This window comes from Lathamus discolor, chromosome 6 (genome assembly GCF_037157495.1).
Source record: "Lathamus discolor isolate bLatDis1 chromosome 6, bLatDis1.hap1, whole genome shotgun sequence".
Taxonomy (NCBI): domain Eukaryota; kingdom Metazoa; phylum Chordata; class Aves; order Psittaciformes; family Psittacidae; genus Lathamus; species Lathamus discolor.
This window is the reverse complement of record NC_088889.1, coordinates 87,479,402-87,620,857: the sequence shown is the minus strand read 5'-3', so window position 1 is coordinate 87,620,857 and position 141,456 is coordinate 87,479,402. Positions and strand designations below refer to the sequence as shown.

General features: G+C 44.5%; 4 protein-coding genes across 13 annotated transcripts in view; 2 read left to right on the top strand and 2 right to left on the bottom strand.

The window, feature by feature from the left end:
- Positions 1-9,976, bottom strand: part of AMZ1 (archaelysin family metallopeptidase 1) — a 15,673-nt gene extending 5,697 nt beyond the window's left edge. The window contains exons 1-5 of the mRNA XM_065686536.1: positions 9,971-9,976; positions 2,573-2,890; positions 1,829-1,996; positions 848-976; positions 381-544 (exon numbers count right to left, since the gene is read on the bottom strand). Of these exons, the coding sequence (XP_065542608.1) occupies positions 381-544; positions 848-976; positions 1,829-1,996; positions 2,573-2,876 (765 nt within the window). The 5' untranslated portion in view covers positions 2,877-2,890; positions 9,971-9,976. The remainder of the gene's footprint in view (positions 1-380; positions 545-847; positions 977-1,828; positions 1,997-2,572; positions 2,891-9,970) is intronic.
- Positions 9,977-25,062: 15,086 nt separating this feature from the next.
- BRAT1 (BRCA1 associated ATM activator 1) lies at positions 25,063-34,464 on the bottom strand. The gene is made up of 13 exons (XM_065684539.1): positions 33,907-34,464; positions 33,505-33,659; positions 32,612-32,759; positions 31,351-31,723; positions 31,146-31,262; positions 29,997-30,088; positions 29,645-29,763; positions 29,067-29,253; positions 28,462-28,535; positions 27,785-27,887; positions 27,407-27,505; positions 26,204-26,382; positions 25,063-26,020 (listed from the first exon to the last, which is right to left on the bottom strand). The coding sequence occupies exons 1-13, from the start codon at positions 34,067-34,069 to the stop codon at positions 25,289-25,291; spliced, it is 2,541 nt and encodes an 846-aa protein (XP_065540611.1). The 5' UTR covers positions 34,070-34,464; the 3' UTR covers positions 25,063-25,288.
- On the top strand, positions 34,207-54,254 carry IQCE (IQ motif containing E). 5 transcript variants are annotated; one of them, XM_065684543.1, is made up of 22 exons: positions 34,637-34,703; positions 34,977-35,080; positions 35,219-35,316; positions 35,882-35,929; positions 36,526-36,571; positions 37,882-38,007; positions 38,301-38,429; positions 39,359-39,429; positions 40,112-40,225; positions 40,866-40,916; positions 41,453-41,523; positions 41,745-41,817; positions 42,209-42,258; positions 44,870-45,027; positions 45,526-45,581; positions 45,896-46,104; positions 47,857-47,959; positions 50,238-50,321; positions 51,028-51,051; positions 51,983-52,078; positions 53,133-53,263; positions 53,968-54,254. In XM_065684543.1, exons 3-22 carry the CDS (start codon positions 35,263-35,265, stop codon positions 54,071-54,073), a joined length of 1,800 nt encoding a protein of 599 aa, XP_065540615.1. In that variant the 5' UTR covers positions 34,637-34,703; positions 34,977-35,080; positions 35,219-35,262; the 3' UTR covers positions 54,074-54,254. The 5 variants fall into 5 exon arrangements, with proteins under 5 accessions (XP_065540616.1, XP_065540612.1, XP_065540613.1 ...); XM_065684544.1 differs by lacking the exons at positions 34,637-34,703; positions 34,977-35,080 and adding an exon at positions 34,207-34,624; XM_065684540.1 differs by lacking the exons at positions 34,637-34,703; positions 34,977-35,080; positions 53,968-54,254 and adding exons at positions 34,423-34,624; positions 53,746-53,934.
- Positions 54,255-56,487: 2,233 nt separating this feature from the next.
- TTYH3 (tweety family member 3) lies at positions 56,488-137,810 on the top strand. Of its 6 annotated transcripts, none has more exons than XM_065684533.1 (15): positions 56,488-56,768; positions 95,984-96,153; positions 103,501-103,612; positions 104,262-104,482; positions 105,269-105,364; positions 107,863-107,935; positions 108,284-108,359; positions 116,407-116,462; positions 117,702-117,794; positions 117,915-118,007; positions 118,769-118,905; positions 120,918-121,094; positions 122,019-122,094; positions 124,189-124,290; positions 129,664-129,760. In XM_065684533.1, exons 1-14 carry the CDS (start codon positions 56,646-56,648, stop codon positions 124,267-124,269), a joined length of 1,584 nt encoding a protein of 527 aa, XP_065540605.1. In that variant the 5' UTR covers positions 56,488-56,645; the 3' UTR covers positions 124,270-124,290; positions 129,664-129,760. The 6 variants fall into 6 exon arrangements, with proteins under 6 accessions (XP_065540605.1, XP_065540606.1, XP_065540608.1 ...); XM_065684534.1 differs by lacking the exon at positions 129,664-129,760 and adding an exon at positions 124,472-124,724; XM_065684537.1 differs by lacking the exon at positions 56,488-56,768 and adding an exon at positions 73,253-73,435.
- The last annotated feature ends 3,646 nt before the right edge of the window (positions 137,811-141,456 follow it).

Below are 141,456 nucleotides of genomic sequence, written 5' to 3'. Positions count from 1 at the left end.
CGCACAGCTCCACTAGATGATGCTCTGATTAACCTCCATGTACTGTGTCTGCAGCTACCATCCTTCTGCGTATGCATCATCTGACAACAAAATATGTGAGATTACGCCCTGAGCTGGGCAGGGATTTTGCCTCACTGTTGCTCTGTGACATAAGGTAAGTCCTATAGCCTCACCATCCAGCTGGTACTACGGTTTGCTCCAAGGGGAGTAAGAGTTATCTGTACAGTGCACGTGTGTGAAGTGTGTGGACTTGGCTGTGATTGCCAGTGTGTTCTAGGAGCAGTCTCACGCCTGCTTCACTGGTCTGAGACATGGATTTTGCCCTGAGTATTTAACCCTACACAGCAAGAGACACAGGGTGCAGAGGCTGCAGACCCTACCTTACAGCACTGGACCATCTCCTGGGCGCTGAGCGGCAGTGTCCGCTCTCTGCTTTCCTTGCTGACCTGGCACGGCTGCTCCTTCTGTGTGAGTGGGTTCCAGCTGCTGCAGCCAGCCTGGGAGAAATCCCCAGAGAACCTGGCAAAGCTGCAGACTCCCACCTCTGTGAAGAGAGATAAAGTTGGGCATCAGCTCCCCTATCTCTCCTTAGGCGTCATGGAAAGGTAGAACAGTCTGGTTGAGCACATATGGTGTGGTAAGACGGTTCCCAAGAGGTCTGTAACACCTCAGTTACTTTGACTGGATCAGGAGCCCTGACTCTCCCACTTTTGAATCAGGAAAACCTAGTTCATTTTATCAGGAAGTGGATAAAGTGTTGAAGCTTGGCTATTGTAGGGAAGGCTTTTTGGTACACTGCTGCCTTCTCTGCCTGCTGTCCTAGGATATCATGGGACATCAAACCCACCTTGTCCTGGCAGGAATTTGCTGAATGTGAAGCTCCAGGTCTCACATGGGTAAAGGTCCAGCAGAGTGAGTCCAAGGACACACAGGGCATCCATAGGCTTGTTGTTCTTCAGGAAATTCAGGATCCCATCTGGACAAATACAAAAGAGACGTTTGTTAAAATGAAGCATCCCTCTAAAGCACGCTAGAGCCAAAGTTCCTGCTGTTCATGGGAAGGAGGATGTAATCCAAGCCACAAATAGGTAGAGCTGCTGGATTCTGCACCCTGGATCAAGAACTATGGCTGTGTAGATCCCTCCCCTCAAACTGGAGTGTGAGCAGACCTGACTTGGAAAGTGGTGCTGAGCACAGAGCTAAGGCAAAGCCACAGGTGAATTCAGTACTAACCCATGGAAATAAGCACCTGGAAGTAGAGGAATTTCACTGCAGGGATTTCAGACCTGAGCTGGCGCAGCCGCGCCGGTGCAGAGCTGGGTTTGTGCTGCCCATGCTACCTGCAACCAGCTGGTTCCAGATAGATGGTTGTGCAGCAGGAGTTTGGCAGCTCACAACCCCCTGTCCCTGGGGAGCTGTGTGATGCTTGAACCCACAGCTCCTATCACGAAAGGCCAGTGAGTTCCCCCCCTGCACCACCCAGGCCTCTAATTTGCTTTGGCTCTGGACAAGGGATGGGAGAACTCGGAATACACCAAATCAACAGTGTCTTTCCATGGAGCTGATGTGATCACTTTGTAGAGCATAATAGCACTGAAAATACAAAGAGCAGAGGAAAATATGATGGAGGTCAATTTGGGTTTCGTTCCTGTTTCCAGCCTCAAAGTTCTGGGTTTTCCATGGGAACAGGATTCCGCCCTTTTCACTCCCTTCCTCATCCCCTCCCTGCTCAGGCAATTAAAGGCTATTTCAGGCATTTCCTAGGGGAAGGTTCATGCTCCTGTGCCAATCTGACATCTCTATGGGCTCCCTGTCCCCAGGTCCTTACCTGCATGAAGCTGCACTCTGTCTGAGTCCCGGCTGTGGCGGTAGCAGCAGTGAATGGAAGAGATGGGGATGGAGGGAAGGCACTTCACACGGAGACCCAGGAAGAAAGACTCAACGCAGCTCTGAAGGGAATCCAGCAACGAGAGCCCGGCAGGCCCTTCAATTAAGTCTAAGAGAAGAGAAACTCTATCAGTTCCTTAAAGCCAGGGTGAGCCATAGGGTTTGAAGGGGTTTTGGGGGGCTGGCTGCAGCAATGGAGGAAGAGGAAAACTGCTTCATTCTCAAGTTAACTGTCTACTCTGGGATGTGACGGGTGTCTCTAGATGGTTATACAGACATGGAGGAGAAGAGGGAGCATTTTCTGAGAGGTGGCTTGAGGCATTAGTTCACTCTCTCATGAGGAAGGTTGTCTCCTGTTTAAGTTGTGCAGAAAGATTCATGTGGGAACAGGTGGATTTTTAATGGACCATCAAGGATGGAGCTCCAGAAATGCTGTTTTAACCAGCCTTGTTTTACATATAGATACATATGGATAGGAAATGTCACCCAGGAGCACACGTACCACTTACAGGGTAGGTCTGTCCTCATGGTTTGTGACTCTGGACTGGGGACATGTCACAGCCTTTGGTATTACGCTTATCCTTGCTATGGCAATTGCATTTTGCATCCTTTGAAGAGGATGTCAGTAACATTCAGCATCACCCTCCTCCCTCCTGTGTTTTCTCAGTGAAGATGCCCACCTTACCTATAGGTTGCAGGTAAATGTGCTTCCGATAGAAGTTCTGCTTCCTCCTCAGCATGGCATGATAGAACGTCTCAAAGTCCTCAGGTGCATCGGGGTGGCTGAGGAGCCAGTCGAAAGCCGTCCGGATGAGCAGCGTGCAGAAGAGTGTCCTCTGCGGGTTGTAGGCTTCAGAGAGAAACAGCTTCTCCGCCCTGGAGAAAGCCTTGGCGTAGAGCTCCTGCAGGGCTGGGTTGGTGGAGATCAGCGCATCCTTCAGAGCCCGGGGCCCGAAGCTGAACTCCTGAGCGTGTTTGCACTGCAGCATTGCGGAGGGACCCACTGCCTGCAGGAGGGGATGCATCAGCACATGGCTGGGACCTGGAAACCTTTTCACCCTTTGCTCTGCAAGCAGTTTGCCCCAAGATCCCTGCTGTAAGGATTGATTAGGAGCTTAGAAATGCTATACACAGAGCTGGCCTGGAGCTCTATGCTCTTACCTGAGTAGCTGCTGCAGGGTGCTCTCCATCTGTGTGTATGTCACTGGTTTGCGGACAATGTACCAGTAGATGGTGCTCGCGAATGCGTAGCCCCAGTATTGCTACCAGATGTATGCACTAAAGCAGTTTGATGTGTATTTTTTTTTTTCCTGGTGCTTTATCCTGAAGTCCCAATAACAGGGAAAATACCTCTCTCTGTGTGCAACTGTCTGCACTGGCCTTCGTATGATAGCAAAAGGTGGTGCTCCTTTTTTCTTGGGCTAAACGACACTCTTTGGGGCTCTCAAAGGTGTAAATCCATGGCAGGAATGAAGTAGATCTTGGTCTTCTATCTATCTATCTATCTATCTATCTATCTATCTATCTATCTATCTATCTATCTATCTATCTAACTATCAGAAGACTAAACAACACCAGTGAAGGCAGTTGTTCTCTGTTGACAATTTCCTTTAACAGCTTTTAATCCCCGATCTCAGGTATTGACCAGGATATCTGCCCGCTCGCTGTGCTCCTGTCAGGCTGCAGGATGTAAGAAGCTTTGCTCATCCTGATCCATAGGTGGGATGCGGTGTGAGACAAGTGTTTGCTGGTGTTGCCTCTCTAGCAAGATATGTACGGGCCCATTGCCATCACATTGCCTCATGAAAACTTCATGTCCCACTGTGTTAGCATCAAGGATGCTGGTGATGACGTGAAGGGGTAAATAAAGAGCAAACAAGAGCCTGCAGCAGGAAGAAATTAATTCAGAGCATCCCAGCGATATCCTCCCCAGCATCCTTTCTAGGGCCAGCATTTTCCAAAGCTGCTGAAGCCAAGCACTTATTTCCCATTGCAGCTTATGCACATAAGGAGATGTCTTTGGGAAAGGGAAGAAAAAGAGGGACCAAAGCCCCTATGGCTGGAATTTTCTAAAGACAGTCGTTTTTTGTAAGGAGATCTAAGTAGAACTAGTGTATTCTGGAGCAGTACTTCGAGCAAAGCTGCCTACCACAGATAGGTGCTCCAGCTGTATACAGCAGAATGAAAAGTACATGGGTATTTTATATATATACACAAAAGTGCAGGCTTTCTAGGAGTGTTTTCTTCTGTTAGGCAAGTTAATACTAAAAGAAACCAGACAAGCTTTCTGTGTGAGTAAGTAAATGTATCAGCTGCTGACCATCCCCATTATAACAGCATCGTTCAAGCACAGAAAAGAGGTGGAATGCTTTTAGGAGGAACTGGTTAAGGCTATAATTTAGGTATGCCTGCAGCCTGGTTCTGTCACGTAAGTGACATTCAGTGGTCCCCACGGACAGCAATATAACAGGTAAATTCAATGCTTAAAACGTAGTACCGACATGAGCCGAAGCCTTTCCTCAGTTACACAGAGAAGGCTCTGGTGGTTGGCACTGTAACAGAAAGGTGGCAGCCCATTAAAATTAACACTGAATCTCTTTACATCTAACCCTTGGGAAGATATGTGTATGTATAAGCAGTCCTTAAGAAAAGACTCGCTTTGTATGATCTTTTTTGGCACTAAGGGTATACAGCCTGGGAGAGGGATAAGTAAGCAGTTTATTTGTGCAAGCCTTGTATTGTGCTAGTGTTAAAGGCTGACAGCAGACACATGGTGGGATCTGAACTGGGACAAGGGCCCTAAACTGGTGAATGCTTAGAACTAAAATGTGATGCTTTCTCAGCCACCTCTTCTTATTGCTCCAAAAATGCCCAGGTTGGTTCTTACGGGTAGCAACAAGAGTTTGTGTGAGGTTGTTCTGGGCTTTGTCACCTAAATCTCTGCACTTCTGACTTGTTCCCAGGTTTGTGAGGATGAAGCGAGAGTCTGACCCCACCAGGTCGTCAGAAGCTTTGCCTTGGGTTAGGGCGAAGAGTTGTGTTTTCCTATGGTCCAGATTTCACTTGTTCTGCACAATCTTTAAATACAAGCATCATTTTTCTGCTCATGTGCAGCGCTTTCACTGGGACACTCTTAGTGATGCTAAAACCGCTGAGGAATTGATCCAGCGAGCTCCTGAGTGCCTGTTGCTCCCAGGGAAACCAAGGAGAGACTTTGCACTTGGCCGAGGTTGAGAGTGATCTTGTCAAAGAAGGTTTCTGAGAAGCACGAGCCGCTTTCATTAGCGCTTCCTGGCAATAAATGGAGTGTGGGTCTGCGGGAGGAGGAGCTGGGTACAAAATGAATGGATTTTTCTCTTTTAAATGAGGAGCAGCGAAGAGTGGATGTATGCAACAGGAAATACAATGAGCACACAGTCTCTTAGCGAGCGTTCCCCCAGGCTCTCGTGGGGTATAGCGCGAACCCAAAGCTATGGGATAGACATTGTTTCCCAAGGCTTCCTAAAAGGCGACATTCACCCAGCTCCAGACATTCCCAGCTAGGACCAAGGGTGTTTTGTGATGTTCATCATCATGCCTGTGATTTGTGTGGTTTGAAAGATCAAACACAGGAATTCGCTTGCAATGCGTGGTCTGCAGTGACGCGTACCCCCTTCTCCTGGAGAGCCTGGGTTTGCTTCCCACAGGATAGCAGCATCCCAATACCCTCTCCAAATGCAACACAATTACTTCTCCTTGACAAGCCTTTCTGAAATACTGCACTGGGGAAAAGTGAATGCTTTAGGAAACTTTCATGGACAACGTTAGCAGTTTAAAAGAAGCTGTTTTACAACACTATCTCTAGTAGATATTTTGTGTGCTTGATCTGTGAATACAGTGATTCATTAACTGAAGTAGTGCAAAAAGGCTTTGCATTTTTAGCTCTTGTGTCGAGGGTGCCCTGTATAATTCCCTGATGCTTCAGGAGGCAGTGGCACTTCAGCTTAGATGTTGTTTTATCACTCAGTTTAAGATGTCACCGTGGTGACAAAGAAGTGGAAGCACTGATGCATCCTGCTCCCCTTCAGGTATGTGGGAAGGAGATATCATGTCTGTGTGGTATGAAACATGAACTTGTGCCTTCCTGGCATCGTCCTGGTCTTTACCAGGGTAGGGAAGGAGCCAGCCTAGATCAGACCTCCCTCTCTTTTCTGTTATTCGTATCTCTCGTATCATTCATCATCACATCCATGCAGTGCAGTGGAGACACACATAACCCCCAGGTTTTGGCGCTCTGCTCCTTGTCTGCTCTCAGGAACAGCGTTTTCCAGTGATCATGTTTTATTGCGGCCTTTCTGCTTGTGGCGCATGACATGAGGCAGGAGCTCTGAGGACAACAGGGACCGTATATCCGGCTTTTGGTCGCATACCAAGGCTTCAGATCAGGTTGGGTGTATTACGCAAACCTTTTTACTACGGAATTTGATGCGTTTGTTTCATGGTGGCTGTTTTCACAAGAAGTGCCCCCAAAATGCAGCCTCAACACACGACAGCAGAGCAGCAGCATGCTCCCTTTCTCACAGTAACCTGTAAATGTGCTTTACATGCAATTCAGGTTACTCATAAATTATTCTCTTTGCAAATCAGGCACCTATAAATTATTCTCTGTAATTGAAAATTACCTATGAATTATTCTTTTTGTAATTCACAGGTATGTCATTTACTCTCTGTTCTATTACACTGCATAGGTCTGCCTGGGGCTGACACTAACAGTGTAATTCTCAAAAGCCAAGGCAGTATCGTGGAGTGCAAGGATATTCTGACAAGATAGAAATGGGTTTGTGTGAGAAATCCAGGTCCAGAGAAGGGCACTCCATATATAATGGATTTATTTGGTGCTGTCTGGAATTGGGCTCTAACACTGTGCAGATTATGTGTGTATAGGTATATGTATATTAAGCTGGTCATTCTCAAGTTATTCTGTATAAGTCAAATTGAATTGTAAGTCTTTTCTAACTCTTATAAGTCAAATAGAAGACTTATTCTTTACAAGTCGAATTGTAAGTCATTTCTAACACTGTCTCATATAAACTGCCGGCTGCAGATGTGCAGAAGGAGACTCATTCCCTTTCCCTTGCAGCTCCTGAGGACTATTTAGAGACAGACTCACTTAATTGGGCTCTTTGGATGTCAGAGGGACATGAGCAGAGCCTCTTAAAACTGACGAATTGCCCATGTTAGGTGCTGTGCTGTAAACAAGCAGTGATAGTGCAGAGCATTCACAGCCAGGCAACAGAAATGAAAAGCCCAGAGCAAACGTAACAAGGGTTAAGTAATTATCAGCACGCATCCTAGTTGCCTAATAGCTCTTTTCCTGGGCTTTGCAGCTGGTGGCTGCCGCTGCTGCTCTAGGACCAGTCTCCATTCCAGCATAGACTCATAGAATAGTTAGGGTTGGGAAGGACCTCAAGATCATCCAGTTCCAACCCCCCTGCCATGGGCAGGGACACCTCACACTAAACCATTGCACCCAAGGCTTCGTCCAACCTGGCCTTGAACACCGCCAGGGATGGAGCACTCACAACCTCCCTGGCCAACCCATTCCAGTGCCTCAGCACCCTAACAGGAAAGAATTTCCTCCTTATATCCAATCTAAACTTCCCCTGTTTAAGTTTTAACCCATTACCCCTTGTCCTGTCACTACAGTCCCTGACGAAGAGTCCCTCCCCAGCATCCCTACAGGCCCCCTTCAGATACTGGAAGGCTGCTCTGAGGTCCCCACGCAGCCTTCTCTTCTCCAGGCTGAACAGCCCCAACTTCCTCAGCCTGTCTTCATATGGGAGGTGCTCCAGTCCCTGATCATCCTTGACAGCATGAAAGCAATTTCCTCCAATTTATTGGCATGTATAGAATGTATAGAATAGGATTTGGGTGACATGGTCTAGTGGGAGGTGTCCCTGCCCGTCGCAGGGGGTTGGAACTGGATGATTTGAAGGTCTTTTCCAACCCAAACCATTCCATGATTCTATGATAGAGATTTTTTCTTGACTGAGAAGCTGAGCTCTCAATGGGTAAACGAGACCAGTGGGATGGGATGAAGAGAGGACCCTACGATGTGAGAGCGTTTAACTCTGCTCTGATCATCCCTGTACCTGTACCCACAAGAAACTGCTGCATCTTCCATTCACTTCACATCCAATGGCCACAAAACACTGAGTCAGATCTGTATGTGTTCCAGACCAGAAGGTTAGATAAAACCTGGAGTCATGCATCACCAGATCTCAATGATATTTGTGTGTAATGTCTCTAGAACATGTTTGTGACTCAGGAAAAGATGCTTTGTGAGGTCTGTCTCAAAAAGTATCATTCCTGGTGCTGTGGAAACCCTCAGTGATTCTCATATGCATTTACTGGGAGGAGAATATACCTGTCCCACTGGAACCATGACTGGTATGTTACTGCTGCAAGGCTCAGCCCTGGAAGGTTGCCCTCACATGGATCTTCCTCCTTAATTTACTTGGGCTGTTGGACAAGTCAGATGGATAACTCCTATACAGGAGGGTTTGCAGGATTGTAAAGGTCATTAAACACCTAAGGTGGAGACAGATGCTTCCATCTGTCCTTATTTATGAGCACCGACCCATCCGCTTTCCCCTTGATATTGTTTTACGTTCAAGCCTGCCCGCTTCCATACACTTCATTTGAATATGTATTAAGGACATGCATTATCCCGAGTTTCAGTCTTCTGCTCTAAGGGGTTTTATGTATTCTGTGCTCATACATAATGCTACCTGGGTTTTTTCATGCCTTCTATCTGAGGCTCTCTAAGTGTCACACAAACATTCATTAACTTCTCTGTGCTACCCTCCAGAAAGTAAGCTGCCAGCATATGCCTTTCCCCCTCCTCCCCCTCATCACCCATTATTCATCATTTTCAGTGCCTTCTCTGTTTATCTTAGTCTGTTTAAACTCTTGTGATGCTTCTCCCATGCACATGTGTGATGAAGGGCTGCCTGCTTTCTTCTTCCCTTGCTCTTGCATGAAACAAACCTTTACAACCTGCTGCCTGGTTGCTGTGCATTTGCTAACTGAAGACCCAAAAGCACAGAGCATCACCGCTCAGAGCTGTACAACCACCCCAGCGCTGCAGAGATCCCCGAGCTCTGCTCACCCACAGCTCCAGGCACTTTGCTCTTCATCATACTTGTCTAGACAGACTAAATGCTTTCTGTGAGACAACCCCACTGCTAGCCAGGAAAGGGGCTGCATTTTCCATACAGATGAATGCTGGAGCAGGTATGGCTCTGGTTAGATGCTCCCTTGAGCACAGGCATTATAAAAGTGGTTCATCATGCAGCATAAATGCACCGTAATGCTGTGCCCCTTCCCAGGAAATCAATGGTGCTGCCAGGTTAGGAGATGGTTATGGGCATCTTACAGCCAAGGCGAGATAACGGGGTTCCAAGGCTGTGCTGCAGCTGAGGAGCCACAGAACTGTGGGGCAATGACAGACCCCAAACCGTGGCTCTCTCCGTGGCCGGCTGTGCCCAAAGCACCCGGCAGTGCTGCTTGGCCAAGGGTGATGGGACACGGTACGAGAAACGCTCCTGGGACCCCTGAGCCGCCCCGGCCCCGCTGATATGGAAAAGGGGCCAGTGCCGATGGTGATCCCCGGGGCGGGACTGCTGCGGGAGGGTGTGCAGGGGTGGACCACATCCCCTCAGCAGCGCGGGGCAGGACCCCCCGAGCTCAGCCCGCGGAGGGCTCACCCGGGACAGCCCCGGCTCCGAGGGCAGGATCCGGCGAGGGGTGGAGGATGCCCCGAGCGCTGCCCCCCGCACCCCGGCGGAAGGGGATGCCCTAAGCGTGACCCGCTGTCACCGCGGGAGCTGCCCCGGCCACGGCCGCCAGCACCGGGGGAGATGCCCCGAGCCCGCTCCCCCCGGCCGGGGCTGCTCCCGCCGCATCCCGGGGTTGCCCGGACCCCGCATCCCGCCGCGCCGGGTTGTGCCCCGCGTTTTACACCACCCCCCACCCCCAATAAGGGCGACCCCGTTCCCCCCCCCCCCCCTTTCCCGAGCCGCCCGGGGCCGGCAGGACTCACCGCCCGCCGGGCCGGGGCTGCGGAGGCCGGGGAGGAGCGGCAGCGCCGGGGCAGCGGGCGCGGGGCTGGCGAGAGAAGCGGAGCCCGGCGGCGGCAGCGTCAGGAGGAGCGGCAGCGGCGGCAGCAAGGGGAGGAGGAGGAGGAGGAGGAGGAGGAGGAGGAAGAAGCAGGGGGAGCAAAGGGGGGCTCGGGCCCGGGCCCCGCGGGATTCGCCGAGCGGCTGCCGAGAGCCGCCTCCCGCGGGGCGCGGGGCAACCGCTGGGGGCGCCCTCGGGGCGGGGCCGCCCGGGAGGCGGGGCCGGGTTTGCAGGGAGCGCCCCCCCCCCGCCCCGGGAGGGGCTTCTCGCAGGCAGGGGCCGTGGGTGCTGGGGTTGGGGGTGCTGGGGTATGGGGGTACTGGGCTGCTGGGGTTAGAGGTGCCTGGTACTGGAGTTGGAGGTACTGGTGTTGAGGGGTACTGGGATGCTGGGGTTAGAGGTGCCTGGGTACTGGAGTTGGAGGTACTGGTGTTGAGGGGTACTGGGCTGCTGGGGTTAGAGGTGCCTGGGTACTGGAGTTGGAGGTACTGGTGCTGAGGGATACTGGGCTGCTGGGGTTAGAGGTGATGGGGTACTGGACTTGGAGGTACAGGTGTTGAGGGATACTGGGATGCTGGGGTTGGGGGCATTGGGGTGCTGTAAAGCTGGGACACTGGGGTTGGGCATGCTGGTGTACTGGGGTTGGGGGTACTGGGGTTGGGGTATACTGGGATGTTGTGGTTGGGGGTGCTGAGGTACGGGGGTGGTAGAGTATGGGGTTGCTGGGGTTGGGGGTATTGGAGTGATGGTGTTGGGGGATACTGGGACCCTGGGTTTGGGTGTGCTGATGTATGGGTATACTGGGGTTGGGGGATACTGGGATGCTGCACACTGGAGTACTGGGTTTGGGAGTGCTGTCATCCTGGGGTACTGGGGTTGGGAGTGCTGGAGTATTGGGGTCTGGGTACTGGGGTGTTGGGATACTGGGCTGTTGGGGTCCTTGGCAGGTCTCCCAGGCTCCAGCCTGGGAGAGAGGAGCAAGAGGGAACCAAACCTCATCTGAGGAAGCGTGCTCCCAAACGAGGCTGGGGCTGGGTGACAGCACTGCAGGGGCTGAGCACCCTTTAATCTCTGCTCTCAGTAAGAGACGAATGACGGAGCGAGCGGTGTCTGGAGATGATGCTTCACTCAGTACGTCTCTCCCACATGACCGGGGTGCATTTCTGCATCTCACCATGTCCTTTAATTTGAGACTATTATCTCTTGGAAAGGTTAATTACGTTAGAGGAGTGGATCTCCATTCCCATGTCTTCATGGCTTTATTTATTCCGGCTTTCATGTTTTGATCCTTTCAGTGCTTTGATCCCTCATTCCTGCCAGCCGGAGACGGGAGGAAAAGGGAATAACCAGGCTGGGACCCAAGTGTGTCCCTGAGTGACATAAACTGAAACTAGGGAGCCTCCGGATCTGTAGTGGTCCTGGCTCCCCAGCACAACCCAGCCTTGCAAGGGCAGAAATGTCCTACCAGGACCGTTGCGGCCATAGAAGTGGACAGTGACCGTGTGCTGTGCTGCAGGGTTAGCAGGCACCGGATCAGACCGTGGCTGCGTGCTGCAGGCTGCCATCCCTGGGACCTGCATTGCTTTTAAGGCACCGACCGCGGCTCCAGTGCGAAATTGCCCTAATTTGCTGCTATCATAATGAGGCCAAGAGGAGAAGCAGCAGCTCCTCGTTGCAGTGCCTGCTCACAAAGCCGCTCCGTGGGAAACCTGCCTGAGATTTAGCATGTGGGGCGGGCGGCAGGGAGTCCTAAGGCCTTGCAATAGCATCGTCTTCCACACCGGCTGCTACCCCAAGCACAGGAGTTGCCCTCTGCGCTCGTTTAATTAGTTGCTGCTTGTAATTAGAGTTTATTTGTATTAATTAGCTTAAATTATCTATTTGTGAGCTGCTCGCAGTGCACTGTCAACATGTTCAGAGGCATACACGCCTCAAAGAGTCAGCTCCTGCCCTGAGGAAGCCCGGAGCTAAAACAGGACAACCTGTCCCAATACAACGTGCTCCAAAAGTGCTTTTTTATCCCCTAAGAAACCTGTTGCATTTAAACTTGATAAATACTTGGCTTTGCTGCCCCACCACTGACGGGCAAGTAAACAGGTAAAAAATAACCCTATTTAGTGACAGGGTGTTGTTATTAAATAATAATGATGATGCATTTATCCTGGGCAGAAGCAGGAGGTGGGTACCGCTTGCATAGGAGAGCTTGCAGTGGGGGAGATGGAGAGCAGGGACAGAGCAAGAGGCGAGGGAACAGCCACACAGTCCTTTAGGAAACAAGTGGCTTTGTTAAGAGATTGGTACAACAGGGAGGGGAAAAGGGAGGAGGAGATGGCCCAAATGAGAAGAGGAGAAGCTAGAGAGGGCAGACGTGCGGTGCGTCGGAGGGAGCGTGGTTTAAGGCCGCGTTCAGCATTAGCTCAGCTGTGATTAAAGCTGGTTGCAGCAGAGACGTGATGCTCACCACAAGTGGCCTTTATCTGCAGCAAGCAGCAGCAATCATTATTCTGCCTCCAAACTCCACCGGTTCTGCCAAGTTGTGTTTCCCAAGGAGGCCACGATCTGGTGCTCTGCGTAGAGGGATGTAAAACACAGAGGCACTTGCCTCGAGTAGGTGAGTGCAGGGATCTTCATGGAGCAGAATGTCCTCAGGGAGCGTGACCAAGCAGGTGGAAGGAGGTGATCCTGCCCCTCTGCTCTTGTGAGACCTCACCTGGAGCATTGTGTGCAGTTCTGGTGTCCTCAACATAAAAAGGACATGGAACTGCTGGAACAAGTCCAGAGGAGGCCACGAGGATGATCAGGGACTGGAGCACCTCCCGTATGAAGACAGGCTGAGGAAGTTGGGGCTGTTTAGCCTGGAGAAGAGAAGGCTGCGTGGAGACCTCATAGCAGCCTTCCAGTACCTGAAGGGGGCCTATAGGGATGCTGGGGAGGGACTCTTCATCAGGGACTGTAGTGATAGGACAAGGGGTAACGGGTTAAAACTGAAACAGGGGAAGTTTAGATTGGACATAAGGAGGAAGTTCTTTACTGTAAGGGTGCTGAGGCACTGGAATGGGTTGCCCATGGAGGTTGTGAGTGCTCCATCCCTGGTGGTGTTCAAGGCCAGGTTGGACAGAGCCTTGGGTGGGATGGTTTAGTGTGAGGTGTCCCTGCCCATGGCAGGGGGGCTGGAACTGGATGATCTTAAGGTCCTTTCCAACCCTAACTATTCTATGATTCTATAATGGAAAAATCCCCAAACTCCTGCCTAAGACTGGAACTGAAGCGACTGTAGTTGTTTGCAGAGACTCATAAATAGCCTCACAAAGAGAAAAGGCAGGTATCCAAGAGCTGTTTAAGCCAGAGAGATGTGGCTCAAACCCACAGCTGCAGGCTGAAGCCAGACCAATTGAGATGAGAAAATAGGCGTTAATTTTGTCAGAATGCAGTTGATTAGCTGCTTTAACAAATGACTGGAGAAAGGGAAACTCTTTCCATATGGTAGTGCTTACTAATCAAGATAAGATGCCCTTGTATAAGATGGGCTTCAGCCAAGCACCAGTTCCTGGGTTCAATGAGTAGGGATGGTGTGAAATGGTAGTGGCTCCAAGAAGATAAAGAAGTGACTGTGGTTCCACCTGGCCCTTGGGTAATGAACTGAAGACTGTGCTCTTAGTGTGTATTTCTAAGTCACTCCTGAATAGCCGTGATGGTGCTCATGGAGTTGTCCCCTTCTAAATAGCAGCTGGGGAAGGATGGCCAGAGGATTGGCCAGACCCAGCCTATCTGGTTGGTTTTCTGCCCTGTCCTTCCAGCCCCAGTGGGGTATTGGGGTGTGTGGGACCCGTGGTGGAGACCTGGGTTGGGTCTCTCTGTGTTTGTCACTCTTGGTTGACATGAGGATGCTGGAAGTAGGTGATCCCCAGCCAGCATCAGTTATCCCAGGCTGACAAAGAGCGGGTGCTGAGATGGTGGTTGGGGCCTTTTTGGTGTGACTGGGGCAAACCATTTCCCTTCTGACTTACAGTGTCTTCCCCAACCTTGCTTGCCCTTTTGGTTTGACCCAGGGTTTCTGCAGGGGCTCTCTCCCACTGGGATTACACTTGGAATGTTTGTGCAGTGACTTTTCAGGAAGCAAATTGCTCGCTGAAGGTGTGAAATGTTCCCCTGTCGTTGTGACTGTTCCAAAGTCGGAGTGGCATTTCTACATCCTGGTCATCTTGAGGCTGTTTTGAAGGGGCCAGGGTGCCTCTTAATTTCAGTTGATGCTGCTGTCACAAAGTGTAAATGCACATGAGCCGACTTTCCTGAAGTCTGGATGTTAGTGGCAGTCTAGGGAAAGCAATGTGGGTTCAGCTCTTCCTCTCTGTCTGCTGGTCAGCCACAAAGCACTGACATACATTTGGTCAGCACTGTAGGACTGCTGGCAGCTATTTGGTCCTAATGCAATTGCAGCAAGGAGCTGTCTCACCTTTGGACTGTGCTGTGCGCAAGGAGGAGAATTAGGGAATGCACAAAGAATCCAGTCTCATGTGGCCTCTTCAATGAAAATGAGGCGGCTGCAAAACTTGCTGGGAGGAACAGGCACAAAAGCCAAAGGGTGAGATGTTAATGGTGATGGAAAGGAAGAGGAGAAACAGGACTGACTGGTTTGCAGTGATTGAGAGTTACCACCCTAGGAGTTACCGGGAGGCTGTAGCGAGGACCTGTCTCACTCCCTTTGCAAGCTGAAGAGCTGGTGGTGCGTTTCTCTTGAGCAAGGGATCTAAAGCAGGAGATGAGGGATTATTAAAGCAGGATTTCACCATGAACAGGAGAGTCTGAGGGACTGTGTCCAGCAAGGCTACAGGAGCTTTGTGCTTCCTCATCAAAATCAGTTGGTTTGGCTCCTCTGTGCATCAGAGAGTGCGAAAAGGAAATGAAATGTTCCTTGTCTCTTCCATTCGATACACCAAAAATGCAGTGTATTGTGCCGGTGCTGTGGAAAGGCCCCTCCTGTTCCCAGCTGCTGCCCTGGGCACTACCCAAGCCATCTCTGTCTGTATGCCAGGACGTGCCCTGGGATGCTGCCTTGCACCCTATCCATCGCCCCTCCATATGGATAAGCCTCGTGAAGGCATGGGTGAATAGAAATGTGTGTGTGGTGTTCCAGTTTTCCTGTGAATCCCTTGGTAAATCCAAGTGGTGCAGCTCAGATGGGCAGCAGTGAAGGGCAGAGTCCTTCCCTCAGTGGAAGGTGGTAGAAGAGAGCAGCAGGCACCTTCTGGTAGGTAATGGAGTGGGGGCATTAGTGTCCCTAAGGCAATGCTCATGCTCCGTCTGGAAATGAGCTGGACCGGCCAAATTGTCCCTCTCTGCTGTGTCCTGGCATGGTCCAGGCTCTATTGGCAGGCTTGGGGAGAAACATTAATGAAAACAAGTGTTTGGCTGGAGTTCCTGTAGTGCCACAGACGTGGAGAAACAAGGGAAAAGAGGCCAGCCCTTCTTTGATTAGTGCGAGCAATCTGGTGCTGCAAGCTGATGCTGGAGGAAAAGGTAAGAGGGAAGAAAAAGAGAACAGCAGTGGAAAGGAGATGAAAACCCTGGGCAGAAGATCTGCAGCAGAATGAAATGAAACGAAAGGGAGCCATTTATTTGCAGATAAGATGCTAGATTGTGCTTTCATGTGCAGCCTGGACAGCTTCTGATGCCATGGGTTTATACAGAGTTAAGGCTTCACTGGAGTGACTTTTGAGAAGAGGTTGTCAACCCATAGTTGGCAGGCAGTACCTGGTCCAAATCTGTCCTGTGCCAATCTAAAGAAGACTTATTCCATCCCAAGTTGTACCTAAATGGAGGGTCTTCTTCCCTCTTCACCATTGATTTCATGTTTAAAATCTCTCTGTAGGAAGTCGGTGTGGATGCTCCATGATTCATTCCCATGAGGAATGAATTCCAGGTCCCCGTATGGTCACAGGGGCAGAAGAGGGAGCAGATATATATATATTTTTTACAGCAAGGAGAATGAAATTTGGCCTGGCATTTGGGGAATTTTGTTGTCACAATCGCTTCCTCTTGGCTTCTGATTCAGCCTTAGGAACAACAAGGAAGGAGGCTGCTGCTGAGCAATCCATCCCAGGATTTAAACCCAGCCTACTGTGTGGTCTCTGTGTTCCCTGGGATTCAGCAGAGTCCACTTACTGAGGCCAACAGAAATAGCATCTCGCTTCCTGGTTTCAGAGGAGGTGCTAAGTAGGACATAGTTAAATTTGGGATTATTAGGAAGGGAAAAAGGGTAACTGTTTCTTTTGAAGTGCTTTGGCTGGATAATAGATCTTTGGGCAGAGAACTGCAAAGAGCTGCCCTTTGTAGAGAGCTGGAGGACGAGATGTTTGCAGTAAGGGAACTGTCTCTGATGCAATGAATTATTGGGCAGAAGTGGGTATTTGGGAGCATTTCAAGCTTCTATCCATGCAGCTCCGGCTGGCACCCAGCCCTGCAGTGTTTCAGCCCAAGGGGCACCTTGCTGAAATACTGCAGGGCTGTTCAGCAACCAGCAAAGGGCTGGGTTATGTCCTGCAGGGACATCCTGGTGTGCAGGGTTTGAGGGTCACTGTGTGGCAGTGCAGGTGGAGGGGTTCTTCCTGGCGGCATCCCTGGTTTAAGGATTATCCATAGACAAATGTACTCCATATAGAAGAACGGAAGTCTGAATGAGAGGCAAAGCCCCACAAAGAGCTGTCTGTAATTAAAAAGCTGCAGTGAGATGAAATAGGAGATGAAGAAGAGAGATAGTTGGAAGTGCTGAGGAACAGAAACGCTTTCAAGCGTGTTACTGCAGGGATAGCTGGAGATTTCACCAGTGGCCTGATGCTCTCCTTGTGCTGTCCTTTGCCAGGTGACACACGCTGTGCAGCCTGGTGGACACCATCGCTGACCCCAAAACCTCCAAATGCTGACAGAGGTGTGAGCACCAAACTCAGTTTAGCCATAAGGGCTTTAAGTCAGAGCTAATATCCATGTCTTGGCCTGATGCATGCTGTGATCTTTGTTTATTGTTGCCTGTGGGTAGACTACAGCCGACTTTGCTCTGGGGTAGGTGATGAGCCACTTGTGCCCAGTGATGCTATGAAGGTGGCGAAGGGCCAAGTGCTGTCATTGGAAACCAGCTGTGAATTCATACACGGTGTGTGATTTATGTGCTTTTTAAATGCATTCATGTCCTGTCGCACTGGCTGCGGCTCTTGTCACATTTGGTGTTCTCAGAACACTTATTAGCCTTACAGATCCCTTGATTATTGCTTTCTCTTTTATAATTAAGCCATGAAACTCAGCATGGTGCAGCTTATGTGGTATTAATTCACGGCTGGCATATTCTGCCTGTGCCCTAGGATGAGGCTAAGTGCTGGCAGCTGGATTGCTCTCTGCACAGTTGCCATTCTGAAATGTTTTAATGTGATTATAACAATCACATCCTGTGTGCATATGGGCAACTCGGGGCCACAGGCAGTAGTGAGATGTGGTCTGATGTCCCTAGGAGCAGGATATGCCCCTGGCAGTGCTGTGAGATGGGGCTTCCTCCTGCCCCAGGCGCTGGGTGATGCTCTCCAGGTCAGTGCTATTAACTCTGCTTTGGTGCTAATGCAGCCCTGCATGCCCTCCATTCCCTGCTCATCCTTCTTGGGATATGCCTGTGAAGATGTGAGCCTTGTGAGTGCTGTTTCATTCCTTTTTGCTCTGGCTTTTCTTCATATGAGGTTTAAGCTGAACCCAGCATTTCATGTGAGGCTGCAGCTCTATGTCCACTTTCTGTCCACAGCAGCAGACATGGCTGTTTGGATAGTGAAAACAACCTCCCAGCTGGTTGCTCATGCCCCCACTTTAACAGCGTGTGTGGCCATGTGGGGAGCTGAACAGGGAACAAAAATACCAGAAACCACGTCTGTTCTACTTAGTTTTCTGTTTTCTCTCTCCTGGGAATTAGCAGTAGGAGTGACTGTGCTGAAGGAACTGGAGCTCAGTGCTACTGGGAAGGAAGTCACTGGAGTGACATAACGGCAGTGCCCCAGCCAGTGCTGATCCAGAGGTATCAGTGTGAATGCAGTCTCCATCAAGTCTCTGCTGGGTTGGGTGTTGGACCAGATCTTGCTGACTGAGTCCAAGCAGCTCCACAGCTCTGAGGCTTGAGGCAGAGCAGGCAGTAATGGGCTCCAGCAGCTCTGTCCTCATGGCTCCGGTCTCTACATGTGCTGAAAGTCCTACCAGACTTCAGATGTGGGGACAAAGTGCTGTGGTGACAGCTACTGAAGAGCACACGTATCAGTGTTCTTCATCTGCTCCGGATCATGCCCTCATCTACACATTCTTGGGTGCCATGGTTTAGCGTGAGGTGTCCCTGCCCATGGCAGGGGGGTTGGAACTGGATGATCTTAAGGTCCTTTCCAACCCTGACTATTCTACGATACACAGGATGTGGAGGAAGTGGGATATCTCCATGTACAGCTGAATGGCTGTGATCTTCACGGACCACAGATACCATACTGCAATGGCAGTTCTGCTCTGGGGAGTGCATGTTAGTTATACACACATGCGTGCTGCTCCGGTTATTGATTAATACTAATCAAACCATTTCTATAGAGACCTGAATGCCTCTGTTTCAACACACAGTGCCAAAACCTATGTGCACGATGTAAAGCTGTAGTGCAGAAACTCTTTGAGCTCAGATGTTTCCATGGAGATAGGTCTTTGATCTCGGTGTAATAAATAAAGGGCGGAGAAGATGCTCCCAAACTGGAGAGGCAGGCAAGGCTGATCCCTATGGGGCAGAAGTTCTCAACAGGAATTAGGGTGACAGGAGGTGTCTCTTTTCCCCCTTCATGATGCTATGTCTGTAGTAGCAGTGAGGTTGAGCTGTCTGCCCGCCAGCACTGCAGCGTATGCAGAGGATGTGCCTTTCATCCTGCCAGCCAGACAGCACGCTACACCTTTGAGCTGGCTAATTTAGCGCTGCTGAAAAATCAGACCTTTGTCTGCACAGCAGTATTCACCCTGTGCTGCAGGGCTTAGAGAGCAGCAACACAGGGGTTTAATAGCAGTACGAGACACACTCGTTTTATTGACTGTGGTGAAGCAATGTGAGGAGTAAGAACAGCAAGGAAAAGTGCTGTATTTGTGGATAAAATATAAGGGGGGAGGGGGAAAATAACATTTTGCTTTGGCACAATGTGCAAAATAGAAGTGTTTAATATGCTGATGTGGAGATAGTGACCAAAGGCAACAGTCAAGTTGGTTTTATGCACATGGATGAGCTTTAACTGCATTGGTGGTGTTAGGGCTGTCAGCAGGATCAGGGCTGTTACTCCTGGCACTGGAAACTGAGGCTTCAGTGGTTGGGGCCGAAAGAGAATTCATTAGGAAAGAGCGTAATTGGCTTCAGTAGGCGCTGGGACTTGCTGCTTGGGGTAAGTGTGGTCACACACACTGTGGTAGGATGTTTCACACTGCGGTAGGATGTTTTATGCCGTGATGCGCTGCGTCGGCAGCTGAAGATGATCCCTTGTGCTCGAGTGCCTGGGTTCACCCTCAGAGCTCTTGCTGTGGCACACTGGCTGGTGTGTGCACTGCCGAGCTGTATGTGCATTTGTGGCTCCATCGGGCAGCCGGGTGGTGGCTTTTCCTGGTCACTTCTGATCTGTTCACAGGATGTTGACAGATCCATCCCTTTGTTTCCGCTACCAGCATGGCCTCAAACAGGTTTTTCTGCGAGTATGCGAGGTGAGCGAGTTACTGTGTACAGCCTGTTGCAATACTTTCTCTTTCCTTACATTAAATTTTCTTACTCAGATGCGTTGTGCTCTGGGTCTCAGGGTCTCTCTGCTTTAGGGGTTTACAATACTCCACCTGGCAAAATGGTGCTTAAGTACCTATTACGGCTTCCTTGCACCCAGTCCCACCACTGCTTTCCCTGAAGCAAGTTGACCGCCCAGTGTCCTGCTGGATCTCATCTTAACCATCACTTTATGTCATTTTAAAGGTCTGATTTAAATACTCTGTTTATAAGGATATATGTTGTTTGCAGCTCTGAAAATGTCACCATCTTTCCCAAACATTGCAGAAACCTTCAGTGTTGAACACAGCCCACGGGTTCACTTCAGAAGCTGGAGGGGGGTGTTGCTGGTTTTGTTGCTGTTTCAACTGACCCTCACTGGAAATACTGTCATGTAGCTCCCTGTTTTTAAGAAAAGGACTATTTAGCTGAGAAAATCATGTTGTTGTCTTATGCATTAGTTCACTGGGAAGAAATCCAGTTGCAAGAGCATGCAGTGTTAAAGGTACGTTGAACCAAACTCATTTCCAGTGGTTTCAGAGCCTTGTTTTCACATGGCTGTTTGTCAGAACCTAAAGCATAAAATACACTGACAGGTCACAGCTGATGTTACTAGATGGCAATGAAAACGGCATTTTTAACCTCTATTACAGAGACAAGGCGGGACTGCTGTGGAGTCGCAGCCGTTTGTCTCGCGGCTGCGACAAGCCTGCATGGATGCTGTCACTTAGCAACCACTGCCATTTGTGTTCCAACTGCAGCTTTTCTGTTGTTGGCATGCAATGAGTTGTAATCACAAGATCAGTCCCACCAGGGGTGTTTGTCCTGGAGAGCAATGTGCTCCAGGGCTCACCTGTGCTCCTGCTCAGCCTGCATAAGGGCTAAATCAGGATTTCATGAGTGATGGCTAATGCAGCTCAATAAGGGTTTGTTTTGGAGCTGGCTTGGCTGGGCCAAGTCATGTTCCAAGCCTGGATTCACCACCTGCCAGACCTGGCTCTGCAGCTCCTTCATGCTGGTCACAGCCCAGCCCAGAAGCTGCTTTGAGGCCAAAGCTCTAAGTGTGGTGGTGGTGATGAACCAGCCAAGGCAAGTGTCAATGTCCATGTGCACAGGGGGTCAGTGGAAACTGGAAATACGAGGACCAAGAAATAATGAAGTGGGAGAACTGAAAGTGTTGTCTCTCCTTTAAGGGTAATTCTCACCTGTATTGCACTGAAGAGGAGTCCTGCCACAGTTCAAGCCCTGATGCTCTGCAGGAGCTGTTTAAGGTCATGGTTTTATTTTACTTTTGATCTGCTGTAATCAGGCAACGTCCCTCAAAGGAGTGGGTGCAGTCTGTCCCAGACAGCACGTTCCTGCCCTTGCACAGAGTTTAACAACGAGGCAACTGCAGAATGAGCTGGGGAGTAATTTGGTGTGGATGGGTTTGTTTTGGAGGCAGCCATGTGAAAGACATCTTCACAGCTCTGTTATATGTTTATGGTAAATAAACACAATTAAGCTTCTGTGCTCTAAGCAGAGACTTGGTATTGACACTACAGATGGAAATACTGTTTTCTTCGGTTTCATTTTGCTGTAACTGAAACAGTTGTGTAATTGCAGGGGCTCTTGATGCAGACTGCTCATTCGCCCTTCCATCTGGGGATGAGTTCTAAGTGTACCCATGATGTGCATTTGCAGAGCCCTGGATGCTTTCATCAAAGCTGGTGTCGTATAGCTGTATTCCACCTTGTCCAGACAGAGACACAGCGGCTTCTCTGAATGAAAGCTCTTCCTTTTCTCTGTGTCCTGGCTTGCAAGGTTACAGACAAGATGTGTCCTGCCTGTGGAGGAAAGCGTCTGACGCAGGCTGAGGTCTGGCAGTGTTCAAGTGGTGCTTTATTTCTCAGCAGTGGACAAAAACCACTGCCCAGGAGGGAAATGACACAGAGCACACAGGTGCTGCTACTGATAAACTTTTTCCATGGTGAATTGTTGATAACTTCTGCAGTGAAGCTGGTTGATGAGTTTCCTGTTTAACACACGGTGGGTTTTAGAAGCCTTGATGAATATGTATTGAAAGGGAGAGCAAATTTTGTTAGAGGCAGACAAAAGAAATGGCAAAGATGTGCATGAGTTCATCACAGATCACATATATCGAAGCTAAAGCAACAGCCCGAGACACTTATGGCCCATTTTTGACTGAGTTGTGCAATTAGTATAATTAGGCAAAGAGCATTCTTTGGGTTTTAAATGTCCAGTGTATTAAAACAGAAAATCAACAACAGTTGTTTTGGCAGCTTATATAAAGCTGTTGCTATTGTAGGGCTGAGCCAAAGATGTTTTATTTCTCCTGGGTCTGTTTAAGTCTGAGCTCAATCCTTTCTTCAGAGCTTTGTTGAAATGTGTTGAAAGCAACTCTAGAATTTCATACCTGTGTATAGATCAGACAACAGAACTTGCATTGCCCTTGTGCAGATAAAACAGCTGAAATGAGCTTTCTAATTTTCTCTCACAGAACCAGCCATTGGAGACATCAGTTCTTCTAATCTGTGATGTTCTGCATTGATACCACTTGTACTGCTGCTGCCTGCTAACCACAGCCCACATTAAAGCAAATGACAGTCCTGCACCTTGGTGCCTCTTGCATTAAATAAGGCCCATGTCTGGCCATACTCTTTGCTGAAATCAGGTGGTGGGTGTGCTGAGAAGTCTCTCTTGGTGGTGCCTGCCTCCTGCAGGAGCTGTGCACAGCTACACAGTTGATGGTGTGCCATCCATCCCAAAAAGGCAGCTTTGAGCTTTCTCCTGTGTCCAGAACAGCAGGCCAGGTACCTCCTCCTTCATGTCACTGGAGTCCTCAGTGTGTGACAGAAGCAAGCTGGATGTAGAGAGTTTGTGGAAGGACTGCTATCATCACGTTGTGAAGTGGTAAGTAGCAATAGCACTTGTTGAAGTGAACGCTCAGTCTGCGACTGAGAGTAACAAGGCCGTTTCTCTGGACTGTCTCCTTGAGAATTAAAGCTGCCCCCTTAGGTGCACCAGATAACCACAGCTCCTTGGCAAGACATAACACATGGTGTAAGTTCTTAACCCAACAGAAAGCTGCATGGCTGGGATAAAGATCCTGTGGAGGTGCAAAAAAAGCTTTGGTAGGTAAGAAGCAGGTTGAAAATGAGTTAGCAGTGTAAATGGGGAAGGGCTCGAATGAGTTCTTAAGTGTGGAAAGATGAGCATGCTAGAGCATTCCAGCATGATGGATGATTCACATTAGTAGCTGTTGGTGTGAGTTTACAAATTTGATGGCCAATTTTCCAGGTCAAATCCCACTGCCTTTGTCCTCTGTAGAAAGAATTGTGGGGTTTTTAGTTTGGTTTCATCTCCCTGAACTCCTCCAGTCCCTGGCATTTGTTCCTCACACTGCTTGGATGTTCATGACCTTTCATGTTTCTCCCAGTTATCAAATGTAGGATGTCAGTACAAGCATCTCAGTGTTCATAAGACACCGCTGTAACTAGAGCACCAGAGAAAACAATGTAAGGCAATGTAGTGAGCTCAGAAGAGAGGTAACTACAGAATCAGCACTGAGTTACCTAATTGCTCGAGGTGGAGACGGGTTTTCAATGAAAGATGCAATGAGTCCCTAATTCCCCTTCTACAGATAAGGAGCCCCCCCAGTTCATTGTACATCTGATTTTTAGTGTACAAGCATCCTGTGTATAAGCAAGACTTTGGACTGCAATTGGGCAAAAGGTATAAACTTAACAATGTCATCATCACCCCAGCTAATTAAAGAGTTCTATTAAGAATTAATATTAACTATTATTAAGAATATTAATATAATGATAATTATTAAGAACTATTAAGAATAAGAGTTCTATTAAGAATTAATAGGTCTGGGAGTCAAGAGACCCTGGTAAGAAGCAAGTCAGTGTAGCAAGTCACTTTTTCAATTTGCTATTTAAATAATTCCTTGGAGTCTCCTAAACTACACAACCCCAAAATCACAAGAATTCCAGTGCTGAACAGGAAGAAGACATTTACCTGGCAACCTGCTGTCTCCTTTCTGCTGGTCTGACCTACTGCTAGCACATAAAGCTAGTTTTGGAACTATAATCCCTTCACCAGACAGGAGTGCTAGCACTCCACAAACAGTCCATGCTTATTAGGAGCAAATAATTTCTCTCTCGCTAACCCTTCAATTTCTGAGAACAATGCAGAGGCAGGAAAAGGCCTGATTCTTAATATCTTCTGTCTTTTGCCAAGTGTTGACCCTGCTCAGGCAACAGAAGCAGAGCTACTTTCTCCTAATAACAGCTGCTGGTACAACACCTAGGGGCTCTGACACACACAAAGCTGTGCATAGCGTGCTAGGTAAGTGTGCTGACTTCATTAAAAGGCACAGAGTAAACCTTCAACCTCAGCAGCAAGAAATTCAAAGTACATCTCATCCTATTGTACTGCTGCAGGATAGGATGCAGGATAAAGGATGCTTAGTAACAGTACTGGAAAGGAATACAACATGACTTGACCTACTGGTAAAGGTACTCCTTTTGTACTCCTCTTTTTTAACTCGTATGTTTCAGGAAGCTTCTTAGCATGTGGCAAGACATTGGAGTAAGTTACAAACTACGGCATTCCCTTAGTTTTTAAACAAATTGGCGATTTTTTTTACTTAGAAAACAGCAGCTATAGCGTGAATTCCAACACTGCTTTCTGACTGGTTACCAAATCTAGGCAAAGATCTATTTCATCATGAAAATGCTGCTGATGACAACTTCTCTTAGTAGTTAGAAGCTATTCTAGTTCTTTAGGAATAGAGAAATAGGACCACCTGAAAAATTCAGCAAAATGAATTTGTTTCTGGCTTTCATTAAGTGCAAAGTCAGCTTTTTAGTATCACTGCTGAGATCAAACAACTATGTTATCTATGGAAGAAAGCCTGTAATATTAAGGATAATCAGCTTTTGACTCCTTAACTACCACCTTCTGCTCTAGACCTCAAAATGCAGCAGGGAACCAGAGAACTCTGCTTTTTCAATGGAGATACAGACATGGTCAAAACATCCATCTCTTAAACCCAAGTCTTCATCAGTTTTAGCTACTCTGGCTCTAAAAGGAGCATGCAACAACTTGTTTTCAGTTACTGTTTTGTTTTCTAAATGTTTCCTTATGTAGGCATAGCCTGGTGCTTTCTTAGAAGAGGCAGTACTTAAAGAAAGAAGAAAAGAGCATTTCTTCATGTGTTTACTTGAAAAACAAATCACAGTTTATTGGAAACTACACTTTAACAACAGTATTAAAACAAGGATTTTCTAGCCCCTTTAAAAGCTAACAAAACAATCTTTTTCTCTATTCAGTGTAACGCTTCTTTCCATCCTCTCCGAAGAAAGACTTCATAGTAGCAAAAAGTTCTCCCCCAGAAGAAAACTGCTTAAAAACTGCTCCCTCAAAGCAAAAGGTATCTTATCTTCAGTAACAGTCAGCTTCATTTTCCTCTATGGTCCCCACAGTAGCAAGAATGTCCTGTAAGAGAGACTGAGGGCTTTTCTCTATGTGGTCACTACTTTTATTTAGCTCATCACGTAGCTCTTCTAAGTCTATTGTACCCAAAGCTATCATCATGCTCTCTGGATCTTGGAAATCCACTCCATTACCACCATCCGTGGGGAAGTTTTTGGCCAGAGAACCCTGCCTTAGTGTCCTTTGTAACCAGGCAATGCTATGTCCTACAGGTGAATCTTCAGTCTCTCGTGAATCCCTTGGGGTAAAAGTTGGATAGAAATTAATCCTTAGGTTAAGCAGTAAATCACAGGCTCTCTGACCTACTGGCTGGTCACAGTCACACAAAGACCGAAACAAAAAGCTAAACAGGTTTGCTCGGCAAAGTATCTGCAGCACCTCATTCTGATGAATGGAACTCGTGACTGCAGATGAGACAGGAGCATATGGGCATTTAGGAAGGCCAAAATGGCAAAATGCATGATGACAGAAAATGTCAACCAGTTCCAAACCACCAAGTCTGACTTCCCAGTCTAAGTCATGCTCCACTGTTTGGATCACTCTAGAGACAAACTGCTCTGTATCTTCCAGCTGACCTGTGCAGCCTTGTCTCACCCACTCGATGAAGATGCTGATGACAGCCCTCCTAGGAAAGCCCTCTGGGTCTGTTGACAGGATTTCTTGAAGCTTTCCTATGGTGTTCTAAATGTAGAAAGACAAAGAGAAAGCACAATGAAGAGAGGAACATGCAAAGAAACAAGTCTTTTCATTACTGTGAGGTCTTCCTGCATGAGACAAGATTACTGCTGTACTTGTTTCTCTTCACAGGTTAACCGATGTGTAGCTCTACTCAATTCTGCAGTGGGCTACACAAATTCATCATACCTCTTTATTACACTGATTCTCTACAACAGGTGACTCTGGAGCAAAGTAAGTAATGAAGGCCAAGTGTCCCACAGCGGTCACAGCACTTGCTCGCACATAGCTTTCTGGATCCTCCAGAAGATTTTCTGTAAGCCTTGGCACCTCTGAAGACAGGAGAGACTGTCTGAACTCATCCTGGTCTGTAAACAAGACAGCAATCCAAAGAAGCAAGGCTTTATTCTCTCAGAGCATGTAACTGTTTCCAATGCAAACAGTTCTTTGCGTCATACAAGGATGCCCACTGACTGCAGGGACAGCTGCCAGTGAGCTGAGCCACTGCAGAGACCAGGCAGCTGCTCACAAGAGCACAGATGCTCTGTGTCAGGCTCCCTATTTTCCAGCAGCTTGGTGACTTTGAGTCAAGCCCTGCTAGACACTGAAGCTTGGAAAAATCAATTTACAGTTGTTCTACTGGCAAGGAAAACCTTTCTCCATGCAAGTGGGGACATGGTTTCAGCCTCATCAAACATGTGCCTTTCCTTAAAGGTGGAAAAAATAGTCTTCTTTTCTTGTTCTCAAGGCATATGGCAAAGAAAAATAATGTAACTGCAGCACTGAAAGTGGCTGCAGGGTGAACTGCTAAAGCAGCTGAGTGTGCTGGATATTTCCTTTGTGCCCTAGGGACAACAGTAGTTGACAACATCCCTCTTTCCCAACGTCACAGAGCTACTGTAAGAGAATGAGCATTGCCTTAGTGCTACCTGCTGCGAAGCCTGAGCTACCAGTGAAGTGGAAACATAATTAACCTAAAGCACGCAAAGCAGATCGAGGCCTTTAGCCTCCTAAAGTCCAGACCCCAGCCTGCTGAGTGAAACTGAGCAGACTCCACTGCAGAGCAAACAGGAAAAATGGGAAAGTTTTATCAGCCATTAAGGATCATTGCCTGCCTTGACAGACACATCTGTACACACATGACTGTCTTAACATCCCTCAGTTTAACTGACCAAAAGAAGGGCACAGCAATTTGAATGCAACAGAACAGCAGGATGAAGTTATTAATCTTTTTGTCAGATATTGATCATGATCAAAGAGTAAAACTCTTGACACTTTTTTTTTTCTTAGTCCTCTAGATACATGTCAGAGGATGCTTCATCAGACTGGCTGACTTTCATAACATTAAAATAAACACTCCTCCAATCTGAAGCATTAAATCTCTACACCTACCTGTCAAGCATTTAATCAGGACAGTGAGGAACTCCAGAGAAGAATCTCTTACTTCCCAGCAAGGACTGCACAAACGCTTCTGCAGCACCAGAAACACATCTGTAAAAGCCAAGTGACAAGCTTGAATGCACATGAAAGACAAGCTTTACTGAAGCAGTTGCTGTACAACCTCTCTACTATTTAATCTTATGCAATCCCTTTTGTTGCTGCTGTATGCTTCTCCCAGAGCTCTTCAAAGCACTACTTGGGCAGCTAAACCTAAAACCAGCATAATTGCAAACAAATGAATCTTAGTGCTTTAGGCAGGAAAGGTAAGAAAGAGCAGATTTCACATATGCCACTACCTGCTGTTTATCCCAACTTGAATAGCTTTCTCACCTTCCAAAATCTTCTCAGCTTGTTGCCACTGACTGTTAGAGCAGGACACTTCCTGCAAGCGCACCAACCACTTGGATGTGGCTTGAAATGTTGTCTTTAGAACCTGATGCAATATAAAGCAGATTTACTTCATTATGGGAGGCATTGTTGTCTTTTTGCAAGATAAAATCTGGTTTAGCCTCAATCTTAAAGTGAAATTCTTGGCATAAACAAGTACATACACTTCTTTATTAAGAAGCCACAAATAAATGGTGCTTCTATAACATTTCTAACAAACTCCTAGAAAGTGAATGTTCTCAGCTTAATGTTCTGAAGTTTTAGCACCTCCACTGTTTGATCTGCAGTTGTCATCACTCCTTTGAACAAAACAAAGCAAGAAAGCAAAACTCCTTAATGCAAAGAATTCAATACTTCAGGAACATGTCAAGTTGAGTATGTTGGCACTACTTTCAGACGTGATGGCTTCCATCTGTTCAAGAACACTCAATATATTGGTCAGTTACTTGCTCATTAGAATTTTAGCTATTTCCTGCAAGCCATGAAGAACCAAAACAAGTCTCCTACTTATTCTAATACAAACTGTGCTAAGAAACAACTACTGTCAGACAGCTTCTCAGAACTACATCCCACTGGGGCAAGCTAATAAGACTTGGATCATTCCATAGTTCTATACTCACAGTAGGGCTGGTGTTTGGACTCTCCAGGTATGCCAGAAGGACATCAAATACACTTCCTATGAGTGTGTCACAGCCTGAAACATACACAACAAAACTAAAGGACCAAAACCAAGAGAAGGAGCAGCTGAATTGCAATCCAGCTGCTGAAATACAGAAAGACACAGGATTATAAAACTATTTTGGAGAAGAAAGCAAGTACAGTTCTCAGAGAAGAGGAGAAACATCCAATTTTTCACAAGCACTAAAACCTTCTTAATGACAGCACTACCTGCCCTAGCTCATGAACAAAAAAGTTCATCCAAGACAGTAGGAAGAAGTGGAAACAGAGGTGGAAGCGGTCATTCCTGTCAGCATTCAAGGCCAGGTTAGATGGAGTCTTGGGTGATATGGCTTAGTGTGTGGTGACCCTGCCCATAGCAGGGGGATTGGAACTAGATGACCTTCAGGTCCTTTCCAACGCTTACTATTCTATGATTGTATGATCTTTATTCAGAAAGATCAGTGAAAGGGAACGAAAAATTCTGCAACTACAGAACAGTTATTTATTTCCCAAATTTTTCTGCAAAAATACATAAAATACATTTAAAATGCAAACATCAACTCACCTTTCTGCTCTGAGAGTGCTGCTAGGACATCAAGAGCTGACCTCTGCACTCTGAAGCTATTGATCAAGATTCGGCTTACTGTGCTTCCCAGAGTAGATGCTGGACTCAGGAAGCCATTACAGAATTGTAGTATCGTCATGAGAGAGCGTAGTAAAGGTGTAGAGGGTAAATCCATGGGCAAATCAACCTAATAGGATGGGAGAAAGGAAAAGAAGTTTCCAGCAAAAGTCTCAGGTATGCATACAGAGCAGAAGTTTTTCTTCAGGAGGCAGCAAAAATTGCTATTTTTAGTATGTTCTTAAGGTACCACAATGCTAATAACTCAAATTATCTTGCTCTCTCCCAGGGGCTATGGCACAGATGGAAAAAGATTCTTTTCACTGCTTGGGAAAGCAGTTCAATTTATGTTTTTTTCCACTGGATCAATAATTGCAGTGAAGTATGGTAAAGCTTGTGAAGATGGATTTTAAACTAAGTGCAGTCCCTCTACTGGAAAACTCTGCAACCAATATTAACACTGTTTTTCAAGGACCAATTTGATACCAAAACAAGGCTTTTTTAGTTTCTCTGAATGTTACCAGAGACAGCAGCTCCTTCAGATGAGCGAGGGTCTGACACAGGAGACTAGCACAAGACGACTTGGAGGACAGAAGACTTTCAATAGTGATGGGATCACTAACAGACTCATCCAACAAACCTAGAGGATGAAAGAAAGGAAGAGCTTGGGTTATAAGTGAATACAAAGGACTGTGACTTTTAAAGTTAACCAAGATGCTCATACGATGTAGTACGAACACCCTTTCAAATGCAAGTGTCAGTAGGATGCTGCACTTTACTACAAACACTGCTGTTCTTCCTCCTCCAGTTTTGTCTGCACTGCAGTTTAAGTTAGAGGCTAGTGTGCTTGCCACTATTTTATCACAACTGTACCTGCGTATTCCAGAGGCTGGGAGGCTGCTCTCAAAATACAGTCCATTGGCTGAAGTAGAACAGTCAGTGCCTGAATCCTCACATCTTGAGGGCTTGAAGGAGGAAACAGCAGTTACCAAAACAGGAACACTTCAATTCTTTCCCAAAATCTGTCCCCAAATGCTGAGCAAGATGTTGGGGTTTTTTCCACACAGGCTTTTAAACAAGCCAGCAATGACAAAGCAAGTACAGTATTATTGCAGTTCAAGCCTTCTTTCAAGATTCCCTGCCTAACCAAAAGCAGAAGAGAAATGGCTCTGGAATTCGGAAACAGCCTTATCAAGCTATGCAAACAGAGTGGGATTTTGTGCAAGATGGGGATTTAGAAAGAAGCATTTTTTGTCAACAAAGTGAAGTCCTTATATCTTAAATCAGGTGTTACTTAGCCTGTAAATCAGTATCCATATGTGCTGTATTCATCTGATGATTACTTGATGCTTTTTTACACCCTAAAGGGGGATTACAGTGAAAATAGAGGCAGGCTTCTCGGGGCATATGAGACATGAATCTTCAATTGCAAGATGGCAGATTTCAACTGGATATATAGAAAATACTTTTCATAGTGAAATGAAAGTGGTTAAGACTGGGAAAGGTTGCCCAGAGATGCTGTGGAACCCTCAGCCTCAAGGATATTTGAAATTTGAATGGTGAAGGCCCTGAGCAATCTGATCTGTCTTGGAAGTTTGTCCTACACTGAGCAAGAGGCTGAATAACTTAGATTAGAAAGAACCTGTAGAAGTTATTCTGCAACTGTCAACAGTCTCCAGATGTACACTTCTGCTGGACAGCAGTGGAAGCTCTTACATCAGTCATTGTTTTTGTGAAAGAGAAAATGGAACAGAGACTACTGGATTTGACAGGCAGTCAAATTGTGTCCCTCTTGGTCAACCTTGGCACTATGAAGTTAAAGAATTTTCCTATTTCAGGAAGAAACTGGCTGGCTGTAGGTAAGATGCTAGCTACTAGCACGGTTCTTGCCAACCACTTTTACATATTAAGGAATGTAGTGGAAAATGCAGTGAGGAAAAATACTGCTCTTGGAAAACCACCAAAGATATTAGTACAGAAACATTTTCCAGAGTCCAAAAATTTCATTGCAGGTAGTCCTACCATTTGTAGAGCCTCAGAATTCTCACTGCCAAAGGACCTGCTTGTACTGGGGTTAAGTGTTCTAAAGCAGAAGTCACCAATGCCCAAAAACTGCCTTCAGTGTCAAACACAGGGGACCTGAGAAGAAAGAAGTGTAAGTAATATCCTATTAGATGGTGGAAAACAGATATGTCTCATCACCGGATCCAAGCTCCCAGATCTTTACCTTGACATTTTAAGCAAAAGATTTGCCAGCATATGTTGTACTTGAAGAGTCTCTTCCATCAGGAAGGATTCTATCTGCTTTGCTATCCTTAACCAAAGTACTTCAGTCCACAGAGCATGACAGCTGCCAAACAAACTAGTTAACAGTTTTAATGACTGCTCGATGTGAGAGGCAGAGCTGGACTGAAGGGAATCTTCTATGTGCTTTATAATCATTTGGGCACATGCTGGCCAGTCGCAGTCCTTTGTAGTGAGAGGTTTAGTTGTTTCAGACTCTGCAGAGAGGGTGAGCACGTGCACCAGAAGCTGACTGGCAGCTGAAGCCACAAACAGGCTGGGATCCCCTTGCAGAGTGAAGATCACATCTATGCCTCCTGTGTGAAAACAAAACAAGTCACTGGAGGAAAAAAACAACAGCCTTCCTATTGTGAGGTGGAGCATTGTTGCACTCCAGCTATATACTGCTCTAATTCAAGTACCACACAGCTTTCAATAGTGTTGGTGGGGGATTTTATACTATATTTTGTAGTCTCTATGGCATTTCAAAGTCAGCCAGTCCTTACTGACAAACAAAAAAGAAGGTAAAACTGTTTTAATATTCTCTGGTGTTTTAATAACTCAGGAACAGAATACAGCTTTGATATAACATTAGTAATATTAGGAGAGTTAACAGCCTGCTCAATTCTGTATTTATGGAATGAGCCTGTACCATCTCTGGGCACAACCAGCAGGAAAAACATCAATGCACTACTTTTCCACCACATGGGCAAATTGCATGCTGCATGTTAATACCAATCCAGTCTTTTAGGCCACTCTGTACATGGGTTCTAAAGTTAACAGCAGAATTTACCTGCATAACAGCAATGGGAATATGAATGTGTGCAAGCATTAGGAGATAAATGAGCCCCTGGTTAGTTTTTCTGCACTAAAACCATATTGAAACGAACCTTTCAATAAGAGTTACAAATAAGAATACAGAGGGCTTTTAATAAGCTATTTTTATCATGTGTTTCATAAGGTTTGCCTCTTTCATATCTAAAAAGGACACCATCCTCAGCATTTTGGAGAAAAAATAATAAAAAAATTAAGTGCATAACTAATTTAACAAAACCCCCACCATCTTTTAGTGACTTACGTGTTACAAATGGCCTATTTTTATCTTCAGTAAATGAAAACTCCTTTCTTATTTGACACCTGAGCAACAGACTGGAATGGAAGCAACACAGAGGCTCTAGGGAGTTACCAGTCCTAGAAGTACTCACCACCTTCGCAGAGGAAGCGGAGGGCAGGCTGGTGCTGCATCATGCTGTGCACACCATTCACCCAGCCACTTCGCACGGAGGCATCTTCCCACACAGCGCTGCTCAGGGGCCCATCCGTGCCGAAGAGCCTGACCAACAGCTTCGCCTGCTGAGGAGGCCAGAGGAGAACACAGAGCAAACGGTAAGCAAAAGGATTCGAGGGGAGTGGGCAGGCTGCTCTGTCATCCAAGGCAAGAGTATCAATACTTAAGTGAAACCTTTCCTTGCTTCAGAAGCCCATGTTTAAACTCAACATGTATCTCTTTCACAGACTAAGCAACAGAGGTGTTCAAAACAAAAATCACTTGTTTTTAAGGTGCAAGTGACAACTTACATGTATATCACTTCCATTAGACTGCTTTATGCAATTGTATGCATCTCTTCCCTGAACAAAGCCTTTTAGGTTTTGTACTATAAATGTATACTATTGTAGAAAGCAGGGCCTTAAATAACTCCTTCATTTTTGCAGGGAATCAGAGGTTTCCTGTCAACCGAGGAAAGCTGGAGGGAAAGCTACGTCTGTTAGTGCAGTTAATATGTACAGAATCCATCCAGGGATACATCTTGCAATGACTGCTTTGAGATTGTGTTATCCCATATCCTGTGTTGAAGTGAAAATGAGAAGCACTACCTCTTAACATTCATAGTATTACTGGGGCAAGACAGAAGTAAGAAGCCAGCAACTTTACATGAGAACTGAGAAGGAACAGTACAATGGTGAGTCTTCATTATCATATCACTGTTTGCTGAGTTGTTTGATGCACGCCATAAGCTATATAAGCAGACTATGTACATTTTCCTCCACAGAGGAGGAAAGAGACACATGGCAGCAGGTACCTGTGTAGCCAACTCACCTGCAAGTGTTGGAAGCGGCTTTCGGAAGCAGCAAGTATCCCAGCTAACCGCAGGGTGAAGGAGAGGATGCTCGGACTGGGCTTTGGCAGTGCCAGCACGGAGGCAATGAACTCCATCAGACAGGGGTTGTCCTGCACCAGCTCCACGCTAGGATCTAGCGACCGGGCATTGCCCAAAGAGAGGCGAGAAGATGGAGGGTCACTACCAGGACTTCTCCCTCATAACTCCGAGGTGCCTGTAACCCCCCACAACAGTTAAGAGACGACTGTGGGCTCACCCAGGTATCAAACAGCGCTTTCCGGTGTCACCAAGGGAACAGGACCTCTGAGAGGGGCTTGCCCCAGGGTCCCGGCCTGCATGCCTCCCTCCCGCTCCGACCAGTGCAAGCGGCGGGCACTCACCGAGCGCCGTCAGGCTCCGGAACCAGTCGAGCAGCTTCTCCAGGCAGGTGTCATCGTAGCGGGGCTGTCGCGGGTGGGTCAGGGCAGCGCAGACTCGCGGCAGCAGCACTGAGCACTCGCGGGTCATGGCCGGGAGAAGGGACCGGGGCTCCGGGGAGAACATAGTCACCCCGATACCGTGAGGGACCGGCCGCAAAGCGAGTGTCGCAAAGGGCGGGGGGCGTGGCCAAGGGGGCGTTGCCAAGGAGACCGTTGCCAAGGAGACCGTTACCGAGCGGGTGCTGACCGCGCTCCGAGCGTCCCACGCGTGGTCCTCGGCCGTGTCGGCCTCCGTGGGACAACGGAGAGGGTCAGGAGGAGGCCCCGTGGCTGCTCCAGAGGCAGTGCCCGCACGGCGCTGCTCTCGGGGCCGTGTCCCTACGCTCGATTCCTGCGCTCCTGTCTCTACACCCTGCCGGGGTTCCTGCCGCTCGGGGCCGCTTGGTGGCACTCGCAGCCCGCAGCCGGACCGAGGCCCGCCCGCGTGCCTGCATGTGCTCGGAGCCGGTGGAGCCTCCGCAGGCGCCGGTCCCTCCCTCCCGGGTCCCTCTGCGCAGGCGCCCTTGTCTCCCGCTCCGCCGTCTCGCGGCTGGTTGCCATGGTTTCAGCAACCCGGAAGCTCTGGCGGTGGGAGCCCGGCTTGCCCTCAGGCCGCCAAGGCCGCCGTGGGGAGGAGCTGGTAAGGAGCGGGGGTGAGGAGGAGGAGGAGGCCTCAGCCCCAAGGCAAAGCCTGGAGCCCCCTCAAGCTGGACGGGCTGGTGAGGCGGTGACTAGGAGGATGGCGCGGGGGGTGGTTAGGGTTTGATTCCAGGGGGAGGATCTGAGGCCCTTTAATGGGAGCCACCATGTGCTCTTATCTGTCGTAGGTGGCTGTAGTTGGGCCTGCTTTCCAAAAGCAAAAGGAGTGTGAGGGTTTCCAAGGACTGGTGGTTTTTGTTATTGCACGTTAATATCCTGGTGAATGTGCTGTTGTTTGCCATCTCGTATCAAGGCTGAGTGCCTTCTGTATTCTCTGATTCCTAATGTGATAGCTGCAGTTGGGTAGAGAGATCTCCCACAGTGAGAGCCCCTAAAATAACAGCAAATAATCAGTGTGCTGCAAGGAACATTGCCTCAGGAAATTAAAAACTATGTGGCATGTGCGAGATGTGTACTTGCTTGCTCTCAGCCAGCACAAAAAGCTGGTTTACTTGCTCTGCTGTTGTCAATCCCAGCCCCTGTTGTGTCAGCCAGGGTGCTCAAAAAGTACTTCACCTGGCCCTGCTTCTTACAGACATCGGCATCTGTCCAAAGACTCGTGCTGCAGCTCTGAGCCCGATGGAGACAGCGCCAAGTGAAGATGTTCTTTTTGTGAAGGCAGCGTACACTCAGGTAACTTGAAAGCAAAGCAGAATTTTCCTTCGACAGTGGAAATGTCTGTATTTGAGAAGCAGAGAAACTTGTTAGCTCAAGCCAAGGAAAAGTTAACCACTTCTTTGATTCCTTGGTTTGGGGCTTTTTATCCTCAGCCTGATCACTTTTCCAGTTGAGTTTACTGAGTGTTCCCATGGCATAGCATAGGAACAAGTCAGTGAGGAAGAGGACAGATGGATGAGTTGCTGCTTAACTCTTACCAGTGGACTGATGGTGGGAATTTGTGTAAATCCAGCACCATGGAAGATGAGGCACCAGGAGGTTCAGCTGTTGTAATGCTCTGCGCTGAAGTGCGTTAAGTCTCTGTGGCTTGAGGCTGAAGTGACTTGCACTGTGTCACACAGAATGTTTGTGTTGGGAGCAAATGATGCTGGGGTTTGCAACAGTGGTGACACATTAACCATTTTAATTTATTGCACTCTTAACTTTGTTGTGATAGTAAAAGGATACAAAGTTTTCCGGGTGTGTATTATAACCAATTGTTTAGTAGCACGTGTCACAGTTAATGTCTCTTATTTCCCAGGGTGATGATGGCCCATCTGCGATAACCTGTGAATCAGATCCAGAATTGGTGAGTTTTATTAATGGAGTGCTGTGAATGAATGTTTTAAAAGGCCTCTTGGCATGTTCTTGCACACTTTACATCAGTGCGATGTCTCCTGATTGGTAAGATACCCTTCAGAGGAATAGCTAACAACATTATTGCAATGTAGTCCATTCAAAAAACTCTAATTCTAGATGTAATTCAGCTTCTGAATTCTCAGCACTGGGGGCTGCAAGTGATGTTTGGTTTCATCAAGTTATGGGCCTATGTAATCGTTTTATAGAGTTTTAATAGAATTGAGTAAGGCTTTCCTTTAGCTAAATGCTTCTATGGATTAGCCTCTACTCTGTGATCATCTTGAATCTGCTGCTGCTCTTATTTAATACCAATGGGGAAGGTGTTAGTGTTCTGAGCATGAACAGACTACTTATCTGTAGTGTAAAACCTCAGTAGGCACCACCTTAATTCTGGTGACTGTTGCCAAATCTGCATATACTTACTGTGTTTTTAAAACAAATTATCTTCATACAAAATGGAGCTTGAAGCCAATTTTGAGATTATACACAGAAATCTTTGAGGAGTGGAATATTTTAAATACATAAAAAATTCTTTCTCTCTTCCAGAAGTTAAAGAAGAAACTTTTTACCAAGCCTCCAAAGTTACCAAGTAGTAAGTAGCAGAATTGTTTCGTCTGCTTCTGTTACTGCAGAACAAGAGATGTATGGGACACAGGAACTGGAAGATTCACTTGAAACAACATCTTATTAGTTTCCTTAGAATTATTTACTGGTGTGTGCAGAGCGCACCTATCTGAGATTTGTTCTATAACCTGTGAAGTTAGACTTTTAGAGGCTAAATACTGATGTTAATAGGTTAGTTGCAATTCTTGCTTCTTCAATATAAACTACTTCCTTCTTATGTTATCACTTCTAATGGCAAGCGTTCTGGATTTCTTTTTCTTTTCGGAGAAATGTTGATACTTGCTGTACAGAAAGAATCTAGAATTCCTGCACCTATATACCATCCAGTATACCTGTGTTTGCAGAGTAAGCAGTTCTCTTACTTGTTGGTTGGTTTTGTTCATGTTGTTCTGTTCGGGGTTTTTTCATGTGACCTTAGAAATGCAATGTTATTATTAGATCTGCAGTTTTAATGTGGGGTTTTGTCTTTTTTGGGAGGGGTTTATGTTTCTTACTTTTCCATTTACTTTCCTTTGTATAGGTCCAGTGAAGGTTTCAAAGACTTTACCTCAAAGTGCTGCTGATTGTTTTGTTTCTAATAAGTTAAATAATGTTGTACTTTGAAATTTGGCTTTAGGTTGAGGAAGAGGCATGCTGTACATCTATCTTAATGCTTTTCCTGAAATCCCTTTGCTTGCCTAAAGGATGGAATTTAAAATAGCTGTTTCATTTCCAGTATGATGTTGGTGACATTGTTTCATAATGTATGTACTTCTCTTGCTTAAAGAGTAACTAGTTAGTACATTTGGCGCACATCTGTACTAATAATCTAAAGTGGAATTACTGTCAGTATTTGAACCTGACTGCCATACCTGAGTCAGTAATGTGAGAGGTTCCCCAGAAGTTGCATCAGACTGATTCTGTTCTTCAATTACTGCAAGAAAATATACATTAATTAAAAGGTTAATTTAATAAATGAATTTAGACATGCAGGTATTGTACAGTTTGGATAGGCATTCTTACACGTAACTATTTCTTCATGTGTTAAGCCATATTACTGTCATTGTGCCTCTTTCTAAGCATCTTTATTTCTTTGGGATTTTGATTTTTCTTTATGATAATTTTTTCCCTGTAGTTTAATGTCCCATTGCTCCTTATAAACCAATATGTAATATGCTGTTATTTCCTATTTTTATAAGTAATAGAATTGTGTATGTGAGCCTTGAAGTACGAGACAAAGAGAATTTTTGTGACCTTGAGCTTTTTAAGGCAATGCTGACATATTTCCTTTTGTTATAGGATCTCCATACAGCACACAACTGTATTCCAGAAAAGCTGCAGTTTGGCCTTCTCTTCAGGGAACAGGCAGTGAATATCTTGAGAGTGCAGCTGTAAAAAACCGGAGGCTAAGATCACTGAAACAAGGTATTGGTATAGAAAATTTATCTGCATATATGGATAAAAATCAATGTTGTGGAGAGCTTAATGTATAAACTCTTAAAAAATAGATTTTTGTTTCATTATGGGCTACATACAAAGTCATTTCATTATTATTTGTTTGGGTGGTTGGAATTATCTAATTTGAAGCACTGGCATTCGTAGACGGAATAATTAAAACATCTGTAGCTTTCTATGTTGCATTTGCTCGAAATAAATCCACAACGTTAATTCAGAGTTATCCCTGGTTTTTGCATTTTTTGTTCCATTTTTATTGGCAGGAATGAGCTATCCTCTGAAGTCAGATGTTGACATGGGGCATGTGCAAGCTGGTTTTAGTAGCACTCCGGAATATTTCAAGGAAGTTCTAGGAACAAAGAACCCGAAACATTCTCGTTCTTCTAGCAATGGTAAGCTATGTAACGGTGCGGTAGATGAAAGTTAATGAACTTTGTTCTCTGTGTAAAAGCACACACTCCCTAAGATCTTAGCTTTAGTAAAGCAAAAGCCCTTTCGGTTTAGCCTGTATTAAAATATGTGTCGAAATATGATCCATGAGATAAGTTTTGAGATTTCTAAATTGGATAAGATAGGGGGTTCCAAATTTTTGGGGGCAGTGAATCACTATTAGCTTTCAGAACTTTCTGCAAATTGCCCTGCATTTGCAGCTGAAAACGTTGCAAATATAATATGGTTCAATGGGCCAGCTGTAGACAATTTATTGTGACTTTGTAAAACATAGTTTAGGAACCATTGATAGAAACCATCTGCTTGCCTCAAATTCTATGTAATTGACTCCTTTTACTTCTTCTCTTGTTTTATTATGTGGTTGTGATACTAAATTAATTGAGTTTTATGAGAAGAGCAAAATGTAAAACTTTTATCCTGCTTTTCTTAAAGGAGAACTGTAAGCTTAAAAAATCCCACTTCCTTTTGAAACAATACCTTGCTGGCAGTACACAGCTTCTGGCAACTTTAAAAGGTGGTGAACATTTACATGTCAGGCAGAAATAGATAAATAGATTATGGCCATCTTTTAGAAGTCTTTTGTAAATAATTTTTTTGGGATGAGAAGACTGCAGTCTTCTATGAAGTGTACATCTTTCTTGAGATGGATATTTCAATATAGCACCATAGAGAAGAAGTCAGGAAAAATTGGCTGTAAAATCTGGCAGAAGTTTTATACAGTAACATTTGCATTTCACCTCCATTTCTAAAGTCAATTTTCATGCTGGAAGCCTAGCTTCCAGTTTAGTGCTGTTCTAGATATTTTTCTCTAAGGTGTTTGATTAAAAATACTTCTTTTGGATCTGCTTATTTTACATACCTTTTTCTGTAGGCTACATTCCTGGAAATCCTAACTACAAAGAAAAAGAAGATATGTATGATGAAATTATAGAACTGAAAAAGGTACAGTCTCTCTGATACTTACATAGAAAGCCACAGCGTTGCTCCATCTAGACCTTATTGATTCAGATTACTTTGTTTTCTACCGGGACACCCACCAAATTATTTTTGCATTTGTAATGTAAGGCTAAACTAAACTTGTGTCTGTTTAAGGCAATTTCACTGTTCTTATGGTGTGATAGATGCTTCTGAGTACTGGATGTGGAAGCCTTGAGGTATATCCAATGCTGAACTTCAGCCATGGCCCTAGCTGGATGCTGAAAAGGTTCATTGCATTTGGTTTCTTTGTCTCCACCTCCTTTTTTTTTTAATCTTCCTCCTTCCTGATTGTGACCCATCACATTTTAATACATTTTCAGTTTAGTGCAGTGAAACATGAAACGTGAAGCATGAGGACTTGGCATGTTGAACACTAGGGTTACCTATAGGCAAATGTCTTGGCTGTTGTAGATCATTTGTGTAAGGTTGTCTTTCTGTTAAACCTTTTCTTCTTATCTTTGCCCTGTCACCTCCCTTATTTGTCAGCTCTGCTCCAGTGTGATGGTGTCTTTTTTTAGTTCTTTTTTTCCCTCTTCATCCTCACCATCATAATTGGATTGTTTTGACATCAAAATGTGTTTCCATATGAAAACTCCATGCATTTCTATTTCTGAAATATGCTTATGATTTTTACCCCCTCTTTCAGACAATACAAGCTCAGAAAATTGAGAGACATCAAATGAAAACTAAGCTTCGTCGACTAGAAGAAATGATCAATAGAAAGGATAAACAGATTGAAAAACTGTTGGATACTTTCAAGGTGACTATTTCTTGGGGGGATAAAAGTTGGGCAAGCGTGCTGAGCAGTGTGATCCTCTTCTTGTCTCTCAGGTTTCGAAAGTCGGTAGTGTGTTTGTTTCTAGGAATGATGAGCTCGAATACGAGAGGTGGTTGGTTGGTGTGAAAGGATTTCTGTTTTGTGTATCTCGGCTTGCCAGCTCAGTTCCAAGGAAGATCATGCCATAATGTGCAAATAAATTTACTAAGCAAAGATACTTACCGAAGGAAAAAATGAGATGCTGTCTCTGTACAGGCCTGCTTTCTGCATATTTTTCCTGAGAGTAAAAGGGATTTAACCTCTTGTGTGGTGACTGATGCAGGCAGTCCTGAGACCTGAGTGAGGAAGTAAAATGTAAGCTTTATTGTCAGGCCCAAAAGGCTGAGAAGCATTTAGGATCATGTTCAAAAGACGAAATCCTTGTGGCTCTCACTTTCTGTGAGTTCTACATCTTGGGAGAAGCATGCTAATATAAAACAATGAGCACAGGGGCCTCAGAACTTAAGCTGTGGGACTGTTAAATGACTGTGGAGAGGAGTAAGATAGAAAATTCTGTGGAAAGAGCCAGCAATACAGTAAAGTAGCAGTGTTGGTCATTTGCTTTATCTGTCTTACCTTACAGGGCTCTGAGATGGCACAAGCTTTGTCAGAAAAGATGAATAGTAATGGATGGGTAATAGTTTCTTCATTACCTTTTGCTTTCCTTTTTCCCTTTTTCCTCTTGCCAAGCTGAAACACTACTGATTTAAATAAATAATGGAGTAAAGTAAGAAAGAATAAGCAATTAGGGAATCATGTTACCATCATTTCTATAGTCAGATAAGAAACCAGTAACAAAGATCTGGAATTAACAGTACTTTAGGGAGCTTTCTTTGTCATTGTCTTGAATGTGTTTAGGGAGCATTCTCCCTGTTACTGGCTACTTTGAATTTAGCAGGGTGATGGGCAAAATGTTTTTTATTTAATGATTGTGTGTAAATGTTATACCTGTGGTAACATAGCCAGCTTAAATTAGGTATCTGAATTCATCAGTGTTGCCTTTCACAGAGGGTAGCAGACATGCATATGATTTACTAAGTACTGAAGTATATAGGGATAAGTGTATCTAGTTAGGTACAATTTATAAAGACAGAGGAAGATTATGGAGAAATAGAACTTCAGTGAAGAGATGGGTTATTGTAGTACTCATGAGCTTTGTTCTTTCTGTAGGTGGCTAATGGATTGAAGCAGAAGATTCTCAAGCTAGAACAATTGTGCAAGGAGAGAGACAAGACTATTAAGTATGACTTTTTTGGCTAGGGGATAGAATAGAGGCTTGTATTGAATAGATGATAAAGGCAGTTTGAAGTCCATGTTATTTTTAATCTGTATTCTTCTGTCCCTTAAGATGTTTTAATGAACTCTGAGAACATATTAGTAAATATAAACAGCCCAGCCAGAAATTGTAAGCCAAAAAGCACTGCAGCATCTTTGCTGGTCTGACTGGATTATTCTATTTTAGCAAATTCCAGGCAGACATAAAGTCCACTAATTTGGAAGAAATGAAGATAGCTATGGAAACCTGCTCTGAAGAGGTATGTCTGAAACATCTTTCCATGTGCGTAAGGAGAGGAAGTTTTCAGTGGTTGAGTCAAAGTGTAAATGGACTGGTTTAGATAAGAGTCCTTGCAGCTTAGCTGCACCTGTAAGTGGAATCAGATTTTCTTAGATACTCTCATAGCTCCAATTATTTTTCCTCAAGAAGCTGCGTGTGTTAACAAAAAAGGGGAAATAAAGAAACGAATGTATATCCCGTAAGTGTAGTATCTAAATGAAAGCCAATATAACAGTAGCCTGGCATCATTGCCTCTATTGCTGCCCAAAGAATCTTGTTCTGATTTTCACCTAATGGACAAATGTGTGGCATTAGCTATGTCAGCTTCCACAGCTAGCTTCTTAATGGAATCTGTATTTCATATTTCACAGGTTCATCGTCTCCAACAGCTCCTGGAGAAATCTGAGGCTATGAGGAAAAAGTACGTTAAATTCTTTTGAGGAAAATGTTTACATATATGTGTTTGATATATCATGTATTATTTTATGGTGGAAAACAGCTACATGGGAACAGCTTATTTTGTCATTTAGATTGCTGGATTTGCTTTTTGGTACTGCTTTGGTTGGCTTCACAGCCTTGGCATATGTCTTAGTCACATCTTTTTCTTCTAGATAATTTTGTGGATGTGGGGAAAAAAGAGCTATTTGAGAAGTACATGAAAGCTTTGAAAATTTATCTGTTAAATAAAACCCATCTTCCCCCATAATCACATGTATTCTGATATCACTGGTGATTGCAACAAACTCACTAGATGTTTAGCATTTTATTCTTGAGTCAGATCTGCATCTTGCTTTAAGGTATATGCTGCAAAGAAGATATTTTGGAGTAAACATTTTCCTGTGGTACAGAGACACATCTAGAGGTTAGGGTAGCTCTTATGAGTTTTCCATGAGCAGCACTAGTAGGAAACTGTCAAGCATGTGCTAGTGCTTGTCACTACTATGTGGGTTTATACATGGTGATGGGAATAAATAGTCTACAGAGGAAATAAAAATCAAAAGCACAACAGCAAAAGACAAAGCTCCACTAAGACAGAAAATTAAAAGCATCTATGCAAGGGAGTGTTATTCTTGCTGAGAAGAGGGTAATAGTCTTGTAGGATTGGAGAACTTGTTACCACACCACTTCAAAATGTGCTTGTCCTCCTGGTGTTACGTACAGACAACTGTCTTAATTTGGGGTGTAATTATTTAGACTGATAGAAACACATGAGAACTCTTTATGGACCATGATGTATAACTACTTGTGTTTCCCTAATTCACTGTGTCTTGTGGATTGGAAAGTGCAATTTGTTTTGTCACTGTTTTTAAAAAGGTAAGATGTCTTTTGGCTCAGGCATGCAGTGACTGGCCTCTGGAGGCTGTAAGCCATCACACCTCATTTATTTACAGGTGGAAATGAGTCATCAGGTCTCTTCCTTGTCCTTAATTTATTCATAGCTTCAAAAAGCAGTGGTCAGGGCAGTCTCTCTCCATTATGTGACTGTCAGTCTCTACTTGAGAGGCTGAAAGCTGAAATAATAAATGATGTTGAAGTTCAGGACTCTGGCACATACAGTTGTAGGAGAGTTGTTTCTTTCGCTATGCTTGTCTACATTATTTCTGGCTGAAGTAAATCACATTTAGCTTTTCTTTTTTCAGTGTTAATGCTGAAATATGATTACTTATATATGAAGCTGTAGTATCCAATTGTAGCTAAAAACCAGGTGACCTTTCCAGTCCTCAAAATGGTCTGCAATTCTTTCATTAAAGTTTTGGTGAGCATCAAATAATGTCACTCAGTGATACAGTGATGATTCCTGTAATTTCTGTCACTTCCAATTTTTGGTTGTGTTGTGTTTTGGGCTTTAGCTTTGGGGGGTTTTTTACCTTCTGCCTGGGACAGCTCATGAATAGTCACCCATGACATGTGGACAGCCTTATTGTTTGTGTATATGGCTTAATTTCATTTTCATATCCAAAAGGAAGATTAGATTCAGCTTTTCAACCTGATATGCTAACTGTAAACTTGTTTCTCCCTTTACCTTGTAATTATTCCAGTGGATATGATGTGAGATTTCTTTGCACGCTATTCTGTCATTGTCATTTGTCCAAAAGTAGGTCCATCAGTTACTTCAAACCTTTGTTTCCATAAGTAAATTTTTAAGAACTTTCTCATAACAATGAAAGTATTTCTTCTCACTAGAAATCTAGTTTGTGAACAAACTTTACAAGTTTTTTCATGTCTAGAAACTGAGATTTCTTCCCCATTTATTAGAAAAATGAAAAAGGCAAAACCACTCTAATATGTTTAAAACAGTTTTAACACATAACAGGTTTTCCCTTTTCTGATGCCTTTTACTCCCATCACGTTGATGATAGCTGTATTCTTCAAATCTGTTTCAAATCTCACATTGATTGAAATGTATTTTAAATGAAGAAAGAGATCTCTCTGGGGTTTACTTTCACAGGAATAGTCTCTTTTACCCTAGAGCAGCATTCACATCTGAAAATACACTTGTGTTCGATTTGAGAGTTATTCCATCTATAGCCCTCTCTCTCTCCCAATACAAATCTGTTAAGTGAAAGAAAGCAATTCAGAGCACGCAGGTTAGCTTTCCATGCTGAACACTTGTTTGGAGGAGTCTCCCGGTTGGCTGAATGTAAATGATTTTAAATCAGTTGTCCGTAGAACGCCAGTAAAGCATTATAAGGTTGGTTAACAAAACAAATAGAAACCCAAATAAGTAAAACCCATACAAGCACCCTTGATTATGTGTTAATGAAACAGATGGGGGAAGGAAGTAAAAGTAATGAACTTTCTAAGTATCTTTTTTTCTTTGACACAAATTAAAACAGTTGTGGAAGTGTTGAGCAAGATGGTCTTTGAATGTTTTTTCCTAACAGAATAGGTAACTCGAGTAAAAAATGTTGAGAAATGCTGTTGGAGGGGAGCTGAGGCAGTAACATAGTGAGGCTGTTTCACCATTTTTAATGCTGCTGCTTTGTTCTCTGCTTTTAAATTAACTTTCTGGTTTTGATTCCATTTCAAAGTACAGAGAGCAGAGAGACCCAAAAACACCTAAAGGCACTGAATGCTGCTGTCCTGAGATTATCCAGGACCATCAAAAATTTGCAGGCTGAGAATCGGAGGCTGAAAGAAGACTTAGATCATGTACTCTGCAGTTCTTCACCTTCCAATGAAACAGAAAGTACGTGCTGAAAAGTTGGTGAACATGGGGCAAGGGATTTAGGTACATTTGAAAGATGTGTTTGAGAGCAGGACACTACAGTGGTACAAATAAGGGAGTTATTACAAGGAGAGGATTCAGGAGGGGCAAAGGCTGGAATAAGAAGTTTCTTACAGGAGTCCGTCTGTGACTTCTGGATGTGCTGGCCCAGTCAGATCTGGGTTTCCTTTATTGTTATCCCTGAGAATTCTGGACTGGAATCACTTGAAAATATAAGTTTCACTGGAAACTTCTTCAGTTGTTGAAAACTGCTGAATCTGAATGGTTTATATTGATAACTACTTGGTGTAGAAGTCACATATTTTAAGACCATTCTCATTTTTTCATTGGTGCCCATTTGCAGTTGGGGTTCAGAGGTGTTTAGATGGTCTTTCTATATGGACACAAGTTTCATAAAAGCAAGAACAATGTTGACTCACTGATACAGTTTCATGTTTAAACCTTTGTTATTGTATTTAGATTACAGTGAGTGGAGCAAACCCAGGCTGCTGAGGCGGATTTCAGAACTTGAAAATGTAAGTGATCATAATCATAATCTTATCTGTCTTTGAGCAGAAGATGGGGAACCACTGGCTTGTGCTCATGCATGTAGTCCTTCAGACTATCAGCCTTGTGTGTTCTGCCTCATACATGTAAACTGATGTCTTTATCATGTGCCCCTTCTCCTTTTTTACTTTTCTCATACTTGCTACATGTAGATGCACATTTCAGAATTAACTTCCACTTGATCTTTTATCATGGCCTAAATAAATAATTTTATGTTAAATTTAATTTTCTCTCTTTTTTTTCCCCTTTTTATTTTTCTTCATGTAAATTTTATCCTGTTTAGAAAATAAGTGCCATGGAGAACGCCAGGGTGCCATCAGCAGATACCTATGAGTCAGAGGTATTTGCTCCACCATGTTCAACTTCCGAAGACGTGGATCATCCAGTCTCTCAACAGGTAGACTATGTTGAGGAATGCCATCGCCTCCAAGGGCTAGTGAAGAAACTCCAAAGAGATAAGAGGGCACTTCGAAGTTTCTTACTCAGTAAAGAGTAAGTGTGACTTTTGTCTAAGATATTGCTCTTTAATATGTATGAATTAGTATTTCCTATCACGTTGTGAAATGATGTAACAAGTTCTTCACATTTTCAGTAAGAAAATTTATTTAGAGGGTCCCTTCAGCTTTTATTTCAAAAACTACTTCTAGTCCTACTAGCCCTGTAAAATTACATTTGCAGGAAAAAGAGGCTGGAAAATGAGAATTTCTGCTTGTTTCTAACACATTTTTTCAGGCATATTTTTTGCCAGCCATGCTGAAAAGCCTTTTAAGGTTTATATGTCACCTTACACAGCAAGAATTTTGCTGTAAAAACTTTGTCTTATTTTTCAACATTTTGTCCTGATCTACCACCTTCTCCCTTTAAGCCTGCCTTCTGCCATGTGATGCAGTGCGACTTCTTTTCTCCCCAGTAAGCAATCGATTTGCAATTTGTATTGCTTGGACTCATTTGATGTGTCAGTGCATAAGGGCAGGCAGGTTAATCTCTCACGTGAGCAGAAATGTTCACACAACTATGTGTTGCTGATAAGATGCTGCCTCCTGTGTAACTTGCCTCTGATCAAAAATGAATGTGTGGAGAGGCCTTCTGCTTCTGAACAATGTATGCTTGCATTTTGTTTTGTTTAAAAGGGGGAAATTAAACAGTTACTTTACAAATTGAGAAAACCTATTTTATGTGGGAGCTTAATCAAACAATAACTTTGTTGAAGCATGGATGTCCTAAGTATTGCTTAGGTCTCCTTAATACCTTTGTAGATTAGATATCAAACAGTTACTGGAGGCTAAGGTTGAAGTGGAGCTGGAGAAGTGTCAGAATAAGATATACAGGAGAAGTGTCAGAAAAGAGTGCAGGACAGCAGACTGTAAGGAATCACATTTTGTATTGGTAGATCCTTTCAGAACCACAAAAAATATCTGTCAAAAGTAAAATTCTCATTTGAAGTGGCTAAAAACCCATATGGGTTTATCTGAACTGCAGGAAGCTGGGAATTCATTTAAACAGAACTGGTTTGGAGGGATGGAGTAAGTTACTAGGGGAAGAATTCTACAGTGTTTTTAAGGGAATTGGAAGACCAAGTATTATAGGAAAAATAATTATTGAATTATAATAAAACTTAAGAAGATAAATGGAAAAAGAGAGCTGCCATGTTGGCCTCAGAGACATTTTTTCTTTCTAAGGAAGAACTGTAGCATCTTCACCTTATCTGAGCCTATTCTAGACCATTGCAATATGTCATTCCATTTACTTCATGTAATTTGTAACGAAGAATGTAATACTTCATGTATTTTGTAGAACTTGATAATATTCCTGTGCAAGAGTGGCTAAAAGAAGTGATTTCATTATTGCCTTGCAGGAAAGGTCTGTGACAAATATGAAACTTTAGCAGATCTCGATGCATTATTAAAAGTATCAAGGGTACCATTGTAACATTGGGACTTTCTGATGCTAGTGTACGGCTGTGCTATCACAACTTGAGAACTGATGTCACATAGTGTGAGGTGTCCCTGCCCATGGCAGGGGGGTTGGAACTAGATGATCTTAAGGTCCTTTCCAATCCTAACTATTCTATGATTCTGTTACTATGAGAAGATGTATCATGTTATTCTGAGCAGTTTTGCACTTTGGCCTTAAAAACCCCAAACAAACAAACAAAGAAGACAGCCAAATCTTGTGAATTAGGCTGAATATTTTCAAACAGCAGATAATTTATACCTATAAATATTTTTGCTTTTCCAACCTTAGAGTGGAAATCCAGAACCTGACGCAGAAATTAGGGAAACTGGAGCCAAAAGAAGAGGAAGAGAAGAGTCAAATGGCAGAAGATAAAGTGGAAAAGGGTCTTAAGGTATAGACATATGTTTTGGTTTGGGTGGTGATGGTGGTGTGTTGTTTTTTCCCTTTGCATCCAAGCAATAGATTGCAAACTGAGCTGATAGTCTAAATAGCTTCTAGCTGTGTTTTTTCAGAGAGGCATTAAATCTTGTCATAGAGATTTGAAATGATGATTAATTCCCAGCATTTGTTGATAAGTTGTTTCAATAATTGCCACTGCAATTTCTTTTTTTCTGGAGCTGTTCTCTTGGTGAGTGTCTGCCTTTGCTTTTTCCTTATTCAGTGGAATGTTGCAAAAAGCTTCTGCTTTTAAGTGTTTGGGGGTTTTGACTTACTTAAAAAGAAAGACATTTGTGGTTTTCCTTATAGCTTCTTATAACATCTGAACTCATTAGCTAATTTCAGTCAAATTTTGGAGAGGGAGGGAGGTCTTGTAGGAGTTGATAGGTAAAGGATAGAGGCACAGGTAAGTGTGATAAGTCACTGGCAGACTGGCAAAACACAGAAGACCCTTTTCAATTATTTTTATGCTGGTCAAGTGCTCAATTAGGGCAATTCAGAAAATATTCATTAGCTTTTCTCTTTGGATGGAATCAGGGTACTTTTCCATGGGAAGGGTTACAGGATGTAGAGCACTAATCATAAAAATAGAGGTTTTCTCCATTCCACTGATGATGGGATGCCATATTTGAGTAAGAATTAGGAAGGATGGATATCAAGAAATAAAATAAACCCTTATCCCCCTTGGAAATGAAGTTTTTCTGGAGATGAGTTATTCATAACCTCTTCTGTCTAGATTTTCCAGTATCTAATATATTTGTGTACCTGTTATTCCTAAACAGTCTGAAATGGAGTTCTCATCCCTTGGGGTTTTGTTGGTGCAATATGATTTCACTTGGTGTATTTGCAGTCTTCTGTCCCTCTAACAAATGTTGTTGTCACTGGCCAGTAGGGATGAGTGGCCACTGTCAGACATAGTTTTTTCACATGCAGTATGGTCATATTAATTTATTTCCACTAAAAACCGAAAATTGAAAATTATTACTGGGGATTTTGATGACTTGTACTTAAAAATAAATAGACCCTGAAATACGGGTAGTAAAAAATATGAATAAAAATGTCCACTAGCTTAAGAGGATGCTGTTTTTTTATATACTGTGCAACTCCTTAGATTCTTTTTTGTGAGTTATAGGCTGATGGATGCTAGATGATGTTTTGAATACCAAATAACTTGGGCCTTTAAAAACAGCCAACAAACAGCTCCTTTTTTCTCTCTGCAGACTATATATATTCTTGGCCAGTAACCATCCTTTTATTGAAATGTTCCCATTATTTGTAATTATCACTAAGTTCCTACCAATTTTTCATTTTAATAGTAGGTTGTCATTTTTAATATAACATGATCCATTTGCTGAACTTAAGCCTGTAACTCAGTGTTTTTAGGTTATAAATAAATCATTTTCACAGAATCAAGAGGGTTTTTTCTGAGTCTACCAAGGCTCTTATTCCTCTACTTACAATTTTATACCAACAAATTAAATTAGTCTCTTAAAATTGCAGCTAACGTTTGTTTGGCAAGTGAGGCATGACAATTAGTACGGGATAATTAGGGATCAAAAGGATCGACTGTTGAGAGGTGGGGTATGCAACCACACCTCAGAAGATATAACTGGAACAAAACCTTGTTTTGTTCTTGATTTCTTTTACCTCTAATTTTTTTTCTTCAAGATAGAAGAGTAGAGTTATGCCAATTTACACAAGCTTTCTGTCTTGTTGGAGTCATATGGTGGCAAACTCATCAGTAAGCTTAAACAGATGATTATGGGACCACAGTTGCCAGGATGAGACATCAGAGAGCTCCCCAGTTAATTAGCACCAGTCTTTCCTGGAGAAGAATTGCAAAATCTGGTACCCTGACATTTGTTCTCAGTCTGTTGATAATATACAAGCTATTTCTGATCAGCAAAGCAGTGGGTTCCTCTGTTGGAGATCTTACTGCTTTACCAATGCATATAAAAATAGGAATATGTGTAAATGAAAACCTTTCCATTCCCATGCTCTGCTAACAGCGAAAATGGGGACAGCTATGTGTTTTGGTGTAATGGCCATTTAGATGGTGAGCTTGAACAAGAACAGTATTCCAAACTGAGAGTTTCCTCTGTAACTTCCTTCTGCCCTGCAGGTAGGATGAACATTTAACAACTCTGGCGCTGATTTATTTGTAACTTGTTTCCCTTGTAGAATTCCAGCTTGTGTCTTTAGTGTACCAACTTAAAGATTCTCTTTTGCAGTTTTCACTGCAAGGCAAAGATCATCAAAGGAGAGAAGAAGCAGCCAGAATCATCCAGAGGTACTGGAAGAAGTATCAGGACAAGGTGAGATTCTCCTACTGGGGAATTGTAAGGATATTCCCCTCTGAATCTTGCTCTTGTTTTAGTATGTACAGTAACCTGCTGCCAGGCTTCAGGATGCAGCAGTGCTTCCCAATACAACTCCTTACCACCATCTTCTCTTCCACTGCTTTGTTCAAGTCCTGCCTGTTGCTGCTTTTGTCTTTGATCTCTAGAATCCTGTTGTTTCTATTGCAAGATAGCTGGTTTCTGAATGGGGAAGTCTGTGTGAGCAGGGAAACTAAGGAAGACTAGCAGTGCTTGAAGCAGCGTCACTGCTGTTGGCCTCCTTGGAGTATGACTGAGAAGTTAAATACCCCTTGCAGATATCCTCCAAACAGTGTAGGAGTTACATTCAACTAGGACAAAATGATGTAAAGAAAAATCATTAACCTTAAATTTTGTTTTATGGGCAGAAATATAATGTTGCTTTTCCCATGTATAGGACCTATGATGTGAGGTGGATCTTGTAGTTGATTTTTAGGAAAATAAAAGACAAAAGTACTATCCACACATCTTCCAAAGATGAAAAGCTTGGGTATTTTGTTCCCTTAAGTTTGTTGTTGGAGTTTTTAGGGGGAGAAAGGACAAATATTTTCTGTGTTGTAATTGTTGGGGAAAAAATGGGAACTCTTTATTAGATAATGGCACAGATACATACAAATTTTAACTTTGGCATTTTCTATTTCAGCGAGACGTAACTGACCTGGACAAGGTGAGTGTACTTACGACAGCCAGCAAAACCGTAAAACAGATGTAATTCATATCAAAACACATAGAAATAACTTTGTTATTTTGAAGAAGTTTCACTGCAGTACAAGCTGTTGTACTGAGATCATGTTTGTTCTTCAGGCTGGCTCGTGATCTTCCATCTAACATCCTGGTTTTGTTTGATGTATCTTGTCAAAGTGTTCCCCTTTTGGTCTCAAATTTTCTGTACTTAGTACCTTCTGCAAGATGAACAAGTTTTGATCAAAATTTGATACAGGATTTTGTCTAGATTAGATAATTCTAATGATGGTTTAATTTTCACTATGATGAGTCTTCAGAAACATTTGAAGTAGGAATGTGAAGACTTTGCTATAATACTCTCTGAGTATTATAGAACAAATTCTAGAACTGTGTGATGCAGGCATGCGGGTTTACATCTAGATGCTTTTTGTTGATTAGAATCCAGTAAAATCTCTGAGAGGAAAGACTTACTATGTTCAGTGTAATCACCACAGTGGTCTGCCGGCTTGGCTGGGTTTCTGCTTATGCCAGAGCATCACTGAGCCTGCTGGGCTATCTAATATGGGAATGGGAGCATGTTGCTCTCTTTGTGAAATACAGGCTAGTCCTGACAGCTAGAACTTAACTGCATTTTATAGGATCCATCCTGAACACCTCCCATATTGGAGTTAAACCATGGAGGTGTAAATCTATGGGTTGTCACAGGCTGGGCATTCTCTGGATTGCAGCAGTGTACCTGTGAAGACATGTGTGTATCCCTTAAACATAAGCAAATATAAAGACATCAAAGAGTTTCTGTTGCACAGGGAAAAGTGATTTTCCCCCTGTGCCTCTTCCCTCTGAACTCTTTTGGTTTTATTTATAACTTCCATCTTTCAACGGAGCTAATATCTACTTATTTCTTTCCATGCTAGGCAATTATTACACTTCAGGCAGCTTTCAGAGGACATTTAGTTCGACAGAAACTGTTACTGAAGAAGAGGATGCATAAGGCAAATTCTCATAACAAGGTAATTGTTGGGGCAAATGGGTACCCAGGCATCCCATTATGTTTAGTCTCTAGTGTAAAGTACTTTACTTCCAGACTTAATTCTCTCAATCACCCAGTGATGTTGTTTTAATGCACTGGTTGGCAGCGTAGCTGTCATCCCAGAAAAATACCAAGCTCATTCCATAGCCTCCCATTCTGTCTTCTTTAGTTCAGTTTTTCTTTGGATAAAGCTATAATTTCTCTGCATTATGGACTGTAACTCCTCTTTTTTTTTTTTTTTTTTTTTTTTTTTAATGGTTGTCCCATCAGGTAATAACATACCCTTTAACTCTTTCATTTGGGGTGCTGTTGAAAACTCTACTTGATCTCAAATGTTCACTACTGGATCATTATAATAATAGATAAATCTTTGTTGCTGAAGTTCAGAAAGAAGAATCTGGAAAGCATCTTTGATGGGATTGAAAAGTAAAGGAGTCTTACATGTGCCATGCTCAACCAAAGAGTTGTGTCCTCTGTCATGTCAAACTCACTCCAGATTGTTAAGTTCTGAATACGAAAACATTTTCTTACTAGTTAAATATTTAGTTTCTCTAAGTCATTTGCCAACTTAGATGAACATCCTTTAGAACTTTGAGGCTAATTTGTAATTCTCCATACAGGTTTTCTGTCTGGTTGCACTTTACATGCACTTTTCTTTTGGTAAACTGGCCCAATAGTTCAGTAGTAGGATTGAATACTTTTGCTTGATACAAGCAGAAGATATATCTATCAGTCACGAAGGTTGTCTTAACTCCTTTGACTTCAAAAGGTTTCCTTCCTGGGAAATGAATGAACTTCCCTTGCAGGTGTTTGCACTTTCATTAATTGAATACAGATGCTTCAAAGCTTGTGTGATGATCAGATTTGCATTTCCTGCTGATTTAGTCTCATAGAACCTTAAAGACTGCAGACCGAAAGATGAGAATATTTGCTCAACTACCACTTTCATAATCGGAAGAAAGATTGTGAAAGCTTCTGTCAAGCTTCTGTGCAATCTGTAAAGGTCAGTTTTCTTTTATTTGACTGCTTTGCAGAACTCCTGCAGGTCTTCCATGTCAAACTCCTCAAGCTCGTCTTCTGATTGCAAGGAGAAAGATGAGATGCTGCCATTCATCCAGTCTGTTTTCAGGGCTCACTTAGCACTTAAAGAACAGCTTGTGGAGAGGTAAGTGAGGAACAGATACTTCTGCAACATGCAGTAGCAAAATTGGTTTTATTGCAGGGGAGGGGTAGTTATTTAATAGAATTTTAGTGTGGGTTTCTTGGCAGAGAAGGAAAACAAGACCATTATTCCAACAAAGGGAGAGCTTACTTGTGAAAAAAATTTACAGGATATGCAACTAAAAGGGTTTCTAGTGGCAGTCCCATGTCCTGTTGCATTCTCTCTTCCATATAAGTTAGAAAAAGTAAAGTAAAATAATTAGTCCTTGGAAAAAAAATCAAAATACCATTGTTATCAAACTGATAGCTAATACACTTGCTTAATGTAAGGGGATCTGAAGCTCTGACTTGTAAAAGTTAAGGGTTACTTGGAGGAAGAACAGGGAAGAGCTAGAATCTAGTGATTAGCTCAGGAAGAATACAGTGATTTGCTTACTGCTTAGGTTTATGGTGACTGTGTCTTGAAAAATACTTCTTTCTCTCCAGGGTTTACTCCTCAGAAAATTTTTAATGTTGACAGCCATGGTTACAAAGAGAGTTAAGCTGTCACCTCATTTCAGTGTCTGGAGTTCACTTCTGCAAGTGATAAGCTTTTGTTTCTTGGAGGCTAGCAACACAAAACTTTTCAGCATGCCCTCTGAAGACAGGCTGCAGTTACTGCTCTGTGCCTCACACGATGCAGTATGTCTTTCTGCCCTCTGTGTCCAGTGCACTACGTGAGAAAGGAGATTCTGCAGTTCACAGTCCAGAGAAGAAACTGGTTTTAGCAGGAGTCCAGAGACGACCTTCAAACTTCATGTTGTCTTCCTGGTAATTTCATTTCCCTCTGTGTTCGAAAGTAATGTGTGTTTTGAGTGGGTGCACACAATTTTATAGAGAACATCTGCACATGCAGATGCATAACTGGACTCTGTGTCTTCTTTTAACTTGATGACATGTTGCTTATACTGGCAAGTGCAGTCCCTTACATAAAAAAAGCTTTGGCAGTATCAGTACCAGCTTCCTCACAAGCGCTTTGCCTTTTTGTCACAACTGTGGTTTGGAGGGTCTCTCTCTGATGTGACTGGTAATTATTCAAGGAACATGATGTTCCCCTGGATTGCTTCTCTTCTCTGTTTTTAATCCCCCCCAGCCCTGTAGCTGTAGTATGGTACTTTCCACTGTGCTTCGGGCCTGAAGCCATAGACAAGCTGAGAATGTTTTCATCATCCTGACTTAGTTTCTGAAGGGGACAGACATCTGGTAAAAAGAACCATCCTAGTCAGCCACATGTAACATTGTTTTCAGCAGTCTTCAGATGCTGCAGTAAAGGGAAAAATGAAGTCCTGGATAACTTTGCCAACTAGTACTACTATAATACAAACTGGGAAAATGCCTCTCTCTTTTCTATGGCTCTTATGCCATTTGGTTTACTTCTTGAATTCCTCATTGCTCTTTGCAAGAAGACGGAATTAAAGCCAAAGAGGCTTTTAAGAGGATGTTCGAAGTACTCAGTATGAAAGGCAAAACAATGCTGCAGATAACACAGCCTTAGACATACAGCTTCAAAGATGTTCAAACCAAAGTGAAACAGGTTGGTTATATCCAGAGCGGGGTATTTTAGGCTTTCACAGACTAGCTGGTGAAAAAAAGAGCAGTTTTGAGGGTGACTTGAGAAACATCGACTTGCTTTTTGTCAATGACAGTCCCTGTAGACTTGCTCAGAAACAGAGCATGCTGGAAGCAACTGAGGCTGTTTCTCTAAGATAGGAGATAGGATTAAGCCAGGTTTGCAGGGATTGTGAATACAAAGGTTACCCTTCACTGAAGGAAAATGCATTTAAGCAACTTTATTCCATATTCAGAGGCTATTCTACTTTGTGAAGGAGTAGATAGTACTTGCTTATGAAGACATTAGAGTTTTAAGTGATTTTAGTTATGCCTAGTCATAGTACTCAGAAAAAAAGTGCTGCAGCATCCTGTTTTGCCTGGGCTTTACTACAGTAGTCATTAGCGGTATGCCCAGTCTAACCCAGAGCAAGTAGTTGTAAAATTCTACCCAAGGACAAAGAATCACTAAAGCAAAAAACCCCGAAAACTAAATGCTTTGTGCTTCTGAAGAAGTGCTTCTAAGACCCATGGAAGGGTGTAAGATGAAGCTACTCTGGTAAATGTAATAGTATGCATACTCGTAGAGCACAGTCACTGTCTAGCTAAGAAGTCTCTAAAGTTGAACTTATTGCAGATTGCAATGACTTCTTGATAAGTGAAGAAGTTCTGGAAGAATTTATACCAGAAAGGATAGAGAGCCATAAGCATTCAAACTTTCTTCCTTGCAGTCCTTTTACGGTGAATATAAAAAATGAGATTGGGAGCAAAGCAAGTTGTATTTTCTGTTAATCTTAAGCATATGTGGGGTGTTCCCAAAATCTGGGATGAGGATAGAATGTCCCAGGAACAGCACCAAGGGCATCAAGGTGCCAAGCCTGGGCGCATCACTGCAAGAGAGACATTGAGGTGCTGGAGCAGGGCCGGAGAAGGGCAGTGGAGCTGGTGCAGGGCCTGGAGCACAAATGTGATGGGGAACGGCTGAGGGACCTGGGGGGTTCAGTCTGGAGATGAGAGCGTTCAGGGGGGACTTCATCTCTCTCCACAGCTACTTGAAAGGAGGTCGTATTGGGGGGGGGGGGGGTTCGGTCTCTTCTCCCAGGTAACAAGCAATAGGATAAGAGGAATCAGCCTAAAGCTGCACCAGGGGAGGTTTAGCTTGGATATGAGGAAAAATCGCTTCACTGGGAGTGCTCAGGCATTGGAAGAGGCTGCCCCGGGCAGTGGTGGAGCCATTGTCCCTGCACGAGGCCCTCAGTGACAGGGGTCAGTGGTGGCCTTGGCAGTGCTGGGGTAACGGTTGCACTCGATGATCTTAAAGGTGTTTCCCAACGCAGCTGATACTGTGCGACTGGATCCATGTTGGGGTTATTTTGGAGGGGAAGGTGCTGGTCTGAGTCAAGGGGACACCCTCCGATGCTGCTCTAGGTTTCATGCCGTGGGGGCCTATGCAACGCCCCTCCATGCGCCAAGGCGCCATGTTACGGCAGGAGCCGCGGTGGCGGCCCCGGTGCGCTGCGGCCCCAACCCGGCCCGCCCGCTCCCAAGGCCACCTGAGCCGTGGGCCCGCGGCCGCGGTGAGGGGCCGCGGAGGGCGGGCGGGGCGGGGCGGGGCCCGGCGGCGCCAATGGGAGCGGGCGGGCGGTGCTGGGCGCGGAGGCGGTGGAGCCTCAGTGCGAACAAAGAGGGAGCGAGCGGCGCGGCGGGAGGCGCCGGCCATGAGGGGCCGCCGGTGAGGAGGGAGCCGGGCGGATAGCGGCGCTTCATGGCCGGCGGGTCGGGGTGAGGTGAGGCCAGGCATGGCGGGCGTCAGCTACTCGCCGCCCTGGTGGGTGAGCCTGCTGCACCGCCTGCCGCACCTCAGCCTGCGCTGGGAGCTCACCTCCGCCGACTTCCGACCGCACGACGCCGAGTACCAGCAGGTAGGTCCCGGAACGGGGTGTGTGGACGGGTCTGTGTCCTGTTGGGGCGGGGGGGAACCCGCACAGCCTGGGCCGGGGGTGTTCGCTGTGCAGGGCAGGGGACTCGGCCCGCTGGGCTGTGGAGGGGGTTTGGGGCGCTCGGGTGGCTGCCGGCCCGCACTGCTCTGTGTGGTGCGCGGCTGCCTCCCCGCTGCGCTGGGGTTGGGGGTCTTGCTGGCCTGGGCCGGGGGCAGGAAGCTGTCACCCCACAGCGGGGTGGGCAGGAGCCCCGGGCCGCTTCCAGCGTGCTGGAAACCCAAGTGGTTCTTGTGAGATGGTGAAAGGATCCCCTGGAAGGGGAAGCAGGAGGCATCCTTGGCCAAGTGCCCTCGCCAGGTTCCTGCGCTGCTGCCAAGCCATGGTGCACAGGCGAAGCCACTGTCCCGGCCACATCCCGCTGGCTGGATCATAACCCGTCATCGCTGAGGATACCCTCTCTGCCCCATGCAGCAGCACTGACCGCTCTTCAGCCAGCCCTGCACTGCCACGACCTGCGGAGAGGCCAGCAGCGCATTCCAAAACCGACTGCCTGCCTGCTGGAAAACAGATGACTTAATGCACGAGAGCGGCGTTAGCATCAAGTGCACAGGAAGATGCTCTCAGAATACTCGTGTGCTGTCTTTTTTCCATTAATGCTGCTTAGGCTGTGCTTGGTTGGCTAGGCATGTAATTAAAATGATTGTGGAGTGAATCTGAGTGCTCTAACATCTGTGTTCTCTGCTGTCATCTTGGAACAGAGCTGCAGTGGCTCTGCTGCCTTGTTTTGCCACGGTCTCTGGTTTTGAAAACACCATTTTGCTTTTCTGAACATACTTGCAGTGTCCTATATACACAGCAGGCTAACATGCACACAGGCAGAAAGGCTGGGGCATCTAAACAGTTCCCATTTATCCTAGGAGTAAAAGGTATTAGAAATACTTTAGAAAGCAGTATGGTTTGGCTTTTTGTTTTGAACAGAGGAACAGATCCGTGGGCTGAAGCTAGGGCAAAATCTGAGAGGTTAATTTAAAGAGCAATGGGTAGATACAGAGAAACATCCTTAAACCAGAAAACAAAGCAGACTTTTGACCTAACTTTTGTGTCTGGGGCTTCAATTTGTTAATTTGTTTTAGTTCCTTTGGCTTAGCAGAGTTCAAGATGGCCACACACAGATGTAATGCTGCACAGCAGCTTAACTGCATTTCCCTGACCTCCGAGGATAGCTGCCTTTACAACAAGGGATATGAGATGCTGAAGATCAAAAGTTAAAGAGTTCATGGAAGGATGTTCTTGGGACTGTGTTATCATGAAACAAGCACTCATTGACCTTTGAATAGACAGCAGATGTATTGGTTTTGCTTAAATTGCTTAAAAGCATTCCTTGCAACAATCTGGGGCTGTGTTCATTTGTCAGATAATTTTTCTACAGTAATTATATTCTGACTTAAAGCCTTTTGCTGCTCTCCTCCTGTGTAGCTGCCTCCCCTCCCTTGATGATATTAAGGACTTCTTGCACAGCAGTAAATGGCCTTTTAAGTCTTACCATCAGCTTGCAAGAAAACATCTTATCAAATCCAAACCTGAATGTCTGGATTACTGAAGCATCTGTTGTCAAGAGAACGATTTGAGGAGCAGCAGCAGCAGCTCTGCTGGTTTGGGGGTTGGTGAAGGGTAGCGAGCAGGCTCCAGTAACACAGCCTGGGTGATCAGTGTCGCTGGTTGCATAACAAAGCTGCTGTGGCTCTGCAAGTTGACTCTGGAGTTCATAGGCATGTAGGTTAATTCTAATGCAGTGAAACAAGGAAACTTAATCCTGGAGTGGGAACTGTAATGCTAAAGGCTCTCTCATGCTTTAAATTTTTCTGAAGGCCTTTTGGGTTTGAGCATTTTCTGTTAGCTTTGTTATGGATTTCTCTGTTTGCAGCCTGTGCTGGTATAGTTTCCCCTTTTCTTTAGGAACCTTTTATATTAAGCAGGTGAGATTGTCAATTTTTTTAATTTTAATTCTGCATTTTTTTTTTTTTTTGGTAAGAAAATTGGCACGAATTGTGTGGGTATTTTTGTTTTCTATTCCGTTAGTGGTTGATACCCCCATTCTTAAGTATAGACTGTTAAACTGCATGCTGCACTTGAGGTCTCCAGTGGCTGGAGAGGTTGGCAGGGGATGCTAGCTGGGAATTCATGGGGATGGGAAAGGGCAGAGTGTCCCAGCTATAGTAAGAAAGGGTTACATTTACTAAACTGCAAATACCTTTAAGTTTCCATGAGTTCAAGTCATCGGGTAGCTGGGCTCTTGTCATAAATAAGCATACGGCAAGGCTCGGTGTCTGTTCTCATTCTGTCTTGTTATGAGGAAATAAGTAATGTACCCTTTCTGATTTTTTTCACTGCTCGTCTAGAAAAGATTTGCCAACCCACGACCAAGGGAAAACACTGTTTTCCTTCTAAACCTCTTTTCTTTAGTAACCTCTTGGTAAAGACCTACCTTTTTCCTTGTACTCTTGATGATAGGCTTTGAACTTGAGCATCAGCTGAGCATCTCACTTCAACCAAAAGTGAAACACCGTGGCTTGGATTTGGATGTTGTCGTGGCACTTGTTGCAGTGCCACGTGTTTCTTGCAGGTGAGGAGGCTGCTGATTTAACAGGCTTTCCACCTCTACCTAGCAAGGATTACTGTAATGCACAAGCTGCTATTCCACTGATGCAGCAGACAAGTTATTGTCCCCTGAACCCTCTCTGGAGCCCATGTAGCTCATAGATAAGCGCATACTGCTGGTCTTTGAAGTCTAGGTCTTTGTTATGTCTTTTGGGACTCTGGATGATGGGGGGGATCTAGATGATGTAGTTCTAATGACTAGTTAGTCTGTTCTGTCCCATGTAGTCCCTTTTCTCAGAGCAGGAGGGACACCCACTGTGCACCGGCCTGTCTCAAGGCAGCTGTGTCTATTGTATACCAACCTACAGGGGCTTCCTCCTTTTGTCTGAAAGCATGAGAAATACTTAGGGCAATGTTGCTGCCAAGGGCTGAGATCAATGCAGCTGCAGGTTTTGGCTGTGTACCTCTGTCACCTGAGTCAGTCTCTACAATGCTCTCTCCTTAGTATTACTTACTTCTTATCTTCTCCTACTGTGTATCATGTTGCGTTGGGTTAGAACAGTGTGTGCAAGTGTAGAGATCCTTTCCCCTCTGGACTGGATTCTTTAAAAATGTATGTGTCTACGTGTGTCCTTCAGATGCTTCTGTCATGACAAGCTGTGGACAGCAGTATAACTAGTTCTTTCTGTTTTCTGGGGTAATGGAACTGTGCTTCAGTGTAGAATGGGGTTGTGATCCTTCTTCTCCAGGGGTTTGGCATGCTTCTGAGTCCTGTCAGAGCTGTCTTTATGCGCTGCTTGCAGGACTCGCTCCATGGAGTCATCCCCATAGAGGATCTTATCAGACCAGTTTGTTTCCTAATCCTCCCATGGATCACTGGGGTTGAAGATATCTTGATATGAACAGTTTTGTTCTGGCTGTACTCTCATCTGAGTCATACTGCAGTGCTCTGCAAAGCCTTTTCATTGTGTAGTGAGTCACAAACTCTGGAGTGAAGGGAATGTAAAAATGGAGCAAAGCTTGTGTTCCTTCTGACAGCACCATGCTAATGCCAGTTCTGGTCTCTGTGCCTTTTGCTGCTGAACAAATGATGATGATCTTACCATTACGGTCCACTTGCTTTGCAGTTCAGTTAGTCAGACCAGTAAGATGGTCCTAAGACAGCAGCTGTCATTAGTTTAATCTCTTTAGTAATGTAAGTACTTCTACTTGTGACTCAGTTGCATGGCATTGAATTCACTTTACTTCTCAGGGTAGTGTTGGTTAAGTGCCTTGAGATAGCGTAGAGGTTACATGCTGCAAAGAAGTAGAAAAGCTGAATAGCTTTTTAATACAGCACAACAACAGGTAATGGGATACGTGCTTGAGACAGGGTGTCTTTGGTAGTGACAGAAAAGGAGCCTGCAACACTTTATTGTAGCTCTTAAGTCCCAGTGTGCCAAGAAGTGTATGACAAACAGTGAAGAAAAGAGGCTGTAAAAGCTAAGCTACAGAGCACATTGACTTGAATTTGTGTGTTTCCTTAATAGCTGGGAAATTGCAATGTTGACCTGAATCTGTGTAAATGCATGGCTTATGTGTGAATCAGGCTGGAATAAAGCAGAATTCTCCAGCATCTTTGAAACTCTTGCCTTGTACCACTCTCATGCTTTTTCTGTGAGAGTCAGAACTGCAAATGCATGGGTAGTAGGTGTAATGGCAACTGTATGTGCTTTGGGGAAAAGACTGGATGATTGATTCATACCGATTAAGATGCAGAACCATGCTAAAGGAAGCATTGATAAGAACAGGAGTATGCTTTAGTCCTTGGTCTTTTTAGTGTTGTCACCCAGGAGTTTCCTATCATACATCTGTTAGTGCTTTTGTGCTCTTTTTCTACCACTGTGTGTTGAGGGTGGATCCAGAAGTGAAAGGTACTGTGTAAACCCGATGATGCTTTCCTTTTTTTGGCTTGCAGACTCTAATCCAAGGCATGTGTGTTTGAACCTGTAGCCAAAGATTCAGCAAGGAATTAATTGTGTCAGGTACTCTCTGGCTCTGTGAGACTGTTTCCTTACACATAACAACTAATGTCATCTTTGGAAGTAATCCTTGGCTGGAGAAATGTGATGGAGCCTAAACTGCCAAAAAACTTGGGTTATAGAGATTGTGTTAGAACTTCCTCTACTGTACTGGCATCTTATTTCAATTCTGAAACCGAGAGTCTTTCTGTAAATTAGAAACATGTGTATTAGTCAAGTTGGATGACGTGTTTTTGTCTAGTTGGCTCAAAGTCAGAGGGTAATGTGCCTTTCTTAAAGGGGTTAGACTGAAGGTTTCTTTCTTTCTTTCAAGAATAGATGGGCCATTTCCAATATCTGATCCTGCTATAGCACTAGTTTGCTCATATTTCCAGAAAGGTTAGGTGACACTGGTTAGTAGAATCCAATGCTTTCTAATGAAATTGAAGTTGCTTTTAGGTTTCTAAGAAGTGATGGTAAATCCCCTCTTCCCTTTAGTCATCAGTCCCAGTTGCATGAGTAACCATGCAGTAATACCTCTTATCAGCAAATTGCTGCTTTAGGCTGACTCCTTTATTCTGCCTTTACTAGCAACTGTAGCATAATGAATAACCAAAAATACAGAATCAAGACCTTTTTTGATGGCTGATTTTTACCAAAGTTAGACAACAGTGGTTTCTGTTGACCATACATCCAATCATGCAGCAACATATGGTACACAGACAGGAAAAAAGTCAGCCTTTGCCAGCTTTCTGTCTGCAGCCTTACGTTTTTTTTTGCTGACCCATGCTGTGCTGCTACGTTTTCAGATGGTCTCCTGAGAACTGACAGTTTCTGGAAGCCCTGACTGTAGATTACCTTACTCTAGTCAAAAGCTGTTCTGAATGTATGGTTTTAGCAGACCAAAGTAAGCAGAGAGGGGTAAAAGGTGACTTGGAGAAATGTGAAACGTGAAGGGCGGAGGGAAAGCAATGCAAGCAAATGTGCAAAGATGTGAACCATGCTTGCTTCATCTGGGTAGAATCCTGCAAGTATTAATCCTGCACAGAGAAGATGCTTTTGCCAGGCTTGGTGAGCTTCCCATTCTGAGACTTCCATGCAGCATGTGGTGCTCTGAAGCTATCATGCTGGTCATAGTTGGAAGAGTAGAACTAGCGTTAAAAGCATTGGTCTGGTCAGCTGGGCACCAGCCACTGACACCTTGATGCTTCTGCACCGAGATGACATTTGTCCTCTTGAAAAAGCCTCTATTTTTACCTTTTTTTTTTCCTACACAAGTGTAACAGCTTATGTCTTCTAGTCTGCATTTAACTGCTTGTGAATTAAATCTTGGTTAAAGCATCCACCTCCTCTGATTGCTGCCTATGTATTATAGTTACCTGTATGCACATAAGTGTTTCTCAGTTTGAAGGAGCTGACATTTAAGAACCTTACATTTTGCATTTGCTTTGGAAAAACGAGAATCTAAACAGGAACTGAAAATACAGTTGGGGGTCTCTAACCACCCATTTGCCACCAAAATGAAACAGCTACTTTGTAAGCTTATCTTGGTGTCCAGCTGCGAAGCCTGCTTGCTTGCATCCTGAAAAAAGGACTAATCAAAATCAGTTCAGTCTTTTAGCTGCCTCTTCCCTTTTTGTTTTTTAATTCCTCTCAATGCTTAATGCCTTTTGTCAGCAGAGGAAAATCCACACTCTTCAGGTTAACAAAAAGCCTTTGTTTCAATGGTGATCCAATAAAACAAGCAGTGCTTCAAGCAGGTGTTGGTGTGGATTTTCAGTGGTCCTTATTTTTCATTATTAGGGAAAGTGAGAAATTCACACCCAGAACAACATATCCCATTAGGCATGACTCTGGAGATTAAGGGTGGGAAGTCAGGTGCTTTCTTCTGACTTAATCCCAAGGCTTTGAATGTGGATTAAGGGGCTGTGCCAGAAGTCTTGGATCTTTTACTTGTGTTTTGGGGTTAGGTGCATTTTTGAACCTGTAAACAAAAATCTATCCATTGAAAATGAGATAGACAAAAGTTACGGCCCTGTCACATCAGGTTTCTTGTCATACGTGTCTTCAAAATACACAGTTGGAGGGACAAGCAGTCCCTCGGCATTTCTCTCTTTATTTTTTCTCTCCCTCTCTCCTGTTTTTTTCCTCCTTTTTCTTCTAGGATTTGGCTAATTTTACACCTCTTCACCCTCACTGCTTACTCCCACCAGTACAATTGCTGATGGAAGGGTGAAGAGCAGAACTGATGGTTCATGCTATTTGTGTTGATGTGGCAAGACTGTGGTGTGGCAGAGCTTGCCCGGTGAGGTCTGTGTGACTCCTTTGTGGGGACACTTCCGTACCTGTAAGGATCAGTATGCTGAAGATTAAGCAGTAGTGGTTAATGCTTCTCTTGAAGCCATTCTTTTAGGTTCTTTGATGTCAAGTGAATACACTTGGGTGGCTGCAAGCAAGCACTGAGTAAGATGGTGCTTACTCTTAATTTTCTTGAGATGGAGGGGAGTCAGCATGTTGTTTGCAGCTGTCAGTTCTCTTCTTGCTTCTGTTTTAGTAGTAAACTTTCCACCAGTTACGTTGAGATTTCCCATTCCCCCTGAGTGGGTAGGAGAATTTGGCTTGTTTTCAACTGAACGTAATTCCCATAGCTGGGGGCAGGGACGTGATATCTGGGAATTCTTGCTCTAAGGTTCAGGTGAGACTTGAGTAACTTCAGAGTATAACAGGATTACCTTCTGTAGTGAACTTTAATTCTCACTTTTAAGACATGGGTAAGACTCAATGACATATAGGTGTCTGCTGGAGAGTTGCCTCTAATAATTCTAATAACAAAACCAAACCCCAGTAAACCTGCTCTTCGTTCAGCAAGGCTGGCTGTAGTTTCTGGGCATGTCGTCCTCCCAGTTCTTTGTTTAAGATAATGATGAGGAAGGCAGGCAAGCTAAAATCAAGGAGGATCAAGTTCATGAAAGATTTGTGGTGCTGGGAATGCACTCAAATGACAGTCCAAAAGAAAAAAGCCATCACTGTTAGAAATCCTTCTCTTTCCTTCCACTTCAAGGAGTGGCTGAGGCTGGTGGTTGTATTGCAGTGGTGAAAAGCTAGGAATTCTTTGGGTTTATCCCCAAATGAGAAATAACTTTTCTTGCACGGTGAAAAGGTCTGCAGGTATCTAGTAGTGAATAGTCACTGTGAGGCAGTGCCAGGCTGATGCTCGCTGTTTCTCCTTTTCTCCTCAGATGAACTAGGAAGAGCAGAACACAGTGCACTTTCATGCTGCAAAGGCTTTGTTTCAGACTTCTTTTTGCATTGTTTTGGGGTTTTTTAGATTTCTGGGTAACGAGCCACTTGTAGTTTTTGTGTCTGATCTTATAATTTTGAGCTTTAGGGTTTAGTAAGCCACAAATGTGCATGTTCTTGCAAAGTAGTCATTTGTGCTTAAAGCTGCGAGGGTATTCTCGGGGGTGGGGGGGGGGGTGAGGGGGGAAGTAGGTTAGTGTGCAATACATGGGCACAGCAGTTGGTATAACTCAGTCACAATACTTGTACAGATTCCCTTCCCTAGGCACTTGAATATGAGGGTAACATCATAATGTGTGCTTTCACATGGTTATCAGGTTGCTTGCTTCAGCAGATGTGATGTGTGCCAGACTTCTAAGTCCCTATTTTAACAAATGAGCATTTTTTTTTTGGTCAGTAAGTAAGAATAGCATTGAAACCAGCCAGGGAAAAGAGGTGACACTCCCCATTGCCCTCACTTAAACTGGAGCTGTACCCTTGGATTATGATTTCCTCGGTCACTGCTGAATGCTTTTTCTGGCTGATATGTCTCAGAATGGTGTCACACGTGCATATGCATGAAAGTCCTTTGTAGTGTGAAATTAACGATGAAAGATATATTGCTAATCAGTCCGAACAATGCCAGACTTATTCCTGGACAAGGGGAAATGGGAATGTGGGGAATGAATGTTTCACAAATGTATAACACATTCAGACGCGTTGTTATGCCAGTGTTGGTGTCTGTGCACGGACACCCTTTTCAGGCTATAAAATGCTTCTGTTCATGCAGGGAATTTAAACAAGCCTTCTATTCAACACTGAAATCCAAAATAACACCAAAATCCAAATGGAGGCACTTCAGTTGCATAATGGTGTCTATTACAAGGAGGTCTTGGTGCAGCAGATGATGTAATGTTCCCTAAGATAAGGTCCAAGCTGGGGGGGGCTGGGGAGAGGAGAAGGAAAAGGGTGTTGGTGAAGGATCCCTTAAGAGTATTGCTAATGGCACCAAAGTTCTCCATAGGGTGTTAATTAGCAAACCTGAATAATCCCCAGGTTGACTGGGTTACAGCTGTACATATGGAAAGTGACCCATTGTTTGGTGGTACCTGTTTTCTCTGATTGTAATTGCTTTAGTGTTGAATACAAGGGTTTTGAATAATGTGGTTGGCAGAGTATGACCTCACTGTACTTCATGTTCTTTCTTGCAGTTTAACATTGTGCTCAAGTTCCTGTAGCTGATAAACTGGTGATTTTGATACTTGCTGCATTCCTTTTCTGCAGTCTACTAAAGAGACGTTTTCTGTTGCATTGCTGAAGTTGTAGTGCTTTGCATGTGGGCTGTGCCTGTAGCATTGCCATTTAAGCGCTCCTTGTAATAGATGATGTTACTGTTCCGAGGCCTCTGGCAGTTTACTTTGCTTCCTTCCTAAACTTAGGTTTAGCAGATCCTGACTTTCTTCTGCTTACGAATAGCTCTTTATGTTGCTTCCTTGCTGCAAGTGCCTCTGTAGTCCCTTCACAGACTGGCATGGTCAGAGGGGTGGCAAATGTTTCCCACCTTGCATACAGCTCCCGCTACCCCTTTTCTCCCTTGTTTTACAGTATTCACTCCAGGAAATGCTGAGAAAGCTGAGAGTAATGGAATTCATGAAATTCAAGCTGTGCTTCAATGAAAACGTGTTTTCAATTTCTGCCTCCTTGGGAGCCTGAGACTGAACTGTAATTGTTGGCTCTGGGTGGGGGCTGGGGCTGTGGATGAATGAAAGCAGTGGAGTCAGCGCTCTGCAGAGCCTCTCGCCTGGCATCTCGCTGCTGCTCGGCATTCAAAGGCTGGTGTGTGCTTTGTGGCAGCTTCAGGAAGCGTTTTTGTATTCAGCTGTCCAAATGGCCCAGGCGTTTTCCTGCTGGGTTTGATCTGGCTGTCCGGGTCTGAATGACAGTGACATGTTGGCGAGGAACGTGATCGGGGAAGCATCAGCTGGGGGTGGTTTATTTCCCTCCTCTCCACTCTTCATCCTGCTCATGCTGTCCTTTGAGTGTCCTGCTGCTGATTAAGGGTGAGAATTATAATGGTGACTCAAAAGCCTTTGGTAAAACTCATTAATTCATTCCTCCTTTAATTAGACACCCGGCCATGGGCTTATAATTATCAGTGCCTAGAACAGTTTGCAGCTGTAATAAGCTGTGCCGCATCAATTGCAGAAATCATGGGGTTTTGGCAAATGCAGATGTGGGGAGCTCTTCCTCGGTTTGGTGTTTGGTGAGGAACGTGGAAGGGCAGAGAAATGAAGGAAGAAGTTAAGAGTGTGTAGCAGCTGACCGCTGGCTGAATCTTGCCTCCTGGTGTTGAACTAAGAGGAAAGGGTGGAGTTGTCCTGCTTATAGATGTATTTTTCCTTGGGGGGTGTAACAATGCAAGGAGAGAAAAGAGGAAGGAGAATCTAATGAGAAATTACACGGGTGTCTTTAGCAAACTTCAGCACCTGAAGGAGTTTCTCTTTAGGAATAAGAGTGTAACAGGAGCGTTGCAGGCTTTGCAAACAGTGCTAGCTTTGCTGTTTTCGTAGGGAATGGCTGAGTGTTTGACAACAAAAAGTACCAGGTACTTTTCTTGAGTCTTCTGAGGGGAAAAAGTATACGGTGAACTTCCATTATTTTGTGATCTCTTCTTGTTTCTGAAATATGAAGGAAGGTAATTTTCAGAACTGATCTCTGTGGGTGACCGCTGGCAACAGATGCCCAGGGTCTTCTGAGAGAAGTTTGCGCTACTTCTGGTAACTTTGAAATACTTGTGCCCTGTGTTTTTTAATTTGTTTTCAGGAGAAGAACTATAGGGAAAGCTGAGAGGACTTCAGGGAAGGACTTGTTATTTCTACCTTATTGCAACTCCACCTGTAGCTAGTCACTGTGAATGCAGTGGTAGACCCTGAAAATGTGACTGGCAGATAGGTTTGCTTTTTTTCCCCTTAAGGTTTGAACTTGAGTAAGGTTAGACTGAACGCCTCGGACTTGAGTAAGTGATAGTTGTTGCACAAGACTAGAAGTACTTCTAGTCAATGACGAGTATTAATGTTCATGCTCCCTTAAGAGGGAAATTGCTTCAGTTGTAGTAGGTGGCAGAAAAAAATGGATCAGCTGTGTTTTGGGTCTTTTTCTGTCTGGGTTTAGTGGAAATCACAGATAGCACATCCAGTGAAGATGGAAAGATTTGCTTGACACTACTGTAGCTAAACAGAAGCCTTTACTTCAGATGAAAGTGCTATTTTAAAAGCACTGTACAATGCTTCCTGTCTGTTTTTTAGTATTTCAGAATGTGACTGATTTCTTCTGTTTGCCCTTCTCATCCTCTCCACATGCAGTCTGAGTTATTGTTGGCTTATGAGACTGGGTAGTGCATCGAGCACAGTGCATCCTTGGTCTCTGAGGCCACTGGATCACTGGCCATTCCTCATATATGTATATATCCAAGACATGTATAAATATGTGCATTTAGACAACAGATGTTGAATCAGCCTGAGTAGACAAATTAGTGGGAGCAACAAAATTACAAGGTTAAAATAGCCTTTCATTCTCATCAATACAACCAAGTAAAGATCCTTGTCTTGGTGACCATGTTCTGGGGCAGGTTGAAGTGTTCTAACAGTTGAACCTCTTGATCACTGCAGGGATTGTCTCAAAGCTCAAAGGTTTTTTGCGCTATTTTTGCCTTGACCTACTGCAAGTTAAATTCTCTTCAAACACGAGGTCTTCTGCATTTTAAGCACTTTAATAATAAGTGATACATTAAAGGTGTTAATTATAAAACATGCCCAGTGCTGCTGACAAAATTCTCCGTGTAGACAAATGGTACTTTAGGACTTGCTTCCAATGCCTGTGTGTTAGCAGGCTGCTCTTGGAGAAGCCATGTGAGTGATAGTAGATGCTGGGAGCATTCTGCTGAGGTGTAAATAACAAGGTTGGACAGTTTATGCTAGCTCTGCTGTTTTTATTAGTGCAGCTTAGCTTTCGCCTTGGGTGATGTGGAGGTTATGGGAGAAGGAGGAAGGGACAAGCTGTGAACTCGCCTCCTCTCCCAGCAGATGATGATGATAAGGTATGGGGATCTTGTTACCCTAATCCCCCCTTGGTGTGTTAATTCTTCTTGTCTGTGTACTTGTATCTTAAGTCCAAAAATCTTATTGAGGCATCTGCTTGCTGGGTCACATGTGTGTCTCACTTGAGTGCCCTTTCAACCTTTCTAGTGTTTGTGTGGGTTCTGTTGCAGCTATTAAAATTCAGTTTGCTGTTATAGTATTTCATTGCTGTTAATTTTGTTCTCAGGGAAATGCTCTGAGAGACTGCTGCGTGTCTTATTACTCTTCCTAAATACATTTAATAGCTATTTGCTAGCTATTGTCTTCTGCCTGCGATTGACTCACCTCTTAATGTGCTTTCAGTGCTGAACAGGACTGCAGATCCAAGTTTGGTGGGTAGATCTGAATCATCTTCTGCTGTTGTCAGCTACACTTTGTCCTGGGAGGAGATGTACCTCTTGTACCACAGCAGTGCCATATCCAACAGGTGAAATGCAGTTCTGCAGGTATAACCTATGGGCAGGACTTTCAGCACTTAATTGCTAGGTTTGGTTTACTTGCGCTAGCCTCAGTAAGAGGGGTCTTGATTTTTTGATGCAATAAATGAAATGCAAGGTTCCTAAGAAAGAACAGATAGGCCTTGAATGCTCATCAGGGTTCACATTCAAAACAGGCACCTCTGTCTCTTTTCCAAAGTGAAATTTGCTGCTTGGTGTCTGATGTAGTGACTGCTGAGCTTTCTCACACCCTTGCCTTCAGATGGGATCCACAAGCAGTTTAGTTCTTTACTACTCACAAACACATACACCACTACTTCTTTGAGCCTGAAATTAGTCCTACAAGATTTTCATCCATGGGGATGTACTCTGTGACCCTTTAACATACTGTTGCCTTGCAGGGAGTCACTGGTCACTTCTGGGAAAACAGAGATCCTGAGTATTTTCTGTATAGCTGCACTTGGACCTTGGTCAGTGTATGGTTTCTCCCATGTGCTGTGAACAGAGGCTAACTGTGAACAGGCCTGAGAGCTTCGGGAAACTATAATGTGGTCCTTGGCTCAGTGAGGAACATTTTTTGTTAGAGGAGGACACGTGGAAAGGAACCGCAGCATTATTCTAGTGCTGCAGTAAAGGAAGTATTACATGGTTCAAAGCTTGATGTTAGCTGAAAGCTACATACTCATAGTCAAAACATTAACTATACCAGGATAAGAATCTTGTTCTTGGTGCAGCTGTGGCTTGGATTGTGCAATGGCTCTTTGGGTTCTACTACAGTATTTCTGTATCACTTGATCTAGATAAATGTCCTGATGGCTGAAACTGTGCTATAGGCCAGGAAGAGTTTAGAAGTAGGTGTACAATATATACCATCACTTTGGGGAATGCTAGTAGCCACTGCATGCAAGCATCAGTCCTGTACTCGGGGTGCTGGCTCCTTGTACAATCCTGGCTTTAAGGATCTAAAGCTCCTCCAGTGCTACTGAGTGGGGCCTTGGTAGGTGGCAGAGTGTCTTGTTTGATTCCCAGCTGCTTGCAAGGACTGGGGTCTTTAGGCTATTTATGTTGCAGTCTTAGCTGTCATGTATTTAACTTTGAGGCAGCACCCAGATAACCCCCTGTGCCTGTGGTAAATAGGTTTCCAAGTGGGGTTACACATTCCAGGCACGTACACTGTCCTGCCCTGCTAGCTCGAGCTGGGTTAGTCATGCGCCTCACCAAGCGTGTCAGATCTGAGATGGTCTGTCTCTTTTGCTTCTGTTCTCTGAATCCTTGCTCTATAAAAGACAGTGATCAACAAAAGGGCAGTTAGAGTTGTGGAGCTTGGTTATATGATCTTGTCACTTCTTTCATCCTGATCTGTGGACTAAGGAGGCAGTGTTTTCAGTGCAGGGTCCTTGGGAAAGTGGCTGGGATTGTACTGTTCAACTGTAGGGCAGTGTCTAAAATTAAGTAGTGGGAGCCAGTGACAAGAAAAAGGAGAAAACCAAATGAAAACACAATAACATGCTATTCCTTGTCATATTCTGTGTCCGCAAGCTACTGTTAAAGCTCCTAGTCATTACATGTGGGATTGCACTACCGTGTATGCAAAAACCTGCACGTGTTGCTTCACTTGCATATTTTCTACCTGAAGGTATAATCTAATGACACTATAATAACTTTCAGAGTAACCAGCATGTCATAAACTGGATTATGATGCCTAATAAGGATGCAGGGTACAAAGAATTTAGAAAGGAAGTATCGCCTCCTGTAAATACCCTCACTAATGTGGAGCAAACAACGGTAAATACAATGCCATACATGCGGAGAGCAGCATCCTGCTTCACATGCTGCATGGCACCTAGGGGCCATGTCACTGGGAGAATGAGGGTGAGGGGAAAGGGTACATGTCCATGTGTGTGGTGTGTCCTTAAACTAATACAACAAGGCCTTAAGAAGGTGAATCTGTGTCATTGGCAAGTTAAGGTAAACCCTATAGAGAGGCTGTTACTGATCTCAAGGTGCAAGTGTGGCAGGCTGCCTTGGCTCAGCTAATATGATTAAAACCCTGAAGGCACCGGGGACTTTCTTAGCTATCTCTTTTTCTACCTTCCTTCTTTCCACTCCTCCATCAAGAGCACCTTTACTCTCCAGTCTGGAGAGGGCAAGGTTGGTCTGCTACAAGGTACTGCATTTTTCCAGCTGGTAATGTCTATAGAGTTAAATTAAAACACTTTCTCAATACATATTCAAGCTTGCTTTTTCTTTTTAGTGAAAACTTGAGCTGGCGGCTTTATTGTTAAAGATGATGGGAAGAACCAGCAAAATCCAAAGCATCTCTCTTTAGCTTCTTCTGCAGTGAAGACTAATGGTGTCTTGTGATAGTTCTTTTACAGACCCATAAAGGAAAGAGCTGCTTTACTTGCACACAGTTACTGCCAGAGGTATCGTGGTTGATTTTATGCTGCATAGATTTAAGTGAGAACAGTTTCTGAATGCTTTGTAAAAGTCTTTGAGCAGATGCTCTGCTCTACTTTGTTCTGCAGTTTATGCATCGCTTGCTTTCATTCAATAAAAAGCAACATGAAGACGTGGTAGTTATTGCACATATGTGCTTTGTGGCTTCAGGATATCTTATCTTGGGGCTGCTCAAAACTTTTTTAGTGAATTGCTCTCACTATTTGCAGTGTTTGAGGTGATGCAACAAATGGTTCGATTGCTTCAGTGAGTTGAAAGGACTGCTTGGCTCTTCCCAAGAAGTTTAACACCTGCTAAAAGGGTGAAGAATTGCAGGCAACTGTTGCCAGCCCTTAAGTGCTGTGAAAAGTCTCTTGTCAAAGATCCAGTTTTCTGTGTAGGCTAGGAGTCAGATAATGTTCTCCACTAATGCGGTTGGTCAGAATGGATCTAACTCTGTATTGTTGCCCAAACTATTTTTCTTGTTGATGGCACTTTTAGTGAGCTGAACTGAGTATGTGGCAAGGGATCATGCACTCTAGTGGCGATACGAAAGACGTGATAGAGCTAAGGAGGACATGGCTCTCTTCTTTTTAGCTTCAGGGAGTCTGCAATGGATGTATTTTTACTGCTGGCTCTGTAGTTAGTGCCGTCTGCCAGCCCCACGTAATCAGAGAATAAGCTTTAGTAAGAGATACTACACTGGAGCTTATAGTTTTTTCTTCTCTTTGTTCCTGATTAGGATGCTCTCTGAAAGCAAGTTCACAAATGAGGCTTAAATACCTGTCTATAAAGAACAGAAGGAAAATATCCATGTAGGGGAGGGTAGATTTTAAGTTTGAGATATTTCAAGTGCAAGTTGAACGTCTGCTGCAACCTGGCTTAGAAATATGTATAAAACTACTCAAATGCAAAAAGGTCCACCTGGCTCACTTCTGTGGCATCTTTAATGGGAGAGTTCATAAACAGCCTGGGGGATTTCTGCTTACACACTGCTGAGTCCTGCTTTGTAATAATATTCCAAGCAGGCAGATTGCAGATCTGCACAGATAACAAGGTACTTGGTGCTTCAGAAGGGCTGTTTTCAAATACAGAGTTAACTGTGAAGGTAAGTGTAGGTATTAACACAGAAGGTTATTATAAAGCTGAGGAACGTGATTCACCAGTCAAGATAGCAGGCTTGAAAGTCCATCCAGCCATGGTGATGGCCTGAAAGACACTGGATTAAAAATAAACCAAGCAGGAGGTGGTTGGTAAATAGCAAATAAGTAACTAAACACCAGTCCCTGGTGTAGATGTGATGAAAAGGTGTTTCAGGAACCACCGCAGTCAGAAAAGGTGAGGTCATGTGTTTCTACAAGCAGCATTGGGGAGCCTCTAACTCGAGAATGCTGATCTGGTGGCAGCCTTAACAGCTGGTTTTAAATAGCCCAATTATGTTAAGTTTCTGTAAGCATTTCCTGGAGGACTGGTAAATGCCAGGTTTTTTAGTGGAAGTGGCCAACCTTGCTGATGTTGCAAACATACTGAAGTCACTGCAAAGCACCACAAGGTGTATCTTGGATGGACTGCCAAGCCAAAGGTCAGAGGGACCACAAGGATGGTTCATAGCAGGAATGGCCTGTTGCTTAGCTGGCAGTGGCTGTGGCCTGAATGTTATCTGGGAGGCGGGGTTAAATAATCCTTTCCGAGAGTTTTCAGGCGAGGAATATTCTGGCTTCATGCTGCTTTGAAGTGCTGCACTACACGAGTGTGTAATGGTAAGTGGACTGGCTGTTGTCCATTGGATTTCTTCTTCTTTTGCTGGATCCCTCCTCATACTTGCAGTTTGAATATCAGGGCTGTGCTTCTAATCCCAAATGTGAGGTTAAAAATAAATCAGTGGAGTGAAGAGTCTATGCTCTAGAGTTTTTCTTTATAAAAACCACTGTAATCCAAAACCTGCCATTCTTCTGCCAGTCAGTAGTTGTGAAGATGTTGGTGGAAAAGAGCCTGGTTTGTGGTTCGAAGTTCAAAGTCCCTCGCACTCTCATGCAAGGGCCCAGTGGGCAGGGAGCACTGCAGCCTGGTTCTACAGCTGGTGCTGGTGTGACCACTCTTTGATTCCTGCTCTCGTGGCTGCTCTTACCCACGTAAGATGCTGATGCTGTGACCAGGATGTGTTCACAGAGTTGTTTTGAGTGAAGAAGCCTTTCCCTTGAGGTTTATTGGGTTGCTCTGCAACACGTTGGACTTGACCTGCTCAGCTCTTCAGCTGTAGTTCTTCTGGCTTGTGATTCTTCATGGGCAGAAAGAGTTCATCGAAAGCACAGGTTATTAATCTACAGGTAGCATTGAGAAGACACAGAAATGTACAGTAATTACAGTATACCTACCTAGAGACAAAAGAGAAGGGGGTTGGTGGGAAGCATAGCTCAGGATTACAGTGTGTGTGGGGGGGAAGAACTGTCAGCCAATTTAGGATGTGAAAGAAAATGTGCTTCCTTCTTCTTTATAGTTTGGTCTTCTGTGAGTAGTGTTACTGATGCCATCTGAAAGAGGGTTTCAGTGTGTTTAGGGTTCTCAAGGTCAAAGGCACAAGGCTGCTGACTAGTGAGACTGACTGTTAGTGAGAGGATGTGATACTTTCAAAATGCAGAACTTCAGTGGTGAGAAAAATAGCCTTTTAGTGGATGGAAAGTTTCCATATCAACAGCAAGCGTCCAAAGTGGTTTAAACTTCCCAATGAAATGCAAGGTGAAAGATTGCAAAGGGTGAGTTGATCACAAGTGGAGAAACCAATTTCCAGTCAGAACCTGTATAAAAGGCACAAATTTGCTATAGCTTGTGGGGATCACTTTTTTCCTAGACAAAAGTTGGCCTTTCATGCACCTCTGCATCAGTAGTAGCAGTATGTAAGTCATGCATTGAATGGTCCAAAAAGAACAGCATTACCAGATGAAAGCATGTCAGGATGATAGCTTGCCTCTCTGCTGTTGTCACATGTGACAAGAGCAACAGAGGGGGCTGTCTGCTGCTGTCTGGGTGGTAACTGGTACTCCAGGCTCAGTTTTGGAGCAGCAATCCCAAGTAAGGAAGCACACTCGATGGCTGTGTCCAAGTGACATGCGCATGGTTCAGTTAGCACAGAGGGCTGGGGTGGCACCTATTGACAAGTCATGGATTTATGAAGCTCTAAGCAGCTAGAACTTCAGCAGAGCTTATGGTATTTGCATTTCTACCTCTAAAACTGATCCAAGTAGTGACCCGCTGAGAGGTAGATGCTTTACAGTAATTTCTTCCCCAGATGTAGCTGCTATGAAAACAAATGTAGAAGGACTGATTTTTTTCACAATGGCTCTCTATCAAGGGCGCTTCAGTGCTCACAAGTTACTGGATTAGCATAACAGGGGTGGCTTGAAGCAGTGCTGATAAGAACGGAGTGTTTCCTGCTGAAATTATAACCGAGTGACTTACAATTCTGCTGCCTTGTACATTTTTCAATCTCTGACTTAGCAGGAAAGCTTTGGCTGCCTGAAGTGTCACCACTTCCTCTTTTGTATCAGTAAATTGCAGAAGGATTTGATGGTGTCCAAGCCTGTAGCACCCAGACTGGGGTTAGTGCTGGAAGAGGTCACTCTGTTCTGGGAACTGTGGAGCATTGCAGAATGTTTCCTCCCTTGTGCTGTGTTTAGAAAGGCTATTTTGCTTTTTTTTTTTTTTTTTTTTTTTTTGCAACATGGAGGTGCTTGGATATGCTCAAAGGGTGCAATAGAACACTTTGTCACTTAAAGTTTGACAGAAGTTTTGAAGCTCTTTTAAACCCAGAGGTTTTGTAGAAGTCCATGCAACCAAATTGACTTTAGGTTTGCCTGTTTATACACTGAAAACCCAGGAAATACCGTTGTCACATGCAGTCCAGACTTTGCTGCATGGTTTGCCCTAGCTATGTGGGTGTTTGAAGAATGAGTTCATTTCTCTAGAGTGGCAGATATCTTCTTGAACATCCACAAATTGCTTCTGCTAGGCAGGCCATGCCTGATTTGAAAATGCATTCTGGAAATGTCACTTGAGACAGTAGCAATGCACTGTGCTCAGGTAACCTCTGCTTGTGGCTGACCTGGATGTCCAGGTTCTGTAACTGTATGCTCAGCTTAAATGCACTGGAAAGTGGCTGAGCTGCAAATAGCAAGGATAGTGTGCTCCTGCTAGCAATTCCTACACCACCTAGAAGTCTAAGGTAGTATGTACTCAATTATTTGCTGGTGAAATTGTAAGTAAAGCGAAAGAAGTAAATAAAAGCTAGTACAAACCTCCAAAGAAGGCTGTGGTGAATGCTGCTCAAGAGTGTCCTTTGCGGTGTTTACAGGGAGGTGTGGTTTATGGGAGCAAGGTTCTCATTAGCGCTTTCTGGCACTGTGTAAGCTCAAAGCTTTTTCTTCTCAGTAGAAGTCTTTTGCACAAAATTTGGCACTGAGCTGCAGCCTTGGGAAGCAGGGTTGGGGTTTTCTTTAATGGCATCAAAGATATTTTTGCTCCTGAATTCCCATGGAATGGCACTGCTCTATCACTGCTGCAGTGCTGGGACCTGTGTGCGTTGGTGAACCTACACCGTTTGGTATTCCATTTGGAGTAAATGTGTATTTTCTTTATTGGATTATATTTCTGTACAGGAGAAAAAAATTGATAGTACTATATTCTGACATTCTGAGCATGATTTAAAGTAAGATTTGGGCTGGAACATGAATGTTTGTCTGTGCTAGGCCACTTCAGGCAAGACCTCAGTGGAGAAATAGTGCAAAATTGTGGTTTCGACGTTGTGCCTTTGGGTAAATGGGACTGAAACCCAAGAGCCTGCATGGGGAATCCTAAAGTTATGTGATTCTTTGATCCCTAATAACATTTGCAGCTTCAGACCATTTAATCATACCTGTCTGAAGTGGAAGTTTGTGGTTCCTGAGGTCATGGTCCAGGTGAGCGGCTGGAACACTTTGCACTCTGGAGCTGCTCAGTGATGAAATCAAGAACTGACGTGGCTGAAAACAGGTTTCAACACCAGTACAAGTATGTCTGATTCAGGTTATAGTATAACCAGCCCTGGTGCTAAAAAGCAGTAGTCCTGCTAACTGGAGGCCAGGGTATTTGAACTGCTGCCCTGTGACCCAGACTGAGCTCCTGATCCAGGCATAAAACATGGTTTCTTCCTATTGGATGAGTTGTAACCCTGGTGTGGCGTGAACCAGGAGTGGGAATGAGGTACCTGTGCTTCTTAGTGCTTCAGCACTAAGAGAGTTGGGGGGGGGAAATGCAGGACACAAGGCTTTGTATTGAATCTCCCTTTTGGAATATTTTGGGGTGTTGAATCAATAAGCAGAATTCAGGAGCCAAATAAAAGGTTCCTGGCTGATTCTGTCTTCATGTGACCACATGGGTTTTGCTAAACCGTAGCTTTTTTTAAACCAGCACAGAAAGAACACACTTCTGGGTTTGGCTTATAGATTAGCTGTTTCCTGCCAGTTATGGCTGCTTTCTGGTTTGGAGTCGGAAACAATGGTGAAAGCTGATAGAACAAACCACTGTACCACTAGTGAAAGGGGTCAGTAATAGTATTTTATTTATGGCTGCCTTGTGACTTGCAGAACTGTAGTTGAGCAGGGACTATTCCTGTTGAAGTGCTAGCATCAACCCATCCTTTTAATAGTTTTTTCTTTGTTTCTCTGCCCTGAATACTACATTCTCCATCACTTTAAAAGTCTTGACCCGCTTTGTTGCCACGTGAGCAGTTGATCAATTTTTCACTTCTACATCAGTAGATTATGTGTGGTATGATGTTCTCATTGGGTGGTGTGGGTGCATCTCCTCCTCACCAAAGTGTGTTTAAACTTTGGACATGACCTGTGAAATCACAGCCATACTGTGTTGATGTTGAGTGCCTAAGGTGGTGGTGCGATGCCTCTTATCAGTGGACAAACAGTAACACAATTGTCTTCACTAGAAGCCTGTATTTCAGCTCTATGTAGGTAGCTAGAGTCCCCACCTTTCATTCAAGTTCCTCTGCTGCAAGTCTATCTGTATTTTGAAACCCTTTGTGGAGTTGTACCTCTTTAACAGAATGAGGTTGAAGGCACGATACAGGGCTGTGTGACTACTTCAGGCTCATCCATTTGTCAGGGAAATTGTTTTCTAGTGCTGCATACTGATAGAAAGTGTCAAGCCTGATAAATGTGCATAAGCTTCTTCACTTCTTTATTCTCCTTAGAGCTTAGTTTCAAGAAAGAAATATTGATACGTAAAATATTGGGAGGTGCTCACCAGGGACTAACCTGGAGTGGAGACAAGGCAGGAATACTTTAATTTTAAAGATTGGATAAACAGTGAAAGGAGCAAACACTTCCTTTTGTTTTATAAAGATTTTATTTAATAATAATAATAAAAATATGGAAGGGACCCAAACTTCATGCATTGAAGTGTCTGGGAGGGAACATCCTTTCAGACGCTTGGTGTGCTGCAGATAACAGCACCCTTCCTTTAATCAGCAGCCCTTTTTCCAAGTGCTTTTTTAATGCAGTGCAGAGTCAGAGAGTCTGGGCATCTTATTTCTGTGCGCTGGTTGAAATAGCTCTTCCTGCTGGAATTGAAATCGGAAATGACCTGAGCTACACACGCTCAACAAGAGGAAGATGGGGAGTGGCTTATGGCTGGAAACTTATTCTGTTTATCTGTTCAGTAGCTTAGAAATAATGACTTTTGAAATGGTAGGAATTTGGCTAGTGGGAGCGTTCACTGTCTTATCTATGTGTGATGCTGGGAAAAAGTGGTATTCTCCTTGTGAGATTTTAGTTATACTAAAATTTGGGACTAATACAGTACAAAATTGTTTTTCCCCACTAACACCACGTTCATAGAGTTGCCTTGAACCAAGAACCTCTTGAATAGTTTTTTCTTACAATGTCAGCATACAGGTCAGTATTCAAAAGAGTTACTTTAGAGATAGCTTATGTTGATACTTCTGACTGCTGTAGTCTAAAGTGCATAAATATAAAAGGGCCTCTTGTTTAATTGTTGCGGGTGTAATTTTTCCTGATGCCTGTTTTCTAGGGAGTTGCCAAAGGATTTAGATCTTGGCTATGGTTTAAAGTTTGGCTTTTCAGTTGGCGGGAGGAGAGAAGAAAAGAAAAAGGGTGTCTCTGAAGTACATACTGAAGCGACCAATGTGTCTTGAATGCGAATGATGAGGTCTTCCTAAATGTAAATGCTTTGCTCTGGTGACCTATGGGTGTTTTTAGGTTTGCTTTAGGATGGTCACTGTCTTCAGACTAGCAGTAGTTCTCGGGGATGGTTATATTTTCCAGAGGGACAAACTTAAGTTGAGGAATGATTATAGTAATGGGGTTCTGTGAATATCAGGTCTTTCCTATACCTAGAAGAGCCCTTTTTGTGCCTGGAGAAGTCACTAAGGATATGAGCAAAAAGGACAGAAGACTAAACCTATCTTGTCCAGAGATCAAATGCTCCACTGGAGTGAGTATTGAAAATAGTTTGGGGAACCAAGGTGGTTTTTGGTGCCTGCAGCAATCAACTACATGAAATAAGTCTGTTCGAGTCCTGGGACATCAGAGGCTTAATTTGAGCTGACCTCCCATTAAAGGACTCAAAAAGACAGCCCTTGCAATTCAGCTTGTCCAACTTGATTAGATTTATCTGGAGCTTGATTGAATTTGTGGACAAGATTATGAAAAGCAACATGACTGTCAATGAGGTGAGCAGTCTTTGAGGAGAAACTCTAGTGTGTCAGAGGGTAGAGCTTTTCAGTTATGAATATGAGAATTACTTGATTGAGTTACAGGCTTTCTTGCTGCTGTGCTGTCAGTGATACTAGTTTAACACATAGCTTGCGTGGTACTTGTTACCCTGAAGTTGGTGTTTGCTTGAATCTTAATTATCCTGCAAGTGGAAGGCTTTCTTCCCATCTTAGCTATTACCGAAGTGGCCTTAGCCCCTGGGATCAGAGCTGTTGAGGGAAAAGCTTTGATCTTCAAGCACAGCAGCAAAAATAGCCTTGCTTGTTAGGGTGGAGTTGTGTCCGCTGTGCATCATTGCTCTAGCAGGTCAGGCTGGCTAGATGATGACCTCTGGATAGCTTACTTAAACACCACGTCTTAATGTTTGTGTAGTGAATATCAAAGGCACACTCTCATTTGAGGACATAGGGATTTTATAGCCTTTTTGTAGATGAGAGGAAAATGGAGGAGAAACTTAGTATCTTCCCCCTGTGGATGGGGTAAATGACACGTTTTAGAAGCACTTTGCTGCCTACTGTTTCTTTCTTTTCCTCCTCTGTTTTAGTAAGTGTGGCATTGTTCTGCAGCTCAGAGACCACTCCAGTGGTGTGCTGAGTGATTGCTTGAGCCTGTTGAGAATCAGCCTACCCGTCACAGTGCTGAATAGTCACGACTTTTCATGCTCTTGTGTTCTTGTTTTTCTCCTGTTGCTAAATGTTATGAGGTGATGCTAGAGAGAAAAAAACCTCTACCTTCATATACAGTGGAGGCTGTTAATGAGGAAAGTAGTACTTTGTCAATACTGGGGAGATCTTACTTGTTGAAACTATGCTTTTTACCTTGGTTGTTTTTTTCTTGTTGAAATAAAAGCAAGTTGATGCAGAAATAACAGTAATTTATAAGCTTGAGAACTATGCCCGTATAAATGATTACAAGTCTTTTTGGCTACTGCCAAATAATGAAGAAATCTAATATTTAGCTGTCTACTTATCAAATGTCTTTGCAGCAGTTTTGCTGTTACTCAGGGGAACTAACAAAAGATGTGACAGATTTGAAAATTAATTTGTACTTGGTCCCTAAAAACTTAATAAATATGTTTTTCTACTGGGTATACTGGCAGGATACGTCTGTTTGACAAGGAAGTGTATGGGGAAGGTGCTGTATTTCCTGGAGTTTTTTCTCTTTTCTAGATCACCGTATGTATCAGAAATGGGCATGTCTGTGTGTGCGTGCAAGGAATCTGTGGGTTTTGTCTTTAAGATATTAAATCTGCTCTTTGCTTTATCCCCAACAGAGCTGGCAGCACGGATTGCTTCAGGGCCTCCCATTTCAGTGTGGAGTTTGGTTGTCAGGAGCCAAGCTTATCTATTTGACTTCATGCTAGTGCCTCTCATCTGCTTCAGTGCAGCTTGATCAGCGGAGGGGTAGGCAATTTAGGGAAGGCAGTGACATAAAGCACAGTTGTTTCTGCAAGGGTTTGACTGTTGGTTTATAAATAGTGGGAAGCAGGTAGCTGTTGCAGCCTGCACAAACAATTGCTGTAATTACAGTTGTGTGATGGCAAAAGGGAGAGATGCTAATGCTTCTCTACACCCTCAACGTGCTTGTCTTTGACGGCGTATGTTCTCAGTGCTGCCCAAAGACCTTGCCATGGTCTTTGGTTTTGTTTTCAGTGGTCAACTCAAGAATGTAACCGAGAATTTTGATTTGTTTTCTTTCAAAAATGGTAGAAGTTTCTTTCGCTCTTCAGTTTTCAGCCTTCTTCCTTTTCTGCTTTTCCACTGTGCAACCAGATGATCTCTCAGGATGCAGCTCATCAGAAATGACTGCTTTAGAAGATGAGCTTCTCCTGCACATACTAAGAAGTGGGGGCAGAGGGTTTCAGGGTATCCTTCCTTTGGCTCTGAATGCTTTGGGAGTCAGGGATTTGGGGTCTGGATGGAAAGAATTCCAGACCTTTCTTGTGCTAGAGTCTGCAAACCATTGGATTTGAGTTCTTTGTCCAAATGCAGTTTGTTTTGTGTGTTTATGCCTTGGATTACTTTTTGCTTGCATTTAATGGTGATTTAGTTTAGGTGGTTGTGCTAAAGGAAAGCTGTAACAGCTCCCCTGCTGTGAGCTGTCAAGCTCAGGCACTAGAACTAGTTTTCCTCCTCCACATGCATAGCACAATTCATGATCTATTTTGTGGCGGTGTTGGTGGTGAGCCCAACAGGTGGATCAGTTGCTCTTCCACATTATGCCCATTTCTGTACTCTCTCCTGCCTGCTTATCCTTCTGTGGTCTAGGACCCTGGGATTGGAGCCTTCTTGTAGGGAAGCTGAAGCTGTATCGCTTTCCCTGTTGTGACCATTTCCTCCCTCACTTTCCTAAATTAATGGAGTGAAACACCTTCAAGAGCATCACTCGTGCTGCACAGTGCTGCCTTTGAAGAGTATTAATACCTTTCAGGTGTCAGCACTTCTCTGACCTGTCAGACATGAGCACAACTGTATATCTTACCTCTTCCTCTCTACCCCATCCTTCTTTCTGTCTTCTCACTCGCCAGGGGAAACCTGAGCTGTGGACTGAGGTAGAACACAGGATTATCCTGTATTGTTTTTGTTACAATAACCTGGTGTGGCTGCTCTGCATTCACCTTGTCATTCATTTAACCAAAGGTCTGGATCCTTTGGCTGTGTCTCCCTGATTGACCTCTGATGGGGGAAGAGCGGTCAATACTGTGATGAGCTGAAGAGCTGGAGCAGCAGTGGTGCTTGGCAGGCTGGGCTGTGGGGCTGCAGAGGAGGGTTGAGCAGGGAGCTGTCATGCATGCTGGCAGCTTCCCACCTCCCGGGCTCGTTGCTGTGCAGCTCTGGAAGGCAGCAGCCAATGGGATGCACGAGCATCCATGCAGTTGGGCTCACTGAATAACTCCCAAGGTGCCTTGTTTTCAGTCTGAAGCATGTAACTTCTCTATTGCTGCTTTTTTCCCTTCCTTACCTCTCCTTTCCTCCCGCTTCAGCGGTCTCATTTTGGTTTTTTGAGGAACAACATGCATGCTGTTGAGTCTCTCGCTTGGTCTCAAGTGGTACTTGCTGCATTTCGCACTCACAGAGTGACTGTGATGTTTCTTGTGGGGGCAGATCTGTCACCTTTTGGTGCTTCATGACTGTGTCAGGTGGGGTAAACCTGAGCTCTGAAGGCTTGTGCTTTGCCTAGCCTTCTAAGCAAGCTGAAAATAGCCCTAAAATGGGGTCATCAGCCATTTCACGTGCATGGGCTCTCTTCCAGTTATGCATGCCAGCATAAATGCTGTATAACTGCATAATGATTTGGGGCCCTCAGTGCCGGAGAGCTCTTGCCTAACTGGAGCATACCACCACTGAGATGGGTTGGAGTCTGAGCTGTGAGGAAAGGCTGTGAGGATTGGGACACTTCAGCCTGGTGAGGCAGATGGACAGATCCTGTGAGCAGCCTTTGGATAGCTGAAGGAGGGACTTGGAGAAGACAGCACCAGGGTCTTTTCAGAGGTGCCCAGCAGGAAGGGCAAGCAACAAGTTGCGATGGGAAATGGGACTTCAGTGCAATTGCTCAGGAACGTTTTCCTTTGTAGTGCTGAAGGAAGGTTTGGAAGCTGAGACACTCAAAACTTGCCAGGGCAAGGCTTTGAGCAAACCCATCTATTAAATTAGCCCTATTTTTAGCAGCAGGTTGCATTACAGTGACCTCCAGAGGTCTTTTCCAGCCTATTGTTTTCTATTATTTTCTGGAATCTGTGAAATTGAGGTTTGTCTCAATCTCATAGATATAGCATGCTGACTTAGTGGAGTGAATGCTATAAAACTGGAGCTTTGAATGTGGACATTTAACATTTATGGGAATTAATCTTTCAGGTCTATGCCTATTTTCAGATTACTGGGAAAGGAGATGACTGTGCTGCTTTCCCTTTCTCCATTGGGTGCCGAGTTCAGACTGAACAGTGCTTTGTTTTCCCAGTTACACCTCTCTCCCATCCATTAGTGTTGTGATCTGTCTTTCGAAATGATGCCTTACATTCACATGTTTTCCATATAGGCCTTTCAGAATAGTCCAGACTAACATGTAAAGAAAGGCATTCTTATTTCATCTTTATTAAAGTCCAGTGGGCTACAATCTAGCTGTAATAAAAAGCTAATCACCAGCCTTTTCCACCCTGTGGGATCCCAGGAGGTTACTGGAGCAGCACACTGCCCCAGTTTCTTTTCCTCATGTGTGTGATGACTGAATTGTGTTTCTGTTTGGTGTTTTAAGCATGACTCTTGATAAGGTAATTGGGTAGCAAGCTGGTATATGTAGGGCTGGCATTTGACAGATGACTTTAGAGGGGGGGAAGGTAACTTAAGTAGCTTAATAGGATTTAGCTCTGTCTGCACTGTCTTGCCAGAGCATGTTATAAACCACTTTAGTGGGATTCCTTCTTTAAATACAGCCATGACATCAGTGTAAGCAGAACCCCTGAGAGCTCTGGGAACCTTCCTGAAAAATCGATCTTGAGATGCAGTCCAGAAGAATTGATGAAAGAACAAATACCTGTGCAGGAGCTTGAGGACTCCTACCAGCACTCATCTTGCAAGCAGGATAGAAGGATCTCTGAAGGAGGGTATTAGTTTGCCTATAAAGTGCATTGATTTCTAATGGAAGTGATCCATCTGTGTAGGGAAAACAGAGCAGCTAATGAAAAATTCTGTTAGGACACAGTGGGGCAAACTCTATTTCTTTTAACTGATGCAACTGCTATTACAGCAAAACAGACCCATATGCTGCGTATTCCTAAAACTTGATAGTAAAGGAAGCTAAAAGAGAGGTGTATCTGCCCTTAAACAGCTGATATAAAGCCAGTGCTTTAAAATTTCTTAGGCCAGTGGTCCATGACAACTTCCAGCTTTGCAGGCAGACAAGCACTAAGAGCTGAATAGCTATGCCGAGTGGAAAGGACACAATTTCCATCTTCCCATGACTCTGTGGGGAAATGGAGAAGCTGTGCAAAGAGCTGCTCGGACCTGAAGCCACGAAGTGGTATGCCCTCTCTGTATACATGTTGAGGCACTGTATTTGACATGTAATGGCAAAGCTTTTTTACTCTATATGTGCCATTAGTGTTAGTTGTTTCCCTATTCTCAGGAGTGACATTCAGGAGAGGTAAATTTGAGTGCTCCCCTTTTTATCAGTGTGATGACTGGGCAGCAGAAGTGGAGGGGTTAGGCTGTGACCGAGTGCCACAGTGCTGCTCTTGAGGGGGCAGCATCTGACTTTCCCTTGGTTGCTGAGAGGGCCATCTGCAGCTTAATGGGGAAAGCTATAAAGAAATCATCTCTATTCAAACTGCATTTCCCCTCAGTATAGCTGCCGGAGGCCCTAATCCCTTCTCGGGGCTTGGCAAGGAGCCTGCATGAGGCCTTAGCTCCATAGTTTCCCTTGCGCAGGCTGCAGTGCTGAGCAGAGAAGTGGTTAATGACACTCTCAGTCTTGTCAGTGGTGCAGAAACACAGGCTCCAGCTGTGCCTGTGGTGGGTCTTGGCTGGCTTGGGTGGTTTTTTGATCTGCTTCCTCTGTTAGTCTCTCTATGGTATTTCTTTTTCCTGGGTTTGAAGGTTCTCAATAGTGAATATTGGTTGGCTTTGTCCCTGATGGGGTTTTTTTTGAGAGTTTTTTCTTGAAAGAAAGAAAAGGGGAGCAAAAACCCAACTCAAACCTCAAAATAAAACCAAGGAAGACTCAATGTGGAAATGCTTGCTGCATATGAATCAGCCTCTTTTGGAGGAAGGAAGTTTAAGTCAAAGGAAGTTGATTTCCTCTTTTTTCCTTTTTTTTTTTTTATTTTTTTTTTTTTATTTAACCCTGACTGTGGTAGTCTTCAAAGAGGAAGTTTGGAGAGAATTTATGGTGAGAAATGTGGCACTTGTTTGTCTCTGACATTTAAATGGCATGTTTGCATTGTCTGTGCAAGGAGGTCAGTTCAGGTCCTTAGTCAATAGATGGCTCAGATGTCTGTGTTCCTCCTTCCCTGACTTACAGAAGAGATCCCTATGGGATATTGCCCCTTTCCAGTTCTTCGTGGCCTCTCCACATGACTGACATACTGCGTTAAAGCTGACTTCAAATACGAATTATTTTAAGGAAGATGTCCTATGGACTGCTTGCTGTAGCACAATGAGACATGACTCCTTAGAGATGTACAGCAGTTTGCCTTTGATTTTGCTCTTCATCCTCTTCCAGAGGTCAGCCCTCAGGGCAGCTAGACCAGTGTCATTTGCTAATGTAATTGAGAGTAGGCTTAATGTGTATTATGAACTACACCAAGTTTTTGCTGTGTAAACAGTTGTTTGACCTGCTTCAGTTGTGTTAGACAAATGCCAGTGAAGCTGAATGGGGTAAATATAAATGGAAATACAGTGCTTCACTTTTGTTGTTGTTTTTCTTGTTGTTTCAAACTTCTCACTCTTGATTCTGAAGATTGACTTCAAGTTACAAACTGAACACGAACTGGGTATGGATCTCCATGTTAAAGACACCTGAGGAGCACCAATCTAACCCATTCCCATCATTCAGAGATAAATGCTGAAGACCAATTGTAGCACCTTACCTTCCTGTCGTTTTAGTGCTAATAGGAGCAGTTTATGAAACCATTTGCAGGGGATTTGTTGTCTTGGACAGAAAATATGTCTTTTCCTCCTAATTAATGTTTATTTTATTAAACTCAGGTGCCTCCAGATGCCAAAGTGTGTGCTAGAGCTGTGGCTTAAACACTTTCCTAATACCCACTGTTTAGAAAATGATCTCTTCATGTTGCTAATGGTATGAAACAAGTTGTATAAACGTTAGCAGGCACCTTAAGATGCTTTTCAGGTCTAACATTAATGACAATGTAATGCTGGGGTTTCCATTCCAATTTGGACTCTCTCAAATTCTCCCGCATCCCTTTTGTGATTCACTGCAAAAAAATGCTATACTTGAGTTTGTCATGTACAGCAGTACGCATGGCACAAAACCTCCTAAAACATAAATGGGATTAAAATGGTGCCTGCAGAGATGTGGCCATTGAGAATTTCTTGGGCAAGGGATCATTCTGCAGATGACTGAAGGACTCAACCCCATTAGCCCAGCAATGATCATGGTTTCTGTATTTGTCTTAATCTTTTTCCATCTCTACTGCATTTCTTCACACTTTGTGTTCCTGTGGTACAGTCAGGATACTTTCATAATCCTTCTGATTGCAAGGAGTACTAATTCCTTGTTTCCAGGTATAGCTGATTTTAAAAAAGGCAAGTATTTAATGTTCTTTGCGGATAGCTATGAGCCTTGGCATAAATCCTTGCTCTGTCCTAAACAGTCTCCTTAAAAATGAGCTTGGTAGGTCTGAATAGACATTGGACTATGTTATTTGTATGCAGTACATGGGAACCAAGGTAAAGTTGGCACTTCTGTTAATCCTCTTGTTGCACTTCTCCCAAAGTGGATGAGTTTCCCCATCTGCTTGGGACCAGTCAGTAAGCCTTACTAAATCCTGGTTACAGTCCCACCAAAATTCCTTGGCAGTGGAATGTTGCAGCGATGCTGTGAAGGGAATGAGGCCCCATGCACAGTCCCATAGTGGAAACTCGTGAAAGGCAGCCTGCCATGGCTTTCCAGAATCACTTCAGTCCAAGTGTGGTGGTTAAAAATATCTTCTCTTAAAGTGAGCTTCTTTCATGAGGAAGTTTGGGAGACAAATTTAGACGCTCACTCTGGGTTTTTTATCACTTGGGTGCTCTGGTTTTGGCTGGGGTAGTTATTTTTCTTCATAGTAGCTGGTATGGGGCTCTGTGTTGGATTTATGCTGGGAACAGTGTTGATAGCCCAGGGATGTTTTTATTATCACTGAGCAGTGCTTATACAAAGCCAAGCCCTTTTCTGCTCCTCATCCCACCAGCAAGGAGGCTGGGTGTGTACAAGCAGTTGAGGGGACACAGCTGGGACAACAACTGACCCAAAGGGTGGATAATCCAGACCATACGATGTCATGGTCAGTGTATAGAGCTGGAGAAAGAAGGAAGAAGGAAGTTTGGAGTAATGGTGTCTTCCCAAGTAACATGATGGAGCCCTGCTGTCCTGGAGATGGCCGAACACCTGCCTGACCATGGGAAGTGGTGAATGGAGTCCCTGTTTTGCTCTGCTTGTGTATACAGCTTTTGCTTTACCTATTAAAGTGTCTTTATCTCAACCCATGAGTTTTCTCTCTCTTATTCTTCCAATTCTCTCTATCCCACTGGGGTGTGTATGTGTGTGAACAACTGGTGGCTGTGTGGGGCTGAGCTGCTATTTGGGGTTACACCGTGACATCGGCACAGATGGCAAGTGGGCATATGCAGACTGACCCCCTCTCAGCTGCCTTGCTGTGGCTGCAACTCTTGAGCTGCATAGAGAAGATGCCAGAGAAGTATAGTGACAGGAAGAATGCTTGCGCTGGACATCTGTGCTTGTGTCCTATGCAACTGAACATACACACTGCTAAGAAATGGAAACAATGTCTTTGCCCAGCAAAACTTCTTAAGTGATCATTTATACACATTTTACACACATGTAATGTGATCATCACATCACAGTATCAGTGATGTGATACTGTGTCACTGAAGATAAACCAGCAAGTTCAAAATAATGCAAAATAATAGCAGAAGCCAGCAGAACCCCATTATCTACAGTGCTTATCATGCTTATGGAAACACTGCCATCCCTGATGATGGGATGGGCTAACCTTGTTGATGATGTTCCTTTAGGGAAGTTTCCACAACCGGGTCAGGTTTTTGTTTTCTGTTACAGTCAGGGGTGGTTCTGCTCATTTCCGTTTGTGTTCCCCTCCCTCCCTAATGCCTCGTTTATCCTCTTCCATATAGAAATGGCATGTGAAAGTCTGTCTCAAAGCAGTCTGATGGCTGCCTGCTAAAGTGGTGTGTGCTGCTTGCAGTGACCTCCCTGCCTCAGCCTTTGGAGCTGAGGGTTTGAGCTCAGTGTCTTCAAACTCTGTGGTGGCTGATCTCTTCTCATTTGGTTGGCTGGCTTAAGAGGAGATGAATAAGAACATCAGGAAGCTGCTGTAAGCCTGGTTATGGCATTTAATCTTAACCAGTGCCTATCTGGCCCTATAAGGTACAGGGTTTAGGTCCTACGGAGGAACAGGAGACTTGGAGATGATGTGTGTAACCATCTCTACTGAAAGACCCTATCTGTAGAGAACTCTTGAAATTCACAGGAGCAGTATGAATACTTGGTTTTCAAACCATATCTAATAAGAAACAGCAACCACAAAAGAGCAGCTAGCCTGAAATAAAGCACGGATGTCTTACAGCTGGAGTCTTGCAAATAAACCCTTGAGGTTGGCATCCGCTCCAGAGCACGCATGGCCAGCACATACAGATAAACAAATGCAGTGTCCCAGTGCTTTGCTTGATGATGTGTAAGGATAGGCACATAGGAGAGAGACTTTTCTCCTCTAAATGAAGTGCATTGTCTCCGAGAGCCCATATTGTAGGAGGGGGAAGGGAAAAGGATGGAAATTAGATTAAGTCACTGGGCTTCAGGCCTAAGCATTTCCTGCCTTTTTCTTTTTTAATACACCAGTGCTGCCTAACTCATGTGCTGGCTTGTGCAAGTGTGCCCTGGTCCCTGCGTGCACGCAACAGGCAGCTTGGCAGTGCCATGTTTTGCCTTCAGGGAGTTCCAGGCCTGCAGGAGCATAGCTGAGTTCCCGCTGCAGAACTGAGGATGGGGAATTGTCTTGGCATGGGAATTTATACAGCATTTGGGTTTAAGCCAGGTAATGCAGGCAGTGCTTGCTTATCCCAGAGCTGTAGGAGCATTAAATTCATACTTCCTTTTTAGCATAGGGCTTTTCTGCTATCCAGTTTTCTGGAAAACTACCTTGCAACGAGATTGTGTTTTAAGGCTTTAATGGATGATACAGCTTTCTAACCAAGGAAGTAGCGCTCCTTCTGAAGGACCTTGAGTAAAGTGGCCAGTGTTAGGCAGGAATATGTGAGCTAATCTGTGGGAAAGGAACGTCTGGTGAAACTGTGCAGGTCTGCTATGGGTGAGCTGGGCAAACTGAGTGTGGACACAAGCAGTGCAGGACACCCACTGAATTCTTCCAGCTATCCTTTCAGTGCTCTTTGCCTCAATATTCCAAATATTTATCTGACTCTTGCCTTTAAACAAAGTTAACTAATCCTTTTAACTTTGTCCAACTGGGAATACTAGGAAGGCATAAACTTCTAAAGCTGAAGGCTCATTCCCAAGAGGATTCCTTACACAGTTTGCTGGTCTAGGATTCGGGGCAAAGACCTGCATGAACACTGATGCCTCCATGGTAGATTATATAGAGCCCTGCAAGGGAATCTGCAGAATCCCCAGAAAGGAAATCCGCCTTTTCAGTGAGAATGCTCATTTGACAAGCTGCCAGTTCTGAGCTAAGCCTCATTTAATAAAGATTTAGTCTGTGGGGACCTGTCAGTGGAAGCTGAGTTTGGTGAGTGTCTCATTCTTTTCATCGCTGTAGTGCATAGAGGCTTTCAGCCAGCATTATGGAGAAACTAGGGATAAGAACATCCTAATTTTGAGGAACCCCTTACCTCTGGGAACTCTGCCTTCCTGTGTAAGGTGGAGATTGCTGAGTTGGTAACAGCTAGGGGAATAAATGGGTTGTTGTTTGACTTCAGCCCAAAAGGACTCCAGTGTTCACTGCTGATTAGCATGGCATAGATCTGCATTCGTGGGCAGAAAAAAACATCCAACCCAATTGTTAAGCAAATCCTTTCCACTCAGTGCTTTCCATCTCTCTTTGGTTTTGACATGAGATGCTCTGATGAATTCTAGCACCTGCCCCTGTAGAAGCTGAGATGCACAGAGGTACCTGTGCTATGTATTGTTTAACCACAGCCCTCTCAAAGCACCAGTGGTGATTGTACTGCGTGTTGGTTACTGCAATAAACCAAGTATCAGCGAGGTTGTGTCTTTTCAGCCTTTGCACTGGTGGCTTCTGTGAACTGGACCAAATATAAAGGCAGTGTTCAAAGTCTTTAATTATGAAATAAGGGGTTAGAATGTTAGTATGGAGGAAATGATGCTGAATCTTTCATCAGCCTAGCCTTGTTCTTGGTCGTTGCCTGCACAAGGGCACTTGAGAAATTAATCTGAATTAACTGAAGGAATAAATTCAATGCAGATTATCTAAACCACTTTAAATGCACTAAAGTGAATTAAACTACACTGAATTAAGGCCCTTCTAGTTAAACTACATTAAAAACCTGTGTGAACACTCATTTGTAATTAAAGTGGCTTTAGTTCATAGCTCTAACACCAATTAACTGTGGAATGCCCTTGCCTGTGTGTAGATAGCTTCTCAGCACTGACAAAGCTAGCTTGTTTATTTAACCAACTTGGGTTATATACATTTGAACTATGTAGTCATACTCGGAGTTGTTTCAACTGTAGATCTGTTTTATTCTAATGTCTGCTGTATTGTCTTAAGGTGATTAATAAACCAACCAAACAAAACACGACATAATCCTTGGCATTTTCTCTTTTCCAGAAAACCAAGCCAATAGTACAAAAAAGCTAAAGGCAAAGTGTTGGCCTATATTGCTTGCTCCAGTGTGGACTTGCCCTAAATATCTGTGTATCTATATAATCTACTGCACTCCCTTAACAGTGTGCTTTCTCTGGGAGATGTCTGTATAAGGAGATGAGACTTTAGAGCCTGTCCTCTGTTTCCATGGTGCTTTTCCATGCTGCTGAGGGATCCCTCATGAAGGAAAATACATCTCGGTACCGTGGGAAAAGCCTCTTCCACAGCACTTTTCCTGCCCAGCCTTGATCCTCTGCTGTGTTGAGTACAGTAATTGGCCTGGGATGCCTGTCCCCCGGGCAGAGGAGATATGGATGGTTTAGTGCTGAGATCAGCAGTGGTTTCCACATCCTCCCCCCATATTACATTTGCCAATATGTGGTTGGCTTCATTCCCTACCAAAACCTGCATCCTTCTGCAGAGGCTGTGGGATGAATGGCATCCTGAGACACTTTAGTATCCCAACAAACACCATGTACAGCGTTTTTCAGAAATGAAAATAGAGTCTCTGAACACACAGTATGTTCAGAACAAATTGATGGGGGGGGGGGGGCAGAGTGTGTTTCTCATTTTGCCGGTGTCACAAAAATTAATCACTTTGGTAGGACACCATTACTTACCTATGAGTACATAAGCTGCTTAGAGATGTCCTGAAGTCTGCAAAACCAAATGGTGTAGGAAGTAGTGTGGGCATGACACTATCCCACAGCAGTTTCTTTTCTTGCTAAGACTTCCGTCCTTCACGGAATAAATAGAGATGAGTGCTCCTTTGGCAGCAGCCCAGTTTGCTTCATTTATTCTTCTGGGTGAACGTTTTTCTCTTCCCACACTCCTTTAACCTCTTCTGTCTGTTTTATTATCACAATCTCAAGTCACTGCATGGAAATCCAGAAGGAACACTAGTTGCAGATTCAGTGGAAAGCTTTCTCTTGGCAAAAGCCAACTTTAAGGTAAACCTATAAACAGTTCTCTATCTGGCAATGATTAAGACAGCTGTGGTGTTGAGATACTCAAAAGCTGTAGCTATTTTGTCCTGTGGGTTGAGATGATGAAGTTTTAAGATGAAATACCTTTAGAACTGTTGATGGAAGGTTAAAAGCAAAGCTGCATGCTTTTCAGGAACTACCTGAAGGCTTCAGCTTTGCTCTCAAGTTTCTTAATGAGGTTTTAGTGTTCTACCTAGTAGTGAAATTCCAGTGCTATCCAGAAATAGCTGTCATCTATTCCACATGAAAAGCTGCTCACTACTCCATACTGCTGTTAGCACAGTTAAGGTCTAAAGAACGTGTTCATTGGAGACTGGATAGGTTGAGATTTGGTAAAACCTGTGCTCGATAAACGCATGAAATATTTTGTGCCAATGTGTATTGAGGATTAACTTCCTAAACCTGTTCTGCTGCCAGGACTTCTTGTGCCAAGTAACCTTCACAGGGGAGAGGACATGGTGGTATGAGGAAGGGTCCATAAGCCCTATGCTCTTCTATATAGTCGAGGGATGAACAAAGAGCACTTAAGGCAAGTGTTAAATCTTGACACTTAACATGAAAGTGACCCAACATTCACCTCCTGCACTACAGTGTGTCATGGCTCTTCCTTTTAGGTTATTTCTCTTTGTAACCATGTATGTAGGATGGAGTATATACCCCTTAAGTGCATTTTCAGCAGGTAAAATTAATCTTCCTGGACCGCAGTCCACAAATACGTTCAGGTAACTAACGATGTGGAACTTGAAGCTGAAAGTGTTTTGTATGGAGCCTTTTTATCCAGTAGACAAAGCTATATATTGGTATAATTGATCCACAGTAAGATAAGGCATGGTCTCAGAGATCTAACTAAAGGCTGATCTACATATATGTCCTTAGGTATAACATCAACACCTCCGGGTACCCTCATTCCAGCCCTCAGGTATTTTTGGAGGGTATTTTTTTGCTGTGTTTCTTTTTGTGATGGTGTACGGGGACATAGATGTTTTCTGCCTCTTCTCTTTTCTTGGCTTCTTACTCGCATTGTGAGTGTAAATACCATGAATCCTGGCAAGCATGCTGGAGTTGAGAAAGGCTATGAACACTAACAGGCTGTCAAGCGCCGTTCCTGCACAAGACACGGTGTATTCAGGTTTCATGGTGCCTTTCCAAGCTAGCAATGCCGCTCATGTACTGCTATTAACTTCTATTTTGAAAGTGCTTCCTAGTAGTGTAGCTTTGTCTCCTGCCAGTCTGGCTGTTACCACTTGGATTTACGCTCATTTTCAGGGACTGCTCTGTCTCCACTTCTGCCATTAGTGTCAGCACAGTGGTAAAATGTTGCTCCTCCAAGTTATCTCCTTTTTCCTGTAAGGGCAGTTCATGCATCATTTGCTATAAAGGTTCTGATAGCTCAGCAAATGTTTGAAGACGAATTGATGCTCTTTTGTGGCAAAAGGCCCAGTGCATAATTTCACATTTACTCAGGATAACGTGGTCTTGGATAACCGAGTCCCAGATTTACTGTTGCAGGGTAGGGTGGCTGAGGGTTTATCCAGCCTCAACCCCCCTTTTTTAAATACTGTCATTTAATCCCAACAAGCAGGCACAGGCATCCCTTTGGTTGCAACCAGGCTTTCACTGCCAGCCAGTCTCTGGGTCTTAAACTGACTCATCAGTCAGAAAGATTAATAACTGCTCTGCTGGATGATTTCACTTGTTGTCATGGCACATATCCATTAATGGAAAACAAATACTCTGGAAAATGAAACACAGATCGTGGTGTAGTGGCCAGCCAAGTCGTTTTGGCCAGATGCATAAATTAAAGCATATATTAAGTGTCCTTTCAAAGTGAGAACCTCAGGTTGCTTGCTGCATGGCAGTCTTCAATTATTCTTTCTTTATTCTTTATAGTATTTCCTTTTTTGCTTTTTGATGGGGGCTGTTCCCCTACATCTGGAGCTCCAGTGTGATTTTTTTTTGCTGATAGAGGGTTGCTGGAAGGATGTTTTCAGCTGAATTCATCTTTCCAGTGGTAATGCAGGAAGGTTGAGGGTGTGAAGAAAGAAGTGCAGGCAAGCGGTGCAGGAAAGCTTTGCATTACAGCAGCCTGATGTGTTTAAAAAATAAAGAATATCCCCAAGGAGCTTTGGTATGCCAAATGTGTTGGTTAAATTAGTATTGAGTGCTCGTACATGGCAAGCCTTCAGAAGTGGGAGAAAGTGGGGCTCTGAGTGCAGCTTCCCTCTCGAAGGCCCCTTTCTGCTGAGGAACTCAAACAGCGTGCACACCATCTGGCATAATCATGGGAAAGGGGGATAGGGCTTTTTCCCTTCCACCCCCACTCTTCTCTGTTAAAGGTACCAAAGTTCGGTTCCTACAACCGGACCGGGTTTCTGCTGTTCAGTTTGGGAAAGCAGCCCCTGCAAGTTCCCCCCATCCCAGTGAGCTTGGTGGGCTTTGGTTCCTTTAGGCTGGGAAAACAATGTATGGCTATGTGGAGAATCTGTGAGGCAGCAGTTAGGTTTAACTAGTGTGGATCTCGTTATGTGCAGCTGATGGGCCCTATACTCTGTATACTCTGACATTTGCTTGGCTGGAAAGTATGTTTTTGTGTCTTGTACGTTTTGCCAGGATAATATCTCATCAGGGAGTACCTATGGAGCAAACTGGGGGGAAAGAAGGGGAAGAAAAGCCTACAAAGAGCAAGTTACTACCAGACCCTGTTAGAAACAGTCACCAGTTTTGTTAAGAATCTCACTTTAATCACAGCATTCTTTGGTTTATTTCTTTGACCAGAAGGAAGTTGTTGTTTCAATCGGGAGGAAGCGTATAAATGGTCTTTAAGGAGTTTCTTCATGGGGAGGAAAAGAGATACTGAGTTAAAAGAACAAAGCTTTGTTTTAGGTTTGCTGATAGAAATCTGTCTGCCTTTTCAATACTGGGACAGCAGCGGGTGACTTAGGACCTTTCCAGATATTCAAGTCATTTCTAATAAGCTGGCACTTGTCACCACTCAGAGGGTTTATCCAAAAAAGCATATGGATGAAATAACATCCTTTTACTTGATCAATTCATGTGGGAAAGTGTGGCTGGATTTGGGGCTAGAATGGATTTTATCTTTTTTTTTTTACATTATATTTAACAAAACTGTTTTGCATTTTTGGGTTTAATCCAGGGTTTTCCAAATACTAAGAAATTTGAATGGAGCAAAACGAAATTAAAATAGAATTAAACACTTACTGCTTCCCTTTCCTCCCAGGAACATCTGACAAGAAATAGGTATAACACAGTAACTCAGCTTGGGATGGCCTCAAGCCAGTGTGTCTGTAGCATCCATGTTTGTTGTACCTGTAGATGCGGATGGTATATGGAGGGATTTAGCATTTATTCTGGATCTGCCTTGCACAGAAGCGTGGCATGGGGATTCATTTTTTTTAAATCAATCTCACGCATGTATAATAAATTCCACCCCCTTTCAAACCCACTCATGCACTTGGGTTTCTAATGAATAAGCCTGCATATTTATTCATGAAGATTAAAGAACTGTGCAGATAGAGGCAGCTGGCTGAACTTTTTTTTCCCCTTTAAATCTGCTGACCTCTGCTCAGGAGTAAAGAGGAAAACCCTCTCTCATTCACTTAGTCGGTTAACTGAGCCATTTTGTCTGTCCCTGTCTGCAATTTACTGCTTAGGGCACAGAACGTAGAATCAACTAGGTTGGAAAAGACCTTTAAGATCATCAAGTCCAACCATTCCCCAGGTTTCATTGAGTGGGATGCAGAGAGGAAAGAAAGTGGTGCTAAACATCTCCTGTTTATATGTAAAAAATACACAAAACCCGACTTGTTTTAAAGGTGTTCCTTCAGCATTGACTTATTGCAGAGCCCTTAAACATCTGGGCCCTGATTCACACCCCTACCCTGGCTGTGCCATGGTCAGATGTGACACTATCTCTGTTTTCCACAGGCCCTGTTGCTGTTGGGTGGCATCGCGCTCTCCTGCCTTGCTCTGGACCTGCTCTTTCTCTTGTTCTACTCGTTTTGGCTGTGCTGCCGCCATCGGAAGAGTGAAGAACACCTAAATGCTGACTGCTGCTGTACAGCATGGTGTGTCATCATTGCAACCCTGGTGTGCAGGTACGGTCGAGGCCTGAAAGGGATCCTCCCTGTCATTTGGGGTGGTGTGTCCTGTATGTGCATATATTCATGCTTGGTGTGCTGCGTCTAGTTAGTGAATGTTGGCAGTAATCCCTCTTTCTATTTGATATATGTACGATTTACATATCTGTAATGTATTTTCTTCCTTTCTACCACTTGCTGAACTGGCTAATGGTTTGAGCAGTGTGAAAAGGAATAGCTAATGTCCTGCTCTTTGATGCTTTGCAAGTGGTAAATCAAGGACACTGCATCCTTGGGAGCTTATCGCTTAAATGGGATGGATACAGTTGAAATATTTATCATGTCTAGTTGGAGATTTCTTAGAATCCAGTGTCCAAAAAGAATGACCGTGGTGGAGTAGATTAGGACAAAAGAGGCACAGAGGATTCTTTTGTATTTGGAAGTACTGGTATTCGACTGGAGTGGACGTTCAGGTTTTGCAGCCTGTGTAAGACACTGCTGCATTTCATTATCTGCACTAATGTACCATCTCCAAGGATTGCTAGTGATGGTGCTAGTGTCAGTAACATTTCATGGTATGAGTGAGTTATAGAAGGTTGTGGAGGTGAAGTGAAAAGAAGGGTTTCTGAAAATGAGAAATTAAATAATTAGAGGAGAACATGTGCAGAAGAAGTTAAAAAGAGATAATCAATATTTTGTTTGTTTTCTGGGTTTGGTGTTTTGAGTTTTTCTTTTTTCCCATTTCCTAGAAAGTTAATGGTGGGGCATCTGAAAGCAGGGACATCCTTGCAAACTTCTGGAAGGGGCCTTGAACTTAGTTTGTTTTAACTTGGGCAGAACGAGCTGTGTGGACGTGTCCACTGAGATTGAGCACTGCATTTCTTACAATCCCATGCATCATCTACTCTTGCCCAAGACTCCAAGTGGTCTTAACTGCCCCTCTCTGGGGCTGGCAGGTCTGGGAGCAGCCCCCTATTCAGAAAGGAGATAACAATGTATTTTTGTATTTACTTGCTGATCTGGTATTTGATCTTTCTGAAGGTGAGAATGTTCTGTGAAGGCCAGGCTTAGCTGTTCAAGAGCTAGATTGTGCTACTAATGCGTTTGTATATTTGTTCTTTCAAGGCACATACTTAAGAGAATAGAAACCCCCTGAAGTCTGGAACAAACACTGCAGAGCAGACATTCTGTTTGGCAGCTAGGGATGGGTTGGTTTGCCTGTAGAGGCAGGGGCTCAGTGTTGAGGAGGAGACTTACTGCACTAACCAGCGTTGCCATCTTTGCAGGGAGCTCTTCTGTACTTTGCTGAATGCAAATAGGGATGGAAAGGTAAACCAGAAAACAACTTGCAAAAAAGAAATCTCAGCCTCATTCACCTTTCTTTTTAGTGATCTCAGCAGCTTCAGCTGCATGCATTCAAATCCACTGAAAGTGCTGTGGTCCTAACCCTTTCTTACTGGTGCTATTTATAGTTGTGCTGCTGCTACAGGCTCTTGTTAGCTATTGTAAAGTAGCATGTGTGTCCAGGGCAGCTGCTACAGAGTGTGGTAGTTGATTGTTTTTAATTGTGGAAAGGGTGAGAAGGAGGTGTGCAGAACAGCATGTGTGAGACAACTTTAAGTTGGAAGGTCAGCATATAAATTCTGGTAAACTTGATGTGACTCCCAGTCAAGTCTTGAAGCTGGAAAACTGCTTAAGCTCCCTCAAAATCCAGACCACTGGTTCTCATCCTTATTGTACCATTTGTTTTTGCAAGTATTAGATGTAGGAGTATCCTTGCAACTAAGATTCTACCTGAATCTACAGTGACACTGAATGAGTATGTCTTCACTTCCTTTAATTAAGTTTTAAATATCCATTCTGATGTTGTTGCACTTGAGCAATAGCAGGTTGGTACCGTCCATGGTGAATGAAGGTGCTGTCCAAGTGCTGCTGCTCTCCTGCAAAGCTGAGGTCAGTTTTCTGCCCCTTTTCCAGTAGCTGAGCACAACAGTGCACTCAGACTGGCGCCTCTTGACACTCTGCTCATTGCCTGGCTGGGAATGTAGATGAGGCTTCTGATAAGCAAGAAATCTGATCTGTGCTAGCAGGAGGTCCCAGTTAGATACTAACAGCTAAAGATTAGTCCACTGGATATATCCTATCCGAGCTGTGTGTTACACATAGCAGAAGTGCCAGACGGGCAGATGCTGTGATGCCTCAGAGTGATGGGGAATAAGGCTATTCTGAATGTCTGTCTGACAGTAGGCTGACCTGGGAGACAGTTTGTAGCACCATATGCAAGGGGAGAGAAGCAGCATGGATGCTGAAGCAATGGGAGGTTCCAAGTAGTAGCTGATCTGTCTTCCTATCCTAGAACTAGTTAACTCTGGTTAACTGTTGTTAACCTATCTTGTCTTCCTATCCTAGAACTACTTAACTCTGGTTAAGTCCAGCTGTGCCTAGTACATGCTTATTTACGTAGTACATAATCCCACAGGGCTGCATGTACTGTGAATCCTGCTGAGTGCTGTGGATCACTGTTTCCTAATGATTTGATATTTCCTGCTGAGCAAAAGGGAGAATGCTGAGCCAGCAGAAGGGATAACTGGTTAACAGGAGCTCTCCAGCAAAATGTCTCTCTAATGAGTGTTCCCAGTTGCTCTAGCCACAAAGTAAGAATGATTTGCCTAGATTATTCCTTGAATACTTATTTAACTTCTAGTCCTTGCCAATTTTGATTGGTTTCTGTGTACTGGGAGTTGTCTTATAAATCATCTCATCCACCAGTTTAGGTGACCCTAACTCTCCCAGGAGGGAGCTCAGCTCTGAATGTGGGAAAGAAACTTTGTGGACAAGATACCTGAAAGAAATGGGTACAAATAGATGGAGAACTTGCTTTCTAAAGTGCCAGTAATAGCGCTTTTCCTTGGTGCGAAAGTGCAAGGTGGTAATTAGAGAGACAAATTAACATTCCTCCTGAGAAGATCAAGTCTAAAAAGGGCTCTCCTTATGAAGTTCCTGTAATTAAAGATGACTTGGTGTAGTTAGATTATTCATTTCTAAGGATGTGATGTGAATGGCTAGCGTTCATCTTTTCAGACTGGTGACTGGGTACCCGGAGGAGTTTTCACTGTTTGTGCGTGGGTATTAAACCAGGAGGATCTCACCACCAGAAGGCATGTATATACTCACTGTATCAGATTAACATTCTGCTGTTCGTGTATACCCTGAGCAATCCACAAAACATTTTTTTGCAGGTCATGTTGCAAGCTAATTCGGAATTGCACTTGATATTTCTTGTTCTTTATCAAGGGATGTCCTAAGCCCATATGGCTTTTGCATACAAACAACAGAAAGCTATTCCACAGGCTTGAATTTCTTGAGTCTTGCTAAAAGTGATACTGAAGTGTGTGCACTCAACATGCAGTTCATTAAATTGTACTGTTGAATCTACAGTAATACATGGAAATCATGGCATGCTGCTCTTCTGTCTCATGTCATATCATCTTTGAAGAGCTGGTACAGTTTACTGTCTCCCTACTTTTTTTCTGTGGGTGTGCTCCAGTGATGAGAGTGTTAAGCTCCACAGCTTTCTTGTCTTAACATAAGTGGGTTTCCTAAAAGGACTGAGTAGCCAAGTGGCTTTTTTAAATGCAGTATTGAACAGCAGAGCAGCTTAAATGGCCCGTAAGAGCTTGATAGGCTGATTTCTGAGATTTTCATTAAAAATATGAGTGAGAATGAAGGCAGGAAAGAGGTGGGGGTAATGGAAGTGATAGAAGAATGACAAAGGTAGGTTTGGGAGGAGGAATTGAGGAAGGGACAGCGTGAATTCAGGAGAGGTGTGTGTGTGTGCTAGGGAGGGGAGTGTGACAGAAGCCAGAATAGCAGAAGTGGAGATGACTTTCCTATAGAAGCGTTGAAAATGCGTTGGAGTATCTTCCAGAGGGTGCTAGGGTGGAAAAAAGCTGTGTCATTCAGGAATGCTGTTCTTGTATCCACGGTGCGTGACAAAAATGCAGGCTTCCCCATTGGGTGAGGATTTTGTCATCCTGTACTGGGAGATGGATCAGCTGTATCTGAGGTTACTGAGCCCCCAGGGTTTGTGCAAGAAGCCATGTGATTTGTCCTGACCTCAAGGACTTAGACTGTTGGGTTAAGATGAGTTGATCTATTTTTACTTTAAAAGAATGCCCTTAAATAGATGAAGCCCCTCTGTTTCTCTTTAATCAAATAGAAGGTAGTTAAAAACTAGCGTAAATCCTTAAATCTGCTTTAAACAATAGCAACTTACACCAGTGTGTGTAGGCAGGGATTTGAAACAACTATTGGATTTAGATGAAGCCAAATGCAAACAGAAAACTAAGCAGCAACAGTTCTCTTCCCCCGCTGGCAGCTCTCCCACTGCCTGCCCTTCAGCTCTGCCCCCTCCTCAGTCAGAGCGTGGGCGTGGGTCCAGGCAGCTGCCCCCAGCCTGGGATTCAGGGATGTTTTCCTTCCCTCTCTAGCATGATTGTAAGAGGAACTGCCACAAATCTGTGCAGCTTGCTCCTAGGAGAAGGAATGGCAATGTAAGTGGCTCTTGCTAGCACAGGGGATGAATGTGGAGCTGGCTTTCGCTGGGCAGTAATGGAAAACTTTATGCTTTAGGTGTAGTTTCTAGTGAATGTGTGAGATGCATGTCTAGAGGAATTTATTACTTGAATAAAATGGCTTTTATCCCAATTCCTATTGCTCTAGTGTTTTCTTTCAGGAGTAGTGACTGCCTAGAGGGTTTAAGTGAGGTCAAAGCAGTGGTTTGCACAGGGATGGATAGGAGTCCTAGAGATGGCTGCTGGGTTAGTTCTGCCTCCAATAGGGTAACAAGTCTCAAGTCACTTGCCTGTAGTTGCTAGCACTTCATAAATGGTCCCTTTCAGTAAACTGACTGATGTACCTATCTGTGCTGCATCTTTAAGGGCAAGATAACTGCTGCTACTGCAGAGTGCTGTTTCTGATCCTTTTCCACCATAACAGTGCTACTGTGCTGGGAATGCTGAGAGCCAAACAGCAGGTTTTGGGCACTTACCAAGCCTTCGCTGAAAGAATAAGCTTCTAGTAGCTGTAACAGGCTGAATAAAAACTCGCTAATTAAAGGGGTCAGATCTGCATATTGAATGTCAAGAATGTTCTGGAATTTGTGTGTCTATAGTAGAAACAACTATTAAAGTTTGCTGCTGCTCAGGAGAGCGAAAGGGTCTTTCTGAATGTTTGCTCTGATAAAGACAAGAGGAAATTCAAGCCATGGGATGCTGATTTGCGTTATCCTGGGCATAGCTCTGGCTCTGTAATCTCTCTTAAGTGGAAGAAGTGTGTGTGTGTCTTTTTTATCCCCTCTGCCCCTGTGCATCCTAGGCGTGTGTTATCAGCTCCGATAATAGCTGCAGCCAGCGAGGAATGCAAAGGATTTTTCTCTTTAATTACCAACATCATTTGCATTAGGAAAATGTTTGAGGAATGGTGCTCATGAAGAAAGGATAATTTCTTGCGTTAACCCTAATGCTAAGAGTTACATACTTGCTGCCTTTCAACATATGATGTAGGCTGCCTACTGTCCCTGGAAGACTCTTCAGCTGAGGTTCTTATGGGCCAAGCTCTCTATAATTTGTGGAGAGTCAGTTGTTGGAAAAAGCATCACACAGATTTTCACAGTGGATCCACTTCCAATGTGTAATCTTTGCTTCTATTTCTTGTGTTTATGAGGAGAAAGTAAAAATGCAACCATGTGAACTATATTGGTCTGTCTAAAGTGGATGAACCCAGGCAAGGAGGGATGGATGCTGTCTTCCTGCAGCAGAGGAGCAAGAACAGAAACAGTCATTTGGACTGTGGATTGATGTGTGTGCCAGAACAAATCTGCAAGGGTCTGTTATCAAGACAAAGCCCGCTCTGGCTTGCCTGCTTAGCTTCATTTCCCAGCTGGGTGGTGATGCTGGTGAAGAATGCTTAATATCCTTTAGTGGCCCTTCCTGTTAAACAAAGGCACTATGCTTGCTTGTTCTGAAAGCTGTTTTTTGGCTTGTTTCCTTCCTCTTTTATTGCCCCTTCAAACCAGCTCTGTGAGCGTAGTGCTGTAACTCAAGCACAAGAAGAAACTGTGAAGAAACCGTTTTGTCCAGAATAACTTCAGATTTACACCAAAACCACCAACACCTTCCTTTCCACTACCGCCGGCACAGCCCTGGTATTGTGAGAACCTTCCCAGAACAGATCCTGGGAGCTCTGAAGCTAAATGTGACACAAGAATAGAAATTTTCTATCTTGGTAATGGGTTTTTTTTTTGCCTTGAGTTTAGTTGTGTGACCCCTTCGCAAGCTCTTTCCTCCTCTATTATTAGATAAAATGGGCTTGGGAAGAGGAACTGTGAGTTCCTGCAGTGATGTCTTAATAGAAGATGTATCACTGACTTGCATGAGATTATCTCTTGGTTACAAGTCATTTACAGGATCCTCCTCCTTTAAGTGAGGCTTAAGCTAATATGGTTTACTTCATAACTGGGGCAGGCTGATATGTGTGGACAGTTATGGCAAATCATCTGATAGGTGGTAATTTGCTAAGCAGCTGGAGCTGAATTGTGTCCACAAGCTTGAAATTCATTTGCTTTAACAATAAATAAGCCTTTTGTCCCAGTAAGTTATTCAGCCTTCTTTCCCAGTACTCTAAGTCAGTGTGACACAAATGCTTCTAATAGGAAGATAAATCAAGATAGATGAGGTTCATAGATAGTTCACTGTGTAGAAGGCATGGAAAATACGGAGGAACCACCATCATGGGCTCGTAGTCAATGCAAGCTCTTTGTGTCCTGCTGTTAAGAAATTTAATGAAACAATGTGTATTTTACATCCAGAGAAGGCATGTGTCCCCTGACATAGCAACGGTAGCTCCTGGAGGAGCCACTGGAGAGCTGCTTGGCTGGATGGATTTCTGGTTGCCCATGGCTCATTCTGCAACAGATCTTCATTACTGTACCATAAATGAAACCTACATACTGAGAAGGGGTGGTGTGCCTCTGTTCATCATATGGACCCTATACAGGGAGTTGATGGCTGAGTGGAAAACACAGGCAAATGTTTACAGGTGATTTTTTTAGTGGTTGCTGAGGAGCATGACCCCAGCTTCCCTTAGGGAGGCATGCAGGTGTCCCTGCCTGTGGCAGGGGTTTGGAACTACGTGATCTTTAGGGTTCCTTCTAACCCAAACCATTCTGTGAATCTTTGATATGATTCTGTGAGTCTTCCCTTTCTGTGGCAAGTGCTGATGTGATTACCAGGGGTGCTGTTGCAATAAGCCGTGCGTTATATAGCTTGCCATTTAGCTCTAGCTCTACCCTTTCTTTCTCTGCAGTGCTGGAATTGCTGTAGGCTTCTATGGGAATGGAGAGACCAGTGACGGCATTCACCGGCTGACGTACTCGCTACGCCATGCAAACCGCACTGTGGCTGGTGTCCAGGACAGGGTAAGCACTAGGAGAGATGTGCTAGCAAAGAGGGAGTGTGGGAATGAGCAGACTTGCTCAGCAGCTCTTGTCTTGAATCTGGCTGTGCCTGTATCTCTTCCCATTTTTTGTTAGTCTCTGGGTTTAGAGATGTGCTAAAATTTCCATTAGCTGAGTGGTGATTGCTTCAGCTCTTCTAAAAATATCAAAGCAAACACAGCTTGTTAAATGAAGTCTTCCCTTTGCTAGGTTTATAAACAGCTTCTGATCAGCTCCCTTCCACACCCGGAAGAGGAGGCAGGCCAAAGCAGACAAATCTCTTAGTAAAATGTATCATTTTAGCGCAATCAGTTGTCCTTGTGCTGACTCTAATTTCATGGTATCATTCTGTGACCCTGATGGCAGCTACATGTGTGCATGTGTTAAAGGTTCAGCTGAGATGCTATTATTGGACTACTTTCAAACAAATTATTTTATAGATGCTTGTAAGTTGCTTTTGAAGGGTAAACAGTCTGAGCCTCTAGGACAGAGGTCTGGTATGCTGGTAGCTGTCCATGACTTGCTAGTAAGAATGGATCCTCTTTTACTTCTTTGACTTCGTGTCCTTTCATTATTTATCTCATTTTTGCTGTCTTTTTTTTTAACTCCTTCTTTCATTCCCATAATACAGGTACTAGATACTGCAGTGGCCCTGAACCAAACAGCAGAACCAAACTTGCTTGTCCTGGAGGAGATGTTCACAAAGCAGACTGACTACCTGCATGTTATCCAGAAACTGCAAGGTCTCTTGGATGAGCTGGTCAGGCAAACAACTGAGATCCCCTTTTGGAAGAATGAAGAGCTGTCTCTGGAGGAACTGGCAATTCAGATTGACCTCTATGACTGGTACAGGTGTGTAGCATGCTGTAGTGTAGATGTAGTAACATCTGTTTTGCAAGAATGATGTGTGTCTTCTGGATGACTGAGCCAGAGGCTCTGTATATTATCGCAGGTGCTGTTGGCTCACGTAGTTCATTTGTTTCTTACAGCAAAATTGCATTCAGTTTAAATCAAAATGTGGGACAAACTTTTTCTTAACTGTGTATATTGCCAGCTGAAGGGAAACTCACTCTGAATGTGTAGCTTGTTCTAACACTGGGGAAAAAACAGCCACAGAGAGAGTTACTGTTGTGTTCTAATCAGCATGTTGTAGTTGCATGGCACAGTAGCTAGACAGAGTAGAAAACTGGACTGGTTCCATAAGTTAACAGCACATCCTAATGTTCCATTTTATTAAACATATTTAATAAAAGATTGCATCAGCGGTATTCCACGAAATAAAACCTCAGTCCACACATGTGGAATAAATAAGCATTTTCTAACAAGTGTCTAGGGAATTCAAGAAGATGCAGTGCCTCTTCTTCACCTGATGGTGTCCAGTTGCATATAACTTTACACAAGAACAAGATTAGCAGTCTCATTTCTCAGCAACTGTGCATGCTGGCCATGTTTAAATGTTTTTACCTGCTTTGACTCTAAACCCAACAAGTATCCAGAGCTCTCTGGACATTAATCATTAGTGGTGACTTTTACTTAAAGAAAAGGGCTACGTTTTTCCCATGAGTCACACTAGCTTGTTGATCTGTGCCTTTTGTACACCAGTTTTCCTTTGCAGACTGTGTATTCTGTTTGCTGCAGGTGGCTGGGATACTTGGGCCTGCTCCTCTTCCATGTCCTGATATGTCTGCTGGTGCTCTTTGGGCTCATTAGAAACTCCAGAGCCATTCTTATGGGGTAAGTCCTGACCCAGGCACAGAGGATAAGGAAGGCCATCTGAATCCAAGTGACTGCTAGTTTAAAGCTTTAGGCTGTTGTTAGTTGATATCAAGGACTTCTGAGACTGGACATCTTAAATGAGCTTCTTGATGTAAAGAGACTTTGTAGAGCATAGCTCTGTGGGTAGGATTAGGGCTAAGTCAGAGATCTTTGCAGGAAGGTTCTTGAGCTATAAACTGCAATAAGTGCTGGTGTCCATTGCCTTCTCATGCAAGATGAGGAGCTCGTGGGCAGTCTATCTTCCAGTGGGTAGCTTTGCTAGCCTCCATCTGCTGGAAGATAGCAGTGTGAATATCCTCCCTTAAATTTACAGGATTTTAAAATCTCCATTTAATCCTCTACAGTTGTGAAGGCATTTGTTACATGCTGATAAGTATTGCATGTATCTGCACAACCTGGTAGCATGCCTTTTGTGTCATGCTCTGCTCTTGTTTACCTTTGGCTGTCATACCTGAAGAACAAGCAATGTTAAACTGAGAACAAGCAATGGTTTGTACAGTTATGAGGAGGAGTCTTGTTGCCATGGTACTGCAATATTAATGCATGCCTATTTCTAAAAGGCACTGCAAATGCTCAGGCCCCATTACAAGAGCAAGTATTCCTCTCCCTGTTGTGTAGCTTGGTTTAGCTTGGCATGTTTGGCAAAGGATCTGGTGTCATAAACACAGTGACAGTTCGACAACTGACATGGCCAAGAGTTTATCCCGGTACATGGTGATGCCATTTTAATAACTGGAAAGCATATTCAGATTTATTATTTGCCAGGTGACTTCATACCTGGCAGGTTACACAGACAAAAGTCCAAGTGTGTATGCACAGATGGTAAACCCAGGGTTTAAATTAGAATCTCATTCCCCATTAGCCAAAAGTTCATATCAAGGCATTCCCCAAAGGGAGCACATGGCATAAAGAAGCAAATGTATCACAGCCAAGCAAGATGGTGAAATGCCAGTTTTAGATCTTTCAGCCAAACAATCAGTTACTGACCCAGTCATCTTCATTTAAGATAAAACAACAAATGTGTTTTACTGATTACCCTTGCTTAGCTGAGGCACCAAGCTGTGTTGTCTGTGTGTCTTAAAACCACAGAACCTTGCTGATCCCTGGATAATATTTTTTCCATCCATTTGGAAAAAGTACAATAAAGTCTTTAGTGTCTCACTCCACAGTGCTGCACAGGGGTCAGTCTGGTGAAGCTCCATTACTTCTGCAAAGTGAGCAGAATCCATTCACAGGATAGGGATTACTCAAAAGCAAAATAAATTGGTAGACTGAAGGGTAGATTTCTTTTTAATGGAGACCTGATTTCTTTTTAATGGAGACCTATAGATTTATTTTTTACAGCTCTAGTCTTCAATGAGACAAATACAACAGAAAAGAGAGATGTCCTTTCCTCACAGAGATGCTAGCACTAGGTTTGAATAAAAAAATCTTGGTTATGAACAGGTTTTGCTTTGTTTTCTTCAGGGTGTGGGTGGGAGGGAACCTGCTTTTATGTTTCCAAGCCTGAAGGAAAAGGTATCCCTGAGAGAGCAACCCAGTGTCCCTTGGCTTTGAAGATAGGGATACATAAAGTGAAACCGCTTGTTAAGTCTGTATCGCTGGACCTGAGAGAGTTGGGGAGCGCTTTTGCCTAAGCGTCTCTAGCACTCATTCTGACAGCAAAGGTGAAGAGCTAATGCACCGTTTGGGGAAATGCAAAGCTCAACATCACTGAGACCACTGCTCTGCCATCCCTCTGCCTTCGATCTGCTTCATAGCAGCCACTTCCCACTGTTTCTGTTGGTAATGAGGTCCAGCTCTCAGAAGAGAACTTTGAAACCTGTGAAGAGATGGACTCACATAGCAGTGCTAGGCACTTCAACTGTTGCTCTGAACTGTTTGCCTGCGGGTGACTGTGTCTCCTGGGGCTTTGTGGGATCCTTAGGTGCTACTTGGAGCCAAAGGCAGATGTCCTAACAGAGACTGAGTGTTCCCTCCCACTGTCTTAGCCATGCAGTGCTTACACGTAATAACCACCTGTTTATTCTAGAAACAGGAGGGATTTGCCTAATTTTGGATCAGGATGTTTTGGGTTTTTTTCTTTGAATATCTTTGGACCTGGTAAGTAAAGTCCAGAATGGGAATAGTGAAAGCAGTGGAACTGCAGTCATCCATCTGCTGATCTGCCTTCCCTGCAGCCACCCCTGTGTCTTTGTGCCTTGGCTTCCCTGCTAGAAGCAGGGTAAAACTTTACTTCCACCCTCTTCTTCCTTCCCTGCAGGCCCAGGGCCAGGTAACATGGGAACCAAGAGTTGGATATAAACTTCTCTCCTGCTGTTCATATAGAAAGGGGATGGTTTATCTGAAGATAACTTTGGGTTTGGCAATTGGTTTGGACTCCAAATAATACATCTTGTGGAAGGATCTGCTTGAAATCAGAGCTGCTACATGTGCCATCTGTCTGTCTCCCACAGGGTGTGCTTGCTTGGGGTGTTTGCCCTGATTGTCAGCTGGGGATCCCTGGGTCTGGAGTTGGCTGTCGCTGTGGTAAGTGGCTCTGATCCAAGTCCCATTAACCTTTTGCTGCACGTTTATCAGTTATGAGATTAATGTTACACTGTGTTTTATAGCACATCTTGTTCTAAGTAGCTGTCCTAGCAATTTCCATCTATGAAAAGTGGAGAGCTCCTCCTTTCCCTGTGGTGTGATGCACTAGCCGGTACTCCAGCACTGCTGTGGTTGTGTAAAGCAGTGCTAGTGGGGGTGACGATGAGAGACTTCAGCATCTGAAACATGACCATAGTAGAGAGTTCCCTGATGTTAACCTGGCTCAATTGTTCTTTGATACTGGCGTTCTTTGATATTCCTTTTCCCTTTTGTCTTGCATCTATCTAGGGCTCCAGTGACTTCTGTATTAACCCCGATGCTTATGTCTCCAAAGTGGTTGAAGAGAATGCAGTGCTTAGTGCTGGTAAGTTCCGGGACTGGCTTTGGCACAGGGTGCTGTGGCTCCAGCTGTCACATAGGAGCATGGCAGGGGCTGAGAATTTAAGGCTGTGTTTGGAACAGAGGAGCTTGCACACAGTGGGAAAAGTGTGTGGAGCTCTGGAAAACCAGTGTCTTCCCAAGGAAGCATTTATACCCTGATCAGAAGTGTACATGTACAGTTTTGTCAGAAGAGCCTTCAGAACCTTTCTTCTGTCTTGGAAATAAACTCATAAAATGGAAAAACAGAAGTCTCTGGATTATTCTGCTTTAAGTATAGCACTCTTGAATCTTGTTCTCCTAAGTGGCAGAAGTGTGGCAATTGCAATGTGCAGTTTGAGTTGTCATTTTTAAAACTTGCTCTTGTATTCCTGAATCTAGAATAGTCATTTTTACATCTCTTACCAACAAATATCTGTATTTTTTTCTTCATGGGGGCTATAAATAGTAGTTTCTCTAATTTAAAGGGTAAATGAATGGAAAGTGGCACAAATAAGTATATTTTTTCCCTTTCCATTATAAATGCAGTATTTTTGTTTATCCTGTTCCATTTAAAGCAAGCTGCTTCCATCACAGTGGCATCCAGCTGAAGTACTAATGGATTTTGGGGTTGTGGTTCCTAATTTAGACTGAAGTGATTGGTGAGATGTGGGGTGCCTCCAGTTGGGACCTCGGTGGGGGGCAAAAGTGGCATTTAGAACTGTGGTTTAACAAAAAAGTGCCAGCAAAGATACCATAAGTGCTAGAAAGGAAAAGGATTTTTCAGGACTGAGTTTGCTGCTTAGATAAAAGTTAATTTTTCTCCTACCTTCTCTCCCCTGATAGTTGCTATGTATGATAAAACACAAATAAGCAATGACGCTGATATGCAAAAGGAGCCATCTGTGTTTTCCCTACTTCTTATTTAGTGGAATCAGAGAATCTTTGCCTTGTGTGCAGAAGGTCTAGTGTATGGCTGGGTGCTTAGCCAAATGCTGCCTCTCACTGTGCAACTGATCAGAAATTAGGTAGGTAGCTATGGCTGAGGATTCAGGGATTGGAAGCAATAAGAACTGTTTGTCTGGAGGCAGACTGCAGTATAAAAGAGTATGTACAAGTTGATATTATCACTCTACAGCTTATTTTTGGAATGCCTTATTTATTGATTTCCCGAGAAGGAGAGAAGAGAGCCAGGCAGCTCTCTTTGTAACAAAGAAATGCAATAAGGGAGGAGAATGAGTGTTTATCACCACACAAAATGAAAATCCTCTCTTGGCTGTGAAGGTGACAAAGTGGCACCAAGGTACCAAGCTAGTCTTCTAGTTGTTCAAGGAGGCAAACAGGTCAGTGAGGCCAAGGGGAAATATTTGGCTCTAGTTTGGTAGCCCAAATCAGTTCTGGGGCGTGTTTGGTAACAATTAGATTGACCCTGGGAAACTGAAGAAACACCCCTTTGTGCAATTTCTCTGTTTCAGTTGTCCTTGCCTGCTTGGCTCCTAACAGTGAGTGTAGGACTGACATTCTGTCCCTCCTCCTGCTTCCCTGGGCAGGGACAGCCAACTCCCCCAAGTGAAATCAGGCTGTTCTGACAGCACCACCACCTTTAACAGTTGTTAAGGCTCCATAAATAACAGTGAATGGGTCCAAGTGAAACGCTGAAGAGGAGGAAGAGCAGGTGTTGTCACAGGCTTGAGTCGGAAGGGTGGCCCTTCTGTGGGAGGCTGGTGTGTCAGCTCCCTGCTGTCAGGCAGCCGCTGTGTGTTCCTCAGCGCCTTCTCCTTTTTTCAGAGGGAAACAGTCTAACTTCTGAGCCTGCCATTGCACTAGGCAGCTGGCTGGGAGATGATCCAATGTTCTGCCTTTCCCATGTGGATTTTCACTGCTGTGTCATAGTTTATGATCAGGAAGCTACGGAAATAGCTCATGGTCCCCAAAGTTGGGACACTCGCGTGCACCTGAGCAGGAAGGAAAGTCACGATGCAGTGTGGGACTGCTCAATGACACTCCTTAGAAACATCTTTAAAAGTGTTGGTATCCCTTAACATGCTTTGCTGTAAATTGTAGCGGCTGCTTTGTCATTAGCTGAGACATATATACACCAAGAGTGGTGAGCTTGAGGAGGCTGGGCAGGCAGCTGGGAGCCAGCATCAAGTGTGGTCCTCTTGGAGGAAGATGCCCTGTTTGAAGGGTCATTATTCTAGTGCATGGAATCTTCACACTCTCTGGTTTGCTGCCTCTGCTCTGTGGATGATGCTCTCCAACATTAACAACAGTACAGACAGATGAGGCAGAAACAAAAATTGCTCCAGCTAGTTTCATCAGAGTGAAACCACAGTGTACCTGACCGTGAATTTTTCAGCTCAGAAAAGAGCTGACTAAGAGTGTGAGTGGGTGGAAGGGCTCAGGTCACCCATGAAAGAAGAATCCATTGGAAATTAGAATATATATATATATCACATTTAGCAATCACATTTACCTTGGGAATCACTTCTGCTGAAGTTGGGCTGAGAGGGTACTCATGCCCTGAGGGCACTCAGTCTTACCTAGGTACCTGCTTTTGGCATGCCGCATACTGGGCTAGGTGCTGCAATTTATTTTTAAGGATAGAAGAACCAACAAGTAACCTTAAGAAGCTTTGTAGTGCTGGGTCAATTTTTCCCTTTAATCACTATTCTTAGTTGTTGTTTTTAAATATAACGTGTTGTAATATTCCCAGCCCTCTGCTCTGGCATTCAGAGATGAATGCTGCTCACTTCCCCTGGTGAGATGGGCGACTGGTGCAGTGCTTTTATGTTGGTGATAGTTATAGTAGTTTTCACAGAAAAATAACTGTGGTGCTATCATAGTTTAACCCCAGGCGGCAACTCAGCCCCACACAGCCACTTGTTCACTTCCCCCTGGTGGGATGGGAGAGAAGGGGAAGGGTGAAAGTGAGGAAACTTGTGGGTTGAGATAAAGACAATTCAATAAGTAAAGCAAAAGCTACACAGGCAAGCAAAGCAAAGCAAGGACTCAATTCACCACTTGTGAGGTCAGGTCAGGCAGGTGTTCAGCCATCTCCAGGACAGCAGGGCTCCATCACAGGTAATGATGATGATGGGATGGTGATAAATGCCATCACTCCCAATGTCCCCACTTCCTCCTTCATCCCCAGCTCTATATGCTGAGCATGACATTGTATAGTCTGGAATATCCCTTCGGTCATTTGGGGTCAGCTGTCCTGGCTGTGTCCTCACCCAATTCCTTGTGCATCCCCAGCCTTCTCGCTGGTGAGAAGCAGAAGAGGCTTTGGCTCTGTGTAAGCACTGCTCAGCAGTCACTAAAACACCCCTGTTTCCAGCACAAATGCAAATCACAGCCCTATATCAGCAACTATAAAGAAAATTAACTCTACCCCAGCCAAAACCAGCACAGTTGGATACTGGGCAACTAGTATATTAATATTCCTGTTTGTCTATTAATTGCTGTTTGCAAATCTAAATAGAATTAATGGAGCTGAGACTAATCTGATCTAGTGCATTATTATTGTTGTCATGTTTTTAGCTGATCTCCTTGTTTTGTGGGTAAAATGTGCTGCATTAAGAAAAGGGAGGGAGGGAGGAGAACAGGGAGCAAAGAGCCTTAATGCAGGTTTCCTGGAGAAGGAAAGCCTTAAATCATTTTGCAGAAGAGGCTGATATATGTGCCTAACTCATCCAGTATTCATTAATTGAGATAAAGCCAATGGAGTTGAACAGTGTCTGTATAATCGGTTCCTGCTGTTAGTCAAAAGACTTGATGTGGCCAAGATGTTTATTTTCAAAGCAGGAGGCCATCTTCTAGTTTCATCCCTTTTCACTGTTGTTGTGTTATTATCAGATGACTTATTGCATACAATTAAATAAGAAGGCACAATCTGTCTAAGCAACAGGCAGAGCTTTCTCATATAAATGCTATGCAGATCTGCCCCTTTGCTGTCAGACTGTTGCCTTAGGGAAACGAAATTCCTGGTGGAGAGCATCTTACCTGGGCAGGAAAACCTGGCCAAAAGGCATGTCTTCCTTTGACATCACAGGTGATAGACTTCAGCTTTCTCTGCTGATGGAGCCCACAGAGACAGTCTCATCTGGGTGTATATGTAAAATGTGAGGTGCTTAGAGAATGTTCAAGTAGGGCTGGGAAAAGCTGTTCTAGGTGTGAGGAGTTTTTCCAACTGGGATCTGCTCATTACCCTACAGACCTTCTCACTGCCTTTTGGCAGGTGCATAATGCCATTTTTGCATTTCAGCTGGGCTTTGAAGTGAATAGTAAATCTCCATGGTTGCAAAGCAATAAGTAGCTCTAGCAGCTGAAGCTGTCTTTAGCAGGCAGCTCTACTTTCCTTTCTAGGAAACCCAGATTTTGCAAAAATAAAAGCATTTTGGGTAGTTCCCTTCCCTGCCTTCTGCTCCCTCACTGCCTGTGCACTAAAAGAGTGGGTCAGGAGGATTGCTGCAGGCATAGGCAGCTGCAAACGTGACCCTGCCTAACCCTTCTCCTGTGAACTAGTTTGCCTAAAGGCTGGCTTCAAAAATCACATCCAACCTTCAGGAATTTTCCTTGAGAGGAAAATGCATCAGAAAGTTAATTACAGCAAGGAATTGCCTGGAGCTGCTAGAGTGCAAATGATGGGTTAGTGTAGCGGTTTTCTGGACACAAATGAGAGATTTGGGGGTGTACAGGATAGCCTCCACCAGGTTTAAAACTGGTGGAGGTGCCTCCTGCTCTTTCCTCTTTCGCAGCCTGGTGGTATGGAGGCAGGTGTCACATTCCTCTTGATTTCCAGGCTTTGCAGTGTATGATCACTTTAAGGCAGCTTTACCGCCTATTGTAGCTTTAGCTTTAAAGCACCACAGCTATTAGCGTGCTGGGTTCAGTGCAGGGGAAAGCTGCTCCTGCTGTCTTTGCCATTTTGGAAAGCACATTTCATGTACAGTGTCACACTTGTCAGCTGCAAAGCCAGTGCTACCACAGTGAAGCCTTGTTGATCCTGCCTTCCAGGGGCAAGCAAGGGAAACACTTCACTGTACTGCTTTTTGCTTCACTTGTAACCAGCAATCTTTATCCTGGGCTTACAAACTGCAAACTATGATGATATTGGGAACTCTTGTCTGTAATCTGCCCACCAGGGGTGATCCAAAAGGCCCTCAAGAAACATTTCTAGAGCTATTTATTAGCAGTATGTCATGCAAATTAATGCACTTACAAAGGTGATGTAAAACTGATAACACTGTGAAAGCCTAAGAGAAACGTATAGTGGTTTGTTGGTTTAAAATAAATAGGTGGCAAAGTCATAGAATGATAGAATAGTTTGGGTTGGAAATTAAGATCATCCAGTTCCAACCCCCTCGGCCATGGGCAGGGACACCTCACACTAAACCATGGCACCCAAGGCTCTGTCCAACCTGGCCTTGAACACTGCCAGGGATGGAGCATTCCCAGCTTCCCTGGGCAACCCATTACAGCGCCTCAGTACCCTCACAGTAAAGAATTTCCTCCTTATATCCAATCTAAACTTCCCCTGTTTAAGTTTTAACCCGTGACCCCTTGTCCTATCACAGCAGTCCCTATTGAAGAGTCCCTCTCCAGCATCCCTATAGGCCCCCTTCAGATACTGGAAGGCTGCTATGGGGTCCCCACGCAGCCTTCTCTTCTCCAGGCTGAACAGCCCCAACTTCCTCAGCCTGTCTTCATACGGGAGGTGCTCCAGTCCCTGATCATCCTCGTGGCCTCCTCTGGACTTGCTCCAACAGCTCCATGTCCTTCTTATGTTGAGGACACCAGAACTGTACGTAGTGCTGCAAGTGGGGTCTCACGAGAGCAGAGGGCCAGGATCACCTTCAAACTGCTGGTCACGCTCCTTTTGGTGTGGACCATGTGTGATGCTGTGGATTGCTGTGCTGTTCTCTCGGCACAGGTGCATTTTAATCCATTTTCCCATCACCATTGAGTGTGATTTATGAGCCTGGGAGGAACAGTCCTTTCTTTGGCTCAGTAGCTGTGGACAGTTGCTTGTGTGGTCTGACCAGAGTGAGGCACACAAAGCAGTTCCTGCTGCCCATTGCTGTTCAGAGGCTTGGCTGGGGAGATGCAGGTCATCCCAGAGAAAGAGTCGGTGGGAGGGAGATGGAGCAGCTGGCAGAAGCTGCCCCAAACTAGGCTAATGAATTATAAATACCAGCTGTCAGGTTACATTGCCAGCATGCAGGAGCTGACAGGCTGTGGTGTACCACTTCGTCTCCAGTGTGTTGGCTCGCCCAAAGGTGTGTTCAATATTTATGGGAAGTCAGGATACAATCAGGTCTGCTTCCTTCACAGCTCTGCTTCTTGTGGTTGTGCCATTTGCTGTTTTCTGAGTTGGGGCTGTTGAATATAGCTTTGCAGCTTGCAATTTTTGTGACTGAAAGTCACGGAAGATTAAAGAGAATGGGGAAAAGGATGCTGGTGGCGGGGGGAAGTGCAGAAGATATGTGTGTTTTGGGGCTTTTGTAGTCTTTACTGAGCCAACATCACTTAAAAGAACCTGCTGATTTTGCTGATGCCTTTATTCATCTAAAGAAGAACTGTAAATGTCTAAGAAATAATCTAAAGGCATCTGGATGATAAGTTTTCAGAGCTCCCTTCCTCAGTGGCATTATTGAGAACGGCAGGGTAAAGCCCGTTACTTGTAATTTGGGCATGTTGGCAGTTGGTATAGTATTATGGAGGGCTTATGAGGGCATCAGGCTGATTTCATACATATCTGAATGAGGGGGAATATAACTGTCTTCAACCTTGTAAATAAATGATGCTGGTAGCAGAGCACTGTTAAAGCCGTATCTGGAAGTTTATCAGTATGTCTTCACTGTACTAGGATTACTGGTAGAGCTACTCAGTATTAAGACTAACTTTTGGGATGTCACCAGCAAATGAGCTGAGGTTCCTTGAACAGGTTGCTGTTACCCTAGTGCATGGTAAGAGCTTTCTTCCCTGATCAAGCCTGCATTATTGACTCAATACTGAAAATGACTTCTTTACATAAGTCAAAAGAAGGATGCAAAGCAAATGGCATGCACTCTTTTAGTTAAAGTTTAATTAAAGACTTCTAATTAAAATCTAATTGTGTGCAATTACATATCCATCAGCAAACAGACTACTATTTGCATGTTCATCACTAATACGTGTCAGAAGGACAAGAAATTTTTCCATCCGTTTCCTCAATTGCTTTCGAAGTGACACCATTTTTAGGAGACGATATTAGTAAGTTAGGACTTTCTTGAATTAGGAGGACATTCTTATGTTCTTCTATAGAACATTGCCTAAAACCATTCTGTCCTTGAACTTGAATCCCAAGCTGTGAAGATGGATTTTGGGGGGGTGTCTTTTGCCCCTTTTTCTTTCAAACACTTGAACTTGTGTTTGAGAAGTGGTATATTCGGCATTGGGTAGTACAAGATGTGTGTATGCACCTCCTTTGGCCCAACGGCACACTGTTTTGATAGCAGCCTGTATTTATGTCACTGTTACTACCTGTCCTATGCTAGTGTTTTGTGGCTGTGTAGTGACCTTGCTGGTGAACTGAACAGGCTGAAAGTTGAGTTCTCTCTGCTATGAGCCCCAGACAGCAGCCTGTAGTTGCTTTAAGTGTCTGTAGAATGGTATTCAGACACTCAGAAGTTGCAGAAATTAATCATCCAGTTGGATATATCCTAGACTGAGGTCTTGCCTTATGTTTATACAGTGGATAGTGCTGACTTCTGTTTGGATGTTTCATCTAAACTATTTTGAGTGGGAAAACCCCATTGCCTTTCACTCTTCAAGAAAACAAATCTTAGTTTTCTCCCCAAAGACAGCTTACATCCCTTTCTCTAGTGCCATCCACGCACTGTAATCCTACATGGAGAGATGAAAGTGACTCCAATTATATTGCATTTTCATTTTGTGTATTGCTTTCAGAACTGAACACCTCCCTTGTGGCAGTTGTATAATGCTGCAAAGCTGGAACAGTGTGTTATTCCAATATAATGGAACAATGACTGTCCTTTTCTCTTTTCTAGATACTCTCCGCTATTACATGACCTGTAGTGCTGGATATCCCAACCCTTTCCAGCAGGTGAGTATAAGCATCCTTCACCCCTTCTCAGCATCCTGCTGGGTATAGGTTAAATGCTTTTGATGCCAGCATGCAACAAGTTGCAAGCAATACAGTTGCAAGGTGTTAGCTTTATGGAGCACTCCACCTGTTGGTAAAGCTTTCATAGCTACTTCCCAGCTGTGCAAGAGGTGGCACTGTGATTTAGTGAGTGGTTTTTTCCAACTTTGTCGCTACCTGCATAGTTTTCAGTTCCAAGGTGCCCTCTTAGAAGGGCCTGTATGTAATGTGGTGAGGACCATGGCTCTGTTTGTGGTATCTCTGTTTATATGGCACTCTACGAGCAGCAACATGAAGAAAGAGCACCCACAATTAATGCCAGAGTGGGAAACTACATCATGCTTTGAATCTCTTGCAGGTTCTTTTAGGTTAAACAGTGGCAATGGTTCATTCCCCAAATGTGAGGGAGTGATTCTCACACATGCCTCTTAAATCCTTTGGATGTTGAAGGGTTTGTACCCTGAAGTATAAATGTGAGTCATTATTCTTTTGTGTGGGGGCTGAAGAACAGCACCTGGGTCCATCCCAAACTTTGTCTTATGTATCAGAGGCCAGAACGAACCCACACCACCCACCATTTGGCAGACACCAGCTGCTTCACCATTTATATTTAGGATTTTTTAAGTCTTGTCTTCCTCTGTTTTAAAAGGTGGGGTAAGAACACTTCAAGCTGTGGTATGATGCACCATTGCCATCTGTTGCATTTCTGGTTGTTCAGTATACGCTCTGACATGCTATTGCATGTGAAATTCCCATGGATGCCTTAATGGGATGTGAAGGCTGCACCCCAATACAAACAACTTCTGGTGTTAACATTAAGTCTCTCTCAGCCATCTGACTTAGTAGAAAAATCCAGCTGTGCTTTGGTGAGAACATGAGTACTTCATCTTTTCTTTCTCCTTCCCCTCTGTCCTGGAGCCAGCTCCAGCTGTGTGTATGGTTTTTGTGTATGTATTTTGTTGTTGTTTGTTCTTTTGGTTCTTCTTTTCCCCTGTTCTTTCTGTCTGTACTTCTTCCAGGTTGGTAGAAGTCAAACTTAACCCTCTTGCAGCTGCACCCATGTTAGTTGAGACAATCCTAACTTGTACCATTCATACAGATGATGCTTCAATATTTGGGAAGTAGGATTTAAGTCTTTTCCCAGGAGTTCTGTTGGTGCATGTGTCCTGGCTGAAACATCACATGTTTTGTGTCAAGCAGAAGCTGTCAGCAAGTCACAAGGCTCTGGTAGAAATGCAGGATGATGTTCTGGAACTCATGAGGTCAGCAAGCAGAGAGCACCCCACCTCCAAGGTAACTTTCCTCAAGTTAGCTCTCTGTATGCCTTCTGCCTTCCTTTACCCTTGTACAAAGCCTAACATCAGCTCCTGCTAAGCCGTTTCCATGTAGTAATTGCTAGCTTGTTGCTTACAGGAGTATCTTACTCGAATCCAGGAAGTTTTAAATTCAACAGAGATCAACTTGCAGCAACTGACAGCTTTAGTAGACTGCCGGAGTCTGCATTTGGTGAGTACTCAGTAACTGGGCTTGAGCTAAGAAAGAACAAAGGGGATGAAGAGCCTGTCGTGTAGTGATTATTTTGGTGTTTCAAATCTCTGCTGTGCCAGTTTGCAACAGCTTTTACTGTTTGATTCCAGCAGAAAGGAGAATGGGCATTTGTATCAAGTTAGCTTTCTGTTTAAAGATCAACATAGGAAACTAGATAACACGCCTTTATACACCTACAAGCTGCAGCCCTAATGTTTCAGGTCTCTCAGATGGGTTTTTTTCCATAGCATATGGCTTATTGACTTTCCCATGGGGTAGAATGCCTTAAAGCTGCAGTATAGCATAGACTAACTGTTGCCCTAGCTGAATTGATGGAAACAGATAAGCAGATAGTCCATGATGTGTTCCTGGGCCACAGGACATAGTGAGGGAGCTGAGAGGCTTAAAGAAAAATGCGTTATCTGAAGTGAGCCTTTACTTTCTTTTCTACCACTACCCTCTCCATCACTCTCCATTTTTTTCCCTCCTCATTCTTCTATGTGAGGTTGAAAATATTTCCATATATAAATCTGAGATGTGCTTTTTGAAAGGAGGAAAGGGTTATATCAGTTATGAAAAACACTTGAGGTCCCTGAGATTAAAACAGAAATATGCTCTGGAAAAGAAACTACAATCTCTTAAGTTGTTTCAGAGACTGTAGTCTAGGGGAAGGGCTTTTGAATTAGAGCTCAGTGTTAACTCTCTAATGATCAGGAAACTCTGCTCGTTTCTCTCTCCAGGATTACGTCCAGGCTTTGACGGGCTTTTGCTATGACGGAGTGGAAGGCCTCATCTACCTGGTTCTCTTCTCCTTTGTCACAGCCCTCATGTTCAGTTCCATTGTGTGCAGCGTCCCACACACTTGGCAGCAAAAGAGGTATAGAGAGGGTTTGGATCCTGTAGCATTGTAGAGCTCTTTTCTAATGAAGACTGGCTATTGGACTTGTGCCCATGAGCATATGGAGCTCTTTCCCAAATGATCCCAGGAGTGTGAGGGATGAGGCTTTATAAACACAGGTCCAACACACACAAAAAATGTTGGCTTTTATTCTGGCTGTGGTTAAGACTTACATCTGAACCTTATTGCACTAGAATACTACGTGTGCAGAGTATTTAGTACACTGTAGGACTGTAAGTGAAGACAGAGATTAATGATTATAGCTGTAGAGAGAGGTAATGCTTGAACTACGTGCCATCTCTGTAAAATGCCTGTTCTCTTGCATTGCTTTGAGGCATTTATTCTAGTATAGGGAAGAGAATTGGAATGAGAGGCAGTTCACACTTGCCTTTTTGGCTTTGCTTATACTGAGGTGACTGACTTGCATAGCTAATAGAAACCAGAACTGTCTTGGTGGCAGTAGCATGGGCAGATGAAATACTTGCAAATTGGTTGCAGTCATCTAGCAGCAGAGTTGTTTGGAATTAGTATTAATGGTTCAGGCTGATCAGGAGGTGTTGAGCAAACCTTTGCTTCACTGACTGGTTGCTGCCATCACATGCAGCTATTAAAATAGCTTTGAGTTTTCTGCTCTTGCAGAAGAGCAGCAGTCTGTGCAGCAAACTCTCTTCTGTGGTCCTGAACCACAATTACTGTGATCTAAGCCCAGGCTCAAGGTTCAGAGATCAAAATAAAATGAAACATCCTGAACAATAGCAGGAAGCCAGAGCCCGCCAGGCCTGCAGTGCCCAGAGAGAGCTTTGGGAAGTGTGTTAGAGGAGCACTTGAGAAAATGGCTGCTTTCCTTACCTCTTCCACATGCAGCTGCAGAGACGTTACCAAGAAGATAATGGGAGTCTGTCTGTTTAAGGAGAAAGGTTTACACAGTGGTATCTCTCTTGTGCTGCATTCCATGTGGGCTGCTGCCTGCCCTGCCAGCCCCAGCAGGCTCTGACTGCTGCTGTGAACTGAAGGATTCCCTCTTGCATTCCCTCCAGCATCAGTGCTTCCTCTGCCTCCCTCTGGGAAGTGGAGGATGTCATCCTTTATTGCCTGTAAGAGACTCTCCAGGCTGCAATTCCCTAAATAAATCTTCAGTGCCACCTTGTGGTACAGGAGCTGTGGGTGATGTTTGGGTGATGTTTAGTGCTGTCCATGCTGTCTCTCCCAGCAACCAAGTGCTTCCTACAGAACCCTTTACTAGCTTTGTTAACCATCACTAAAGTGTATTTCAAACCTTAGTGCTTCATCCTATAGGGAGATAAAATAGCAGCATATATTACGTAGGAGCCACAAAAGATTAATATGGGAAGGGGGAAAGGAACCAGTTGGCAAACAGCTCTGCTCTGCATTAAAATTGGTTTAAAATTCTGTCACTTTTGAGAGAATAAAGGCTTTAGACATGAATGTTGCAGTTTAGTCTCTCTGAAGACTTCTGAGATTGTGCTAGAAGCTGAAGCAGACTCACAACCAGAATGGGAGTTCAGAGGAGTCTACAGAGGCTGATCCTCAAAACCTCTTTGGACGTGGCTACAAGAAACAGAAGGACACAGATTGTTGTTTTGAAGGTTGCTTTCTGTGGGATGCTTGGCGCTACCTCCCCACTGTCTCTGTTTTGTTTTGTTAAGTGCTGTGTATTTCAGGATGTGTGTCCATCCTTTAGCTGCATGACTGGGCAGTTGCAGAACTCCGCGGTCTGCTAAGCCTTGGGAGAAGACCGTAGGGTGACTGTAGGGGATCACGCAGTGTAAAAGTCCAGATGGTATCTGTGGGAGGCCTGAGTCACTCTGGTGTAGGCTGTGTTTGACACTGCCACCCTGAGGCATCCCAAATGGGTATGAATGTGGAGGTGTGGAAGATGGTTGGGAGGTTCCTAGGATTACCATGGTTTCCTGCAAACCCCACGTGTGGGGTAATTGTAGGGTTCTAGGAACTTTTTCTCCTTCTTGCAGAAGCTCAGATGATGATGGGGAAGAAGAATCAGCTGCTCAAGGGAGTAGACAAACACACGATAATCTTTACAGAGTGCACATGCCCAGCCTCTATAGCTGTGGGAGTAGTTATGGCAGTGAGACCAGCATTCCAGCAGCAGCACACACAGTCAGCAATGCTCCTGTCACAGAGTACATGTGAGTATCCCAACAAGAAGGCTATACTGCAGCTTGTCCAGGTTGCTTCACTCTCATTTCTATTGTTGCAAGCACCCACGGCACACACCTTTGGCCAAGCAGTAGAAAGAGATTTAAGGTTTTTGTCCCAAGTGTCAGAAGACATCTCTTCTTGTTGGTATCTACTGGGAGAAGAGAATAGCTTAGAAGTGCTGCAGTAGAGAAGGAGCTGTATTAGCATGCTCCAAACTGTGAACAGCTTTGTCCTGCAGGATTTAGGAATCTGTCTAGAGAAAAGAAGTAGGAAAGTATTGTCTGGGCTCCTTATAACAAAATTATTCTGATCACCAGAAGAGTTAATTCTTCAGACAGAGCAGTCTTGCCTCCTTCGAGGCAAGAATTTAAGCCTCCTTAGAGACTAAGAGCCAAGACAAAACCTTCCACCATATTTGCAGTCAGCTCTGACATCTGTTGCAGTCTGGAGCTACCTAGTCCAGGTGGGATCTTCAGAGCTTTCTCCAGAAGTGCTTACCCCTGATCACACTTGCACTAGCTTCAGGACCCATCTTTTTTGGGGGCTGGCACATCATTTGGTTCTTGCTTTTAGACTTTGTCCTCATTTTATCTCCGTTTCTGCAGCTTGGCAGTTCTGATGCTGCAAGGAGGCAGATTTTCCTGTGGATCTATTTTTAAATCACTTGACACGATTCAGTGTGGGCCCTTCTGAGTAAGAGAAGTGCTTAATCTGAGGAAAATAACGCTAGCTTTGTGCCCTTACCTGGAAAAGGGGGGATCCACCTGCCCTGTAGGAAAAGCTTTGAGGGAGACTGACCTGATACAGTAGTTCTGGGGGTGTGTATGCTCTGTCCCATGGCACTGTCAGAGACCTTCCCCAGTGAAGCATGGCACATGCCCCCTGTTACCATGTGTGTCTTCCTTTCCTAGGAGCCAGAATGCAAATTTCCAGAACCCCCGTTGCGAGAATACCCCGCTCATTGGCCGGGAGTCCCCACCTCCCTCAGTAAGTCTCTCTTTACTGCTCCTCTCTGCTTCAGCAACTTTGGGGAACACACGTTTACCACTCCTGTATACTCTCAAGGGAGCTGATTGTGCAGCCAAACACAGGATCTGGCCCATAAATGGCAGCAGTTTGAGTAGACGAGCCATGTCTCACCTGCCATGGAGAACAAAACCCTGCTGTGCTACTTTGGACATTGCACGTAAAAAGAATACAATTCAAATCTGTTAACACTGGTAATCCTATGGGCCCAGTCCTACCACCACTGAGGTTTGCATGAGTATCCTGGTGGGTGACTTCAGCAGGATGATTCACTTGCATGCAGTGTACTTGCTATCTGTGGCATTGGTTCCTCAAGTTTAAAAGAAGCCTGGTAAAACAGTAAATGCAGAGTTATCGCTGAACCTCTCTCCTTAATCTGCCCTAAAGAGATAGTAGGATGAAACCTGTATTATTTTTCTTTTTGTTGAGATTTTTGGTTTTTTTAAAATCTTTCTTTCACAACTGTTTTACTTTCTTTGGAATCTATTTTTTGTATTTAATTTCCTATAAAGGAAAAAAAAAAAAAGAAACTTTCATGGAAGGTTTTGGTATTTGGAGTGGCCTGAAAGCCATTTCTGTAAGCTGGATAAAACATGGGCTTGCCTTCATGTCTGTGTAAACACTAGATGAATCTTGCCCTCCTTCACTGGATCCTGTAAGCCTTACCAGAACTTGGAGAACATGCCATCGCAGTGCTCACTGACTTGGTGTGATTACAGAGGATGAGTAGTAGCATGCTTAATAATCAACCAGTCTCCAGGTATACGTAAAGAAAACACACTCTGTGGTGCATGGTTCAAATACATGGGAAGGGGAGGAAGAGGAAGCTGAAGGAGGAGGGAGTAGGAATTGTGGTGGAAAAGAGGACATCACATTCATGTTTTCACTCCAAAAGGACCACTTCATCTTGCTGTAAGAGAAAGTGAAAAGTGGAGAGTTGATACTGTTTCTGTGCTTGGCCAGACCTCTTTCAACCTTCACAAAGCACTTCTCCTGATCCCTGGTGGTACTCTGATCACAAGCTCTCTTATCTGCTTTCAGCAGCGAGATGGTCCTCAGGAGAAGAGCCAATATGCTGCATGCACAGTGCAGTGTGGCAAATGCTTTACTGCTGGTGTTCCCTGTTGTAGGAAGGGCACTGCCCCTCTGGTACTGCCAAGGCATATGTTCATTCAATGTCTGTAGACCCTTACCCTACAGCTCTTCTGCTTCAGAGAAAGCACTCTTTTCCACAGGGGCTTTAGTTATGCAAGAAGTTCCCTGGTTCTTCAGTGACTGTTTCTCTTAATATGTTGAGGGGGAACTTGAGTCCTGGTGCCTTAGGCTGTTTTCTGAGAGTAGATAAAGATGAGACTTGGCAGCCAACAATATGGGCTATAGGGAAGTGCAGGAGCTGGGGGAGGAGGAGAGCACAGTGCTGCACCTATAGACAAGAGAAGTTCTCCCTCATAAGGCAAGGAGGTAGCTAAAGGATTAATGTGTTTTCTGCAGGGATGTAGTAGACAGGCAGTGGGGAGAAGAAAAATACTGTCTGCTCTCATGGCAGCAGGGAAGGGGGCATTTCTGGGATCTTTGTATTTGCAGCTCTCTATAGCAGGTGGCTGAGACCATACCGAGGCAGAAGAAATTGTAGCTTTTCATAGCAAACGGTCTGTGGGAAGAGTGAGATGAAAAGGGGATACCAATGCACGTGTCCCTGCTCTTTTTGAGAGGGAGGAGAAGGGGGATAACCATTCAGATATGTTATGTCCAGTGTGTGGAAAGAGCTGCTATATTCCATTTAGCTTTCTGTGAACAGATGGTGAAAACTAAGATGTGGTGATCCTGCTGCATTGTTTGTCCGTTACTTTCTCCTGGCTTTTTGTTTGTTTGGTTTGGTTTTTTCCCTTCTCTCATTCCTTCTGTTTTCTCCTTCTTGCCACAGGGCTATTCCCTTAGGGTTGTAGAGCCCACCTTGTCGCTGACACTCACCACAGCGTTTCACTTGCTTGCACTGTGTTTTTCATGCACGTTGAGGCTGCACTCTCTTTTTCTCTCTTTCTTGCGTCATCACAGTTGTATTTGGCTGCCATGGACAGTAGCAGCCATATGAGCTGGCAGCTTAAGCCCTCGGACAGTGCACGGACATACTGGTAACAGCGCCCGCAAATGGAACAGGTACTGGAAAAAAGGTCCTTCTTGCTCAACCCCTACTCCACTCCCAACCACTCCCTTCATCCCTGCACTGTTTATCCCGGACCAGTGCCTTTTATTTCTTCGCATTCCTTCCCTCTGCACCTCCCACCCCATTCCCTCCTGCCAAGGGTGAAAATTAAAACCAGTTTTTGCTCTGGTGCAGACTCAAGGAGCGCTATCAACCTTGGAAAGGCTTCTGGTGCACGTTGTGAGGGTTATAGGCACCCATGCCTCGTAATAGCTAACTCACAGCAGCTTCAACTCAGAGTCCACACTCAAGAACAGCTCGAACAGTTAATACGGTGTGCTACTCAAATATAGAGCTAACCTTGCACTTCAAATGCAGAACAGAAGTTCTCCCATCGCAAGAAGTCATTTTCTAGTAGAGAACCATTATAGTAGCTTTTCATTTGGGACTGGTTTTCTTAATTCAGCTTGTGTCTTCCCTTGAGCCCGACTGCTGTTCTGTTTTGTCTTGATTGGTCATAACAGCATGTGCCTGAAACAGGTACCTGCCACAAGCTTTTAGCCTCTCAGTAGGGTTTTTAATTAGCTAAAAGATCCTAGCTGGTAATGGTGGCCTGTCCTGAAGAATTGCTTCATTGCCTGTTAGATCTGTGTGCAGCTTCTCCTTTTATCCTTGCATTTAAAGTCAGAAAGGAGCAAGTTTAAAAAAGAGCTTCCCTAAGGCTCCAGACACAAGCACTAAGATCTGTTTCATTCTGTTTCAAAACTTTTTACTGTTTTTTGTTCTCTGTGTGTCCATATCATCCCATCCATGTCCCACAGGCTCTGTGAACAGGGCCCTCCTAGTACCATTTCACTGTCTGAATTCCTAATGGGCATTCTGGATTCCTAATGGGTTGCTGATGTTGTCCAAGATAGCCAATGTTTCCTCCTTTGCAGTCGTCCATGACAAAGCCACGTGCCTACAGAAAGAGTAGATGGGTCTGCATTAGGCTTTGTAGTTTTTGAGCTTGGTTGAATACAGGTTGTAATTAGAGCTACCAGGCAACTTACCTGGCATGAAGGGAGCTGCAGTCACACAGTTACTGGAAGGTGTTGGTTCCAGCTGGAACAGAATTGCTTTTGACTCATGCAGTCAGTGACCCATATCTTACATTCTGTTCCTGGAAATATATGTCCGTAAAGCTGCTGTTCCTTCCTTTCTGCCATTCCTGGTGGGACTTCTGTCAGCCTTACACTGGATTGCTTTCCATCATGTTGCTGCTTGGTCTGCATTCTTGCTGCCTCTTACTGTTTGTCTGCCTGCCTTGTGACATGCTGGGAAGGGTGTCTTGATGCCCTCTGCCATGGTGCATGAATGCAAACAAACTTGTCCTGAAGCATGGTGCTAGCACCCTTGAAAGCGTCACAACTTCCTTCAGTCTTAAGTCTTGCAAAGGCTGCTCTTGGGCATCAGCTCATGGTGGTGTTTTCTGCTTTTTGGTTCCTGCAGGTGGTATTGCAGTGATGCTAGATGGGTCTGTTCCATGAAATAAAGGATTGCTTGGAGTGGGGAGAATTCTGGTGTCCTCATTCTAGACTCTAAATCTCCTCTGGGCTGAAACATGACCTGATCTCATTCTGCACTGTCTTCTATTTATCTAAGGTCACACCCAGGGTTTAATGTGGCTGTCTGCAGGGCTAAGAAAAAAGCATTGCATTCTTTCCAAGACTTTAAAAACAAACAAAGCAAACAGAAGCTCTGTTCTTTTTAACTTGGAAAACTTCAGTCCCTTTGAATTCAGAACCCGCTGGCTGGAATTGCCTGTTTCCCTGCATCTTGTACCTCCCATACATGATACCAAACCCTCTGTGTTTACTGTGCTCTATTTAAGGGGTAGATCAGCTTTTAAGAACTTGAATCCAGAAGCTTTGGTCTTTATTGAATTACCTGAATAGCTCTGGCAGGAAATCAAAGTCAGGGTATTTGAAGAGAGTATGTGTGGGTTTTTTAACCACAAATAGTAAATGGTTTATGCTCTCAGTCATGGTTTCATATGGTAAGTGACCTTCCAGCATAGCTGCACAGGTCACAGGAGTTGGTAGAATTTATGATCTCTAAAATTAACTGATTATACCCATTAATTTTATTTGCAACTAAAGATTCCTTTGTACACAGGCTGTATGTTTTAAGTACCCAACTAGTGTGTGCTGGCAAACCATACCTATGAAAGTTTATACCCTCAACAAGGCTGAATGTGAAGGAGAGGCTATTTTTCTTTGGAGTAATGCAAAAATAAAGCTGTGTGCAATCAGCTGTGTTTGTCCTAGCTGACTGGTAAGTGGCTGGGAGGTGTGCTGTGTTGAATAGCACAAGCCACCAACAGAAATGGTAACAAGAAGCCTTTTTAGGTATGCTTTTTAAGGTATCTGGCAGTGTGGTGAAGCTATGGGTTGAAACTTGTCCTCTGTGCTGTTTTTGAAAGGGTCAGTGAGGGTGTATAGGCATATGGGTACTTCCAGCAAGAGTACTGGAAGAATGACTGCATTGTATATGTTCTTTAACCTTCTATGAAAGCTCCTCTTTAAAGGAAACTAAATGCAACTGTACACCTTACATCTGTGTCAGGCACTGTATCCAGGTTACCTCAGCATAGAGTCAATGGCCTCCTTAGCTCTGAACTGTGCTCAGGCTGTAAGTCTTTAGAATTACTTTATAAAGGAGCTAAAGACTTACTTTAACTACCAGTAATATAGTTTGGTTTCATATCAGTGTGACTGTCAAGTGTCTGCTGATACATCTTCATCTGCTGATCTGTCCAGATGTTGGAATCTGTGTATTCCACAGCATTTTTCATCTGCTTCCCAGGAGAGGAAGCACTGAAGGACTTGGATGAGGAACTACTGTCAACAGTATGTTGAGCAGAGCACTCATACATGGGGTCTAATGCAGTGACTGAAGATCCAGTGCATGCTGATAGAGCTGTACTGGTTGTGAGAGGTGGCCAGTGAAGTGTTAGCTCTCTGCTCCCAGGTTTCAATCGTACTTACCATGGTCATTAAAAATACACTCTAACTGAAGGAGTAACTGGTTCAAATGGTAATGGGAAAAGGTACAAAGGAGCGAAAATCCTGAGTTAAGGAGAGAACATCAGCCCTAACTCTGACTACTCTGAGTCTTGATTTGTTCCTTGTGATGGATTGCAGGTAGGTTTGAATGTAAAATGCCCTCTGCTTGACTGTCCAAGTCTCATGTTCCTGATTACTTTGTTTTAGTGACACTTAAAGAACTGTGGGCTGTTTTCTTGGTGGAGGAAGGAGTGAACTCTTTACAGCTCCTTCCTCCATGAGGGGTGTACTTTGTACATCCTCGAAATGCAGTTCCTCAAGTGACCCTTATTGATTTTAATGCTCTAAAGAAAGTCGATGTTGCATGTTGTGTGCTGAGCCTGTATGACTTGTCCAGGAAGATGCATGATCACCTTCCATGATCTGAGATTTATTTTTTTCCCTAAATACCTTTTCCAAAACCTTAGCACCTGGAATTCTCTGTTCATACTCATCTCCTATCCCATGTCACCATAGAGAATACAAATGGAAAATGAGCTAACTCATTTTTCTTTCCAAGACCCTCTTAGCATGATGTTCGGCTGGTAATTTCAGCTCTCTGCTACCTGAAACATGCCTTACTGGTTCTATGAGAAAGTTCCTTGACTTCTAAGCCTCTCTGAGCCTGTTGGGTTAGTCTCATATGTTTTAATAACAGCCTTACCTTTATTTCTGAACCAGAAATCACATTTAATAAACTGTACAGCATATACGGTCCTTAAACTGGCTCAGCTTGGAATTTTCTACCTTTTGCCTTGTCGCTGACAAAAAAATACATCTTAAACCCAGAAAGAACAGATGTACCCTTTGTCTTCTAAATATAGATGCCATTTCTGGGCCAGAGTTTTATATTAAGATCTCTGTTCTGCAGAAAGTTTTTCCAATTATGGAAGACGCTAAAAGATGAATGTGCAAATAAAGCTGCAGGTGTCTTCATCTTATGCTGATGGGGTCAGCTCTGCCAAAGGAGGAGTTTCTCTCTTCTATTGTGCAGAGATTCAGCCTGGGTCAGTCTTTCAAAGAAAACTGATAAAATACTGTTAATACTCTGAAAATGCCTTTGGACCGCTGAGCTTTTGAGAGCTTAAAGATGCCTCATAATGTTCTTTCCCAGTGGGCAAGATAAATCATAACTCCTGGTGTGGAACTGCCTTTCAGTTGTCTCTTTACCCGCTTAACCGGCTATTTTATGTGGTTCAGTTTTAAAGGTGATGAAAAGTCAGGATGCTGAAGGGCACTCCTGGGAAGTAAGATGTGGGCATTGTAGAATTATTCAAGCTCCACTGGGTATAAAAAGAGGAATAAAATATCTGTCCTCATTGCTTGGTTATTAGTATCATGGTAGCAGAATCCCAGAAGCAGTAATGTGGTCACGATGAAGGCATTGAACACACTGGCATAAAGAGGCAAAGTCTTTTGTTCTTACTGCTGGGTGGTATTTACATGCCTTTTTTAGCTCATTATTCAGAGCTGAATGACATACGTTACCTCAGGAGCTTCTGAGAGCTCTTTTGGATTACCTTTCTTAGAATAAAAATGAAAATAAGAATAAAACACCCCTTATACCCCCCCAAACAAATCAACCTTTCATCTTTTTGGCTTTCTTTTCTCACCCCCAGTCTGTAGTCATGTCCATCACTGAATGGTATGCAGGTTGGATCCCAAGTCACAATGGATTATTACCCATCTGATGACTGTTAGCTGATATCATCTTGTTTGATGGCAGCCTGTTTCCAGCCTGGCAGGGTCTGTTCTTTCTTAGGCATAAATTGTTCAGAGATTCATTCTTCCACACTTTTCTTTCAAACTGCCCATCTGTGGTCTTCTGATGACCTCATTGCTATAAAATGCAATGTGGAAAGGCAGTTGCACACTCAGTTTCTTTTCAACCTCCTTTTGTGGCATGGTTGAAAGCAAGAACATGATTAAGAGAGGATGAAGGTGTGAGGTGGGTTTTTACATCTACATCATTTCCATTTCCCTCTCTTCTCCCTAGCAAAGTATGGCATATTTCAACTCAATAGCTATTGGATTTCCTTCTGTGTAGAGAGCTTGGGTAAAACAAGCCCATCTGCTCTGACCTAGCCAGCATCCTTGCAGCAGGCTGACAGTGTGTTACTCAGAGTGGACTTGTGAAACTTTCCTTGTAAAACCGAGCCAGCAGCTCCTTGGTATGCTTGCTGTAAATACAGACCTTTTAATGCAGGGAGGTGGTCGTAGTCTGTGGTTCTGTGCTTACATTAGTCATTCTGACTTACTTTTCTGTTCTGTTTTGTTTCTTTTTGTCTTGTCTTCCTCCAGTACACCTCCAGCATGAGAGCCAAATACCTCGCCACCAACCAACCTCGTCCAGATGCTGGCAGTGTGCATTAAAATGAAAAAGCAAAAGCAAAACCCACACATGCAGTCAGACTAAACAATGTGCCAACTGCTGTGCCCCTGTGCTGTCCTCGTAGAACAATCCTGCTGTTCTGCCCAAAATCCAGTGCAGCTCCTCCTGTTTCTCCAGTCCAGACCACCCCTCCAACCTGATACCTGTCCACTGGAGTGGAAGCTCCTTTTGAATTTAAGCCTTCACCTTGTTGTACCTGCCTGATGTGCAAGAGAGCAAGCACGTGCAGGCAAGCCACTGAGAGCACCCAGGCAAGTAACTGGGTCCACCACTGATTAGAGTAGCCTATCTGAAAAAGTTGGTGAATATCTTCTGTTCCCCCTTGATTTTGCTCCCCTTCTGTTCCCCAGAGGGACTCAGTGAAAGATGGTTGTGATCTTCACTTCTGCAGTGGGATCAGCAGTCTGTCATACACTGAAGAAGCCTATGACTAGCATACAGTGAGGGAATGCTGAGTCAATGCACAATGCAGCATTGTGGTGGGAGTCCTTGGTTTAGTGCCCTGTGTGAGGGAGGAAGGAAACTCCTGCCTCATGGTGTTACTGCATATCCACTGTTATTTGGGAATCCGGGGCTCTTCTAGAGCAACCTAGTCCTCTGCCCTGGTTAACTTTAAAAAGAAACATTTAGAAAATGCCTTTTTCATTCCCACTATATCTGGCTTGTGAATTCTTGAGGAGGAGCAAGGGGTCCCAGCACCAGTGAACTACCCTGTCCATTGCTCTGAACCTGACCTCTCTGATCCATCAGGGAAGCCCAGGTATTTGCAGATGGCATTCTGAGTGCTGCCTTTCTGAGGCCGACGCACAGATCAAACAGGAGCCACCCACCCTCTTGGTGCCAAATTTTTCCAGGAAAAGACCTGTAAGACTTTATGGGGAATATTTTTGCACTGAAGAGTTTCAGCTCTCTGATGCTAGATCTGATGGGACAGCCGGCTTGCAAAAGCAAGAGAGGCTGGAAGCAGCAATGGATTCATAGCAAATGCAAGCTCTCCCTGCAGGAGTAACCTGTGAACTCTGCTGGACTTTCTATTTTCTTAAGAAAAAAAAACAAAAATCATGATTTACAGCACAGGGTTGCTGAACTGGCATTGAAGGAGGTTTTTGGAGCCTCAGTCCTAACAAAGTCACACCGTTGTCAGTATATCTTCTGTGTTCCAGGGTCAGAAACATGAATGACATCTGGAGAACATTGTGACTGTCAGAAAAAGTTATGTTATTCTATTTCATTTCATTTTGTTTCTCAAGGCACATTGCTAACCACTATCTGACCGTATTAAGGCACATGTAGGGCATTTTTCCTAGACGTGAGGCTTGCAAAGGGGCAGTTGGAGTGCCTGAAAGAGGGCAGCATTCTCCATTGGTGCTGTACTTCCCACTGAAGAGCAGAGCTCCAAAGGGCACTGACAGCTTCCTACTGGAAGAGGAGACTGCCTCTTGGGAGGTACTGTGGAGTACTGCCCTTTCAGTACGGTAGCTATGATGTTCCTTTTTGTCTTTTTACCTCTGAGCATGGGCATCTTAGTGTAGCTGCTGAGCATTACATTAAAGAATTGGCAGAGGAAATAAAGTGGGAAATGTCCCTCAAACTGGAGTTGAGCCATTGGCAGAGGCAGTTGGTCTTCACCTCAGTGATGTTCAGACTCTGTGTCTGTTTACCCCATGTTTTTGCTCTGTGGGGCACAGAATCTACCAATCTGCCTTTACTCCAGTCAGTTGCCTTCTTGCAGTGAGTAGGAGTTGCTCCTAGCAGGTAGCTAATGCAGATGATGGATTCTGCTGTAGGATGATACCAGTTCTGTGGAAGAGCAAGCTTTGAGACTTTTACTTAGAAACCACTAATAGACTGCAAAAGCTGTAACCATTTAATGGAGTGAGGGAAACAGGAAAGAGGCACCACCATGCAGACAGGAATAGAAGGTTTTGGAGAAAACTTCACCCTAACTCTCTGGAAACAGGATTTTCTTGCTCAGGACTGAGTATGCCCTTTCAGACATGGGCTTCACACTGAAACATACCTCTGTGTTATCAAATAACAAGGGCAGGGAAATGTAGTCACAAGTGGTATGGAGAGACACTGTGGCTCATGAGCACCATTTCCACCCTGTCTAAAAGCCTACCAGAAGAGCTGGTGTGCAAGCATGTGGTGTGGTCAGCTTTGCAGGGCTCAAAGCGCACAACTGCTATGTGAGGGGAAATGAGCTATTCCCCTTGCTTTGAAGAAAGAAGCAAGAGCCATATAATCCTTATCAAGACTGAGTTGTTCTGCCATCATCTCTCTTTGCAAGGATGTGCTCGGATCGCTACTTGCACTATCAGCTCTAGGGGAGCTGCCCTAAAATCTGTGGCCCTATCCTGCTCATTGAAGGCAAGTGTTTTGACGGCTGGAGGGTGTGAGGAACCCTGTGTAAACAAGTGCTTCTGTATATTGAATTTTCTGTATACAGAATGCATCCTGAACATGCGTATGACTGCACTTTGGGTTGGATCTAAATTGCCACACTGGTATTGTCTGTGCCAGCAGGGCTAACAGGGGAGCGAGCCTATGCCTTTGTGTTTGCAGCATCTAATGGAGCAGCCACCTTGACTTGCTTCCTTCCAAGGTTTGGCATAGCCACTCGTAACACCCAGAACAACTTGTGACGAAGTTTGGGGCTTGCAGCAAGGCACAGATGTGGAGATATGTGCTCTGTGACTTCAAAACATAACTGGAAAGAATGTTACGGAAATAACATTTTGCTCTCTAGAGGCCAGCATAACGTGACTGCAGTGTGAGCTGTGTACCTTTGTCCAGCCAGCACTTCCTTTACTTGACATGGATATTGCACTTTTGTAAAGCATCCTGGAACTCTGCTGCCCCGCTGCATGCTGTGCAGAGCGCTGGATAGGAAACACAGACAAATGGGTTTCTTTTTGGTTTATTATTATTATTATTACTACTTTTATTTTTTCTTCTTTTTTTTTTTGTTTTTACTGGAACCTTGAGCAACAGTGTGGCATTCCTGCGGGCTGGTCTGAACAGATCTGCTGAAGAACAGATGGCCTTTGCCTATTCTTATGGCTGCGACACAGTCAGTCTCATCCATATGGTCACATTCTGTCTGAGGAGCAGACTTTCCAAAGCCAAGGTCTCCCAGGCTCTGTGCCTCCCTCTCGGGTGAACAGCAGGTGCTATCTGGCGAAGACTCATCTGTTCTAGATGGCATTCATGGTTGAGGGAGTCCAAACTCTTCAAGCTGTAGGAGGTAAAGCTGTAGAGACTTCTCTCTCTTCCATTGTGTCTCTCTTGTTTTTAATGTGACAAAATGCCAAGGCCATATCACTTGGTGTGTCCCAGCTGACCTTATTGGAACATTACTCTTAATGTTACTGGTTGCTATCAAAAGGGTCCAGAATTCAGGGGAGATGAGATTGGCCTCTGGACACTTCACTGACTGCAACGTGGAAGGCAGCTTGTCTGGTTGAAGGTGACTACATCAGTGAAGACACTTCATGTTACTTTTTCAGAAGCACAAATGTGGCCATTGGCTTGTCTGGTTGGCTTGGTTTATTTCCACTGCATCATCATGTGTGAATGACACTTTCTTTCGGAACTGAGAACTCTTCCAAGCACACAAACATCTCCACAATGTGAAATGTAAATAGCATGTTGGACTCTCGCGTCCAGTGTTCAAGACTGCATTGTAATTGTAAAGGAAATCGAATCAAGACTTGGCTGTGAATTTCTTGTGCTGTCTTGGGAATATAACTGTAGTGTTTGTATCCTGTATGTATTATTAAACTGAGTTCATTTTATGTGCTGATAAAAGGGTTCAAGCTAAGGTTTTTAGCGTGCATCCACGTACCCAAATGTGAAGGATGGAGTGCTCCCTTCCCCTCCTGTCCTTTTTCAGTTTTCTCCATTTGATAGGTGTTAATTTTCCGTGTACAGTCATCTCAGCCAAGATGCAAGGGTGTTCATTTGAGTGCTTTGATGGGGACACAGTGCATGGGGTTTTAAGTGATCCTAAGTTAGGATTTCCAGAGCTGTTCCTTGAAAATACATGAAAAAGTTTGGCCTTCCTGAGAGTAAACCCATTTCTCAGGGGGCTGCGTAGCCATTGCTCACAAGAGCTTTGGATGCTGCAGGGTGATAGCAGACAGGAGAGGGTGGATAAACCCTTGCTTCACTGCTGGTCCCACCTTTTCCTTCCAGCAGCAACTGAAATACCATGCTGAGCCCTTTGAAGAAGAGAGGTGTCTTGGCTTGTTGCTTGTGGCCACCCAACCTGATTCAGGAGTAGATGAGATGGGAGCTAGGGAGAGGAGCTAGCTTTGAAGTACTTCCTACCTGGCGACCAAGGAGAAGCCAAGGACTTCCCCAGCTCAACAAGTCTGTGTTAGTGTAACACAGTGAATATCTCTGGGTAGGAAGGGAAAAGACCTTCAGGGAGTAGATCTAATGGCTTGAGAGGACAGACCTGACCAGACTTCATTTGTACCTTTAAAACCAGGTGGCTTCTTTCATCGCAGCCTGCTCCCCTTTTCTAGATACTATTGTGTGCATGCTATGGATGGCTTCTCCAGGAGGCCTAGAAGTGTGGGATGTTTTGGTAGCAGCTTCTAGGTGGCTAGCAAGTGATCTGTGCTTTTTGGGGGGGATCTCCTGATGGTGTTTTCCAGCTGGAAGAGAAAAGGGATGGGTTACTGGTGGCCTGGAGCACCCGGGTGCTCATCCAGCCCCTGCAGCTGCATGCATGAACAAAGTGGAACATAAATTGATGTACAACCAGAAAGTTCAAAACACTCCATTCCTAAAGAGGATAACTGTAGCATGAAGCTCTTAGGTGCTCTGCATATTTGATACCACATTGCTCCTCACTATGCAATTCCCAACTCCTTCCTTCCTGTTCCTCCTCTGATCTCACACCAAGACTTCTCCAGGGGCCTCTACCCAGGAGGCCCCTCAAGTCCCAGAAAAGCTTCATTCCCTTCATTGTCCTCTGCATCAGGTCCAGCTGCCCAGCATCACGTCGTGTGCCTCAGGTCCCTTGGTAACGGGAGGCCCCATGAGTTCTATTCACATCATTCAGAGGGAAGTTTATTTTCTTGGACACTGTGCACAGAAACCTACTGGCGAACATGTACCTGGCCTTTTTGTAACTCTTCTGTTTGTTCTTCTTAACCATAATGGTTGTATATCATACCACTTTATATACATATAATATATATAAATATATATAATTTTTTTTAAGACTTTGGACCTGCTAGTTCCTTTCAAGTGTTCCTGCACTTACCCAAAACGTTTTTAAATTGTGAGGATTAAAGAGGATTGAGCCCATTTTCTTTTTTGTATCTTTACTTTGAATTCTGTAGTTCTCTTGATTGTAATGTAGCTATTTTTTACTGTAACTTTTTGGTTTGCAAATACTAAACAACAAAACCTAAATGTAATTTCTGTGGTTTCTATTCAGCTTGGGTTTCATGTTTTAAAAATAAATGATTTAAAACCACTCTTCCTATTGATTGACTCTTACTTTCTCTCCCTTTTTATTCATGGATTATTATATCCTTAATGTTTTCTGTTCATAAACCTGCCTGAATGTTGTTACCTTCCATATACGGGGGTAGAGCCAGGAAGATAAGATGAAACCCCACTTGCAGCACTGGTTGCAGTTCTGGTGTCCTCAACATAAGAAGGACATGGAGCTGTTGGAGCAAGTCCAGAGGAGGCCACGGGGATCATCAGGAGCTGGAGCACCTCCTGTATGAAGGAGGTATGAAGGCTGAGGAAGTTGGGGCTGTTCAGCCTGGAGAAGAGAAGGCTGCGTGGAGACCTCATAGCAGCCTTCCAGTATCTGAAGGGGGCCTATAGGGATGCTGGGGAGGGACTCTTCGTCAGGGACTGTAGTGACAGGACAAGGGGTAAGGGGTTAAAACTTAAACAGCGGAAGTTTAGATTGGATATAAGGAGGAAATTCTTTACTGTAAGGCACTGGAATGGGTTGCCCAGGGAGGTTGTGAATGCTCCATCCCTGGCAGTGTTCAAGGCCAGGTTGGACAGAGCCTTGGGTGACATTGTTTAGTGTGAGGTGTCCCTGCCCATGGCAGGGGGGTTGGAACTGGATGATCTTAAGGTCTTTTCCAACCCTTACTATTCTATGATTCTATGATTAAAGAATCATGCAGTCTAATAGCTAGTAGAGGGTGGAAGGAATAAGAGTATATGTTTATATATGTATGTGTATATCCCTACTATAAAAATCAAACATTAGTGTCAGTCCTGCACTGTGAGATGAAGCGTGTGCACTGGTATTAGCAGGGCTGCTTTCTTCCTTTGCTTCTAGGTCTCAGCCTTATCTTGTTTCTGTTAGAAATCCCGGACTTGGGGATTTCTAATCCAGTTTGAAGCCTGGGCAGTTAAAATGGAATTGGAGAGCTTCAGCAGAACCTCTGAAGAGAAATGATCGCTGCAGATGTGTCCACTGGGGGAAGCTGCACTAATCGTGCTTCAGATACGCTGTGGATTGCATCCCCCTTGAGTGGTCTGTGCTGGGGGCCTGGGAGGCTGAGGATCATAGAATCATGGAATGCCATGGGAGTTACAGCTCCAGCTCAGCCGCTGCCAAAGCATCCCCCTTCCAGCTGATGAGATGCACGTACGTGCCTTTGGTAGGAGGCCGGGGAGCTGGTGCAGCTCAGCGTGGGCTCCTCTTTCTCTTCTCTGCCCCAGGCTATCGTGGGTTTCTTTTTAGTTCTTCATTTGTACTGTTCTCTGATCGCAGGCCCACTCTGCCACATCCCTATCAAGTAATGAACTAAAGCCTCTACCTGCCTGTAAATCTTACCTTCTCCTGATCTGTTTTCTGCCTGATCACACCAGCCAGATCAAGGGATTGCTCTCCTGCCTCTATTGTGCTGTTCTTGCCCCTGTGCTCAGCCCATCTCTTACCAGTTGTGTGTCTTTGGGAAGCTCCCCATCACCAAACAGCATCTCCTGCCTTTGTGCCTGAAGTAGAGCTCTAGGACAAAGGCTGGGGGGCAGCAGAGCAGCTCCTTGAACATGAGCATGGGTATTTTGGGGGGAAGAGGAAACAACTGTGGCGTGGAGTGGGCATGGAAGAGCGTCTGGGCAGATTTGGGTGACAGCAGATAGCTCCAGCAGTGCTGATCGCTTTGGATCCATTAAAACAGAAAGTTCCCAAACTACCCAGTGATGCTGCCCTTAAGGACCCCACTGATGGTCCTGGATGTCACTAAGTGGCAGAGCCAGTCTGAAGGCTGCTGAGAGAAGACCACATCCTGCGGCCCTGGACCTGAGCTGGGCTCCGGGGTACCTTTGTGCTGCTGGTGCCATGGGATTGTGCATGCACAAGTATGGCCTGTTTCCTTGGGAGGCCGGAGTGGTCTAGGCAATAATTTAACTCTGTTAATGCTGTGCGGTTTTTAAGTGCTTTGTGCTTTTGTATGGCTGAAACTCACACCCGTGCTCTCGAGCCCTGCCCATCAGTAAACCATAGAGGGCTTCCTGCTCTGCCTTTCACACTCATGAATCATAGAATCGTAGAACGGCTTGGGTTGGAAAGGGCCTTAAGATCACCCAGTTCCAGCCCCCGTGCCATGGCCAGGGACACCACAATCTCCACAGACACCGTTTTTCCTCCCTTCATTAATGATGGACAAATTTTCCTTCCCTCCTGTTTTCCACCTAGAGGAGGAGCCCACGTTCTCCATCTCCATCCCTGCTCCGAGACGATTGAACGTGCTCTCTGGTGCAAAGAGCCTCGAGCAGTCAAGGGAATCTGATGGCGTGAAGGAAAACAAAGCCCCCATCGGAGTCAGCACGTAAATATTTTACCAGGTTTATGGACTCCCGCGGTGGGATGGGAACATGGAAAGGCCGCTTCCCTGGTGACCTTTCCCAGTGCTTTCAAGCCTTCTGTCCCCAGCAGCCGCGGGCTTCGCTTGTCTCATTGCTCTGCTCCTGTGCCAGCGGGAGCAGGGCAGGGCTATGCAGAGCTGGGATGAGACAGAAGGGAGGCTGAAGTGTTTGAATAAACCTTTGCTTCTGATCAGCCTTCAGTAGTGGTCCCTTAGATCTCTGCCCTCAAAGATAAGGCAGGGAGGGATGCCCCGGGGAGGTGCTTTCAAACAGAATTGTTCCTGCGGTGTGCTGAGCTGTGCCAACGGGAGCTCTGGCTCCGGGAGCTGCCGGTGGGTTGGCAGCTGGAAAAGCAGCAAGCAGAGCTGGGATGCAGTTATTGACTACGTGTCCCCACCTCCTGTCACCTCTTGGGGTGGGAAATGGCCCATGCCACAGGTCATGCTTCCTGCTGAGTGCAGCGCTCTGCGTGCAGCATCCGGTGCTGATGCTGAAGCCTGGATCTGCGCAGCTTCTTCCATTGAGAGCTGGATTCATGGTTCTCCTTTGGGAGGGCCCTGCTGGAACTCTGACTTGCCATGTGTCCGGGAAGGCAGCTGACGCTGCATCTCATCTTCTCTAACCCCTCCTGAAGCATCCTTGTCCCTTCTTGGGAAGGAATGACACCATCTCCCCATCCCACACTGCTGGACCACGTCTGCGTTCAGGAGGTCATAGCCTTTCCTTGTACTGCAAGGGAGGCCGGGACAGAAAACAGTGTCGGCTCGGAAGGATAAGCCTAAACAGGGAGACATCGATCTCTCTGACCACATGGGGATGCTGAAGTCCTGCTATTGGCAGTAGGAAGGGCTTGCAAAAGGAGGCAGACACAGGCGAGGTGAGGGGAGAGCTCCTCCACACCCCATGGCTGCAGCCTGGCCTGGGCCACCTTGGTCACACTGCTGTGCCCTTGTGCCATTGCATGGTGGAGAGGGGATGGATGCTGGCAGGAGCTGAAGGGCTTTTCCTGCTGTGGCCGATGTCTCTATTGCTGCAGGCAGGGCCATGCCTTGGCTGTGCAGGCAAAGAGGTCTTTTCCTGGGGCAGGAGGGGTTTCTCACCAGGACCTCAGCAAAAATCCCTGCTCAGGGACTTTTTAAGCCCTCCTCGGTCCATGAGGGGGAGTGGGAGGAAGCAGAGCTCCATTCTCACCGCGAGGTGTTGCAGATGCTGGTGCCGGAGCCCTTCTCCCGCCCGCTTCCTCTTCCCACCACCGAACACCGTGGGACCTGGTGCTTGCACCCCATAAATCACTTGGTCACTCAGGATCTGCTAAAATGCGGCTGCTCTGGGGCCAGTGGATGGGATGCTTGGGCAGGGAGCCAGCGTGAACCCCTGCTCCCCAAGGGGCTTCTAACTCAACAGCCCACCTAAATGGTGGGGGGGCTTACTGGGCTGATGTGGACATGGCTGGAGCATCATTTGGTGCTGACCAAAGAGCACACTGCATTGCTGTGTGCTCTTACTGTTAATCTCGGTCCCCTAGCTCAGCAGGGACGGGTACAAATCCAGCACCATGCCCATGGTGAAGCCCTCCTCGTATGGGAGGGATGGAGGGGGACACATCTATGGAGGAAGAGAAAGGAGGCCCTGGGAATGGGGCTGCTCGGTGATGCCGCAGCTTCAGGTCTCATCTGGCAGTGTCGTGGGAAGCGTTTCCAGCTGCTTTTAAGATGCTCGGTTCATCTCCTCCTCCCATTCTTGGCTCGCCAAATGGCTACAGGAGCTGGGAGGCTGGGGCAGACCAGAAGCAGCTCTGGGGAGGGGGGGAGTTGGTTTTGATAGATTCAAAGCCGGTCTTAAAAGTCAGGAAGAGAAAAATAAACTCTGGAGGGCTTTGGGGTCGTGTTTCTTTTAACCACCTGCAGATGATGCAGGTGTGGGAAACAACAGAAAGGTGGAAAGAAATGCAGGGGATGTGGGTGATGGCCGGGAGCTGCTTCTGAGGGGCTGCCTTGCGCACCCCAGCGCTGCTCCACCACTCTGCTGCAGGGCTCTGCATCTTCGCGCTCCAAGAGAGATGATTCTAATGGGGGCTTTAGTGGCCTCCAGATTCACTGAGGTTTAGGGGTGTAGCTCATGCCCTCACAAGTACCCAGCATCTGAATCAGGCAAGTCCCAAAGCTGCAGCTGGAGCCGTGTGCGCATTGCTCAGACCCAGCAATCCGGCTGCTTTCATGTTCCTTTCCCACAAATATTCCAGTTTGCTGGGCCAGAGCAGCTGGAAATGGCTCTTGGAGCCGATTCACACAAGTTGTGTCAGCTCCCGACACCCCCTCTCCCATCCCAAGCCTCAGCTATTTCTCACCACTGTCCGTGCCAGGTTGGGTGTTCATCCCATCACCACACACAGCTCCCCGGTGGGATGTGCCCCATGTCCTGAAGCTGCGAGGCTGGGAACATGATTCACACCAACCCAGGGTAACCAGTGGCCCAAACGCAAATTAAAACCAAAAACAAGGAGGTGGAGGAAGCAAAACAAAAAGGACTTCGAGAGCGCCTCGCTCTGCCTTTCAATGCTGCAGCCACCAGGGACCGGGAGAGCCTTTGGCCTGGAGCATCCCATGGGCACACTGGTGTCAGTAGCAGTGGTCCCTAGCTAACAGCAGTGTCCTCACCCCAGTGCCGCGCAGCTCCATCCAGAAGGTACAACCGCCTTATCGGCTGCCTGGAGAGTAAACAGGACGTGGCAGAGCAGCGCCGGGGTGCAGATGAAAGCAGGCTGGCCTGGCGGGAGCAGGCTTGGCTTTTGTTTTCCTTTTGGTTATTAATGCCTCTATTTATTTACTCTTCAGCCCACGGGTAGGAGGGAGCAGGGAGAGGCTGGGAGACTGGGGTAGGGCAAACTGGAGCGAGGGGGAAACTGGTGTGCTGCCTGCCCCTGCTCCTGAGGGTCCTGGGGGGTCAGTTTTATTGCATCCAATTATTTTATTTTATCTATCTTAATTTAATTTTTTTAATATTATTTTCTATTTTATGCATATTATATTACATTTTATTTATTTAAATTTATTATTTAATTTTATTTCTGAAGCACCCTCCCAGCCTTCACCGCTGCCAAGGGTTGAAGCATCCCTGCAGCAACATGCCAGCCAGCCCATATCCCAGCCCTTGGTTCCCCAGTGCCTCCCTGGGCACTTAACCCAGGATTTGGGCTGTATTGCAGTAAACAGGCAGCCCGCACCCAGCCCTGCCTGGTGGGAGATGGGTGCTGCCCTGTCCTGGCCGCATCGCCCCATCCCACTTTGGGGACCAGCCTGTGGAAAGGGTGACGGCACCGCTGCCGGGAAGCGTCCGCGCTGCCGAAACCACAGCCCTGAGCAATAGGAAACTACAGGGGTGGGTGGCAGAGCTTCCTGTGCCCTACACGGCTCCCCTGCACCGATCCTGTGCTGTGGGGATGGGGGCTTCAAATCCTGCACCCACCACGCAGCCCCGGCCTAGGGGAAGGCAGCTCTGTTCTGACATCCCCTTTCTCCATGGAGCTTTGTGGGTACCTATAGGGGATTGTTTGGGGTGAAGAAGCCAGAGCCCCGCAAGGGCTGCAGACTGTCGGGGGACTGTGGGTGTTTGGGCTGCCTGAAGAGCACGGGGGTGTTGGAAGGAAGGGTTGTTGCTTTAGCACATGCTGACTTCCTGCTAGGCTGTATTTTTAGCAAGGCCAACCCCCGATAACCCAAAAGACTCAAGTGAAACTGTGAGGTAAGAAAGCGCGCCTTGTAAAGAATAAACCCCAGCGGAGGAAGGCGGGGGAAGGAGAGGATGGTGCCGATAAAAGCCGGTACCAGCGATGCACAAAC

Bases quoted from the DNA above. Each gene is read 5' to 3' on its own strand.
- BRAT1 (XM_065684539.1), bottom strand. From the start codon at position 34,069: ATGTTCTCCCCGGAGCCCCGGTCCCTTCTCCCGGCCATGACCCGCGAG. The intron at 33,660-33,906 runs GTGAGTGCCCGC...CCCGGTCGCTAG, and splicing joins CCGGAGCCTGACGGCGCTCG to ATCCTAGCGTGGAGCTGGTG. The intron at 28,536-29,066 runs GTGAGTTGATGT...TGTATGTTTCAG, and splicing joins AGCACTCTCAGAGCAGAAAG to GCTGTGACACACTCATAGGA.
- IQCE (XM_065684544.1), top strand. From the start codon at position 34,438: ATGTGCTCGGAGCCGGTGGAGCCTCCGCAGGCGCCGGTCCCTCCCTCC. The intron at 34,625-35,218 runs GTAAGGAGCGGG...TGCTTCTTACAG, and splicing joins GCCGCCGTGGGGAGGAGCTG to ACATCGGCATCTGTCCAAAG. The intron at 38,008-38,300 runs GTATTGGTATAG...TTTTATTGGCAG, and splicing joins GCTAAGATCACTGAAACAAG to GAATGAGCTATCCTCTGAAG.
- TTYH3 (XM_065684533.1), top strand. From the start codon at position 56,646: ATGGCGGGCGTCAGCTACTCGCCGCCCTGGTGGGTGAGCCTGCTGCAC. The intron at 104,483-105,268 runs GTGTGTAGCATG...TGTTTGCTGCAG, and splicing joins GACCTCTATGACTGGTACAG to GTGGCTGGGATACTTGGGCC. The intron at 107,936-108,283 runs GTAAGTGGCTCT...GCATCTATCTAG, and splicing joins TGGAGTTGGCTGTCGCTGTG to GGCTCCAGTGACTTCTGTAT.